General features: G+C 36.6%; 2 protein-coding genes and 1 pseudogene across 3 annotated transcripts; all 3 read left to right on the top strand.

Moving 5' to 3' along the window:
* Positions 1-25,758: 25,758 nt before the first annotated feature.
* Positions 25,759-59,592, top strand: UFL1 (UFM1 specific ligase 1). Of its 2 annotated transcripts, XM_054569732.1 has the most exons (20): positions 25,759-25,910; positions 27,011-27,156; positions 28,215-28,243; positions 28,926-29,023; positions 29,547-29,661; positions 33,572-33,702; positions 40,176-40,234; positions 42,118-42,264; positions 43,526-43,701; positions 44,877-45,056; positions 46,749-46,869; positions 48,916-49,032; positions 53,541-53,658; positions 54,706-54,872; positions 54,958-55,088; positions 55,864-55,944; positions 56,257-56,342; positions 56,862-57,042; positions 57,626-57,840; positions 58,375-59,590. In XM_054569732.1, the coding sequence occupies exons 1-20, from the start codon at positions 25,834-25,836 to the stop codon at positions 58,460-58,462; spliced, it is 2,463 nt and encodes an 820-aa protein (XP_054425707.1). In that variant the 5' UTR covers positions 25,759-25,833; the 3' UTR covers positions 58,463-59,590. The 2 variants fall into 2 exon arrangements, with proteins under 2 accessions (XP_054425707.1, XP_054425708.1); XM_054569733.1 differs by having other exon boundaries at positions 57,626-59,592.
* Positions 59,593-62,395: 2,803 nt separating this feature from the next.
* On the top strand, positions 62,396-92,032 carry FHL5 (four and a half LIM domains 5). The gene is made up of 6 exons (XM_054568867.1): positions 62,396-62,660; positions 79,791-79,961; positions 80,784-80,958; positions 81,818-81,987; positions 86,642-86,828; positions 91,459-92,032. The coding sequence occupies exons 2-6, from the start codon at positions 79,803-79,805 to the stop codon at positions 91,620-91,622; spliced, it is 855 nt and encodes a 284-aa protein (XP_054424842.1). The 5' UTR covers positions 62,396-62,660; positions 79,791-79,802; the 3' UTR covers positions 91,623-92,032.
* On the top strand, positions 83,265-83,425 carry LOC129067957 (uncharacterized; annotated as a pseudogene).
* Positions 92,033-144,179: the final 52,147 nt, after the last annotated feature.

Genomic DNA, 144,179 nt, shown 5'->3' on the forward strand with positions numbered 1-144,179 from the left:
GGAGAATTTTACTATACTTACTGTGGTAATAATCACTGTGTAAGGAATATATATATATATATATATATATATATATATATAGCTATGTTGTATACCTGTAACTAAGACAATATTGTATATCAAGTATAATTAAAAGGAAATTTTAAAATATAAACAGATAGTATTAAGTTTAAAAAGTGAAAGTAATTTAAAGTAGAAATACATAGCATCCTTCATAAATAATGTATTTAAACCAGTTGTCTTACCAGCAGTATACTGCTTTTGTTTTTATGACTAGAATAAGCCCTCACTCAGAGCAGAATGGAATACATAGGAGTTAGAATGTTTTGCCTTCCAGCCTACCATCCATGCCTAGGTGTCGAAGTCCCACCTGCTGTGTCCTTGTAAACAATATACTTTTTCAGGAGAACAGGGACCAGATGTGCATGTAGAATATTTCCTAGAAACTCATTCACAGGCTGTCTGCATCTCTCTGCAAATCTCTCTCTGTGTGTACACACCTTTGAGTAAACCACTTGTAGTCTTCCAGGATTGAAACTACACAGTGGAGGATAGGACCTAAGTAGCTAGTTAAGTTCTTTGGTTACTATTAGAAATTTCCAATAGGCAAAAAGAAAAATGCAACCATAAATATATCAAAGTTTTCTACATTAGTTCCTCTTTCCAGACTTCGAATTTTTCTTGCTAACATGTTGCTTTTGTAAAGTATTACTGTCTTTGATTGTTGTTAAGCAGACTTCACTTTTTTATTGTTTTCACCATTAACCTCTCCTCCTACTCTAGTCCACTTTGCATTCATCTAAAACTCCAAAAGCAGAATCATTCCACAATCTCCCACACCTGTCCAGCCTATAATAAGAGTTGAATAAAACAGAGTCATAGAGATATCAGAAATATTTTTACATCATTTGATAGAAAAATGTCACATTTAGGAAAATAAGTGAATAATTTTAACTCCTGAACAATTCTAGCCATGGGCCAACAGCTAATGAAAGAATAAAAGGGGCATGCCTTTCATTAGACACTTGGTCAAGCAGCAACCAATTTTCCAATTATCCTTAAGAAGTGGCATAATCACCACAACCCCACTATTTAATGGCTGAAATCTTGTATAGCACATAGTGCATTTAGGTATGAGATATAAACTTAGATCTCACTGTTCACAACAGGATAGGATTTGATTCTATGTCTAAATGCAATCACAATAAAATTATATAAAGTTGTACCACATTTGCTCTGCAATCCTAGATCAAAAATTTTCTTAAAATGTATGTGATGAGAAGTTTGGCTAATTTTTTTTTCTCCTTATCTTATCATGATTTTGCTCTGCTACAGACAATCTTGGAACTATTCCCCTCTTTTGAAGAGAATACAAATTAATATCTAGTTTTTGTGCAAATTTCACACTGAATCAAGTATTTGAAGCTACTTTATAATAATGCTTTTGAATGCCTTTTGTTACTATTCTAGTTCTAATACATAGACAAAATACGTGAGGAAAGAATTCATAGGCAAAACATTCCTGAGATCAGAAACCTGATCTCGATCATTCTCTCTCTCTCTCTCTCCCTCTCTCTCTCACACACACATACTTGCTCTCTCTCTCACACACACCCATAAATGCAAGTGAAAATAATCAGAGATAAGGGAGGCATGACAAAGTAAGACATCTCTAAACCATTGAGAAATGTAGATAAAAGTCAACATGATACTTGCATATTCATTGCTCATTGTCCTAAGTGGGAAGTTTCTATTTCATGGAATTAAAAATTCGTTGATGTGAAATCTCAGAACTAGAAAAGGATGGAGGACAGAGTAAAATATTTTCCTCTCCACACTCCATAAAGGTTAGAGAATAATTATCCCAGAATTTATTAATGGTGAAACTGGCCTGGCCAAGTATTTTTCCACATTTGGAAGAGAATATTTTTCTAACTTCTTTTAACTGTTCTTCTAAAGCTAGGTCTTGAAAACAGGAAAATAATGCAAAGGCTATGCCTTGAAAATTACTAAAGGTTCTGCATGTAAAAGTTCTTTAAAACATGCAATGATTCCTTCATTTAACATTCAGGAATTCTGACCATCTACTATGTATCCAATTTTTATTGGGTTCATAGAATTCTGGATAATATTAAATGATCTTGACATTTAACAAATCCTAGTGACACATGATTCAGAACAATATATAAATTCTAAAAATTAAATCAGAATTCAATGGTTTCCTAGCATTTTCATTCATAATAGTACAAGAAATCATATCCAGCCTAATTATTACCAAATTTTTCCTGAACTGACTGACCGTGTAGTGTCATTATGTCACCAAATTGCAAAGTCCTACTCCTGCTTATCCCCAGGACCTTCTTAGATAATTGTAGCTTCCTTGATATACCAGCGTGACATGAGCAAGGCAGAGTAGAATTCATAGGAAATTTCATTGACTGTGCTGCCCACCAGCATCATGGGTGCAGATGCTAGAATTGCAGAAAAAGCTCAAAAGAATAAATTTTTCTCTAAAGTTTTTTCTACACTAAAATATCTTCTGTAATTCCCTCCCAATTCAGCCCCTAACTCAATTCCTAACATTTCATAATAAATAAAGCTGTCAAAAAGAAAAGTAGAAGAAAAGAGCTTTTGATGCCTGTTTTCAGGAGTTTCATCTGTTGTGCATATCTGGTGGTGTACCATGTTGACAATCAGTCCTATAAAGTTTCCAGATTCATGCAGGTGCTCTAGATATTTTAGTACCCGAGTTACAGATATCTTTTAAAGTAAGTAAAGATAAAAACGTGCTTCCACTTTATCACTAAAAGGGTTGAAATAAGCCTGAAGCTGAATTGAAATGCAGAATGAAAGCCTCTATGGGGGCATTATTAATTCATTTTTATTAATAAAAAAATTAAGTTTTTATAGAAAGCTTCTATCTCAAGGACAAAGGAGAGCTAATAAAGTCATGCCAATACAGAGGTTTTTAAATTCTGAGCTGCTTCTCCCAAGAACCCACAGCTGTTCATCCAAATTGAGTTATAAACTATTAGAAGATATAACTATATGATTATATAACATATCACAACTAAAGTCACATAAATTTTTTGAGCAAAAAAATTCACAGATACTCATACAATTCACAGAACATACAATGTGTAATCTTCTCATTAAAACAGTTTCACAATTAATAATATCAGTATTTCTTTATCTACTTGGTAAAGGTAGACTAAAACAAATACACTTATTTTTTTCTCACATTTAGCTCTGCTTTACTCAAGTCCTTCTCTCTATATACTAAATGCCAAATGAAAGGACTCATCCCTTTCAATCCAGGGAACTCTTCACAACCAGATTAACTTTTATAATATTCTCGCCATGTTATTTCTTCTCGTCACCCATATCAAGGCCTTCTTGATTATAGTTGAAACAACCCTGAATTCACTGTCCCCCGTAAGCTTGGTGCCTCCTGCTTTTCCTCTTAGGCACTGGTACATGGCCACCCAAATCCTCTGCTCTAGTTAGGCTTGTCAGCCCTTTGTTTTCAAGCACAATGTATAGATGTACTATGGCGCAGCTATGTTCCCCAATTTTCTTCACCTGGAATAAGCTCTTATCCTTTTCTCTACCAGTAAGAATCTTACCCATGATTTCGGGGTCAAGGAAAGTCTCATGTTCTCAATAAAGTTTTTCCTAAGCAGCCCATCTTACAGTCACCTATTCTTCCTAGGGACTTGTGTTGCATGTATTGTCTTTGCTAACTAATTAGTATTCATCATATTCCTTGTGTTTTTAATTAACTACTTGAATATTTATACATCTCTTTCCACACATTTAAATTTAATAAAGACAGAGACACTTTTTAAATATTGCTTTTGCCTTTAATTATCCTCCCCCAGTGTAATGAACATAGCAGGTGTTCAACAAATTCTGAATTTATTCAGATAAACACTAAAAGCAACACAAGTGATTCATGCTACATAAAAAACATTACTTTCCAGAGAAACCTGCTAAACATTGCTCTAAGTTGCCAAGAGAAATCTTATCCCCTGGGTGTCATTAAAAATAGATACACACTATATTGTGCTAGATGATATAAAGGAAAGTAATAACTCGAAAAGAATAACCAGGGGTATTTCCGCCCCAGTTCTATCGTTTCATTATTCTTCAGGTATTTCAGCCTTCCCGACTGCAAACGAAAAGAGATAATTTAGTACATTGATGGGTGCTTTAGTCTCCAGTGCATGGGCAAAATGAAGGAAACCATTGATAGCGAGCCCTATTTGTGATTGTAAAGTTAAGCTTGATGAATTTGTGAAAGTTCTAGAATATACAATAGAGCAATATCAAATAATTTTCACAATATATAGCTGCTATTGAATAACATTAGTCAGAATCTACTATCACTGTATCTCTGCTTTGTCTTTTTAAGTTCATCACCACTGTTATCAACACTGCCATTTAAATTTAATGTGATTATTGATATGGTTGGTTTAAGAGTTTGCCCCTTGGTTTTTATTTGTCCTGTTCCTTGACTCTCAATTCCTCCTTTCCAGCCTTTCTTCTGGGGTGGGGTGGGGAGAAGGTTAATCAAATATATTTTAGTGTTTCATTTTAATTCATATGTATGTTTTTTAGCTATATCTGTTTGTATTATTTTTGGTGGTAATCCTAGAGATTAACTAATCACAGTCTAGTTAGACTTAATAGTGTATTAATTCATGTAAAATTAAGAATCTTGCAAGAGTAAAATTTCACTTAACTACCTCCTAGCCTTTGGTTATGGTTCTCATATATTTTATTTGTGTTATAAACATTCTACAAATCTCAGTCAGTTACTTTTTAAAAATAAAAAAGACAAGGAAAAAGTAACCTTTTATATTTATGTACGTTTTTTTGCCATTTCTTGCACTCTTATTTTATGCAGTAGCTCCCATTTTCATCAGGTGTTATTTCTCTCTGGCCTAAAGAATACTCTTTAGTATTCCTTGAAAACACATGATAATAACTAATACTCTGTTTTCGTTTTCCTGAAAATATCTTTATTTTGCCTTAATTTTTAAAAAATATTTTCAGTAAATATAAAACCCTAGACTGATGATTATTTTGGGTTTTTTTTTTAAATAGTTTGAAGATGTCATTCTATTGTCTTCAGCCCCCCAGTGTTTCTGAAGAAAAGGCAGCTACTTTTCATATCACTGTTCCTGTGTATGCAATATGTCTTGTTTCTCTGACGACTTTCAAAATTTAAACTTTCTAACACTTTCAGCATGATGTGCAATGGTGTGGTTCTCTGTATTTATTCTGTTTGGAATATACTGAGCTACCTGGATCTGTAAATTGATGTTTTTGCACTTAATTTAGGACATTGTTTATTCAAACACATTTATTTACCAGTCTGTTTTCTCTCTTTCTGGAATGAAAATTATATATATGTTAAACCATAGGCCACTGAAGTTCTGTTAATCTTTTCCCCATCTTGGTTTTCCTTCTCTCCTTCAGACTGGATTGTTTTTTATTCACCTGTCATTTAGTTATTGACTCTTTCTTCTGCTTCATTTAATCTGCTATTAAGCCAATTCAGTGATTTTTTTTTTTTTTTATCATCTGAAAACTATACTTTTTAATTCTAAAATTTCTGGCTTTTTATAGATTCCCTTTCTTTACTATTGCAGGAGGTCACCAAAAGACAGGATTGCCAGTTGATCTGTGATCTGGGCCCAGCCAATCAGTGGCTTCTTACCCTCTTCCCTGCCCTTAGAATATATTTCTGCCCACCATTCTGAACTAGGAGCCCTTTCAAGGATGTAGCCTTGAAAGAGTAATAGAGACCATCTGGACTGTATATATGACTGAATTCCATTAAGGTCTCCACATAAACTTTAAAGTTCTGGCAAGTAAAAGAATATACCTCCATGTGTTGCAGCCACCAACATTTACCAATTCATAGGTAAGTTTCTTTACTTATTAAAACTGCCATCTATCAGTCTGTAGTGGTCTGCCTCTTTCTGTGGTCTCTCCTTGCCTTCCACATACAGGAGCCAGGTGTGAATTTACCAGGGGAACTTGCTACATTGAGAACCAACATTTACTAAGATTTCTTAGTTTACTCTTTCTAAACATTGTTTCCCTTAAGTCACTGACATATTTATAAAATTAAGTTTAAAGTCTTTATATGCTATTTTTCACATCTGATTCATCTCTTCTTTTTTTTTGTCTTTAATATGGGCCACATTCTTTTGTTTTTGCAAGTCTAGAAATTTGTATTGTGTATCAAAAGCTGGAATCTATTATTTTCCCCATAAAAGTGGTGATTTTTGTTCTGGAAGGGAGCTAAATCACCTAGAACTTGCAGAGGTGTGGTAAGGTAAAAGAGCAGAAGACCTTTGGGTTTTACCAAGCTTCCAAATTTAAAAGAACTCAAATTTCAAACTGTCTTCTTTGCTTTGAGAAGCATCTAAAATCACAATTCAGTTTCCCTTCCTTTCAGTTATTACTCTTTAGGAGACTTTCTGGAGTTCCCCCCAAGAATAATACAAGTTAACCAAGGATTTAAAGAGAATTCAACTTCGTATTTTGAGTCTTGGTTTTCATCTCCTTTTGTATGAATTCTCCTTTACAGGATGACTTGCTAAATTTTCACTCCGGTGTTCTTGAACTCCGTCCTCTAATTTCTCAAACCAGTAAGATTCTGGCTTCTGTTCAGGTTCCGGTGTTTTTATATCATCAAGACAGCAGAGGGACTTGTGTTTTGTTTGTTTTTTTAAAGTCATATAAATATGAATCTCAACCAGTGAGTGGATGTCTGCTTTCAAGGGTTAAATCCTCTCTAAGTTCTGTATGCTTCTAGCCACTCTTCAATGCCTTCAATTACAATGGTACCTCAGTACTCCTTGGCTTCAGAACTCATCAAACCTGGTACCTGTCGCATTTGGATAAGAAAAAATGTTTCAGCATTCAGTGCTTGCTCACCACTCATTGCACTTGCTAGAACTTGTATGAGTCATGACAACACTCCTCAAGAGAAAATGCTTCATCAATCGTCCCTTGCTTGTCACTCTTTGGAACGAATGAATGATGAATACTGAGGCACCTCTATATATACACAGAAATACATGCACACTTATATACACACTTACATATTATAATCGTGGAAGGGTCAGTTAAATTCTCTGCAATTATTAGGATTGGGCCTTCAGCAGAAGCACTAAGAAAGCTTGGTCTCTGCCCCAGAGTTAGGAGGGCCCAGTGGCCTAGTGACTGACTGACTCCTGCCCAGGGGCTCTGGGGGGAGCCAGAGTATACTGACACATGAGCAGGAAGGACAGGTAGTACTGCTTTAGGGTTAGCTTCATAAGGATGCATGTCTGTTTTCTGTGGGAAGATGTGGCCACATATTAGAAAGACTAAGCTTAGGAATTATCGTAGGTCCTGTACAAAAATGTCATCTAAGAACATAAACAGCCTTCAGCAGAGGAGAATTTGGAGATGGACGACTAACCTCCTAGAGGCCAACTGTTCTAGCTGAGGGTGTGACTGCTCAAATAGAGTACATTAGCCTACGCCAAAAGAGAGCCAGGTCAAAACAATTGGAAGTTTGGTCTTCAAAGAATCCACTAAATTATTGGGGGTGTTGGGGAAGCAACATTAAATCTCCTCCAGGTCCACTTAGTATAGAACCAGTAGTAAAATGATTGTCCAATTGCACAGAGAATGCAGCCAAGGTGTTGATGGAATTAACATTGATGTGAGCCACTCTTCCTTTCACATAAGTTCTTCTAAAGGGTGATTTAGGTCCTGTGTTACTTTTTAGAAAGGATAGGAGACCAAACACTTATCTGGCACTAATTATATTCCAGGCACTTTTATGAACTTTATATTAACTCATTTGATCTTCCCAACAACTGTATTAAATAGGTAATATTGTTACCACCATTTTACAGATGAAGAGTCTAAAGCCCGGAGAGATTTAGTGTTACTTAAGTCACACAGCTGCTAAGGAGTGTAGCCGGGGTTTAAGCACCTTAGCCTTGTTCCAAAGTTTGGGCTCTTAATAATATATTTTATGCTTAGCTATCTTATTCTAGGTGAATAGATTAACCCCAGCACATCACTGATTATAACACATAAAAATACTGGTATTCTGACATGTTTTCAAAATCATTTTAAACTACATTTGAAGGTAGTAGGTTTCTGTTGTTTCCAGTTGCTTTGATTTTTCTTCAGAAACAGACGTAAAGGAATCTACGCTGCTCAAGGATTATTGCTACCTGCAATTAGCCACTGGGGTTTAGAAACACCAGCTTCCCTATATTGAATTAAGCAATAAGTGGTTTTTTACTTTGATCAAAAGTTCCTTGGTTGAGACAATTTAGACTATATGCATCATAATTTAGAGTTCAGCTTCATAAGTGCTGTGTTTTAAACATATGAGACATATTAAAAATAAGCCTGGTTAAAAAAAAGAAAACAAACCTGGCTTAGGAAGCTAATACAAGAATAATATCAATTTTCTACTTAGAGGTCACGATTTTGGATATAGCTGAGTTAGTGTTCAATCCAAGTAGTTGACTATGTTCTTGGTAATAAATTTTACAGTTTAGGTCATTCAAGACAAAGCTAACAGACTTCACAATGAAAGTGAGATATTTTCCATTTCAATTATCTCTAAAAAGCAACACTGTTAGCACCACAACTGAGATTTTCAGATCTCTTAGGATATCACACATCTGGTTCATAGGAAAGATCTAGGCTTCCTGATAGCCCTAATTAATTTTTATTCACTCATTTATTCAACAACTATTTCTTGTGCTGCTCCCATGTGGTAGCATATTCTGGGCACTGGAAATCAAAAATTAAATAAGATCACTCTGGCTGGTGTGGCTGGGCTGGATGGAACACCATCCCATAAACTGAAGGGTCATGGGTTTGTTTCCCAGTCAGGGCACATGTCTGAGTTGCAGGTTAGGTCCCCAGTCAAGGAGTGTTCAAGAGGCAACTGATAGATATTCCTCTCACACATTGACATTTGTCTCCCTCTCTCTCCTTCTTTTCCATGCTTTCAAAAAAAAAAAAATTAAATAAGATCATTATAGCGCTTACCCTCATGGAGGCTGGAGTCTAGTGGATTTCTCAGGGGGTTCTAGATTTACCTATTCCAAAAACCATGTGCAAGCTGGAAGAGTAGATAATTGCAAGCTAGAAATAGTAGATAATGTTATATAAAATGCAGTAAGCAGCTTCTGAACGAGAGGCTGAGAGGACTTCCTGTAAAATAAAGCACATCAGCTTTGTGATGTGAACTTTAAACATTGAGAAGCTTATTTTGCTTTCTCTTCAGGTTCTCTATTTTTATTTAATACCATTATCATTTTTTAAGATGCAGAAACACTTGTCACAGTCATAAATTAGAAACTTCCTTTAGCCATCTTTCTTCAGTGAGCAGGCTTCTGCTGATATTCAGTACCTGGTGTTCAGGGCTTCCTTTTCCCAAGGCAGAAACAAGCAGGGGATAGGTGAGGGGAAGCAGCATGCTCTCAAGGGATTAGCATGTAACAACCAGGTGTTTTGGAATTAGCACCTTCCTTGAGCTTCCTAGGTTGAGTCAAAAAAGTGAGTTTCAGAGATTTTTGTTAAGAAGTTTATTGACACTGAAAATATTTTAGTCAAGCCGAAAAATATATCTCATTCTAATTCTCACTGTCTTTCAAAACAAACATCACAATGTTAAAATAACAAAAAGAAAATATTGGCAACCTCTGAAATCCTTAGAACCAAAATTGAATGTAGTAGCTACTAAGTTACACAAAGCTCTGTATTTAGTCCCTAATGTTTTTCATAAGCACACCCAAGGGGTGCTGAACAGTTAGCCACCTCCAGAGGAGACTTGATGGCTAAGATCTGTGTGTTTTGCCAAGACCACTGGTATCAGATCAAGTCCTTGCTTCCTTAGACTCAGGGCACTTCCTAAGTCTAACCCCTCACCAAACCATTTATGGAAACCATTTCTCCTTATGGTCTCCGAATTTCACATTTTTTAAAAACTATGTCTTATCTTGGTTACTTTTTTCCACTCATTTTACTTTTTATTGTTTCAAATCCTCCTCATTTCTCTTTATTTCCTCTCAATTTCAAGATGTCCTGAACCCAACTTGTTGTTTTTTGGTTTTTGTTTTCCAGGTAGAACATGTTGGGAGTGAAATCAACAAGGATCTCTCATCCATGCTTCATTTTCTTCACAGCAGGTGCCGCGGCGTTCTGGACAGAAATGTGGTAAGGCTTTTGTTGCAGCCGCTATGCTAGTTACCAGAAGATCAATAGATGATTAGAACACCTAATGCAGTGAAGGATTCCAGGGGCAGCATTGAAATAATGATACAGGAAACCATCTAAAATGTATACATGCCCTTGTTCTTTGGCTGTCAAAGTTTCAGACCAAACATACATAGCAGTTTCTGCATATATTGTTTGAAAGAGTTTTAAGGTTGATTTTGGTGTTCCATGCTTTGCCATACACATTTAGAGAAAAAGAAAAAAGCTATTTAAATATGTTGGCAACCTATTTTATCAAGTAAAAAGTAAAGAAATTCAATAAGTTTATTTGTCCACTATTTGTCTATATCAGTAAATTTTCTAGATAGTAAATGTTTACCCTTTCTAGCATAAAACTTTTTAAATTAATAATCATTTCAATTTCAGTGAAAGCTTTCAAAATACCTATACACAATTCTTTCCTTTCTTAAATTTTGAATATTGAATAAGATTTCATATTTTTCTTGATATAAGATTACAGTTAACTCGATTTGCCCTTGCTCTAAATGTGCCTTTAGTTTTAATTGTGATTTTTTACAGTTTTCCCGTCTTTCCGTAGCTGACAGAAAATGCCACAACCTCACAAAATGAATATAATTCAAATTCTTATTGTCTTACTCAGGCTCTGGACACCAATCCGCAGGCCTTCTTTTTTCTTCATCACTCTTCCTCTCCTTTTCCATGCAGAATCTAAAGTTTTACCCATGTCCTCAACTTCCAATTTCCCCATGTACTCCTACCGCCTTCAGCCTTCCTATTACAATGAAAAAATTGAACCACGAACCTGTCAAGATCCTGTCCATTCCTGATTCAGCATCTCAACGTCAACTCCCCTTGCTCAGGGGATAATCGGGCCCTGTCCCTTCAACCTCTGCTCTCGATATTCCTTCTAGTGTACTCCAGGGTTTTCATCAGTTGTATTCCTTGACTCTTCCAACTTAAATCTGTTTTTCTTCTTCACCTAGAAACACACTCAAGTCTATTCCATCTTGAAAATAAAAACAAAAAAAAGCAAAACAAAAACTCCCACTGATGCTGTATCACATTTTAAATTCTATTGCTTGTTGTTCAGACTGACTCACTCATGATGGCTTGTGCCTTGAATATTCTGTAATTTTGAATTTTGAGCTCAGTTAATCTAAATCTATGGAAATAATGAGGAGATCTGAGTTCAATGGAAATTTTTTTCTAGAGTAATTTTATTTGCTTTTTCCAGATACGCATGGGGATATTATTTTAGTCTCTAGAATTGGGATTCTATAAATCTAAGTACCAATTCCACACAAGGTCAGGGTTATAGTTAGGAATTCTTAAGAAATACATTATTTTGCCACACCTAGGGCCAAAGCCGATGACAAACAAGTGACCTTGTCATGTATCTTTGCTAGTGGAAAGACGTTTTCCCCCCTAGCTTGCCTTTTCACTGAGAAAATATAGCACTGATGAAACTGAAATTAGGAATCACTGTGCACAGGAACAAGGAATTATTCAGCCATGAAAACACAAGTCTCCTTGTATCAGAAAATACCTTCATGCAGTCACAAATCTGGTATTGGCTTGCCACACAAGATTCCTGCATTTTCTTTATTTTTGGACAATGAGGAGATCCTTGTGAACTTTTAAAAGTTGTTGCATTATATTCACCACCCTTTGGTGTTGGTGAACTAGCCCTCTACATTGCTTGGAACAAAAATCCCCAAGTTTCTCTAGTAGTAAAGGTTCGAGTCCTGTGTGTTAAAGTAATATCAGACTGAATCATTGTGATTACATGAAGCTACAAAATACTAAATTTGATATACCTACAAAACAAAACATCTATATTATAACATTTTCTGATAGAAAGCAAAAAATTAGCCCAAGGTTCTTCACCTCTAATTAGCAGAATAGGTAAAAATAAAAATCTACTTTACACAACTAAAGTATGAAAACTATATTTAACATAATTCCTACCTCAAGTCAGAGAAAATCACAACTTAAAAATGTAAGCAAACTGCCTCAGGTCACACAACAATTAAGGAATAAATCTAGCATGCCAACCCAGAGCTCCCCTTTTTAAAAACCCACAGTAAACAACAGAATTATAGCAGAAGGATTTCCAATGATATAGTTATTGAGTAAACACTATAAAATAACCATCTTTAGAATAAAAATAAAGGGCATATATAAGGAATCAAACAACATTGTTTAAAAAGAAGACTTTGTAGAAAATTTTAATACTTAAGCAAATTTTTCAAAGAATAAAATGGAACTTATAAAGATGAAAAACTCAGCAATTGCGTGTGATTTTCATATCTAGTAATTGTAAGCAAAGTCAGTCTGATCAACTTTAATGCTAAAAATAACTTTTAAATCTGGCAAAAAAATTTTTTTAATCTGCTTGATTTCAGTTGAACACTAGAGCAACAGGAACAAATTAAAAGACCAAGATCTAGGGGATGGCATAAACAAGAAGAGCTCTGCATCTGGGGCCACATATCCTTAATGGGTTTAGAACATGATATCGTTCTGTGCGTTTAGAGTATTTCTTATTTGTTTAGGATGACAACATATCAAATTTCTGGAACTCAGCCCACACATAATTAGTAATACCTTATGAACTTCTTAACATGTTTTTTAATGTTGTTTTTCTCTATCAAATTATCCAAAAGAAAGCTATCATAGACAGAAGTAAAATGTGTGATGCCTCTGCATGGTTATTGTGGCTTTTCATGGTACAGCGACAGAGGCAAATCTCAATTCTGCCTTTACTGTTGGAATCACGGCCTCAAGTAGAACTCCTGAATCTGTTTTCTCCCATATCCCCATCTATTCTAGTAGTGTGTATCATTTGCTTGAAAGATAAATATCTCATATCGCAAATATCACAGGTGTGCCTCCCCTTCTCAGATATAATGATGAAAAACTCCAGGAAGCAATTATTTTGTGAACGAATTTCACTGAATACCAACTCATGCTGCAAAACCAATTTATCCTTGTGTTAACAACAAACATTCACCCAAATTTCTCCTCACATGCCAGGATAAACACGGTAACGAATATAAAATTTTAGAAAAAACATTTATTTACCAAGTTCTGGAGCAGTGTTCAATCATAGTAATATTATAGTTTTTATGAGGAAAATCCATGAAACTTTAGTATTTTGCAGTTATCTCCCAATCTAGAACATCATACTGTTACAGCATAAGAAAGCAGCATTCTTATGATGAAAGTTGTTTTGACCTCAGGAATAGCAATTGGAAATCTCCTACTTATGAAATAGTATGCATACCTTGAGGAGTTGGCTCTTTCATTACTGATCTTTGTTTACTTTCTCATTATTTTAAATTTATAACTAAATACTTAAAGAGGCAAAATAAGCTTTACTGTTTGTCGGTGTAAAAGATTAAACATTTAAAAAAACTCAACACTTACTATTACATTTGGGGTTTGATCTAAATTCTGGGTTTGGATAGTCTCTAGTTGTTTCAAATACTGCATTACCAAAACCTCCAAGATAGTCAGTTGGATAAACACCTTGTCATTTGTATCCCATGTCTGAAAGGAAGAACACCTGCTCTGGTATCCAAGCTTAGTCCATCTTTATGAATTTTCTGTGTCCGCTTTAACAGACTACTATACATTTGTGGCTTTCAGGAACAATTCATTTTTTGCCTGCCTCTTCCAATGGCAGTGGCTCCAGGCATCCTTGGCTTAAGGCTACATCATATTACCTTCTCCTCTTCTGGGTGCCTGTCCCAAAATTACGCCTGCCTCTCTCGTATTAGGGTACATGGGATTGTGCTTAGGGCCCACCCAATAATTCGAGGTAAACTTTTCCTCTCAAGAGCTAATTCTTTTTCTCATCTTTGGTCATGTAAAATTATAGCCACAGGTTTTGGAGAATTGACATGACTACCACTGGATGCTATTTTTCAGCCTGCCCCACGCCATCTATCTGCGATTTTTATTTCATACTTTTCTGCCGCTTCTGGGATTTTCGCCCTCTGATACCCATCCTTTGCCCACCTCCGTCTCCCTTTCCTCTTATCTTTTATTCCTTCTCCTTCAATGGCTCCTTCCTCTCATTATATAATCATGCTCTTACTGGTTTTCTAGAGTTGCCTGAACAAAGAACCACAGATTGGGTGGTATAAGCCACAGAAATTTATTTTCTCACAATCCTGGAGGCTAAAAGGTTGAGATCAGAATGTTGGCAGGCTTGGTTCTCTTGAGGCCTCCCTCCTTGGCTTGTAGGTGGCTGTCTTCCCTCGGTTCTCACATGGCCTCTGTACATTTTTGCCTTAATTTCCATTTCTTATAAGGATACCAGTTATTTGGATTAAAAAGCACCCTAATGACCTCATTTTATCTTAATTACATCTTTAGACCTTACCTCCAAATACAGTCACATTCTGAGGTACGGGGGATGAGGACTTCCACATGCAAACTTGGGGGAAACACAATTTACCCCATACACAGACTCTCCTTTCCCTTTCTGGAACAGACAAAAACAAAACCAGAAACCTTCCACATAAAGAACTACTCCCTCAAAGTACCAGCTGGATCAGACATTTACTTCCCATCAAATACCTGTGCTGCTCCACAGTTCCTGTTCATCCTGCTATAAGGTGGAGCCTCGGGACTCGTTTTCAGTAGGCAGTACTACAGTTCTAATGGACCAGTAGGGGCTTGTACTGTGAAAATGTGGATATAAAAAAGAAAAGTAATTTCATTTTAGAGTCACAGTCTTATAAGACTGGCAACAAATGAATTATGTTTGCTTCACAAAAAGCACTTTCTGTGATATTCTCAGTTGCATTTTGTTCCCATGCCCTCAGCTTTTATCAATGGAAGCCATAAGAAACAGTTACACAAGATCCATTATGACCTTTACTATAGGAGAACTGTTTAGCACATCTTCAAAAGTCCTTGCTTCCTCTGAGTGTCCCTTTTCATCTTTTGATCAATGACAGTCTTATAAAGGACCTATTTGGTTTTGTTTGTTTATTTGTTTTTGTTTTCCCTAAAAAGCCATATTTGGGATGTGTCACACAACTGGAATGTAAGCTCAAAAAGGATGGCAACAAGGGCTGCCTTAGTCATTCATGAACCCCCTATGCCCAGTACAAGTATTTGATAAACATTTATTAAATAAATGAAAGAGCCAACTTTACATGGATATGTAGCCTAAATATCTGCACTGTTACGTTGTCCCCCAATCTGAACTTTCTATTCTTACTTGTATTTCTCTGCACATAATTATTTTCTATTCCTTGATGTGATAAATATTTCTGTACTAATAATGCTGGTGTGTACTTTCTTTAAATTATGAATGTATGTATTGCAAATGTTAAAAAGTATCTTTAATAAACATTTACTTGAATAAATTATCTCACTTGATATATTATTTCCACGGGCCTGGTACTTTTTGGAGGATGCAGTGCTAAGTAAGCCCCAGCAAGAGACTCTCTGCATTCATTTTACATCAAGTCAGCAGTCATCAGCGTGGGTGAAGGTAGCAGCTCTGGGAGGGTCAGTCAGGAGCTCCTGCTGTTCCCCACGTCTTTCAAGGGGGACTGTGAGGTCAAAACTATTTTCAAAATTGTACTAAGACATTACCTGCTTTTTCACACTTATTTTCTCATAGGTGTATAGAGAAGTTTTCCAGAGACATTATGTGCGATATCATAATTAATTGAACTAATAAGGTAACTATCTTGTTTTAAACCTGTGGGGAAAAAAAACAAGGTGGAGGGCACAATTTCAATGCACCCCTAAACTGAACACATAGACACATAACCAAATTTTACAACTGTCCTGATTTCCATGAAATGCTGACTCTGTCCTTAAACAAAATTTAGACTTCCTTCATATTAGCATGACTTTATAGCTTCCTAGCCAATCAAGTAAGTGTATTTACAAACAAGTCAGCTTATACAGTGCTACTGCTGTAACCGATCACAACAGAAAACAATGTACTTCCTCATTCATGATTTATAAACTCAGCTGTAACTGATGAAAGCCAAGCTTCTCCCACTTTCAGTTTAGAAGTCTTCCTGTTCATGAATAGTTTATTTCTTGCTCAACAAAATATATCAAGTAAAGTTCTCTGAGTTTTCTTTTGACAAGCCAAATGTTAAAAAGATCTGCAAAAACATGAAACAATGTCATTCTTCTCACCGATTTTTTTGTTTTGGTTTAATTTTACAAAAATAGATTATGTCAACAGGCTTTTGCTATAGTCATTTTCAATAACTATTTTATTTCAGTTTTAATTTTTAACATAGTAAATATTGGTAGATATACCTGATATACAAAAGCTTTTTGGGAGATCCTCAAAATGTTTAAGATCACTAAACTTTCCTGAGAGCAAAATGTGAGAACCACCAGGTTAAAAGAAGAATCTCCTTCTGTGTTCTAGAAAACCAAAACAAAAAACAAGTGCTTCCCGTGTCACTATTCCACAAGTAGTAACGAGTGGACCACGGAGTCCTAGGCAACACCCATGATGCCACATTTAGGCAACATCTTGGAATGAGAGGAATCTGAGTGAGGGCTACACAAATAGACAATATATGAATCTATAGATCCAGCCCCGAAATTTGTTTTAAATGTTCACTTCCATTGTACATTTACTCCAAATCCAAGCCAGAATGATCTTCTCTCAATTCATGGTTGCTGAGAAATTAAGATTTTTATTTGATTACCCTGATACAATTCTCCATTCAAAAAGATTTCTGACATACTCCATTTTAACCACTTCCTGGAGGTCTTTTTACATAAGGCTGTTTCTCAGTGGTATGGTCTTTCTCTGGAATGGCAAATATATTTTATAGCAAGTGCCAACTCTGATGTATTTTTAAGTGGTTGGCTGCAACATTGTTTGAGGAGGATTCTGAGGCATTTCCAGGCTTAGCAAGACAAATGCCGCAATCGATTAGTGGTCTACCCTGGATGCTAGAAAGAAGGGTGTTACCTATGTGCTGTGTATTTGCTTACCATGTGAAATCAATTGGAATTGCAATAGTCAAACAGAGGTAGAACAAGACAATTTTCAGTCCATGTAAAAATTATACAGAAATATATTTACTATAATCTGGTATCAACAGCAATATCACTTTCATCAATGAACTCAATCCACTTAAAATATAAGCATAGATTTTAAGACTTAAAGAAACAAATTGATTTAAAAAGACAAAGGAATTGCCTTCAAGGTTTGCAATGTGTCCTATGTATCTATACAACAGAAGACTTTTTTAACCGTTTGCATGAACTAGGATAAATGCCAACTACCCTTGACTTTGGCACTTTTAAGACTTTGCCCAGAATTTAAGTTTAGAAACAATCTTCTCAGAAGAAAATTTCAGAAGGTGAATTTTGGAAATGCCAGCTGTGGCTCTTGACAATTCCCAGATGTTGTCATTGTTGCTGCTACAAGTTCTTGATTTCTTTACAGTGTATTATCTTGTGTGGTGTAAATAATAATTAACACACAGAAGAAAAAACCTCATTGATACAGAGAAGAGGTTTGTGGTGGTCCGAGGAGGGGGACTGGGGGTAGGCGAATGGGTGAAGATATTCAAAAGTTACAAAATAAAACAAAAGAAGAAAGACACAAGTTATTGCTGGAGATTTGAGCCAGTCTTACTTTTTCCTTGCTTGGAAGGAAGCACAGATAACTACGTATTTCTTTAGAATGTGTTCCTATGACTATTAACTCTGCACACCACTGCCCTAGTGGTGATACAAGCTGGCAATATATTCCTTTAAATCACTTTTTGTTGATAAAAAGAGAAGAATTTTCAGCTTCTTTGAGAACAAGGCTGGAACACTGACAAGGAGACTAACTTGTTCCTTTGCGAATTTGCTTTTTTATCATTTTGTCTGGCGATTATATTGTGAAGAAGTATACACAGGAAAGCTAGGAATGCCTGGAGCTAATAAATCTGGCTCTAAGTACAGCATTGTGAAGAAATTGGGGTGGGGAGGGGGAGGAAAACCAGAAAAGGCTAATATAGAATTTGTTCCCTTGGAAACAAAAGAATACTTAGTGCTTTAGAAATACATTTTATATATTTCTAAATATATTATATATATTTATATATATTTTCTCACAGTAGTGAGAAATAAATTGGGGGCATAAACATATATAGAATTTTATAGTTACATTTATATTCATTTGATTCCATAGGTCAGACTACAAAGATTATATACCAAAGATAAAATGATGTGAACCAGAAGCAATGCCAGCTATTGCTTTACTGATGAAGGTAAAAGGTCACAATGCGTAGAAATATGTTCCTTCAACCCCCAATGAAACCTAAAGAGAGCAAAAGGTAATGTTAAACCTTATTTTGGAATAGGAAGGAAAGTATACAGAAAATATACCAAAATAGATTATTAAATAGATGAATGTGTAGGATTTAGATAAAGAAAATGGTGATTATTAGGAAATAGCACGAGGTCCTTAAGAGTAAGTCTTGAAAAAATTTACTCCATCTAAGAGCTATAAATTTGAATTCTGAAATTCCATAAACAAGGTAGCATTCCATGTTCTTTTCCTTAAACAATAGGAGAATTATGGTATTTAAGACAGTCACACTCAAAGGTATATATTAGCTCACTTTTATAAAGTAAGTGAATCAGACTGTTAGATGTCCCTAAAGTTTCTCTAGCTCTAAAATTTTTTAAATCTAGGATCTTAATCTATCATTGACACCAGCTTATCAAGGGAATGCATCCTCTGTTCTCTCTTAATCATTTTTGTTATTAACTTGAATAAATTCTTAATCATATTTTTCAAACTTATAGATGACAGGTAAGAAATAAAAATGTTAAATGACACATTTAATTTTTGAAATAATCTCAACTGGTTAGAACAGTTTGTTCTTCTTGGTATCCTCAGGGCATACCACAAAGGCTGGAGACCTTAGACACCATTTGTCGAAAGAATAATGTATAAATGGATGAAAGGGTCAAACTAACAAGGTGAAATTTATCAAATAAAACTAATTTGTTCAGGTACAGAATAGACTAAGCCTGGTTTGATAGCAATTTAGATAAATACCAGTCAGATACAGTTCATTACCAGCTCAATTTAAGCCAAGAGTCCAATTAAGAGAAGTATAATACCTAGGGAAATTAATCTCACTGTCATCTGTTCTAGTCAGACTGTGTGTAAAATACTAAATTCCTTCTGGGCATCACTTTCTAAAACTGACCTTGGCAAACTGGAGTTCAATTACAGAGGGTGGCCAGGGTATTTAGAGGTCTAGAAATCTTGTCAGGAGCTATCATGGAAAGATCTGAGATGTGTAAGGTGGAAAAGGAAAACAGGAGAGACATGCTTTGAATATTTGGAGAGTTATCATGAGAAAGATATATTATAGTCATTCTTGAGATCACCCAAGGAAAGAAAATGGAAGCCATGGGGAAACAGATCTTGCTTTAGTATAAGGAAGGAATTTCTAACAGATCTGTCCCAAAACGAGTTACTCTACCTTGCAAAGAAACACTTCATCATTTTAATTGTTCAAGAAAAAAGTATAACCTACCAAGACCTTGCAGAAAAATTATTGCTGTGGGTGGATATTAGCATGGATGATCTGAAGAGCCTTTCCTGATTTGGTATTCTGTGTGATTTGCTGCCTACTTCTTCAACATCATCATAATCTTTCTTGTCACTGACAAATCTTTATTTTATTTAATACCTTATCGTGTCTCTCTTTGTTCCTTCTACCATTATCCTAATTTGCTCATGAGGTAGTCTTATAATCTGACTTCCTTGGCAAATACGGAAGGAAAAAAAATAACCTCCTCTTAAAAGTCACAACATCTTTGCTCTCATAGCCAATGGGCTTGCACTTACTTTTATTCTCTTCTGACTTTCTAGAGGTATTCTTAACTATTCCATCCCCTATACCTTATTGTGTCCCTTACTTATATTTTTTCAATTTCATCTTCTTCTTTACTGACTTTTTTCTCTTCTACCATCCCTGAATAATAGTGGTTTCTTAAGGAACTGACAATTTCTATGTACAGGATTTCCTGCCATTTTTTTGTTGGTGGGATAAAGGTAATTTTAAATCTTTTACCACAACAAGATAATGTGAGTGATGTAATTTACATTATCTCTGGCTTCATAATTTCCCTACAATGATAAATAGTCAACACAATGACAAATACTAAAGAGTCCCCCCTTATCTGTGGTGTCTATGTTCCAAGACCCCAGTGGATGCCTGAAACCATGGGTAGTACCAAACCTTACACATAGTACGTTTTTTTCCTCTATGTACATACCCTTCACAAAGTTTAATTTATAAATTATGCACAGTAGGAGGTTAATAACAATAACTAATGATAAACTAGAACAATCACAATATACTGTAATAAAAGTTATATGAATGTGATGTCTCTAAAAAGATCTTCTTGTACTGTACTCACCCTTCCGCTTATTGCAGTGTATTGACAGAAGCATTCCGTATACAAGACATCTGCCATCCATGCTTTCTGACTATGGTGCCAGAACACAGGCAGCTAATTTTTTTATTTTTGAGAGCACATACGTTCTTCATTCTGTACACTACACATGGCTTTAATACATGCCCTGTAGCATTGCCACATAGTATCAGAGTTGATCTGTCCTTCCATGTTTTATGCCCTGGTGCCTCCTGTGCACTTATGAATGTAGGTTCTGTTGGGCATCTTCTTCTGAAAGAGCTTGGTTTCATGGCAACTGAAGACTTCTTTGGATGGTATCTTTTCTCCTTAATCAACTTCTTCAACTCGGTTAGGAACATGGCACCAACTTCTTCATCAACAGATGTAGCTTCTCCAGTAATTTTTATATTTTTCAGTCCAAACCTGTTCCTGAATCTGTGTAACCATCCCTTACTTGCAGTAAATAGTTTACTGTCATCGGTTTCAGAGACTCCTTTACCGAAGTCCTAGTGTAGGCTCAGTGTTTTCTGTCACAACACATTGCCATCGATCAGAACACATTTTGTGTTCATGTTTTCCAACCACAAATGTAATGCCTTTTAACCAAATTCTTATCATGCTGTGGCTGTAACCTTTGCAGTTTGAGGTAAGACAACAAAACTAGCATGAATTTCTTTTTCCTTTTTCACAATGTCATGGATGAAGGATTCTTTCTTACCTTAGATGTTAGCAAACTCAGCATATTTTTTTTTCCATTTTAAGTTGAGAACTCTCACTTTTTCATTTAAAGGAAGAACTTTACAGTTTCTCTTTAGCATATCTGAATTGCAGCACAACAACTTTCGTGCTTTGGGGCATTAATAAGTGAAACAAGTTGACTTGAACACAAGCACTGTGATACCACAACAGTCCATCATATACCCTAGAAGGCTACTAAATGACCCAAACTCCACCTCATGACAGAGTGGGCAAACGTGAGTTCATCATGTTTCTTATTCATAATGATGCACAATTTAAAATTTATAAATCATTTATTTCTGGAATTTCCCATTTAATATTTTTGGTCTGCAATTGACCTCTGTAACTGAAACCACAGAAAGCAAAACTGCAGATGCAGGGGAGAGGGACTACTTGTTTGACAATACCCATCTTACAATTGTTAGTTTATTTTCCTAGTTGAGTTGGAAAAAGGACTTCAATTTTATTGTTTAAGTTTCCTGGTAAACAAGAGAAAATGCATCAAGTTTCATTAAAAGAAAAGTTTATCTTGGAGGAGCTTTACAGGATCACATATCAGTGGAAACCATCAATACACATTAATCGTGTTAGAGTACTTTATTTAACTTTGAATTTAAGCTATATCTGAGGATGGTGTCACAATCATGGACCTAGTGTAGCTAAAAGGAGTATGAGTCTTGCCCACATAATATACGTCAAAATTTGACATAAATTTACAGACACAAGATGTAGAAAATTTTCTATAGAATTGGTGTTCCATTTTCCAAGTCTGCCCAAGCTTACTTTTTGTTTTTATTATATTTTTTCATTACCATTTATCCCCATTATACCCTCTTGTACCTCCACCCACACCTCTCCCCCTTGCACTTTCCAAACTGAGTTCTTACTCTTTTTTTTTTCTTTTTTGCCGCATCTCTCCTCTCCCTCAATCCCCTTCCCCATTCCCCACCAGAGCTGAATCTCTTAGATCTCATTCAAAGGTCGCTTGGCTTTTTATCATTATGTTATACATATATTACTTAAAGCTCTTCTAATCTGTATCAAGTGTCATTGAACACTAAATCCTTTCCATTCAAATTCTTATTCCGCATTTAAAATAAGGAAAACTGTAGTTGGGATATACGGTTGCTAGGTGGAGAGCCTGAATAAATGTATGCCCTTATCAGAGGTATAAACCAGAGCTGTACAATAGATCTTTTGGTGAAAATGAAAATAGTTTTTCTATACTATTTCATAAGACAGCCATGAGCCTCATGTGGCTACTGAGTACTTGAAAGGTGGCTGTCATGACTGAAGGACTAACTTCTAAATTTCATTTAATTTTTAATTTTTTTTATAGATTAGCTTTATGTTCACAGCAAAATTGAAAACAAGGTACAGAGATCTCCCATTTACTCTCTGCCTCCACACATGTACAGCCATCCCATTAACATCCCACACCAAAATGGCACATATGTTACAATTGTTGAATCTACATTAATTCATCATAATCACCCAAAGTCCATAGTTTACATTACGGCTCATTCTTGCTGTACATTTTGGATAACAGTCCCTTATCACATGTCTTTTGCAAATATTTCCCCCCAGTCTGTAGCTTATCTTCTGTTCTCTTGACATTTACTTTTGCAAAGCAGTTTTTAATTTTAGTGAAGTCCACCTTATGAATTATTTCACATGTTGTGCCTTTGGTATTGTATCTCTAAAGTTGTTGACATACCTGAAGTCGTCTAAATTTTCTCCTGTTCTAGGAGTTTTATAGTTGCACCTTATGTTTAAATCTTTAATTCATTTTCAGTTAATGTTAATAAATTGCATTAAGCTCTGTGTCCAGATCCTTTGTTTTTGCACATGAATGTCCAGTTGTTCCAGTAGCATTTGTTGAAAAGCCTTTCTTTGCTCCACTGTGTTGCCTTTATTTCTTTACCAAAGATTAGTTGGCCACATTTACATGGGTCTATTTTGGGGTTATTATTCTGTCCCATCAATCTCTTTATCTAGTCTTTTACCAATATCAAACTGTCATGATTATTGTAGCTTTATAGTAAGTGTTAAAGTCAGGCAGTGTCAGTCCTCCATCTTTGTTCCTCTCCTTCAATATTGTGTTGACTATTATGGATCTTTTTTCACTCTATATAAACTTTAGAATCAGTTTATTCATATACACAAAATAACTTGTTCAGATTTTGATTGGGATTGCCATGAATCTATATATCAAGTTGAGAAGAACTGACAACCTGACTTGAGTCTTCCCATCCATGAACATGGTATATTTCTCCATTTATTTCTTCTTTGATTTGTTCATCAGAGTTTACAATTTCCCTCATATAGATTTTGTACATATTTTGTTAGACTTATACCTAAGTGTTTCATTTTGAGGAGTACTAATGTAAATGATATAGTGCTTTCCATTTAAAATTCCACTTATTCATCACTGGTATAATTTCATTTAATTTTAATTAAATTTAAATACCTTCCTTTGGTTAATGGCTACCATTTTAGATAGCACAAGTCTAGTTCTATAGAAAGTGCAACTATGATTATTCCTTTTTTAGGAATTTTTTCTCTTTAAGGAATAAATGTAAATGTCACTACTGTATCAAAGTTTAGTATTACACCATAACATTTACACTAACTTACTCATTTAACATTTCTGGAGTATTCAGGAGCCATGTACTAGTCTTACTACATGCTCAGGAGCACTTAGGAGCTATTTAGGAGCTCCTAAAATATAAAAATTACAACATATTTTTGCTTGCTATTAGAGATATCTGAATGAAGAATTGTGGATTCAAAGCATATAGAATAACTATGTGAACTTTAAAAGGTTTTATTGAAGAGTTTTGTTTAAGTCAGGACATCATGGAAAAATAAGTTACAAACCAAATGGGGGCAGGGTGGATTGAGGAAGACAATAGTTATTTCCAAAATGATATGGAGTCCTTAGGGGCTTCGTGTGTCTAGAACTCAGCAAGCTATTCTATGTGTATTGAGCAGCAGCAGAGGATGCTGCCAGAAAGTAGAATCTCAGCTGATTCTGAGTCTTACATGATAATTAAGAAGTTTGGATGTTAATTTGTCACATAGTACATCATAGTCCCCTATTTTTATACATTTTATACTTTATATGAAGTACTTTTTTAAAAATCTGCTTCATTAGAGTTATAAGTTGTTTATGGTAAGATCATGTCTGCCTTATCCACTGCCTGCACTCCATGGCATCTGAGAATCAGAAAACATGAGTTATGTGAATGAACATTTCTGCTTGTTCTTAAGCTTAGTGCCCTTTGAACTGCACCACCTACAATCATCCAAGTTACTTACCCCTTTGACTTGACGTCTGATCGTTGTTCCCTCCCTTGGTTGGCAATCACATTGACAGTGTGTGGCTGTGTGGTTGCAGTGCTTAGAGACATGTTATATGGTTGTGTTCTCTGCATTTTAAATACAGCTGGGAAACTTTACTAGAAAAATACATTTGTGGTATTGGATTTGAGTCACCCAGACTAAGATATTGAGATGGAAAAGAACCTGAAATAGCCCCTTTTCACAAACTCTGTAAATCATGCGGTTAAAAGGAATTTTTTAAGTGTAGAGTGAGGTTTAAAGGAAAAGAGAATGAGAAAGGTACTGCGGAGTAAATATCTACTTCTTACTGATTTCAATGCAGGGGAAAGCACAATAAACATGCTCCTTGTTTCCTCCATTTCATCCATAGCCATATACACTTATTACCATATGATTATGTTTCTTTATTATTTGACGGGTTTAATCAACCCCATAAGAGAAATATGAAAGGCTCCAGAATACAAGAAAGCAATTCCCAGTCTTTATGGTATCCGAATGAGTCACCCCTGTGCAAACAAATTACCTTCTGTAGTGTCTCCCACCTGTCTCCTAAAAACATCTTCTTCGAGCCCACGTAAAAATTAAATATAATTCCCTGTAGAGGGGATGTTTATTATAGGTAAAGGCACATCTCCTTACCTCCTCCCCCCAAAAGCAAATAGAGGGCAGAAGAAAAAGAAAAGTGGTTAATTTGTTTATCACTGAACTGAAGCACTGAGGATAATGCAAACAGAGACTAAAGTAACACTTATTACCGAGGCCCTTCCCGCATCCCACCCGCAGCTTTGTAGAGACTTCAAGGCCCAGCTCCCTGCAAACCACGCCCGCTGGTACCCTGAAGAACACACCTACTGCGTTCGGTAGGAGGGGCTGCGGCTCTTCGGGCCAGTCCCCTCCTAGCGCAGCCGGCGCTGCGTGCGCGCGTTTGGTAATTACGTTGCGGAAGGAGTGTCTTGTCCCTCCGCGCGGCCCGTTTCTCCTCGGCTCCTTTGGGCTGACGTGTCTGCCGTTCGCGGCGCCTAAACCAGTAGGGCCGTGATGGCGGATGCCTGGGAAGAGATCAGGCGGTTGGCGGCTGACTTCCAGCGGGCGCAGTTCACCGAGGCCGCTCAGAGGTGCCCGACCCTCCCTCTCCACTGTGGCTTCCAAAATATCCCCTGGGTGGCCGCTCCCAAGATCTGAGGCCTCTGGTCCCATGCCTTTGACTCCGGACTTTGCCAGCCGGTCACCGCCCCCGCCTCACTCCTCCTCCCGGAGCCGGCACTGGGGGTCCAAGTATAATCCTTGGCCAGAAGGCCCGAAACCTACTGTGCCCCAGAGTCCCCAATCCAAACCCCAACCTGGTGCTAGCGGGCCCCGCCCGCCCCTTGCCCCACGACGGCCTAGGCTGGTCATTTAGAGCTTTCAGTGTCCCCGTTAATCCTTACCAGTCGTGAAATCGCTGTGGCATCATTACGTTTTGTACACTTTCTTATCTAGAATGAGCGTGAGAGGGTAATCCCCAGTGCAGTACTTTGTAAATACTGTGTTGACTCTTAAAACATTTTTTGTTCACCCAATGTGCTAGGCCAGACCCGTGATCCCATCTGTAATTTTTAGGGACTCCTGGACGCTGACATATCCTACAAGGCCACTAATTTAGGGGGATATGCCCAAAGCACCCTAACTCGCCTTTATAATGGAACACGTAATGCTAATAGAGTCCTTGTTTAACCGTGGTCTTCTTCTTGCCTTCGATGTTTTTGCTGCTTCTGCGGCTGAAGACCTTCATCTCTTGATGCTGTCTTTAGGAGCACCGAGCAAACTAAGGCACAGAAGGTGCTTAAGTGCTCGGGTAAACTAACGATTGCAGCTCTGGCTTTCCTAGGCCACATCTTCCTACAGACCAATTGTATGAAAGTAGGCCAGAGTTTTTGTTTACCTAAATTATATGTCCTCAGTTTTCTATTCAGATTTGAACATTAGAAGCAGGCCTACGGGAGAGCAAACTCGAAATCCATAATAGAACGTTTTGTACCCGATTAAGTGCATGTGAACCTGCTTTACTCCCGTGTTTTTTTAACTCATCGAAGTAGTGTTGTTAAGGTAATAAAAGACAGAGATTTTGTAGTATAGAACCTAGTGACTTTTTACCAAAACTTATTTTAAATACAGTCTGTTAATTTTATTGAACACCAAATGTATCGTGAATTTTCAAAACTTCTGTTTCCCTCAGGTTGTCAGAGAGAAACTGCATTGAGATTGTGAATAAATTGATCGCTCAAAAACAGCTAGAAGTAGTTCACACACTTGATGGGAAGGAATATGTTACTCCAGCCCAAATTAGTAAAGAAATGAGAGATGAGCTACATATCCGCGGTGGTAAGTAATTCCTTAGTTTTTTGTTTTTTCTGGTTCTTTGGAAGGGAAAAAATGAATGATAAATTATTTGGAGATTTTAAGACACCCGTCTCAATTGTCAATATGGTAACACCCTCAATATTTTTAACTGGTTCAGGTAAACATAATCATATCATTTAAATGAAGTCAGATAGTGTCATTTTACAAAACAGCATTATTTTGAGTTATATGTCTGTGAGTTAATCCGTTGTTTCTCTTCGCAGTTCATGAATTTATTTCCTAACTCAGGATGGTACTTAGTTGGCTATTAGAATGGTAATTGTGAGGGAGGAACAGAGATTTTATAGGATTATAGATTGTTGAAAATCAAAGTTGTGCTATCATCCTCCGTTTTTTAAACTTACCTTTAAGTAGTTGGAAATTAGGAAACAATTTAATATGATACTATACCTGTTACACTGTAGGAGGTGCTATTACAAGCACACACATAAAGTTTTTGTTTTCCTTTGTCTTTTAAAAATTTGAACAAACTACAGAGCCAATTTGGGCACTGATTGAAATAGAAACAGTTAGAAATCAACTCTTCATTAGATGTTACCAGATATACCCTTGGTGTATGTTTCCTTTATTTTTCTGCATAGTGCTAATAAAACATTAGCTATAATTTGGAGCACTTAACAGATTTTCTTTCTCTAATAGGTAGAAGTCTACCAATTTTAAATAACTGAAAAAACAATTCATCTGAATTTAGTTGTCAATATATCTTTGGTGACAGCAGATAAATTGTGAAGGGAGATAAATAGCCTCCATAGATCTGATCAACTTGTGTGTAAGTTGATGCTTAAAATTGGCTTAATATGACAAATGATACTTTGAAAATAAAGAGTCGCCTAGGCCTTCAGCCATGAGGACTTAAGCAGCTAATGGTTTGTATTTGAAGACTGTTATTGTGGCTCTATGCCTTTTGTAGAAGGAAGACTTCTACTGTCTAAAATGTAAGCCTGTTAGAATTTACAGGTTTTTTTGGCTAGTGTGTACTTACACATAATTTAAAATAAATGGTTGTCTTTTCTTTAAAGGTCGAGTAAACATTGTTGATCTGCAACAGGTAAATTTTTAATTCATAACATTATTCCTGTGATTTATAAATTTTTTGATGCTATGAATTTTTTCAATGTTTTAAGTATTCACTAATACAGATATCAGATTTTGTATAGTTTTTGTGAATAAATAATTATATTTCTCACTAATGCACTGAATCAATTTAACAAGTCCTAATATAGTGAATCAATTTAATAATCATAATTTCTTTCTTAGTTGAGTTGGTTATTGTTTACTCTACCAAATAAACTCAAAATTGTCATTTTATGTAATTACTTGATTTATGTAATTTTGGGAGAAAAATCACTAGCTTCATTTCACTTGTTTTTAGTATGTCAAAATAATAAAAAAAAATTAAAAAATAGAAGATATTTTTAGAAAATGTGAGTGCACATGTCACCACCAAAGTACATGTATACAAAAAGCTGGTGAATCTTATGTAAAATGGTGCCTATTATATGCAAATGTAACTTCTTAATACAAACTTTCCTTGAAAGTATAAGTGTAATTGGTCAGAAATGGAAATAAGCAATAAGCCTCTACTTTTTTATTTGACTAAGACTTGGTACAATATTTCAAATAAATTTGAATTCCAACTAAGTTTTTTAAAAGGTAGTACTAAATATATAATTTTGAACTTACGAAACAATATGAACTTGTCACAAATAGAATTTGTATTTATTTTTTAGGTAATTAATGTGGATCTGACTCATATTGAAAATAGAATTGGTGACATTGTTAAATCAGAAAAACATGTTCAGCTAGTGTTGGGACAACTGATAGATGAGTAAGTAAAATTAAGAGCACTTTGTCATGTAGTTGTTTTTTTTATATTTAAATTTTTAACAGTTGTGGCCCATTTGGTATTTTGTATAGAACTCTTTTAATGCCGATTTTCAATATAAGGATCATTGCACCTAAAAAGTAAGTGCTTAGTGTGGAGTAGTTGAAAATAATAAAAACTTAGATTTCTTTTTCTGTTATCTTAAAGCAACACAGAACATAATTTTTACAATCTTTCCTATGTGATTGTAGCTCTGAAAGCACATTTGTTCAAATAATATTAATGAAAATGACTGCAGAATTTCCATTGTTTAATAAAGAAATCCTAACATTCTTCATTTGATTAAACTTATATTTAACTGCATTGATTAAAAAAGAAAAAAACAAAGATTTTCAGAATGTGAGTAATGAATAGTGTTTTTACCTGAAGATACCCTATTCATTAATTTTGGGTCATACCTTACTGCAATGCAACAGAAATTAAACATAAAAGATAATTGGTTGTTTCTGTTTGTTTTTACCAATAGAAACTATTTGGATCGGTTAGCAGAAGAGATAAATGATAAATTGCAAGAAAGTGGTCAAGTAACTATATCAGAACTGTGTAAAACCTATGATCTTCCTGGAAACTTTCTGACACAGGTATTTTTTTTCTTAATAGTAAAATGTGACATTTCAGAAAAATAAAAGACTTCTAAGGGGATTGGAAGGAACTAGGCTTTCTTAACCATTAACTGATTTTTTGCAAGTGTTTGACTATTGCTGTTGTAGCAACATATTTTGGATGTACTTCTTATATGTTGGTGGCTGTGATGAGATTTTTTAGAAATAATTATAATCTTCCTGGGCACAGAGGTACCGTAAAAACAATTAGTAGACCAAGTTGTAGGCCTGCTTTGATGCAATAGCAAGAATACCATAAGTGCATAGGTTTGTTTAATAATTCTGATATCAGCCATACAGAAACTTTAATCAGCATATCTATAGTTCTGATTACTCAGTTATATTTTAAGAAAATTATAATTTAGAGATGTAGGTGCTGGCATTTGTTGGGAAAAGGTCAGGAATGCTAAATATCCTACAGCGCACAGGACATGCCTGCAACAAAGAATTTCCTTGCCCAAAATGTCAATAGCACCAACATCTTTTGATGTCACTTTTTTTCCTCTTCTAAACTGCCAATATGACTGGAATAAAAATCAAGGAATCTCTAGTAATCTTTTAATTTTAGATACTTTTGTCAGTACTTGATTTACACTGTAATAACTGTGCTACCTAAAAATAAGAGACTATTTTCATGTTTGTTTTCGTCTTTCTAAAGATAGTTTGACATTTTAGAATTATAGAAGTCCATTTAACAACAGAAAGTGCATGGGCTTTTAGACCTTTATTCGAATTCTGTCTATGCCACTGCTTAGTTATTCAGTGTTAGAAAAATTATTTCATCTCTTTTGTGCTTCAGCTCTTTTTTCAGAGTTCAGTGGGGTTATATACATGGTATACCTAGTGAAATGTTTGGCACAGTGGAGGCACTCAGTAAGTGATGGTTCTGTTTTGTACTTACTGGAATAAATAAGGGAAAAGTCAAATTTCTTCATAGGTATATGTCACTTTAAGAAAAAATTATAAGAATTTACCTAACCATGAAATTAATTTGTAAAACCAACAGATTTACCCATTGTAAGAGAGTGATTTCCTCTCATTGCATCTAAAGTATCATTTAAGGTATAGATGTATTTTACATAGTATTTCAGGGGCCTAAGTTCTATATTAAATGAAAAAAATATATGTTGTCCTGGCTGGTGTGGCTCAGTGGCTTGAGCGCCAGCCTGCGACCCAAAGGGTCGCTGGTTCGATTCCTAGTGTAGGGCACATGTCTGGGTTACAGGCCAGGTCCCCAGTAGGGGGTGCAGAAGAGGCAGCCACACGTTGATGTTTCTCACCCTCTTTTTCTCCATCCCTTCCCCTCTGTCTAAAATAAGTAAAATGTTAAAAGATATTTTTACATTTACATAAAAAGTTAAAAATATTTTTAACCTTTTTAAAAAGATTTATAGATTCAATGCAATCCCTATTAAAATGCCAATGATGTATTTCACAGATAGAGAACAAACATTTAAAAATTTATATGGAACCATAAATGACTCTGAATAGTTGCAGCAATTTTGAGAAAGAAAAACAAAGTAGGAGGGATCACAGTACCTGACATCAAACTATATTATAAGGCCACTGTAATCAAAACAATCTGGTACTGGCATAAGTACAGACACATAGATCAATGAAACAGAATAGAGAGCCTGGAAATAAACCCATGTCTCTATGGTCAATTAATATTCAACAAAGGGGGCAGAAGCATAAAATGGAATAAAAATAGCCTCTTCAAAAAAATAGTGTTGGGAGAGCTGGACAGCTACATGCAAAAAATTGAAATTCTACCCCCAACTTACACCATACACAAAAATAAACTCAAGGTGGATAAAAGACTTAAATATAAGTCGTGACACCATAAAAGTTCTAGAGGAGAACATAGGCAGGAAACTCTGAAATATCCCATGCAGCAGTACTTTCACCGATATGTCCCCTAGAGCAAGGGACATGAAAGAATAAACAAACAGGACTTCATCAAAATAAGAAGCTTCTGCACAGCTAAAGACATCAGCAAAATTAAAAGGGAACCAACCATATGGGAAAATATATTTGCCAATGATACCTCGGACAGGCGTTTGATCTCCAAAATATAGCGAGAACTCACACGACTCCACTCCAGGAAGACAAATAATCCAATTTAAAAAGGGGCCAAGGGTCTGAACAGACACTTCTCCAAGGAGAACATAAACAGGGCCCAGAAACATGAAAGGATACTCAGCATCAGTAGCCGTCAGAGAAATGCAAATTAAAACCACAATGAGATACCACTTCACACCGGTCAGAATGGCCATCATAAACAAATCAACAAACAAGTGCTGGTGAGGTTGTGGAGAAAAGCGAACCCTAGTGCACTGTTGGTGGGAATGCAGGTTGTGTGGAAAACAGTTTGGAATTTCCTCAGAAAGCTAAAAATGGAACTGCCTTTTGACCCAGCGATTCCACTGCTGGGGTTATACCCTAAGAATCCTAAAACACCAATTCAGAAGAACCTGTGCACCCCAGTGTTCATAGCAGCACAATTTACCATAGCCAAGTGCTGGAAGCAACTAGGTGCCTGCCCATCAGTAAATGAGTGGATCAAAAAACTATGGTTTATTGGAATATTATGCAGCAGAAAGAGACGGAAGGAAGGAAAGAAGGAAGGAAGAAAGTAAAGAAAAAAGCTACTATTCTTCACGACATCATGGATGGCACTGGAGAGCATTATGCTAAGTGAAATAAGCCGGGGGTAAAAGACAAATACCATATGATATCACATATAAGTGGAACCTAATCAACAAAACAAACAAGAAAAATATAACCAGCAACATTGAAAGGAAAGACAGACAGCAACAAGAGGGAAGGTGGGGGGTGATTATTGGGGAAAGAAAGGGGAAGGGTCAAATCAAGGAACATGTATAAAGGACCCATGGACAAAGCCAAAATGGGGAAGGATTGAGGGTGGGAGGTGGGGGTGGGTGGGGCAGGGGAAAGTGGTGGCAGGAAAATGACAAATGTATTTGAACAATAAAAAATTTTAAGTTAAAAAAATACATGTTAATTGTAGAAGATCAAAAAGTATATTTTTAGAACTCTTAAAAATATCAGAATAGATCTAAATGATTTTTTAATAAAACTGCTGGTGATATATTTTGGAAATGAATATGGTTTCTTAATGTTTTTAGTTCTAATTTTTCTGAATATCACAAGTAGTAGTATGGAAACTCATTAAAAAGTTGTTTGAAAGCATTTTTCTATACCACAAAAGTATCAACTAGGCTGACTTGAGTAGATTTAACTTACCTTGGGATGTGAAATATGTCCAGACTTAATTTAGATGTCCCTGAGTCCAGTTATACTGTAGCTGTGGAGAAATATTCTCCTAAAGTTATTAAGAGGTTAGTAAGAAATAAGATTTTCTGCCAGTGTAGGTTTCTGGGTACAGATAACCTGTTAATGTTTGCATCAAAGGAGATACCTTTTCAGGTCTTGTGTTTCTATAGGTTGCAAAATCTTGGAATAATATTTCTCTCTCTGTTAGTGTTAGAAGCTGCAGAGTGGGTCTTCTCCAAGACTCATGTATATGTCTTGGCTCTCTGTATGTTTCAGATTGCCTATACCTAGAAAAGTAGTTAATTGATCATTTTTATTTGACATGAGGAATGGCCGTATTAGCAGCTGGCTAAGCCCTTTAACATATCAGCTATTTGACTCATTCAGTTCTTGGCTCTGCTGTGATATTAGGATATTTCCTGGATCCTAAATATTGATTTTGGCTTATATATCTTATTTATGCGGTTGGAGTTTCTGGAGTACATGATTAATACAACATCAGCATGCAGCATGACTTTAGTACAACTATACAAATGTGTATATTTATAATTTTTTCTTTCAAGCTTATAGAAATTTGAATTTTTACTCCTAGGCACTCACTCAGCGACTAGGTAGAATTATTAATGGACACATTGATCTTGATAACAGAGGAGTAATATTCACTGAAGCTTTTGTAGCTCGACATAAAGCACGCATCCGTGGACTGTTCAGTGCTATTACCCGGTAAGCATGTTTTAAAGTCTGTATATTTCTTTGATCATGGTTTTGGTTTGTATAATTTTTCTCAAGCAAATTTGTTTTAAGCAAAATCTCCTTCAGGACCCTAGTTCATTAAACAGATAATAGGGGAAGGTCTGTGAAATGGGAGTGGGGATTCCAGAGCCCTAGAATGTAGCTACTGAACTCTCTAACCCATATCCTCCTCTTCCTGCCTTCTACCGCTCACAAGGCCCCAGATGCACCTCTGCAGAATACCCAGATCGGTGTGTAAAATCACTCTGGGATCATGGAAAAGGCAGGTTAAAGTCAGAAGTCTTAGGGTCACAGCTCTACTCAAAATAACAGTATGACTTTAAACAGATAAATCATTTTGCTGAACTTCTTTGGGTCTTAGATGGGGCTAGATGATTTTAGAACTCTTATTACGAAACAACATTCTACAGTTCTGATGAATAACAATGTTACCTTGAAAATCACCTCAATATTTCTAAAATGAGAATTTTTTAAATGTTTTGGGCCTGTGTGTCAAGCTCCAGTGTGAAGTTAAGAAAAACCTACATTCTCAATTATCTTCTCTCCTGTGTAATTAACTTTATCTCAGTGGTTTTGGGGTCCCTCCAGCATTTAAATGTGTTCAGATTGCTCCACTGGAAAACAATAAAACCTCCCTCAAGCTCACATTACTCTCCATCTACTGTCTTGTCTCTTTAAGTAAACCGTCTCAAGAGCCGATGTCTACATTTACTGCCTCAGTTTTCTTACCTTCTGCCACTCTCAGCTCACCCGTCTCACTTCTCCCGCTTGCAGAGCAATGATGTCACTATCATTGAATCTAATGGGTATTTTCCGTCCTTGTTTTACTTGACTTTGCAGCAGCATTTAACTCCAACTCTGTCTTCCTTCTGGAAATATTCTCATCCCACATCCCCTTTCTTAAACATCACACTTTTCAGGTTTCTTTTTACCACTTTTGGCTGTACTTCCCAAGTCACTTTTTCCTCCTTACCCTAGCCTTTAAAGTTTTTTTTCTTAGACCATCTTTTCAGTCCTGTACTGTCTCCTACATATTTTAACTTCTTTTAAATTCCAGACTAATACTACCTACACAGCATCTCTATTGAAATGTTTTATAAGTGTCTCAAATTCAACATATTTAAAATAACTCACTGTTCCTGAGCTATCCCACTCCCCCTCCCACCTGAATTAATTCTTTCACTTGTGTTTCCATTACCAGGATATGTTACCATTTGGTTGCTTTTGCCAGAAACCTAGGAGTCATCCTTTATAACATTATCTCATCTCCCATTCCAGACCACAAAGTCTTTTGAATGCTATATTCTACATATTTATGTAATCTTTACTTGACATCTCTGTTCCTACCACTTCAGTCTGGGTTTTTTTTTTACATGGACTGTTTTAGTAGGTTTTTAACCATTCTCCCTTCTTCTATGTTTATAACATTCCAGACATTTTTTACATAGCAGTCACAATAATTTCTTTCTGTCATTAAACACCTAATATGTGCAAGGCACTGTGATATAAGAGACTAGCAGGTTAGAAGGGAGAGCTTGCAATCTAATGCAACAATTTTCCTCTGTTAATACCTAACAGAAAAGTTACAAGAGAACCTTTATCTTTCTGCACCATTTGAGAGGAAGTTGCTGTTATGATGTCCCATCACCAAAGATACTTTAGTCTGTATGTCCTACAAACAAGGGTATGGTCCTATATAACTGTAATACAGACATCAAAATCAGAAAATTGACATTGATGTATTACTACCATCCAGTCCTTGGATCCTGTTCATGTTTTACTAATTGTTCCAGTAATGTCCTTTATAGAAATAGGATCATGTATTTTATTTAATTGAAATACTCCTTACCCACCTTCAATCTGCAACACTTACTTTGTCTCTCCTTGACTTTCATGACCTTGACACTTTGGAAGATCTTGTGCTAGTTATTTTGTAGAATGTTTAATTTTGCTAGTCTACTCTTTTTTTTTTCTTTCATGTTGATATTCAGGTTGTGCATATTTGGCAGGAATAACACAGAAGCGATTCTTTGTTCTTGTTGTTCAGTGCTATCAGGTAGCATACACTTTAGATTTTTTCCAGTTAGTGGAGATGTACATGGTAACTTCTTAATAAGGCGATATCTGCTGAGCTTCTCCTAATAATACTTGTTTTTTCTTTATAATAGTGTTTCTGTGAAGGGACACTTGAGATCATGTAACTTATCCTCTGATTCTTCAGACTTTCAGTTTATTCATTTATTTAAATCCTGTGGACTCAATGGTTGTCATTTTGTTCATTGGATTATAATCTGTTATTATCATTAGTATTTAGTATTTCAAATTGTCTCTGGTTGAGCTACTGGAAGCCCTTGAGGCTGGCTTCTGTGTATTTCTGACATGTCCCCATCATTCTTGGAGCACTTCTTTTCTTTTTCGCACAAGAAGTTTCAGTCTCTGTACATCCTTTCCCTGTCCCAGCCCTGAATTCAGCCATTTTCCCAAGGAGCCCTAGTTCCTTTTGGTAGCATATGGTATTTAGAAACCAAGATCTGGATTCTAGATTGCTTATTATTATTTGATGTCACTGCTTCCAAGCCCCCTCACCAGACAAAATAAGGAGTACACAAAGACACATGTAAACACCCCGCTCTCTTTATATACATATATTTCTGTAGTTTTATCTATGTGTATCAAAAACCATGCATTCACACCAAAACCTTTCCTTGCAACACTAAGTTTTTTGTTTTCTTCTTTTTCATATTTGTAACTCCCTTCTCTGGCTGTGAGAAGCCTGGCTTCCAGTTTCTTAAATATAGTTACTTGCATGGCTAATTCCCTTTAATGTGACTGATTTCCCATTGCTGCTCCAGCTCTCTTCCCTCTGCAGAGGCCTCTGTTACTCCCCATAGACTCTTACAGCTGGCACCACATCACCGTCCTAACTCAAGGAACTGGTGATAGTAGTTGTTTCTGAGAGAGGAACTGAGTAGGCGAGTGATAGGAATAGGCGGAGACTCAGTTTTGTATCTTTTTTGTACTCTACACATTTATTTGTAGTCAAAACATAAAAATGATTTTTCCTAGTGACAGTTTTTTGACTATTATGGTGAATGTAGTTATCAGATAGAGCAAATAGTACAGAGGTGGGTAAAAGTAGGTTTACAGTTGTGAGTATGCAAAACAAGAGTTAATAAAGCTATTGTAATAATGATAACCTGCATGTCTTTCTCCATACAAACAACTATAAACCTACTGTGGCCTACCCTGCATTTTTATGACTCATGGTTGCCTTGAGTTTCTCTATATAGAGGTTTTTTCAAACCATGAGGGTAAAATAAATTCCGAGCCTCAAAAAATGTTGCTAGGCTGTGTGACTTCAAGATAGTTCCATTTAATGCACCGTATCTTCATATTTGCCTCTTAAATATAAAGAACCACCCCACTTTTCTGGTCTATCTTCAGAGAAAATATTTGCATCTCTGTTTGAAAAAGGATATACATTTAATGATATAATATTGGTAGCCAAAAAGGAGAACAGAAAATAATTGGTGAAAAGAGTGGGCTATGTTGGTCTACCAAACTACGTTGTTTTCCAAATTAAAATAAAAATTGAGCAGCTAAGTTTCTTTTTTTAATTAATTTATTTTTTATTGTTCTATTAACAGTAGTCCCACTTTCTCCCCGTTGCTCTCCCCTGCCATGCCCCCCGCAACGGTCAATCGCCACCCCATTGCCCATGCCCATGCGTCCTTTCTACATGTCCCCTCTTTCCTCCCTTGGCATTTTGATTATGATGTGTCTTGGTGTGGGCCTCTTTGGGTTCATCTTGTTTGGGACCTTCTGTGCTCCCTGAAGTTGCGTGACTTTTCTCCTTGACTTCCCTTCATAGGGAAGTTTTCTGTCATCATTTTTTCAAACAGATTTTCTGTCCCTTGCTCCTTTCCTTCTCCTTCTGATATTCCTATGATGCAATTGTTGTTATGTTTCATGTTGTCCTGAAGTTCCCTTACCAGAGATGTCCAGCGTTTTGGCATCTCTGCGCCACACTGGAAGAAGAGTTGCCTTGGGCCACACAGTAAATACATTGTAACATGTAATCACAAAAAAGTCTCATAATGTTTTAAGTAAATTTATGATTTTGTGTTGGGCCACATTGACAACCATCTGGGCTGCATGCAGCCTGTGGGCCGTAGGTTGGACACCCCTGCGCTTAAAGTATCCTTATACTTTTTAAGTATTTTTTTATTTTGTTGCTCTATCTGGGTATTTCTCTCTACCTCATCTTCCAGTTCACTGATTCCGTCCTCAAGCAGCTAAATTTTATTATACAAAAAAAGTTAGGTTTTGTGCAGTTTAGTTAAGCCTTTATTGAATATCCACATTAAATTATACACCCAGAAACTTTTAAGATGAAGTCCTTCAAGGAGTTCCCTACAGTTTTGTAGGAATGTGTTCAGATAGAAGGGAACAGAATACACACACACACACACACACACACACACACACACACACGAAACATGAGAAAGATGTAATCATTATAAGATGAACAGAAGAGAGCAGAATACCTATTTGGACCTAATTTATTTGGAAACTCTAGATAATTTAGCTGAAAAATTTGGGTAAAAATTTAATACAAAACAAGTTGATCCATACAAGAATTTGATTAAAATACTAATTTAGTCAAAAATTCCCAAACACAGGAGTTATAAATACATGCTAATTTATACCCAGACAACTGTTTCTGCTTTCCCAAGTTTGTTATAGAGAAATTTATAACATCTTAAAGAATCAAGAGTAAAGGATGGATTAGTTGGATTAACTTGAAAATCTCTTAGTTATATGCATTGAAATAAAAACATAAGCTATAATTAAATCAGAGAACAGGCATAATTGACTTAAAATGAATAGGGAAAAAATTATGGACAGAAAAGTCTAGATCCTTTTTTTATAATTTCCTTACTTAAAAAAATTTTAATTGTTGTGAAAGAAAGGCACTCACATGATCTACCCAAAATAAATGAAAATAACGTGTCCACACAAAGACATAAACACAAATTTTTGTAGAAGCATTATTTATGATAGCCCCAAACTAGAAACAACCCAAAAGTGTATCAGCTTATGTATGGATAAGCAAAATGTGGTATGTTCATACCATGGAATGCTGTTCAGTAATAAAAAGGAAAAAATACTGATTTATACTTTATCATGAATCTCAAAAACATGTGAAGTGAAAGAAGCAAGACATAAAAGATCACATATTCATTGTATTTACATAGAATTTTTAGAAAGACAATTTTTTAAATAAAATAAGATTTTATTTATTTATTTTTAGAGAACAGGGAAGGGAGAGAGAAAGAGGGAGAGAAACATCAATGTGTGGTTGCTGTTTGCGGGCTCCCTGCTGGGGGACTTGGCCTACATGTTACCTAGATGGGGAATCAACCGGTAACCCTTTGGTTTGCAGGCTGGCACTCAGTCCACTGAGCCACACCAGCCAGGACTAGAAATACAATTTATAGAGGCTGAAAGCAGATCCATAGTTTTTGAGGTCAGCAGTCCCTGACCTTTTTGGCACCAGGGACTGGTTTTGTGGAAGACACTTTTTCCGCGGACCAGGGAGCTGGGGATGGGTTCAGGATGATTCAAGTGCTTACACTCAAGCTCACCTCCTGCTGTGCACCCAGTTCCTAACAGGCCTGGACCAGTATTGGTCCAAGGCCCAAGGTTGGGCACCCAAGGAAAAAGGGCATTCATTTCCTTTTACGTCTAGGGGTCCCAGCAGGAATTAAATGAAATCATCGATTTAGAAGTTTTGGAGTAATGGAAATGTGCTAAAACTGGATTATAGTGATGGTTGCTCAACTCTATGAATGTATTAAGATCATTGAACTGTACAAGTATATTTACAGTTGGTTGGATTTTTGATATATAGATTACACCTCATTAAAGCTTTTTTAAAAAAATTCTTAGTAATTACAGAAAATACCGATAAGCAAAAAAAGAACATTTTAAGTTGATCCCTCCCAGTCATCTACCTACATCTACCTAATCCGGGAGTGTATCATTTGAGACTCCTTTCAGTACACCTGTAGTCTCACATATCTTCAGAAATAGAATCATATAACATTCACTTAACTATTCCCAGGTAGGGAGAGAGCCTCCCAGACACAAAGAATAGCATACAGAAAAACAAACATACAATAAACGGCAAGGCAGAGTGTTAACTGAGGTCAAAATTTTCGTGGGAAAGTAAATTGATCCCCGATTGGGAAGACAGATCTAATCCCCAGGTATTTTAGTAGTATAATTCTTGTTAAGGATGTACAACGTGATGCAGTTTTTGCCTTCATTTATTTATTGTATGTTAATTGATGTTTCTATAAACTAATTATCCTACATAGTTTTTAATTCATAAATATATAACTGTACACCAATAATTCTTTGTTTTGTTTTCCATAAAGGCCTACAGCATTGAATTCTTTGATATCAAAATATGGATTTCAAGAGCAGCTTCTTTACTGTGAGTTCATTTTAAATTATATATCTTCTAATTAGCTGCTGAATAGACTATTAATATAACACTAATTTTAATGTTTTTATCTCTTTTAATCGTAAAATTTATGTAATCAAGATATTTCTTGTTGGAAAATTTCTCTATACTAATGTTCATGTACATTTCGGTTATACCCACCGAAGTATTTATTGTTGGTTACCATGAGGGTAGTGGAATGAAAAAAAGTATTTTGTGTGTGTCTGTGTTTGTGTATAAATACCCTGTTAGGCATATACATACATAGAGAGAGATTTAGAATTAGAGTATTAAGAATAATTTTTAGTTTCTTACAGATTTTTACTACATTTTCTAATACAAAATAAATAGTATTTGTCTAAAAGAATTTTACAAAGATTTTGTAGCAATAAAAATATATTCTTAGCATTCAAACAGAATAGTACAGTATCTCCAAAATAATCTTGGTTCATTAAATATTGTGTAATATGCGTATGTTTGTGAAGCTTTTTTGAGGGTTTGAGGGTTATTTTAAAGCTTTGCTGAAATAATTTTTAAAAGTAGTGACTTGATCTGGCTCATCTCTCTGCAAATATAAGAATTAAAATAATGGAGAAATTGAAGTATATAACAAAAAATTTTTATTCACTGTTTTTCAAATATGGAATTAAACTTTAATTTTTTAAAGATGTAATTTAAAATTAAAATGTGACATATTTTGGAATCTACATAAATGGGGGTTGGTGAGATTTCATTATAATAACATAAAGTTCTTCAAGTAATTATTGGTAACTTGATAACTTTGGTTTGAATTTAGCATTTGAAACTGTATGCTGCAGCTTATTGAGACATCTAGACTTTTCACATGAATTCTAATTTACTCAGTATTGAAATTCTGTAAACTGATTTTTTTTGTTGTTGTTAAAAGCTAATTTTCATAGACCTTCTTTGTGCCAGACATCATCTGATTGCGTTAGGAAAAATTTCTTCCTATCAGCTTTGTCTTTGTTGTTTTAGGGGATGTTCATATTTAGTTTAGTTAAATGTTATTGTTTAAGTAAAAAGTATAAATCTGGTGTTAGTCATAGCACCATCCAGTTCCGTGGCTTCAGTCTTTTGCTGCTGACAGTGGCGGTGATGGTGGTGGTAAGTGATATTTAGTTAACATTTACAGAGTGCTTATGATATGCTAGCTGCAGTTCCAAGCACTTTCCTGGAATATGACCACCCTGAAAAGCAGCATTATTATTATTGGCATTCACAGAGGAGAAAATGAAAACATAAATAAAAAGACTTGTGCAGTGTGTGTCAGTTAGCTGGCAGAGTTGAGATTTGGACCTAGGCTATCTGCATCCAGATCAGTCCTCTTAACCACGGCATTGTACTTCTTTTTATAGGTAGCATTAAAATGTGTTGTTCCAACTTAAGCAGTGGACGTATAATAACTTATGTTCATGGCTTTATTCCACATTGTTGATTCTAATATGACCTAGGTATCTTGATTTTTCTAAATATGGTAACATCTGTTCTCAAAGTATTAATCATCTCCTTTTAAACAAAACATGAGATTAAATGATGCCTTTTTTTTTTCCTAAAATTACTCAAAGTAAAAATTCATGTTACTAGGCAGTTTTTACAAATTGAGCATCTTTAGCTAGTTGCCAAAATTTTCTGAATTTATGACCTGAATATTCTCATAAATGGCAGAAAAGTTTTGTCTAAAATACAGTGTCTTCATTTATGCAATTTAAACTTGAAATTGCATTTTTAAAGGGTAAGAATAACTAAATTGTAAAATAGTAAAGTTTGAGGTTGTTGGGTTTATTTTTGTTGTTTGTTTTTTTGAGATTTATACCTGCTATGATTTCTTTCTGTTTGTTTGGTTTTGTTTTAAGCTGTCCTTGAGGAACTTGTTAATAGTGGACGCCTACGAGGCACTGTGGTTGGTGGAAGACAAGATAAGGCGGTGTTTGTGCCTGACATCTATTCTAAAACACAAAGCACTTGGGTGGATTCCTTCTTCAGGCAGAATGGCTATCTAGGTAACTTTTTTTCCCTGAGATACTAGAAGTTCTTTCTAATACTAACCACATTCTTAGGAAGTTTTATAACAGTTCTCTGAGGGTAAAAGTAGTCACACTAGTTTTTTGTGGGTCTTTGAAGCTGAGTTTAGTTCCATAGTTATTGAACTGTTATAAAAAGTCCAAAATCTGGCATTACCTGTACCAACCTTCCAGTGATAAAAAATTTCAAGTAATTTTTAATGCATATAAAGTAATTATATTTATTATATTTTATGAAGTTGCCCAGTTCTTCAGGTATAATATCTTAGAAATATTTTTAATGGCTACCAACTTTATTATGTTAATTTTTATTACTTATCCAGTACTTCAGAAACATTGAAGATATTCTAAATTCAGCTTCCAAGGTTCTGTCATTTCAATAAAGTAGATTGATTGAACTTAGTCATTAAAGCAACTAACAAATAAATATATATATGTCACTTCAATTTTATAACCCAAGTCAAACCACGTAGAGATCAGTTCCTTTCTCGGTGATAAACCTGTATGAGAGTCATTAGTGTTCAAATACTTTAAATGCATGCTAGAATACAGGGTGTAGTTTGTTTTCTTGACTTTCCATAGTGTACTTTCCAGTTTTTTCAACTATGGACTTGAACTAGAACTTTGTTACAAATGGTTTTCATAAACATGATTATTTAGGGGCAGAGAGAGGACAGTAGATATCTTCAATAACTTTAATGGTTGTAAATTTGTCTTCATTTTTTACTTTTGTGTTATATGCTAAATCTCTTACTAGTTTAAATTAGACTGAAGAATTACTTTGTCTTAAGTTGTCTGATGAAACATCTGAAAAATAAATTTAGTTGCTTTATTTAACTGTAATAAGCAAAATAAATTCCAGTGCATGTTTCTTTATTTAAATCACTGTATTCTTTATCTACCCATTCTACTTTTATTTCTCTATAGTTCTCATGTTTCCCTTTGACCTCTCAGTTAGAGAGAGGGGTAAAATAGCTGGGATTGAGAAAGTACTTGAACCCATTTTTCTATAAATATGTTTAGTAATAAAAATTTGGGAAGGTAATATAAGCAGGGAATAGGTTGTTGTACATTTCTATGCTTTATTCTTTTTGAAAAAAAAATTAGGATACATTAGAAAAAAATTAGAATATTCTTTGTGCATCCACAAAGAATAGGGCTTGGTGGAATTTAACTTTTTCTAAGATCTGAAAACTGTGAAGATTGACAATTCTATTCCAACCTTGTGATGTATTTCTAGAATTTGATGCTTTGTCCAGACTTGGAATCCCAGATGCTGTGAGCTACGTAAAGAAAAGATACAAGAATGCACAACTCTTGTTTTTGAAAGCAGCTTGTGTTGGTCAAGGACTTGTGGATCAGGTGGAAGCATCAGTAGAGGAAGCCATCAGCTCTGGAACATGGGTTGATATTGCAGTATGTTTTGTTCTTTTTCTCCTTAATTTTTCTTTAAACCACTGACAACTGATATTTCACTAGCATATGCCCAATTTAAAACTCAGGATACATAAAGGTCTTGGCTTTAGAGCCAAATTCTAGCAGTCATTGTTTCAACAAAAATAATCTTAATCATTTTATGCTTAAAGATTTTCTAGTTTTTGAAGTGAGGTGACGTTTTATATATGGATAGTCAACAGCCGAGATTCTATAAATCTCAAACAAGCAAACACTAATAGCACTCATATAAGTGCTGCCACAGAGAAACTAATGAGACTTCTCACAATCTTATCCAAGCATTTACAGCTTTACTGGCATCAGGCTTCCTGTCTCATTCGTTTATTCCTTATCCGTTGATCTCTGCTTGTAAGTTAACACAAGCTGCTTTAGCACTGATAGCCTTTTCCAGTGTTCAGTGTTGACCTGCCTTTATTATGCCAAGAAGATAAGTGTAGATGAAGAGAATGAAACAAAAGGCCAATTCATTATTTACTAATTAGGGCCCAGACTCTGTATGTAGCAGAACATTGCTTGTTCTAGATATATGAGTTCCCAGAGATTACAGATCCAAGTGTTTATTCTTTCAACAAATTAAGTGACTTCCATTGGCCTGCAATCATTTTACTTGCTGGGAACGTGGTGTCCAGAAAACGTTCTTGCTTTCAGGGAGGGGTGCTTTCATTGGGGGTTAATAGTTAATGAAAATCATAATTTCATACACTAGAAAGAGCTAAAAAAGAAATATACTTTCGAGTTAAAGTTATCTAGACTTGATGGTGGATTGTTTGTAAATTTTATGAGAGGAACTGAGTGTGACTTGTAGGTTTGGAACCTAATCAACTGTGTAGAGAGTGGTACCATTAACTGAGGTGGGGAAGGGTAGGGGCAGATAGCCACAAATCAGTGTTGTTTGGACATGGTAAATTTCAAATTCCTATTAGGTATAGAGATAGGAAGGTTAGGGAAGCAGTAGGATTAGGGACCAGAACTCAGAATGATGGTAAAAGCAGAACTATAACTTGGGAGTTATCAGCATGTAGATGGTTCTGAAAGCCACTGGACCTAATGAGGGCATCTAGGGAGAGCACACATATAACAGGTGACTTATCTGTAATATATAGCATTTATGCTTTTCCATCTGTTTGTAATTCTAGCCTTTGCTACCCAGTTCTTTATCAGTTGAAGATGCTGCAATGTTGCTTCAACAAGTGATGAGAGCATTTAGCAAACAGCCTTCAGCTGTAGTCTTCAGTGACACAGTTGTAGTCAGTGAAAAATTTATAAATGACTGTACAGAACTCTTCAGTGAACTGATGCATCAAAAAGCTGAAAAGGTATGCCACATTTCCTCTCACCTAGCAAACCTAGCATTATTTTCATTTGACATCTTTTTAAAAACTGGGGTTAAGCTGTGTACTCAAAAATGAATGCTGTGTTTTATACATCATTTTCCTTTACTGTATTCTTTTTTTTTTTCTCTCCTGGAGTTGTTTTTCTTCTTCTTTATTTCCATGAGAACGTACAGATTAGAACTTAAGAGAGCTGATTTTATGAATTGAAATCATATAAATGAAATTACACACTTCTCAATTAAGTTACATGAAGTGAAGGTATTGGTCCAACATCAAAATCCATAAATACACAGTATATTTATCTATCACTATGTAACATACTTACTAAATCTGTCAGAGCCTCATTAATTTTACCTATTTGGGGTCCACAAACCAGATCATTTTCTGAGGAAAGAAAATGTTTGTTACTGTCAAAATTGATTAGTCCCTCAGAGCAACTGCTGTCAAAGTAGAGTTCATGCCAAGTCTGTGTTAAGAACTGATCAATTAATGTTTCTAGTTAACAGCAGCATCTACTTACAAAGCCTACTCACAAAAAGGTAGAACGAGCCCATTTATCTTAGACTGTTAATACATTTACATATTAAATATGTAAATAATTTGTATCTGTATTCCTTTTAAGTACTTTAATAGTCTAAAAAGAGATAATTTTCTACGTTTGAGCTGCTAAGTAGCAGAGAGGAGTAAAAAGTGCACAGCATTAATGTCGGTAAATCTGAGTTCTATTCCCAACTTGTTTACTCGCTATTTGTCTTTGGACAACTAGACCTCCAGTTTCCTCATCGCCAAAGAAAGGATAGTGCTTCCTGGTCTCCAAAGGATAAATGTGAATGAAGGATGCACATAAAGGTTGTCTGTTACATGGTAGCTACCATTACTAAATGCTTATATTATTATTTTTGTGACCTGCTGCTGAAATAAGAACTTAACGTGGTCATCAGTTTTTTTCCTTGTGCTCCTCCCTCCAAACACAAAAATAAACTCAGAAAAAAAAGGCGATTTTATCATCTGAACTGTCAACATTCTAGACATTTTTCTTCAGGAAACCAAAAGGGAAATACCATTTTTAACATGAAAATGTACTTTTATCACTATGGATATGAACCCTTTTCCATGATAAAGAACCAGTTTCTGAACTGGGAAATAGTTCAATATTCTTAACACACATTTTTTTAAAAGCAGAAATCAAGAATGAGTCCAGAGAGGGGGATGAGTCTATATCCTAAGTATGCAGTTCATATATGCTCATTACAGTGGAGTTGGCAGGGTGGAGGGGGCTTTTATCTTTTTAATAATCTCGGGTGTCCGGGGATGGTATGGACTTGGGAGTCTCGAAAAGAAACAGAGTAAGGGTCATCTGTTAAGCAGTGGCGAAGCCAGCCAGTAACAGCTGAAGAGGATTATATTTGATGCTTTGTGATCAGTAGTTCAGTACCCAGATAGGATTTCTCGTTTGCTGATAATGGATAAAAAAAATCCAAGATTAGCAAAGAAAGAGACTGATTTTTGGCAAAGAGAAACAGTCTCAGTGGCACCCGTGAGACAGATCTGTAGAGCTCTTAGCAATGAAACCGAACAAGAATAATTAAGATGTGAGTATATGAACAACTTTTATTTTACGCTTTCTGTAATGTTCTGTATTTATGACTACCAAAAAATCATGTTTTATTTTAGGAACTGAAAAGTAATCCTGTTCATTTAGTAACTGAAGAAGATCTGAAACAAGTCTCCATTTTAGAAAACATTAATACAGGTAAAAAGGATAAAAAAGATGAACGAAGAAGAAAAGCAACAGGTAAATTATTTAAAAAGAAAGTTCAAAGATGAGTTTTTTTCTTTGTTGCAGTGAACTCTGCATGTGTTAGGCGCTTTGAAATGTCTTTTATTTAGTCAGGTCACCTTTGACTGCTAATATTAATCAAATGTTTTGCTAATGAATCAAATTTGTATTATAAAAATGGAAATATTGGCGATTACTTATTCTGTGTTTTCCTTGTGAGAGCTAGTTAATTTAATGCTTGGTCCGTCTACTGCTGTTCCCCCCTTAGCCTGTATGCTCCATCCCAGTAGTCAGCAGCCTTTTTTCCTTACTGTTGTCAGAGTTGGCACGTTTACCTCAAGGCCTTTACACTAGCTATTCTCTCTACCTGGAATGTTCTCTCCTGAACGTCAAGTAACTGGTTCCTTTTTGTCATTTAGAGATAAACCAAATATCACTTTTATCACTGTGATGTGTGTTATTATTTGGGAACCTTGTCCATCTCGTTTGTTTGTTTGTTTGTTTGTTTGTTTCCCTAGTACTTAGAACTCCCGTTGACATGTTTTACGTGATCTATAAATATTTATCAAATAAATGAATTTTCCAAGGAGATGCTATTTTTTAAAATTTAGAGTTGCTAGAAATTATTCTAGGTGGTACTGGTATACTAGTAACTTGCATTTCGAAACTAGCTTGTATTTTCTATAATTTTTATAGTAGGAACAATTTTTATTTGCTGTGGGAATGCACTCCTGTTTCTTTGAGATCATTTTCTTTCCGCTTCAAAGGCCATTTTCTGTAGTCATTCAAAAATGACATTTTGAAATTTCGCACTATTCTAGGAAAACTATGTAGTAAATCACTTCAGTGAATCAGTAGTATTCACAGTCATGGATAGTTTATCATAGTATTTGAAGATACAGTTATAAATTCACCTTGCCAGCATAAGTAGTCTATTTTATTTCTTCTAAAAATTCAGGATCATTTGGTATTTTGTCTCAGTGGTAGTACTATTATTGTATTATAATAGTTGAGTTACAATGCATGGAAAGATGCCAGACATGAACATCTTCCTCATAAGAAACTAATTACCAAATACAATAAAAAGCACATTCACTTTGGACTTGTGCTTCTAAAAAATTTTTTTTCTTTCATAAAGTAAGGAAAAATAAATTAGAACATACAATTTTATGATATGAAATTTAAGGTAATTTTATGTAGAATTAAAAAAATCTTTATTAAAAAATGAACTTTTATGAATATATTCTCAATATTCAATTCCACTATTAGTGTATTTTTTATCAGATAGATATTTTAAATTTAAGTTCTAATAAAGAAATAATTCAATAACACTTTTTACTCTTATTTACAGTGTTTTAGTTTATTTCAGAAATGTTGGTTTTTTAGCTTTTATTTAACCAGTAGGCAGTTGAGATATATTTTTTTCTACTAAACCAATTTAATATTCATGGTGCACATTTTTAGGTGCTTTATAATACTTATTGAGCACCTCTTACACGTCAAGCATTTGCTTTAACCCCAAAGATACGAATATTAGTGAAACATGCTTCCTGCTCTCAAGAAGTTTATTATCTTGTTGGGTGATAGAAGAATCAGGATATCTCCTATAATTATGGTTAGTAATTTTTCACAAGAAATTAAAAACAAGTATAATTAAATTTGGGAAGAATTATTATAGAGGATATTCATGAGTCTGTGGTAACTGAAGGGCAAATGAAGGTACATTTCTTTTGAGGAAGATAGAAAAGGAGGTAAATGAATGGGTTCAGCCAAGAAAAAGTCAAAGCTACAGAAAAGATGTGTTATTAGAGACGGAGCACGAGACTGCATTTAGAGCACATAGACTATCTAAGGGAGTTGTTCAAATTCAAGAGATTTCATATTTATTGGATTTACAAAACTTCTGTTTTAATAAAGAAACTTTGACATTAAAACTTAGCTAAAAGTTTATTATTTGGCTTTTATTTTTCTGCTGTAAAGTTAAATATGACAATATAGTGTCATCATTTTTTTTAAATGGTAGTAAGTAAGGTAATACTAACTAATGTCATTTTCTACTAGAGGGCAGCGGAAGTGTAAGAGGAGGAGGTGGTGGCAATGCCAGAGAGTACAAAATTAAAAAAATCAAGAAGAAAGGAAGAAAAGATGAGGATAGTGATGATGAGTCATCTCACACTGGTTTGTAGCATTATTTTACTCTTTCTTTGTAAATGCATGGTTTTTTAAAATATTTTCTTAATATGCATACAGTTAGGTGTATATGCTTATACAGGAAGTCCTTGCTTTGCACAGTTTCAGTGGGCATAAATTTCAGTTAAATGACATTAGTCCCTAACAAAATGTGGTTCATATTTCCACATTGAACCACAAATGTGGTTCATGACCAAGGTGTGTCACCTGAGCAATTGCATGAAGTACTAACTTTGCCGCTAGCTCCTGAGCCCACAAATCAGCACATAATAGCAGATGTACATCATGATCTATGACGATCACATCACTTATTTCAGTTTGTCAGAGACTGGTCACTATGCATCTGTTGTTCACTTTTTGCACAGACAGGGCATGTGGCTATGTAGCCTCACTGTTTCCAAGTGGTAGATCCATGTGACATTTTACAAAAATGGATAATCAAAAGAGGGAATTGGCCATCAAAGATGAAAGTGCAGCAAATAAAAAATAACACTGTTAATCAAATAGGAATCAAGAATAAATGGAGTTACAGAAAAAGTAGTTGACTGTGGGAATGTTGACATGCCACTGTTCTAGGGCCTCTAGCTGTGTAGCCAAAGGAACTTGGTAAAGGTGCATTTATTGATGTAAATGAGGAAAGTGATTGTGACAGAAAGGATGAAAATATCTTAGAGGATGTGTAAAGTTAGCAAAAAACTTCATATTAGGAATTCGCAGAGGTGTTTCACAGTGTTAAAAGGGTAAGGGGTAAAATGTTGTAGAGTTAAAAATGGAGGAGGACAGCTTGCCAAGGCATAGAAAAGAGGCCCTGTATTGTAAATTACAGGGTGAGAAGTAGGCAAGCACAGTTCAAACTATTCTTGATTAGTTTTTTGCAAAGAAATAAAACACTTTTATTCTCAATATTTGTGATGAGCTATAGTGTAGTAAATTGTAAGTATGTTCTATTTTTCATTTCCCTATACATTTGTAACCACTAGTAAGAGCTTTTAATGTTTTCACAAACATTTTTAAAAGATCACAGAAAAATTGTATATTTTCCCATCCTTTATTAAGATTTTGGTGTAGTTTCAGTTTGCAGAGTCGTTATTATGGTCTCCCACTGCTTTGCAAAACAAGTTATAGTATTTTATGAAAAGTGTATTTCTGAAAATTTAAGTAGAAAACATTCATTTTATACACATTTCATTTTTATGATAGCACCAAATTGGTCAGTTGCTTCTAAGGAGGAGAATTAACTATATGCATCTTTCTTTTTCTATACTTGTTAGTATTTGTTATTTTAAGTTAGCAAGAGACATCCTTATTTTTCTAAATAAAATTAGGATACTTTGTTTTAAGAAAATAACAAAGGATGATACTTCACACTTCCTTTTCCCCAGCAAAAAGGGAAAGAAAATTGAAATAATGATAATTTAAGATATTTATTTTACCTTTTCCACAGTTTTCGTGATGTATTATTTTAAATACTTATTAAAAAAGATTTTTTAAAAGTATTCTAAGATAGATAAAAATAGCTACTGTTCTTGTCAATTAATGTGTAAAACAATATTAATATTACACAATTTAATATTACACAATAATGTGGGAGGGTTTACACAATAATGTGTAAAACAATATTAATTAAAGGAAGAGTATCTTCATAGAAGCTACTACCTCTACCCTTATTTTAAATATTATTAAGACTGTTCTATGAGGGTTTTACTTTTCCATTGATAAATAGATTTCCCCACTTCCCAGATACAGTAGGAATGAAGGTGCATTTAAGAAAAAACTTCTCAAAGATTCTCCAGGATGGTGGCCTAAGTAAACATGTCACACCTCCTTGCTCAGCCACATCAGAAATACAACTGAACTGTAGAACAACCATAGAACTCAGAGCTGTCAGAAATCCAGATGAATGGAAGTTCTACAACTTCGGAATTGAAAAAGAAACCACATCCATCCAGACTGGTAGTGGAGGCAGAGATGCAGAGATGTGGAACAGACTGGTCCCACAGCCACGTGTGGTGGATAAAAATCAGGAGGGATATCCTTGGGAACAAGGGGTCCCAGCCCCATACCACGCCCCCCAGCCCAGGGCTCCAGTGCCAAGAAGAGAAGTCCCCATAACTTCTGGCTGTGAAAATTAGTGGGGATTGAGTCAGTGGAAGAAACTTCTGGATTCCCAAACAGTATTTCTTAAAGGGCCCATGCACAGACTTAACTTAGACTCACTCCCTCTGAGCTCCAGCATTAGGGCAGCAGCTTGAAAAGTGCCAGTGGCATATAGGGAGAAACTGAAGTGTCTGGCATCAGGGTGTGAGCTGGGGCAGCTTTGTCTTAAACAGAACTGCTGGCGAGAAGTCATTGTTCCTTTTCTGAGCTCTCCTCCCGCAGAGCCATAGATCAGTAGACACTATATTTGAGACTCTGTCAACCTGGCTCACACTCTTTGCCCTACCCTGGTGATTCCCTGAGGCTTTGCATCACCCAGCTTATGGGCACACCCAAGCTATTAACCGTGGCTTTTCCATACGAATGGCTTGTCTTGGCTCATGCTTCAGACTCTCCTAAATTCTCTCAAACAAGCAGCAGCCAGCTTCAGCGAGCACCCGTACCTTTTGCTAAGTGGCCCCAGGCCCCACGCTAACAGCATCTGGCCTTGGTTCACAGCCTGGCTACACTTGGGCACCTCTAAGCCCAGCACAAGTAGCAGTTATTTGCAGTTTGCTTTATAGCTTATGCCAAGTGGCCTTAGAAAGAACAGAGGTAGTGGCTGACCTTGGCCTATACCTCCTTGGGAAACCCTAGAGCCTGTGCACCTAGTGTATAGGGCACTTATACACTATACACTATACACTTATACACTTATACACTAGAAGGGCAGTTAAAGGGCTGCCCAGACAAGAAAAAGCTAATCACTGAACCATTATTATATGAAATGTTAAAGGGACTTAAGAAAAAGAAGAAGATCAAAACTATAAACAATGGCAAAAATACGTATCTGTTAACAATTGAATCTAAAAGTCTAAGCAAACAAGTAGAACAGAAAAAGAAGCATAGATACAGAGAACATTTTGATGATTGCGAGAAGGGAGGGTGATATGGGGTAATGGGTGAAAAGGAGAAGGGATTAAGAAGTACAAATTGGTAGTTATAAACGAGTCACGGGAATATAAAGTACAGTATAGGAAAGGGAGTAACCAAAGAACTTACAGGTGTGACCCATGGACATGAACAATGATATGGGGATTGCCTAAGGGAGTAGGGGGTGCTGGGTGGAAGGAGGCAAAGGGGGAAAAATTGGGACAACTAATATCATCAATAAAATATAATTAAATACCTAAAATATTCTAAATATTAAAAGACTTCTCTAATATCTGCAACCTTAATAATTATTAAATGGGGCATGTGTTACACATTTAGGGCATAGATTATGGAGAGGGGCTATAAAGGTATAGTTAAACCATTCTACCTAAAAAAAAAAAAGGGTAATTTCATTGCTTTTGAAAAATGATTGTGTTGTAATCTCCGAAATTAACTAAAATATAGGATCAACTCAAAGAATACTAGAAGGAAATACAATTTAATAATTTCAAATGCCTGCACGAAGCAAAGAAATCAGAAGCTTTGGTATGAAACAAGAATGAATAGGTCTCAAAAAGACAGGATAGTACTCATCTGTTCTAAAGCTATAATCTCAACTACTTCTATCTTTATGCATAGTGAAATTTGACTTTTGAGCTATTTTTATTTCTCAGGGTTCAATTTTAGAGTCATTACCTAATTTAGCTGAAATTAATCACTTTAATATTTTCATAATTAATAAATATTTTTAGCTTTCTTTATCCGCAGTCTATACTTTTCCAACTGAGTAAGCATGACATTTCCACAATTAACAGTTATTTCCATTAGTAGCTGCATACAAATTTTCCTTGGTATAGAATTATTTTTGTGAGAGCAAAAATAAATTATAGGTGTAAAATTACGAGGTTTCTTTTAAATCTATGCCTTTGCAAAAGGACAGTTTTTACCTTAATTCTAATACGCTTGTGGTTCACTTGATTATAAAGAATTTTCCTGAAGATGTTAGGTAGATTATAAGGATGACTTGATTTTTAGTAATATTCATTTTTATAAAGAAGGAAATTCTTCTCAGTATCCATCATTGTTCAACAAAGAGAATGTATTCGTTCCTAAAAGATTCTCATCCATGTTAGATGAGAGAAAATGATCAATTACTTTTTGATTGACTTGTAGAAAATAGTCATTAAACGAAGTTAGAAAAATATAACTCAAAAAATGCTGCTATATACCCTATTTTAAAAATTATTTTTGTAGGTTATTATTTGATATGGGCAACTTTAGTGTCAGAAATTACTATCACAGTTTTTGTGATAGGCAGTGAATGGATGACCATCTTATTAAATACGTTAATGTAAAATAATTTCCTTTATGTTATTGCTCATTTGTTTTATTCTTGTTTTCTTCCTCATTGCTCATTACTATTATAGGAAAGAAGAAGCCAGAGATTACTTTTATGTTCCAGGATGAGATTGAAGACTTTTTAAGAAAACGTGTACAAGATGCCCCAGAGGAGTTTATTTCTGAACTAGCTGAATACTTAATAAAGCAAGTATATAACATGTTTTTTTTCTGGTTGATGATAGAAATTCAGTGAGTTACTAAATAAAATTTTCACCAAGATGATAGAAAACATATATTTTAGTGTTTTTTTCCAAAGCTTAGAATTTATTCTAGTCGCCAAATTCCAGACTTTGTTTGCCTACAGAGGCAGTTCAACAAACATTTAAATGCTTTGGGCAAGGCAGTATGAGGAATAAAAGGCAGGAGTGTGGGGGTGTCCTCGTTCACCATTCACCTGTCTTACAATTCTAGGTGCAAGTAAACCACAAGCACTAATCACTGGCTTGTCTCTTACATAACATCCGAAAAGGAGAAAGGATCATTTTCTATCTAGATTTAGCAGAAAGCACACAATGCACCTTTAGGGAGAAAATAAAGTAGCAAACTGTCTCCAAAGAGAATAAATTTAGCACTAATTTGAAATGAGCCAGGCTAAATTTATTTTTACACAGAAATTGTGTTTTACTTGACCATTACTAGCTATTGTGGTCTTTTCTCCAATTAGTAGCTTCATTGTGTAAAGGCATCTAAGTTTTTGAATTTAGAAATCTAACTTTTTCGTGAGGTGAATTCATTAAATAGTCATTTTTATATGTAAAAAGCTGAAATAGTTACTAATTATTTGCCATTACTTCTTCAATTAATCTTTCCTGAGTTGAACACAAAAAGATTTTTTTAATGCATTATGTTTTATAGTACTTTACAAATCCAGAATGGGGAACAGATTTAGAATGTACTGTTCTCCAAATTGAATTTCAAAAGATGATCTGAATTTAATTTGAATTGAAGCTTTTGTTGTTTTTGTTGTCTTTAGCACAATAACTGAATACTTTAAAATTGAGAAAAATAATCCACTTAAGTTACAACTTCTGGGATGGAGGACAGGTTCTTGAAACCTGTTCTCCAAATTAATCTCATTTGTTTAAAAGAAGAGAGATGTTTTTATAAAACTTATTTCCATAGAATCAAAATTTTTCACCTGTGTAAACCCAGTATGTTTTAATAGAGTAAATATGTTTATTTTGTTCACAGACCTCTTAATAAAATTTACCTCGAGGTGGTACGTTCAGTATTCATGTCTTCAACAACTTCTGCCTCTGGAACTGGCAGAAAGCGCACAATCAAGGACTTGCAAGAAGAGGTTTCAAATCTATACAATAATATTCGATTATTTGAAAAAGGGATCAAGTTCTTTACAGGTATACTTAGTACTGTTTTCTTCATTTATTAATTCTCATAGTTTTTCTTGGACCTTCACTTTAATAAAGCACCTTTATTTTTCAGATGATACACAGACTGCTCTTACCAAACACTTGCTAAAGACAGTTTGTACTGATGTCACTAATCTCATTTTCAACTTCTTAGCTTCGGATTTAATGATGGCAGTCGATGATCCTGCAGCCATTACAAGTGAAGTACGTCTTGATTTCCTTGCCAGTCTTGATGTGTTTTGTTGTGATATCTGAGCATATTTTATTTTCTCATATCTGAAATAGTCTAAAACAAAAAGAGAGAAAAAAGTTTTTAGGAAACAAATCAATAAGATTTTTAGGTCAAGTTTAGTACAATGTATATACAATTGCTAGCAGTATTGGTAATATAACCAGTCTGTTAAAAGTAATGATGCTTAATTACCCGGGAACCAACAGCTTTATTTTTTTCCTAGTTATTGGTTAGTCACATTCCATTTTCCTGCTGAGTTGCAGGTCCCTTAATGTTCAAGCCAGATTCCTTAGCTTTGCAGCCATTTTCTTTTAGTCACACTATCTCATTTCAATATTTATACTAATTCTGAGGAGAATTAGTCCCTAAGAGAACTCTTGTTCTCGATTCCCCCACCCCGCCTCAGCTCTCCCTCCCTCCCTCTCTCCCTCCCTCCCTCTCTCTCTCTCTCTCTCTCTGTTTCTCTGTCTCTTTCTTTCTCTCTCATCTTCCTCTTTTACTGCTGGCAGATGAGAAGAGTAGGGCTGCGTCTGTTCTCTTTGGCTGACAGGCGATTGCTAGTTCTCTGATTTGAGAAGGTTTTCAGCATATCATTGTTCCTAGTTTTGAGATATAAAATTCAAGAACGAAGATCAATTCCATTCAACATATGTTATAGCAATAAATGTTTTTTTGTGTTTCATTTTGTTTGATCTTATATCTAACATCTCTCAAAATCACAATACCTAAAGAATTTTTTCCCCATAGGTAAGAAAAAAAATTTTAAGTAAATTATCAGAAGAAACTAAAGTAGCTCTCACAAAACTCCATAGCTCCTTGAATGAAAAGGTAAGTAAAGTTTGATTTTATTTAGATATATATTGGAGCTAAAATTTGTGACCTTTGAGTAGATTTTTATTGGAATAATTTTAAGCTAAGTCTAAAACTAGTATTCTGCACCCAGCTATCTTTTTAGGAGGTAAAGGAGGAGACCAAGTTGGGGGCAGTTTACCCTCTTTAAAGTCCTAAGTCACAATTTCAAATTTAATGACAAAATTTTTAAAAATTCTATCTAGAGTATGCAGTTATAAAATAGTATCAATTGTTGTGCTTTCTTTAGTCAACTGTTTATAAAAATCATGGTGTTAAATACCTTTTCAGAGCATAGAAGACTTTCTTTCTTGTCTGGATTCTGCAGCAGAAACATGTGATATTATGGTGAAAAAGGGAGACAAAAAAAGGGAAAGGTAACAATGAATTAATCTATATTATTAATCAGCTCTTAGATGTGTTATATCTGAAATTGGAATTCGACTCTCTGAATCTTGCCTAGAGAACTGTTGTGTCTAAACGATTGCACACCTTCAGGCATATTCAGTCTTACTATACTTCAGTATCCCTCTCCGACTCTCCTTGATAAGGTAACAGAGTTCCTTAATGCCACAGTTGATAAGCCTGGGAACTTTTTGTTAGCTGCAAGACCTTCTTCACAGGAAACCTATTTAAATGAATGCTCTTCTGTTTGAGCTCCTACAATTCAAAATAAAAAGAGTGTTTTGAGTATCTTTCTATATTGTTTTTTCTATCATTTTCTAGCCTATTAGTTTACCCATGCCATTTAAGGTTATGTGTGTCTGTATCCCATATCTAAAAAGGTCCCTGAAAATGTTTATGGAACTAGATCATCAAACTAGAGAAGTTAAAAATGAACACAGAAGGGAAGAACTGAAATGGGTGAGGATTTGTGTGTTTTTGTTCTTCTTTAGGCAGATCCTGTTCCAGCATCGACAAGCACTGGCTGAGCAGCTGAAAGTCACAGAAGACCCTGCTCTTATTCTGCACCTCACCTCAGTCCTGTTGTTCCAGTTCTCTACCCACAGCATGCTCCACGCCCCTGGAAGATGCGTCCCACAGATCATTGCTTTTCTTAATAGTAAAATTCCAGAGGTATTACATTTTCAGTGCACTTGAAACTTTTAAAGTATTAGATTCCAAATATTTTAAGTGGATAGATGTGAGTCGTGACCACCAAAACATATTAATGTCATCATCCTGTTTCCACAAATGCAAGCAGGGAATTAGGAGATTGATTTTAAAAACTCAGTATAGCTCAAGAATCTTTTAGGATTCTATCAGATCCATGGTGAAGAATATTCTGAATTTGGAAGTTACACTTTTAGAAAAGATATAATAATGTCCAGTCTTTCACTTCAGCTTATTCAAGTTTTAACTTGTCCTTCAAGGGCCTCCTAAAAAGTCTTAAGCTGCTTAAATTCTTCTGAGTAACTCCTCCACTAAAAGTAACTTTGGCTTCTTCGAACTTCCATATGACTTTGAGTGTATGTTTGGTGATAGAACCTAGCTGAATCAACTACTAGAATAATCTGTATTTTTGTTTCCTCTCTCCTAAAATGGCCAGTGATTTGTAAAAATGAAGACCTTCAGTGTATGTCGGTTGAACAAATACTACTTTGTCCCACAAAACTTAAATCATGTTGGTTAACTTTTCTTCTCCTTTCTCTTTTCACAGGATCAGCACACTCTTTTGGTAAAGTATCAAGGACTGGTTGTAAAGCATTTGGTTAACCAAAATAAGAAGACTGGGCAGGGAGGTGATCCCCTGAGTGATGAATTAGACAAAGAACAAGAAGATACCACCACTACTACTCGTAAAGAGCTTCAGGAACTTTCTTTATCCATTAAAGACCTTGTTCTCAAGTCCAGAAAATCATCTGTGACAGAAGAGTAATGATCTTAATTTCCTTTTGCCGTATACTAAGCATCTTTCCTCAAAATTAATGAGTAGTTATAAAAAAATAATTACTTCAAAATCCCCAGTCCCCCAATAGGCCCCTGCCACATATACAATTTAGTTAAAACACTATTGTTATCTTTAATGTAAATCTTATAAAAATGTGAATTTTTGTAAATTGAGTTCTCCATGGAAGATTTATTTTTTTCCCCCATGGAAGATTTCTTCTAGACAGTCTAAATACTATACATTTCAGGTTTATTTTCTTTCCATGTACTAACTGATGAATAAATTTTCTGCTATCTCTCATTTCTAGGAAAGGGCTCATTTATTGTGTTACTATATTTCAACTTAAATAATAGTCAGAAACTTAAAATGTAGTCATGTTTTTTAAAAAAGAAAAATATCCCTTTGGTATCAGAATGAAATTGTGTATTTTAAAATTAATAGAGAATGCTTCAAACCTAACATAAAGAAATTTGCAAAATATTTTTTTATTGCTAAGCCCTTGCTCTTGTTTCTGGCAGAGAGAGGGCCTCGCATCTTCCCCTAAGGAGTGCACTTAGGCTGCTGGAGTCCGTAGGGGGCGCTTTTACAGGTGAGACGAATACCTGAGGGGCCCGTGCATTGCTGCGCTCTATTCTAACACAAGATGCTGACATGAGTAAGAGAAAAAATAAAATTTACTGTTTATCAGTGTGTCACATTTTACCAGTGTAATAACTAAAAATTTTAGGCAAATATTTTTCTTTAACCCAGTTGGCATTTCTTAAATGTCATTTATTTAACCAGTCACTCTAGCACCTAATATTGTACTTTGTCGTGAGGGGGTTTGTAAGTGCTTTTAAATCACTGCAACCTTTCTTTTTCCCCAAAATTCAAAACCCTTAATTAAAAAAATAGGTATTCTTTTTTCCTAAAAATTAGTAGTTAAAACTAATTAAATTAATTAAACTAATTAAAACTTAAATAGTTCCTTTAAGTAATTGTTTCAACCCATTGAGTTTTAAACAACAATTTATTATATATCAAAAGGAATTTATTTTGAATATAATAGTAAATTAAATCTCAAGTATTAAAAAATACTATTTTATATAATTCCTTCTGTGGTATTTAAAACTCTTTGTTTTAAAATGTTTGAATATAAAAATCAATCTGCCTACCTCTAATTCTAGACAGAGTATTAATACTGAATAAAGGGAATTATATAATTGCAGACTAATTATTATTAAAGTTGATAGGAATATAACATAATTTCAAAATGTTTTTTCATTGGCAATTTTTTATTAATGTATTTTCATATGCACAAAGGAAGAAAAATGACATCAATTCAAACTCCAGTTAGTTTTATGTGCTCATTCAGCTCTCTTGGAATGTTACCTCATAACTGAACAGTCATGGGTTTGATTCCCAGTCAGGGCACATACCTAGGATATGGATTTGACCCCTGTCCAGGGGCGTACACGAGGCAACCAATTGATGTTTCCATCTCTCTTCCTCTCTCCCTTCCTCTCTCTATTAAAAAAATGGAAAAGTGTCCTCATAAGGATTAAAGAAAAAAAGAATTTTATTGTTAATTTGGAAGATACCAAAGTAATCTTCGTTCTTGTCAAAGTAGATGGTAGTTTGTGAAAATAAAAATAAAAGATAAGCAAATAAAAACAAAATCATTCTTATGCATTAAATATTTTTTATTTATCAAAATAGTTCTTATTTTCCATAGTAAATAACAATTTTTATTGTTTTTGTAAATAAAATTACATGACTGATTTTTATGTAAAAATCTAATTTGTTAATAAAATAAAAATTGTTTATTGTTTACAATATTAGACAATTTAAGAATGCTGTTTAAAATAAAGTTGCCTATTGTTTCTATTAAATATGGAACTTTGAAGCCTCCATTATTTTAATTATTACTACATTAATTAATGCATGTATTATATATACATTTTTAACTCTTATTCTGAACATTTTTCAAGGATTTTACTATATTCTTACATAAAAATAGTTTCATAGTCCTCAGTGTCTTTCATTCCTTGAAAGTTTGCCATTCATTAGTCATTTCACCTTAGTAAACCTTTTCATTTAGCTAGATTTCAGCAAATATGCTTTTCTACTCTTACCTGTTACTTTCTTCTATTAAAGACACAGTAGAATTATTTGAATAACGTGTTCAGGCCTTGATGTTCATTTGTTCCCATCTCTAGACCTATGTTTTTGAAGAACCAAGGGAAACCTTGCAATCAGACTCAGTGAAGAGTGGCGTGGCTTACCAAAATCAGTATGTTTTTAGAAAAGATCTTAATGCTAAATTAGAACAATAAATGTAGTAGCTGCTTAACCTAAATGTAGAACCATCTTGAACCCTTGAGGGAATGTACTTTTTTCAGACCGAAAAGCACCAAGGTTGAGGTTAAGAACGAAAATCATCTGAAGTATAGTACAGCCTGTAGACTGAGTTCATTCCTTCCTCAGAAATGCCACTGGACCCAGGGCCAAGTGGGGTGGTTTCTATCAAGAACTAATTTATGTGAGTTGGGTAGGGGGTTGGAACAACGGAAGGTTTGCTTTCTCCAATAACTGTGGTATTTTCACCCCAGTGTATATGGAAGTGAAACAAAAACACATATATAAACTCTGCAATGTATATTTCCACAGAAATCTGGAAACAAGTGGCCCATGATTCACACAAATTGCTCCACCTTGAAGGCCACCCTAAGCAAACAAAAGAATACATGAAGCCAGGAGAGACTTTCCAAACTAAGAAAGAATCCCTGACTTTCTGGTTTTCAGAATCATAGTGTTCTATTTATATCACAAAAAAAGGAAAGACTAAATATGTATTAAACTATTGTAAGTTCCTGTTGAGTTTTACTATTTGTTTTACCAGGCTTACCTCTATTTGACCTGTATTTCTCTTCAGTGATTAGTAATAAGTTTACTTGTATGTGTATTTAAAGAGCAGGGTAGAAGAGATTATGTTGTGTGATAGAAGAAAGGACTGGGGGAATTTAAACCCTTGGCTCAATAATCTCCCAAATCCTGTATGACAGTTAAGTACCAGGAATACTAATGTAAATCTTAAAAATTTGCCTTGCTTTCAAAGAGATGGCAAGAGTCAACAATTACAGCTCAATGTGTGCATAGTGCTTGGAGATCAGTAATCAGAGGATGCTATGGGAGAAGAAATGAAAGTCAATCTGTCTTGCGCAACAGGGAAAGGAATTGAACAGCCTAGAGATGACCTGAACCGACTCCCGAAGCACAAGTAGGATTAGCCTGGTGGGATGGGGAAGGGGTAGCAGACATTTCTGGGAGGGGGAAAGGAGATTCATAAGTACTAGGACATGAATTAATATGAAATGAGGCACTTGAAGAACCTGAAACTATGAGAAAGAAATGGTCTGAGAAGTGGGGTAAAATGAAGCTAGAGAAACCAGAGGAGGACCATGAAATGACTTATGCACTAAGTTGAAAAGTTTAATAACCATTGTCCTGAAAACGGGAGCCTTTAAAAGAGTCAATGAACCCGGGAAACAAGGTGACTCGTGTCCTTTCACTGGGTCAGTGTGTCGCAGCTAATCGGCATGTTTTCATTTTCTGGATATCTTAATCACTAAAGTAGATGAATAACAAAACAGAGTTAATTGGCTTTCCTTTCGCTAGCCCCCCCCCCTTTTTTTTTTTTAAATTGTACATACCTGAGTTTGACCTCAGAAAATATTAACGTATCATTCCTTTAGCACTTAGAACAAGGACCGCTTAAATTTGGTCTAGAATTAAATGGAGTTAAGGCAGAACATTTCTTTTCTCATCCCACCTTGCAAACCAAAGAAATGGCTTCCAACGAAGACTCTAGGAGCAAAGCCCACTTGCTTTGTGAATCAATTTGACCCACTAAAAATTCCTTTTGTGGATTAGTTCAATATTCAAACGTTTCTTTAAATTCAGCACTTGAAATCTCTGGCCACTTTTCAGGTTTTGAATTGAAGTGTTCAAAAAACCAGGTGAGTCTGGTCTGTGCTTGAGTGAAATCATACAGCCACGGAGATGACATAACAATCGTTACCAGCTCACAGGGCAGCAGGCAGAAACAGGGTGCTCAGTCCACACTGCAGGTGCAGGAAGCAGGTAACAACCGTGAGTTATTCCAGTCAAATCCGAGGCTCCAAGTTTCTAGATTTCCCAAGAAGACAGTGACAGAGGCCACAACCACGGGTTCATCTCAAGCTAGCAACCACTACAGGTGAGGACGAAAAGCTCTGTGCTTCAGACATTTCTAACCTAAAAGAAGGGTTCTGATAGTCACCAAAAAACAAAACAAACAAACGAACAAAAAACATTAATCAAAGGAACAAAATACATTAGCCTTTTATAAATTTTTAAAATTTAAATGTGCCCTTAATTTAGCCTCAGCAATGGGAATTTCTCAAGTGTGTACGCACAGTTTGTATTTTAAACCTTTTGGAGCTGATCCAGATATTTCAAATACTAATCCTGGCAGGATTGCCCTTTAAGGATGTCCTGCAGAGAACTTGTTACTTGTAATTTTAAGTACAAGTTGACAAGGAATGCTTTTTCAGCCCAGTAGGAGTCAGCTATGTGCACGTCACAAGACTTGGAGGAAACCCACTAATCCTCCTATTTTCTTCTACTAAGTTGAAAAAGCTGCAATTGGGAGGGACCCTCAGATAGCTCTTGTGGCTCATTCTATCCCTTTGGAGTTGACCTATGAATGTGTTGCAGGGAAAAAATCATCACATAGCCTCCTTTCAACTGTTTAAATTACAGGGAGGAGCAACCTTAAGAAAAAGTAAGTTTTGTCTTCTTTTCCTTAATGTTTCTTACATGTGTTTTATGTGGTATTTTGGTTTCTTAAGTACAAAAAATTCTTATAAACTTTCTAGCTACTGCATAAGAGAAAACTTATACTGGCAAGAGGAGTATAGGTCTTGAAGTTTCTTAGAAACTTTTTAAAAGTCAGTTGAGTCAACAGTTAATCAGACTTTATATGCTGAGCTTTTCAGGTTTCTCATTTTGATGATATACATGTGGAAGCAACAGTGTCCAGATAGTTCTTTGGAGCTGCCTCCTGAGTTCTGAAAATGGCCTTGTGGCATAGCTTCATTGTCATAAAGGGGGGCAGGGTTCCGGGGTTCCATTTGACTTAATTTGTTTGAATGACTAACTTTATCACTGGGGGTGTTTCATGGCTGGATTTATATATCCAGAGCACAATTTGAAGCTATTTACATATTTTAAATGAGATTCTGGCTATTTTAAAAAAAACCCTGCCTACTTTCCAGAGACAAGCATAGAGAGAATTCCTTATCTGAGGTGTTCTAAGGTTACATTAAAACGTCTGTGTGTGTGTCTGGCCCACACAGATATATAATACACTCTGTGTACCTAAAGCATTGTTTCTTGAAGCCAAGCTAGCACTGCTTAAGCAAAAGCAGGCACCCATTGTGGTTTCTCCTTCACTATTTCAGTGAGACCCTCTTTGGTGTCTATCATCCATTTGAAAACAAAATGCAGCTTCTCAGCTGTCCCCTTTATTTTCAGGATTGTGAAAACTAAAAAACCAAAAAAAGCATTAATAAAATGTGTAATTCTTATAAATAAAGTATAAGAAACCCTCAAGTCATTTCAGCTGTCACTTCACATCCATAAAACGATCATGTAGAAATTACAGCATTTTTATTAGCAAAGTATGTGGTATAAAATATAACACAAACATTGCAAATGTACATATCGTACAAGAGAGTTCTTAACATATTTGCTATGACATATGCCTAAAGCTGTAATCCAAGCTGCCTGATGGACAAAGAAAGCTCTGATGTCTGGTTTCTACACTCGTTCTATTAATTCCCACATGTTATCATTAGTTGCCAATTTGGGGACTGTTCTGCCTAAACAAGAGAAGCAGATTTGTGTTTTAATGTAACATCACCTCACTGACAGGTTTACCTCTTATTTTTATTATACTTGCCAGCAACATTTTGAGTAAAGCTGGATTAATTTGGGTTCCTTAGACAAGCCTAGTAACTTTCTACTGTGATGTTGAAAAGAAATGGTTTTATAGAACATGGAGAAATCTTGATTTGTTCTTTATGTTTTTAATCTAGAAAACATGATGTCTTTGGAATTGAAAAGCAAATACTTGGGTTCACATGGGAAGCTCTGAGTCAGATGTCAGTTAAACAATCCTGCATTTCCGTGTTCTAATAATTGTCTTTTCCCTGTCGGATTGTCATCATTTTCCTTTGTTACCTTTTGTTACCCTGGAAGGGGCTGTGAGGAGGAGGAGGAGGCGGCGAAGGAGGAGGAGAACCCCTGCTTGCCATAACATTTTGCATCCCTCCAAAATGATCAGCTTAAGCATTTATCTTTTGCCACATCTTTGCGGTCACAGATCCCCTTGATCTAATTATACCCTCTTCTCAGAAAAAGAGTCCACTACAAATAGATAGTTCAATGATGTATCTGTCTTTGAGTATTCTCTGAGGCCCTCATTATGAACCACTACTCTCTATGAAACCATAGACCTCAGCTTCAGACATCCTGGGGCTGGTGTGTTCACCAAGTTGTCAAAAGACTTTGGGAGGAAGTACGCCAAAACTTGGTCTCTAAACATTCTTCACCTGAGGACAGGAACTTTAGGCAAGGATTTTAATTGAAGAGGAAGCTTAAGGGTTAATTTTCAAAGCAGGTGCTTAATTTATGTCACCCTTGCTCTGGGCAGAGTGTCATGGAGAGAACAGTGGAAGATTCCAGTAGCAGAACAGCTTCTTTGGTAGAAGCAAGGCTTAGGATGTAAGAGGGGCGGTGGGGGGGGGGGGGGGGGGGGGGGCGCATGCGGTGAAGCCTCTGAAGAGCCGGACTGTGGGAAGGGAGACTGCAGCAGCCCTTCCTGTTTCTCTGGCTGTCCTTGAATCCCTGTACCCACCTGCTGGTGGGTTGGAACACAAAAGGGAAGATCTAAACTAAAGGTGGCTATCTTCGACCCTCCACTTCAGGGATCACAGGTTCTAATCCTTCCTTCTTTATTGGCTCCTTCCATTTAAACATGTTACAAATTTCCCATCTTGAAAAGCTTCTTTATTATTCAGCTCCTCCAGTTACCCTCATTCTCCAGCTGCGTAGATGAATCTCTTGAAAGAACTGTCTACACGCTATGAAGATCCTGTACTTCCTCAATCTATTGCACCCCAGCTTCAGTCCTCAGAAGCTTTCCCCAGCGCTTACTGAGGTTATAATTTCTGGTGTATTACTAAATCCAGCGGACATTTCTCAGTCTCTCTGTGGTGTCTCAAAGACATTCTACCCTATTCTCCAGTTTCCCCACCTTGAAACACTATTTACCCAGGATTTCCATGATATGAAATTCCTGGTTTTCCTTCCACATCTAAAACCACTATTTTCAGTCTGTTTAGCAGATTTCCCTTCTTCTCCCCTATATTCTAGACGCCTTTTCTCTTTCTCGGTAATTCCATCACTTCATTTATCATCTATTCTATGTGCTTATGAATCCAAAATATCTCTAGCTAAGATACTTTTCTAAACTGCAGGCCTGAATATCTAACTGCCTGCTTGAAGCAGGACTGTTGAGAACAGGTTGGACTCAAGTAAATGCAATTGGGAAGGGAGGGAGGAACATCAAAGGCAAGCCAGGTAAAAATTTTGACAAAGAATTTGCCATAGGACCCCTTCCAAAATGCCAAAGTAATTTATATGGTTTCTCTGCCCCATCCCTTTAGCACCACCTGAACAGCTCTATTTGGCTGTCCGACAGTCTTCTCAAATTTTATCATTTTAATCTAAAAGTAAATTTATTATTTCCCTCTCCTATTCTCCACCCTACTTCCTCCAAGTACATTCTTACACAATAAATGACCCCATGAGGCAACCAATTGCTTAAGCCAGAAACTTGGGGTGAACTAACTCTTCTCCCGCAATTACATACCCAAAGAATCTCTAAGTTCTGTCAGCACTACCTTGCCCATTCGCCTATCCCCCCCGTTTATGACTGCCACCACCCTATTTCGGACTGCCTTCTTCCTTTACTTGTCTAAGAGTAACCTTTCACTGGTCTCTCCGCCTTCATAACTGCAATCTTCTACTGGGTCCTGCACATTGAAGCCAGAGTGATTGACGTAAAACAATTGGTCCAAACACACTTGACTGCGCCAGTCTCTTCAGATTTTTCCCTGACTCTCCACTGGCCTAGGATAATATCCAGATTCCTTCTCAAGGGGAGTACTACAACGAATTACAGCAGATCTCTTTGAACTTGAAGGTGTTCAGGAACCAGCACTGGGTCTTCATTAAAATGCTGTAAGTCTGGGTTGGTGCCTGAGTTTTTACATTTCTAACAAGCGCCCAGATGATGCTGATTCATGGACCATACTTTTTGTGCCAAATTGGCAAAAGCTGAAGTCCCAGTTGTGTTATTCACTAAGTCTGGGAACTTAGAAAAGCCACCAGCCTCTATGTGTCTCACCTTCCTAGTATATAGAGCGGTCATAATGGTGTACCTTCTTCTTAGGTTGGTTATAAGAGGAAAAGAAAAAGATGTTAAAACAACTTGCAACAGAATAAGTGTTAAGTGCTAGTTTTTATTATTACTAGTCAAGACCCTGAGTAATTTAGCCTCTACATTCTTCTCTAAATAACACATACACACTGTCAACTAGTTAATAGAAATAAAAGTGTGCCATGATCAAAATTCCACCTGGGAAACTGATACTCAAAATCCAAAAATCTTATAAACTATAACTTAAAGAAAAAATAGATATATTAAATCCTCAAAAGCATTTAAAATAAGAATTTACAGCTATTCTGATCAAGGTAAATAGGATACCTTGCTTTGTTTAGTTTTTGAATAAGCCAGGATCTTAGAAATAATGTTATTCATTCCTTCATTTTATTTTTTTTTTTAAGTTTTAAACTACAGAGTTAAGCATAACCAGAGAATGGTTATTTAACATCCTGGTTAATAAAAGCTTTTATATATATGATTTTCTCTCATCCTTCTCCCTTCCCCTCACTTACACATACATACACCATACAAGAGACTAAAGAATAAAACCACCTTTATTATAACATATGTGTGGTTTTGAAAGTTTCACTTAATCATGTGCCCCTCCTTTCAGAGTTCTAAGACAATTGCAAAATAGACACAAATATCATACCCGGATCAAGCTGTTATCAATTTTATTATTGTTAAAGCTGGATTGGAAAACAAAGCTTTTTCTATAGACTGCCCTGCCCAGGCTGAACTGAGCTTATTCCTAGTTAGAGTAGAACTTGGCCCCCTGAAGCACTGTTCAGTGGGGGGAGCAGCTCAGTGGGCTCCCTCCAGGGAGAGGAGCAGGATCGGGACCCACACACTAGCAATTTCCACCAGGGTGAGAGGGAGTGGAGTGTTACACCTGAGAGGGTTCGGTTGCCCAGTAACGTATCACTTGAGTGGAGTAGAATCAGTGAGCTCAAGGGAGGGACATTTTATCCCCAATACTTTCAAAAGAGAGAAAATTTTTAAATAACCAGTATAAAAATCTGAAGGAATGAGAGGTTCTGTCATAAAATTTTTTTCACAGTTATTAATTCTTTTAATTTATTTTTAAGTTTTCATTTTTTTTTCAATTACAGCTTACATTCAATATTATTCTGTATTCGTTTTAGGTGTTCAGCATAGTGGTAGACAATTACATACTTTACAAGGTGTTCTCCTGACATTTCATATGACCTTTTATTTAAAAAAAACAAACCCTGGTTTCTTATAAATTTAAGTCATCAATGTAAATTGCTGAAATGCCAAGTAAGAGATATTTTTAGTTGACACCATGTTACGGACCTACTTTTATATGGTGACAGTGTGTTCTTCAGTTGGCCAAGAAGAAAATAGCAATGTGTCATTGAATTTTTAAAGCTCTGACACGTAAAGTTATTTTCTTTCATAGGTGACCTTTCTGTCATGCATATATGAGCAAAACTCAGCCCTCCCAGTGTGGCTCCTCAGATAGTAATAGCAGTGCTTTCTGGCTGTGGTCTACACCCCCTGGCATGCTATTTGTCCACGCCTGCAAGTCTGTGGACACCCCACTGCTTAGGAACCTCCCTCCACCTTTTCTTAGAGACTAACTTTTCTTCAGGTTATAGCTCTAGGAGAAGCTTTATCGGAAGTTTTCTAGAAACGTCCTGAAATTTCCAGCACAACCTGTGCAAAGGTTCAAGTATTTCCACATGTCCTCTCCACTTTCTTCCCTCATTCCCTTCCATCCACAGTATTTACTGAGTGCTTATCACATGCTAGTAATATGCTAGACACCAGCAGTCTGCCGATAACATAGCATCTGTCCTGCTGGAAGCTTACTGTTGAGCAGAAAGATAATTAGGGCTAAAGCATTGAGGGCCACGAGAATTTACAGCCAGGGTCCTAATCTGGTGACAGAGTAAAGAAATTACTTGTGAGTCTCTCTCCCATGCGAGCATGGAATCTCTTCATGGGTAGAGAACGGGCCTTACCTGGCAAGTTCCATGGGTGGCCTGAAGCTGCCGTTCACAAGTTCTTTGTGAGAGCGGCAGAACTAAAGCACACTATGTGTCGAGAGCTAGCTGCTTGATACTGTTGGGTTTAAAATTAAAAAAGAGACAGACTAAGACCAATGCCAGGCTGTGAAAGGTCCAAAATGCCATGCTAAAAAGCTTGGAGTATGAGGGTCACAGAGAGTAGTGTGATTCAAAGACGAGTCATTTAGAGACTCTGGGTTGGCCTCTATTAATAAAATAAGAAGGAAGTGGTTGTTCAGCTCTAAACCTTCAATATTGTATCACCAAACATCTGACTTTCTTTCTTCCTGCTCGCACTTAACACATATTTGCACCAGGGACACAGCCCTGAACGAGGCAGGGAAGGTCTCTGCTCCCGTTTGTGTGACACATTCGTGTGCCTTAAAAATTCTCACACCAAGTGATGCTTAGGGTGAACATAGAAATAATGCTAAAACATAAGCGATATTTGTCAGCTTATGCTGTGAACATTTGGTTTCCAAGGGAATGATAACAGATTTTTCCCTTTCCTTTATATGCTGAATAAGCATAAACAACCTGAGAGCAACATGCAAAATTTCGAAAGCTATAAACCCACAACTGCCAAGAGAAGGCTGTGGGCTCTCTAGCTATAATCACTGTCCCTTGATTGTAGCTAAATCTCTGAGATCTTTGCCTAAATCTTTGTCTAAATCTCTGAGACTGGGAATGGTTTTAACTATCACCATGTGATGCTTTAAATGGTCACCCCCTCCATTTGCAATGAATTTTAAACTGTCAAGAAAGTAGCTTGTAATTATTGATGTGTTATCACCAAAGTACAGGGTACAGTTCTGCCTTGAATCTTTTTAAATCACTTTCTGGTAAGAAAATGATTATTTTCTTCAGGCATAAACACTCAGAAAACGTCCACCCACTTTAAACCCTAACCCAAACCCCACCCCCAACACACACACACACACACACACACACACACACACACCAGTCAGCGCACATAGCTACATGGACTCACCTAACACACACACACACACACACACACACACACACACACTCACACACACACACACTGCACAGGCACACACATCACTACCTCATTTTTTAGGTAAGGATCAAGAAAATTAAGCCAAATGTGGTGTTGGGCTTTTCTTCCCCACTCCACAGAAAACCAGTAATAGCTATTATAAACAAAAACCAATAGAAACTGAGTTGCCTTGAATGTTGCAGGGGACATGTACTTGCCTGTGAGGCTAATTGGTTCATTTTTTACAGCGAGTGTCAGCCTGGCTGCAGGCAAGGAAGGACCGGCTGCTACCCGGTCAGAAATTAAAACCTGGAGTGCTAGATACAAATAAGGAGAGGGCTTTCATCCTTTTCTTCATTTGAAAAATCACAGCAGAAACCTAAGCTGTCATTCCATACAAGCTTTTAACCCATTCATATATGAAAACAACATCAACAAAAGGCTTCTGTCAGGAGCCTGGAAATCTGAATTCTGAAGATTTTTCACTACTTTATCACCATTAAAAAAAGAAACCCTTCATTTGCTTTTCTAAACTTTAGTTTTTCTCACTTGTTAGAGGAGGGAAACTAGCAAGAGAATTTCATAAATCCTCCCCAGCACCTAGACTTAGCGACGCTATGACAATGGGCCTGCGCCAGAAGCTCCGTTCACCACAAGGGAAAACTCCCCAAATGACAGCAGGACCAGGAGGCTGCCTCTCTAAATACCTTCCTATAGTCACAGGCGATTCCTTCCAGATTTTACCTACAAACCTCCTCTTCTGCGTGCCTCCTTGCCCCCTTGCCCCTCTTTCTTCTCATCTTCTTCATCCTAAAAATTGAGATTTAATATTTTTAGTAACATATTACAGAAAAGTTTGGTTGTGCCACCAATTTACTGAAGAGTGGAAATCAGTGTCTTCCTCCTCCTTGAGAAAATGAAGTCACATGGAGCAAAGCTGAGAAACAAGTTGTTCAGAATTGTGGTAGATATAAGATTCTTTAAGAGGATCACCAAACTGGCATCCAGTTTTGGCCAATCTTAAAGAAAATCTCGTTTTTATTTAACAGACTGGTCCTAAGTAGGTCACTCTTTACAAACTAGAAATTAGTCTAAAAAGAAGCTTTGTAAAATTTGTTTTGATTGACAATGTGGGTATTTTAAGTATTTACAAAATTTTTTTAGAAGCTATATTCTACTTTTCGGAATTTTTCAGGAAAGGAATATTAGCTGAATAATAATATCTTGAGACTTTAGTTGCAATCTCTGTAAAATGAGAAGTTGAAAATGGTATCTCTCTTCTAGTTCTTATGTGCTATGATCAAGAACAAGAAGTTCAGGGGAAATATATTTGGTCTTTTGAGCTGAATTTATTTCATTTCATTTTTAATATAAGTCACTCATGCATTTGGGACAAAATTCAAAAGGTACAAAAGGCTAGACAGTGAAAAGCAAATCTCACTACCTTCCCTGTCCCTTCATCTCATGTTGTGCAAAAGGGACTCCAGGCATTTTTAAGTTTAATGACAGTTAGGGAGAAGCCTAGTTTAACTTTGACCAGATGTTACCACATTATTAGGATAAATTACAGCGGTATTTTGGTAGTCATGAATTCATTCCAAAACTCGTGACAAGTGCCAACACTGAGAGTACCAAATGATGAAGCATTTTTTCTTGAGGGGCAGCATCATGACTCATACAAGTTCTAGTGCAGAGTCCAGAGCAAGCATGGAGTGCTGAAACATTTTTTTCTCATTGAAATGAAATGAGTGCAGGGTTTGATGAGTTCTGAAGCTGACAAGTACCGAGGTATGACTGTTATTTAGAATATTCCACCTTGCAAGACAGAATACAAATATTATGGTTTTGTTTTATTTTGTTTTACAATATACGTATTTAGATGCTACCAAAATGCCTAGTGGGATGTTGATAATGGAGTGGTTTTATAAAGTGTCACTGTGACCTGTCCCAAAAAACCATGAAAATGGTCAACTGAGATTTAAGAATTTGGAGGTTGATTAGAAATTACATGCATATGACAAGGGGTACGTAAGCCTTATGACAAGCCCTTAGTGTCAAGCTGCTGGACTTCACAGAAGTGCCTGGGATTGCCCCCTTCACCCCCGCCAAAAGCACCCTTCTGTCAAAGGTCTAGCCCTCCCCTCCCCAGCCCTCAACAGGCTGAGTAGGTGTCTAAAGGCTGTAATGAGCAGAATAGAAATGTCCAAAGAGATGGGTAGCAAAGTCCTACTGTACACCTGCATCCATCTGCAACACTGCTGGTAAACTTGCAAAGAGAAAAGATTCTTGTTATCCTTTGACTTGGCCTAGCAGTTCAGAGGGGAAGAAGGAGGATCTGGAGTATCCTCCCTAGAAATCAAGGGCCGAATGCTTACCTAGAGGGCTTGTAGGCACCTAGGGACTCGTAATGATGCCTCCCAGTAGGATATTCCAAGACTGTAGGTGCTTCTGCTTATTTTCTGGATCTTGAACCATCATCACTTTCAATGAAATAGAAATATTTTGAAAATTATCATCAGCCTTGTCTGAGACATTTTTCAAGATCACCCAGTAAGGGCTGGGCATTTTTAGGCTTCAACTGAGTACAAGAACAAGTAAGGCACGATTGTTGCTCCTAACGAGCTTTCGTTATGGTTAGAAGAAATACAACAAACTTCAAAAATATTTATAAGATAAGATAGAATATAAAAAAATAAGAGAAACTCAAAAGGCTTTCATTAAACACAGCATAATACAACTTATAAATGTGCCCTCAGATACCTTAAAATTCAAAAACGTTTGAAGCTTTAAGTCAGAGGTGAAATAGAACTTGTTGACAGACTCATCTTATTTCAGAGAGCCCAGAAATGAGCTTTTCTATCATTACTGTGTTTTGTGAATTTGAAGAAGATCATAAAACAACAGAATCTATAATATCCATTAATGTGGGAATAGATGAAAGCCAATATATTATATAGTGGCATATTCTCAAGAAAGAATTATGTGATTGATTGTGAAATCTTATTTATTGCTTTTAGCCATATGGCTGAAAGGTCTTCCTAACTAATTTGTTTAACTGGAGTTGTCATTAGGTAAGTCGTGGATTTAAAAAATTACTTTATAGGTCCCGTCAGATAAAAAATACAGCTATCATTTTATATTGATCACCTTCCAAGTAAAACCCACTCTTTATTTAATTGGACAGTTTCTAATACAATCTATAAATTATCAGAATGGCAATGACTTGTTTCTTATATTTAAAAATGTATTTGTTTAAAAGGAAGTTATTGAAAGTAATTTTTGCCTGATTCTCCTAGAGTATGAAGAGATTAGCTAGGGTTAAGGTAAATTGACTGTACCATGGTGATCGAAGCAGCTGCTCTAAAATCCTCCATCCACGGTTATTAACCTAACCTGCTCTCAAGCCACTGTTTGAATGTGTTTGCCATCCTTTTAAGGTAAATTAATTAAGGATTGAGTTTTTTCATTATTCATTATGAAAGGAAATTCAAAAATAAAATACAGTGATTATAGTGATCAATATATACCCTCCTCAGATCACAGCATATTGAACTCAACAATGAAAAAAATTACAAAAGACATTGCCTTTCCTCTCTGATGAAGTATATCCCCCTAGAATATTCTCCCGGACAGCATATTTTTCATGTAATCATGTGCACTCAAGTACCTGGCCCTGTGGGGGTTATTCAGCTGATTAGCATGTGTTATAGATGTGACATAGGTTACAGTGTTAGTCCTTCCTCAGTAGACTTAGTTTATAAAATGAAAGATCATGATTTTTGCTAAATAAGCTTCCACTTGTTATTAGATGCAAGGGAAAGCAGGCAGAAACAGTGCTACACAGATGGATCCATGGCGTTTCCTCTCCACGTTTAAGAGAACAACTACTAGCTTTCAGATACTGATAGTATTGTAGTTAAGGAGCATAATCAATCATGTGATCTTCAAATAGAAAGGAAGACCAAAAACAAACATACAGATTACACAATAACTATCCTTGAGAAATTCCATAGAACACTTGTTGAATTTTCTAAGAACCTAGTGGCAGGGGAAATATTTTGATATTTATGTTAAATCTGCAGTGACCTCATAGACTCCACCTCCAGGAAATGGGGTTGATTGGGGGGATTCATATAATACAAGAAATACTTACCTTTCCCCTACCATGAGCTGACATTATGCTAAATAGTTTTTGATATATTATCACTTTTAGTTCAGTTCTTGTATGTAGCAAACCCTAGCACTAAATCAGAACTTCAGAAAGGACCTTGAGAAGATCTTCAGACAACCTAAAAACTAGATTTGCTCTTCCAGAATACCTTGTATAGAAATAACCACAAATTTTCAAGGAGTAGAAGGGAAAGCTCAACTTACATCCACTGAAATGTTGTGGTTCCTTTGGGGTCAAAATTGTAGGGGAAAGCCTAGTGATGGGTTTTAAAATAGAATTTTGGGGTCTGGATAGATAGAGAGCTAAATAATTTAGTTTCATGTTAAAAAGCAATATGTTTTTTGTCCTATAATTTTTTTATATCCCAGGATATCAAGGATGGTATTAAACCTACATATATGGTTATACTTACATATTGCCCTGAACTATATCTATTTCAGTAACAGCTGCCAAAATTACATAATTCTGAATGGGATGTCTCCAAGAAAAATCATACAAAGCAATTTTTTTTCTTTGTTAGCATCAACAGAACAAATTAACCACATGGAAAGCTCTAGTCAGCTGTTTTTGTTTCATGGGAGAATAGTTCATCAGCTCTCAGGAGAATTTATATTTGACCTCTCTGCACAAGACATTCAGCTTCCAACAAACAGTGTTTGTGAATACATCCCTAGAGACTAATATCAAACATTCCACTACAATTCTATAGTGCTTGTTTTAGGTTATTTTTGATTGATAGCCTGAAGTTATGGCTTTAGTTATTTTTAACATTGTTTGTTGGGTTTTTCAAATGTCATGTTTGAGGGGGGAGAAAAATAGCCTCCTTCTTTAAAATGGGAACTACAGTTATAATTGTGTAGCTTCCATCAAGTCAAGAACACTGACAGCAGACTTACCCGTGACTTTTCCATTCTTGCCTTGCACTGGATTGTAGAGGGGGCTCATGGCAGCCAACACTGTTCTCATTTCACAGCTAAGCAAAGTAAGGGACAGGAAGGTTAAGGGGTTTACAAAATAGTGGCTAGGTTAGACACCAACCAGCCCTAAAGTAACCAGTGGAGCAATCTACAGCTTCTGACTTCTAACCCACCATTCCCGTCAGTGTGTTATGTCTTGGGTTACAAGCAAACAACAGACAGGGAAGTGCACACAGGTCTGCCCAACTCTACCCTCAGAACCAGGAAAAGAAATGAAAGAAAGGCGTAAAAGTAGAACTTCTTTACTAGTTATTTTAATTTCTTCATATCTTTTTAAATATGTGAATTTTAAATGTTTCTGCTCTAGAACATGGGCTTATCAGGCCTAGTTTACAGTCTTGAACAATTTATTTTTTTCATATATCTTAACTCCCCTAAATTTTGTCAAATTCAGTCAAACAACCCTTCAGCTAATATCATAGATCTCAGGAGACAAAGACCATGCCATCTTGGTAAAGAGATGGTTTTTCTCAAAATGTCACGTGCACAGACCTGCCAGAAAAGCTGGTGTAGCTTCCAACAGAGAACTGAAGTGTCTGATCAAACAGTTGGAAAATTGTTAGTGAATGTTTATTTGTACCACTAGTTTAGAAAAAAAAACTGTTTAATAATGTCCACAGATTAAGGAACTACTTCTACTGTTTTTTGATATCCTCCTCAGCTAGTGTTCAAAGACAGTCTAGCTGTCTTCTTCAGCTGTCCTCACAGGGAGAGTAAAATATTTCCCCTTGCCATGGACAGGCCCTGTGGCTTTACCCCGTGTTCTCTAACCTTTATTCTCAATTAGCCACAGATATAATAGATATAAATTAATTCACCACCCAAGTAAACATACAGCATATATTCTTAATTCTTTTATATTTGAGCCTTTACCCTTTATGCTATTGATTTAATCCTCTTTGCATGTGCTTTCATTATTGTTGGTTTGAACTCCAAGGCCTCAGAGAACAGAAAGTTCCTCATTAATTTGTTTCTTCAGTCACAGAGCATGTTCTGAGGTCCTGCTATGCTCAGACCTGAGACACAGACACACAGATGAAATAAGCAACGTCCTTACTCTTGAGTAACTGACCAGTGAGAAACACACAGGGCAAAACAACTGATACAAAACATGGCACAAGAAAAATAGACATCTGTATGAACTAAAGAGAGCAGCTACTCTGTCCTCAGAGATATGAGAAAGTTACTAAGAAGGATTTTTCACTGGACTTTGATGAATGAGGAGAATCATCAGGTAGATGAAGTCAGAGGAGGACAAGGAGGAGGGCATTAGGGAAAAAAGAAGTCATGTTCCACAGCCCAAAGGCATAAAAGGACACAATGTATTTGAAGAATAGGAAGCCATTAGAAGTGGCCAAAGCATAGGTGGGGTATGTGAGTGTATCACACAGTGCGAGGTTGGGAAAGGGATAAAGGAATAGGAGGAAAAGCAGAAATGCTAGTACAGGGTCTCTATGCTAAGTGATGAAGTTGAGACTATTTCATAACCAAAGAAGAGCAGTTGGGGGTTTTCCTCCAGGGAAGGGATATGATCAGATGAGTCTGAGAAAAATTTTCCTTAAGCATTGTGGTGGATATTCTGAAATTCCCTAGAAATGTTGAGCTTATCATCGGAGAACAAAAGTCGTGTAGTAGAAATATGCTTGGTTCCACTCAAGAGACTAACAAATCTTAAATAATATCTTCAGTTTGATGTGGTCCTCCAAAGATATGAGGAGAACCTAAATTATGATTTAATGGATGCTTCTGAAATGAAATCAATAGGATGTATGGTATCCAATAAAACCATGTAAGGGTGCAGGCAGGGAAGGCAGAAAAGAGAATGAAAGTTGCCTTAGGAGACTAGGTGGTTTATGTAACTCTGCATGGAAATGGTTCCTGTAACCCTCGATAAAGCATAGAGCAACATACTACCTTGTTCAATGAGGCTTCCGAAATGCTCTTGACTGGCCGTCAGCCCCCTGCCTACCCTCAGAGCAGCAATTCAAATGATAAAATCCTAAATGGGAAAATGTCTGCAGGTAAATTCATTTAAATACATTTCAAATTAAGATTCTGCATCGACTGTGGGAGCAGGGGGGATGGATGGATGGAGGAGGGCAAAGGGACAACTGTGATAGAATAACAATAAATAATAATAAAAAAGGCAAAAAATAAAATAAAATTCTATCATTGAAATTAAAACAAAAAACAAACACCCGATTCTGCATTCAGTTTCTGTCTCTGTCCAAGTTCAGTACATCAATCAGATATGTTTTAAAGACTTCAATATTTTGTAGTAACATTTTCCTAGAGCATTTTATTATTCCTTATGTCATTTGGATTTAAATTCTGTCAAGTTCTCCCCTGAGGAAAAACAGAATCAAATTTGCTTTAAAGAATCAATGAAAGACCTGAACGGGCAATTGAAATAGCCATGCAGCACTTTTGGATGAGCATAGATGCGTTTATGCAGGCAGAGTGAAGCTACTGCGAATAGCCAGATGAAAATTAAGCCAGAAAACAAACTGTAAAGAACAGTTGCACTTTGACACATACAAAAGTAGTGACTATGGCATCACTTGTATCTACTTAGCAAAATTTATAGATCATGTATCAGAGATAGAAGTAACCTTAGATACCATTTACTGTATATCCTCTACTTTAAGACATGTAATCAATGTGATGATTTTATATAGTATTACCTGCCTCCATGGGGAATGAAAAAGTGTAAGCAAATCAATATACTAACTTATAGTTGATATTTACAATAAAGGATATATGGTAATTCAATTCCCTTAACTAAATAAAATTCCTCAGAAACACATCTGCATAGACACATCAGAAACCGAATGCCCACATTATTATCTAGTACATTTCAACTCCACTGTAAGAAGGAAAAACCCGCTCATTTTTGAAAATTGTAACCTATGGCAGTAAAGTAATAGGACACATACAGGTTGTCCTTAATTTGTGCAATGCTTATGCATGAAGCTCACGTATGTTGCAGCCATGTCCTTGCTTTGCACATTTCCATGGTAACTGAGCATTGAGAGACAAAGAGGAAGAACTTTACTGTCTCCCTCTTCTTTCTCTTGCATCTCAAATTGTATACCTCGACAGCTGACCCTGTGAATCAGCTCGCAGAATCCCAAATCTTCCTTGTTAGGACAATTTCCATTACCACCATTAGCATGCAAAACCTGTTTTTGGATATGCCAGAACCATCTGGATTATTTCTCTGTTGACAAACATAAAGAAAGGATGGTTTAATGCATACTACCTCTACTCATTTATCATCCACTAATTTTTAAAAACCTTTTAAAAATAAAACTTCACATATGTGGGAAAGAATGTTTCTTGTATATATGTAAAGTACAAGAAATAACAAATTGACTAAAGAAATTAAATGTGTCTTATATATTTGAAAACCTCTACCAATTTTGTAATCCTTTTGGTGGTTTCTTCATTTTATAATACAGCAGAAGCCTTACAAAATGGAAGTAGTCTGGGCGTTCCCAAGTCCTGAGAGGCCAGGCTTCACAGCGCTATTATGTACATCTAACACTAAATAAATAGGCATGCTGAAAGTGGTATTTTCCATATTAAGTGATAAAAGTTAAAAGTATATGCCCTATTTCACTAATAAGAGATAAACACTTGATCATTGTAAATGAAAATAATACTTGCATTTTAAAACCTTTCAAGGGAATCAGATCTATTTTCTTCCTGTTTCCAATCCCTCATTCACACATTAAACATGCTTGCACTCCCTAGGAAGGCACATTTCTGTAAAATTAATCAAATATGAAATTCAATGTTCCTTCCATATAATTTTGGGATGTTCCATTGGGAACTTTCTAGTCTGAATTTTCATATTTCCTGGGAAAAGACTCACAGGTTTCAAATTCACAATCTTTTCTCTATTAGTGGAGAACAATATAGCAAAACTGCTACACACAGAATCAATGAAAATGTATATTCAGCAAGACACTCTGCTGGAAACATCATCATTAAAATTAAAGAAGGCAAAATGAGCAGGAATACAGTTGAAATGTAGCAAACAAAAAGTAGCATTTATAATGCTGTAAAAAGCAGCAAATAATTGATTGATTTTCTGATTTTGCAAACATTTAAAAAATCTGAGGTGGAAAGTAGAAAATATTCATAGCTCTCGATATATTCCAGAGATGATAAATCTCCCTTTTGAAGACAATCAGTGTTACTGCTTTTGATGACAATGAAAAACTCATGTGTAATGTCTTAAGTAAACTTTTTGAAATCTATATTTTGTTCTTTAATGGTTTTCCTAAATATACAAAATAACTACAATTCTTACCCTGGCCTTGGCCTTATATTTCATATCAGCTTTTCATTCTGTAAGATGCTGCTGCTATTATTCATTCTACATAATGTTATGTAGAAAAGCTATAACTCTTTCTACCATTGGTGGTTTTATATACACTTCTACATCTGGGCAATTGTTCAACTATAGTCACCAAGACCTGGCACTTGGATTGAATCCTACCTTCAAAAGAGTTTCATTTGGCCAGCTTGGTGTATGATATTTAAATGAAAATGCCCAGGAGGCAAGTCATAAACAGGCTAAAGCAAGAGATTTTGGAGTCAACAGAATGATTGAAGTCACAGGCAAGGAGCATGTCCCAAGGGAGACTATATGGTACAGGAAGATCTTAGGACTAATGTGTCCAAATCATTAGGTACCCGATAAAGATTTAAGAACTAAAAGAAGGCATGGAAAATGCAATGTACTCTATTAATAATTTCTATTTCAGTTAGGATAAAAAAGATGTTCTTATCTCCATGGGATTCTGCCCCCAGCACTTTCCAACAAGAAAGTAAGTGATGACAGTTAGCGAAAGCCCTATCGACAGTTCACATTTCTATCCCTGCGGTGAAACCATCCTATTTCAGCACAGATCACATTCTCATTGAATCCCACATTTAGTGAATGATGACTGCAAGATGTTTTGCACAATCTGGCTTTGGTGGCTTGGTGCATTTTCTTAGCGAAATACACAAGAACTGCCGTAACAGGAGTGTGGCCTTTCTTAAATCGCTCCAAGTTGAACCGTGACTGTAGCCTATTTTCCTAAATTGGTGAATTTCCTCTTAAGAAAATATAAATTCATTACAGTGCTTGACCCCCATTGAAGTTTTGTAATCTCTGAGAACAACAAAATTTGCTGTTATATACATGAATCCTCTACTTATTCACAGGATCGAAACAAAATGACAGCTTCTCAGTTTGACTGTCAATACTGCACAACATCACTTCTTGGGAAGAAGTTTATGCTGAAGGATGGCAACCCATACTGCCTTTCCTGTTACGATCGTGTCTTTTGTAACTACTGTGAGGAGTGCAAAGAAACAATTGAATCAGATTCCAAGGTAGGTCTTACCTTAGTTTGCAGACAAAAGCTTTGGATTGCCTCGTTTCCTTTAATTAACTGTCAATACTCTATTGCTCTGCTACTATATAAGGATCTTCCAAGTCACCATCCATCAAGTTCCAAGCGCTATGTTTAGCAGTATGAAATATCACACATACTTTAACCCTCACAGTGACTTTAAGAGACAGTTTAGGGTGCTAAATATTAAAGAGGTTAAGTTATCTGTCCAAAGTTACACAAATAAAATGTTGCATTACCTCTGAAATCACAAGAGTATAAACTAATAAATACATAGATAATTGGATGTGTAAAGATTCAAAAATCAATGTTTTCTGACTTCAAATCAGCCTCATCTCCATATCCATTGTGTGCCGATACCTTCACACATACAGGTAGTTCCTCCCACAGGCACATTATTGTATTTTTCCTTTTTCCTTTTCATCATTTTGCTCTTTTTTTTAGTTAGACGGTGTCAAGATTTTGTTTCTTTGTCAAATAACAGTAAGATGACAATCTAAAAGTAAAGATTGTTCCGTGAAAAACCCCTCTTGTTCATAAAAGGAAGGCAGGAAAACTTGAAGTAGGAAAGGGTCCATTTATTTTCCATCTGTCTTTGGTGACCAACCAAGAAAGCCCCAAGCTCTAGCTCTGAGTTGCCCCAGGGAGTCTCCTGTCTCTGGGTAATGGTATCAGTAGCAACTTTCCTTCGAGCTACCCGCACAACCTACTGGCACCAGAGTCCCACGAGCCTTAGTTGTGTCTTATAAAATTGCCTGCTTTATCGCAAACACATTTAATTAAGTTTTTCACTGTCTTGAAGGATCTTTGTTACAAAGGCCGGCACTGGCACAAAAGATGCTTCAACTGTGCCAAGTGCAATCACTCTTTGGTGGAAAAGCCTTTTGTGGCCAAGGACGAGCGCCTGCTGTGCTCGAAGTGCTATTCTAATGAGTGCTCCTCCAAGTGCTTCCACTGCAAGAAGACCATCATGCCTGGTAAGATCAAAGGCGGGTTGGCTCTCTAACTGAAGCTGCAACACTTTGAATTAAGCCCAAGCACAGGAAAAATATGGCAGCTAGCAACAAAACCTGCCTCTGAGGAAAACACCTTTCTTGCTATCTCTTGCTCTCATGTAGTGTACTGTAGAAATAAATTATTATTATTTCCGTCTTGAATGGGTAAATTAGGGTGTTCTGTGTATTTTCATAAACCTAAGACATAGGAACATTTTGAACTAGAATGTGAGCCATAGAATAAAGGTAAAATCTATACCAATAATACTAACATTGCATTAAACGCCCTGCCCTATATAGAACCAGTGGCAGGTTTTGTTCTCCCTTAGGGAAGAAAAGGATTCACTACACTTACAGGCCAGCACTAATTCTGTTTTGATCCTCTTCTCAGTATAGACAGCAACATAAGAACACAATTATGGCTTATTTTCTTATTATGGCTTCAAAGAATGTCTGGGAGATCATAGCTGCACACCGTCAATCCCAGGAGTCTGTGCGCTGGCGTTCCTAATGTTCCTATAATGGTGATTAGGGCCCAGTTTATCTAAACCGCACGCAGCCTTTCCAAGTCTCCACTTATAATACTTTCACATTTCAAAATTGTAGCTTACAGAGCACAAGAGTTTTCAGGGAAAGTATGATTAACCGTCATTGCGGCTGAACTCTATTCTTTTTACAGATCAATGTTTTGGAAACCAACAAGACATTATTTTTCATAAGGGCAATTAGTTTATTATCTTAACTTTAAAATAGTGTTTTAAGTAATTCGGTATATTTTTGCTTAAAAGAAAACAAAGTTACGCTTGATTTGTACTAACGGGTTCTTACGTTTGGGGTACAGGTTCCCGCAAAATGGAATTTAAGGGCAACTACTGGCATGAAACCTGCTTTGTGTGTGAGCATTGCCGACAGCCAATAGGAACTAAACCTTTGATTTCTAAAGACAGTGGCAATTACTGTGTGGGGTGTTTTGAGAAGGAGTTTGCTCACTACTGCAGCTTCTGCAAGAAGGTAATTATCTGAAGAGAATGAAGCATATGGAATTTTCCAGATCACTCTGCTGCTTTAGCTGCACTACATATTTGAAATGAACTGATACTACAGTGTTATAGCTGCCGTTATACATTGATGCGAGTGTGAATCTGGCATGTCCGACCTGTCATTGTGAGCGTGGCCATCTATATTCTTATCGCCATAAAATTCCACCCAGAACATGACTTTAATATTCCAAAATTTCAAGTGGCCTGATATTCCAGTTCTACTCACTGCTTTACACTACAACATTCATCTCTCTTTGAACAAAATATTACAAAGAAAATAATTTTCAATCCATTCGATTTCAGAGAAATACAGATTTACCTCACAGAGCGATAAAGCGAACCAATTTAAAAAAGAGGTTTCCCTCCTCACATTATGTCTCAGCAATGTAAATGCCATCTTGGCTTGAAGCTTTTATGTTTCTAAAGAGTAAATAGGTAGGCTCAAAAGAGTGATGAGGTCCTTAGGGAAATTCATTAGACATAAAGACAGAAAGAAGGCGAAGAGATTTGAGTGGTTTCCCTCATTTTCAAGTTCTACGGCAGTATCCTGTGGCGCCTTTTGACATGGGTACCCATTCCAAACATATTTTCCAATAGGGAAAAAAGTCACTTTTTCAAGTAAACTTTGCCTAATTCTTTTTTATCTTCTAAGGGTTTTTTCTGGTGAAAGTCACTCCATCACCTTTATAAAGCTTGTCTCTAGTCCATAAAATATGTATATTGATGTTCTCGAAGAAATCCTTGACCTGTGAGGCATCACCAGTTTAAAATAGCACTATAAATTGTAACAAGAAAACTGAATCATGAAAATACATTGGATTAGTACAGTCATTTCTAAACACTTGATATATGGATTACTTTGGCAGATCTCTTTGGACCTTTTGTATACTTGCATCTGGACAGCTAGAAGGCTCATTTCCACTTTCTATAAATGCATGTGCAAACATACATGCACATAAATGCACACCCAGTAATTTCTGAGGTACATTTAAAATACTACTACTGCATTTGAGGAGCCATCAATAAACCCTTAAATTATAATTTTTAAATTACACTGTAATGATGGCTGAAAATTACAAATGACAGTACTGCGACATCCTATACCCGGAGACTTCCATTACACTACCAGAAACATGACTTAGAAAATGACTTTAACAACAACAGTCAGACCCTGTGACTGTGTGACATGTGAAGCTCCAAAAAATCACCAAAGTCAAAGACATGCATTTAGAAACAGATGCTGGAAATAAGACTATACTTTCAGGGATCATTTCTATAGTTTGTTATTAGAAACAGATGCTGGAAATAAAAATGGATAGATTTATCTCATTATGTTGAAGGAAAATTAAGTTGGCCATTTTTAGGCTATTTCTTAAAGATTTACCCTAAGATATTAATGAGACTTATGGGAATTACCTTAAACACATTTATTGGGGGACACAATATAAAGTTTCTTTCAATACAGTAAGGATTCAGAGGGGAACTTCTCTAGTACTTCAACTGCCGAGCACTGTCTAGGGCCAAAGCACTGGCATTTCCCAGGTTATATGGGAGCCTGGCCTATATTTAGGATATGATTTGAGGTCACCAAACATTTATGAAATGTTTATACTGGGTAGTAGACAGATCATGGCATGCCAGACTATTTTCTATTTAATTTTTTAAGCCACAAGTCCTTTAAAGAAAGCCGGACATAAATATTTCTCATCAAGATGATCCAAGCTGAAGAAAAACAATTCATTTCAACCCAACCAAAGATCAAATATATAAAACAAAACAAAATAGGCAAAACCTACTTAACAGTCAGGCCCTTAGAACTTTTTTGATCGATTTTATTTTGTGAACAGAAAATTTATTTTCTACCACACAGCAAGTAACCTCAAACTACAGGTGCTTTGAATTCAAGCTTCTTAGGTTTCAAATAGTGTATCCTGCAATTCATCAGCTGTCACGTACGGAGTATGAAATCATTATTGTCTCCACTTCATCAGAAAAGAAACTTAATCTAAATCTTGGGAATAATCAGTGGCAAAAACTAAGCTTGGATATTAGATTCATTTTAACCCACCTACCTCTTCAAGAGGAACATAATCACAAGCAAACTATTTTTTTATTGTCTTGAAATTCTTTTTTTAATTTAATCTTCATTGTATTTTTCCCGTTACCATTTAGTCTCCATATATCCCCTCTCCTAGCAGTCACCACGCTGTCGTCCGTGTCCATGAGTCCTTTCTCCATTTTGCTCCATCCCTCCGCCCCCTCACGAGCTGTCATCTGCTCTGCCTCTATGAGTCTGCACCCATTTTCCTGGTTGGTTCAATTTGTTCATTACAGTCCACATATGAGTGAAATCATATCGTATCTGTCTTTCTCTGACTGGCTTTTTCTACTTAGCATAGTGTTCTCCAGGTGCAACCATGCTGTGGAAAAGGGTAAAACTTTCTTCTTTTTTGTGACCAAGTAGTACCCTATTGTGTAAATGTCCATAGTTGCTTTATCCACTCATCTACTGATGGCCACCTGGGCTACTTTGAGTTCTTGGCCATTGCAAATAACACTGCAATAACCACAGGAAATAGACATTTATCCATAGAGGGCATACAGATGGCCAATAGACATATGAAAAGATGCTCAGCATATTTAATCATCAGGGAAATGCAAATTAAAACCACAATGAGGTATCACCTCACACCTGTGAGAATGGCTGTCATCAATAATTCAACAAACAAAAGTGCTGGCAAGGATGTGGAGCAAGGGAACCTTTTTGCACTGTTGGTGGGAATGCTGATGGGTACAGTCACTATGGAAAGCATTATGGAGATACCTCAAAAAATTAAAAATGCATCTCTCTTTTGACCCAGCGATCCCACTTCTGACAATATATATGAAGGAACAAAAGCAAATTATTTTTAATGTTCCAGAGCATCTTCTCCCCAATTAAATAGTCTTTGCTATATATATCATTTTATTTTGCTGTGAATATATTTGTTTCAAGTTTGTATCTTTTAAGCACTGCCTGCTAATCAGTTGACCAAACAAATCAAATGACTCTTCAATTCTGCTATGCCTGCCTGCTGTAAGGCATTCAAAGTCAGCAGGGAATATTTTAAATTGCTCATGTTCACACACACCATTATGTTTCCCATTTACTTAGTTAGAATAGTATAGTTTTTTTTTCCTTTAGGAAAAATAAATTTTCTTTCAAATACCGTTAATTTTTTAGATATTTGTTGTTAGATTTTAAAATATCTTTAATATACGTGTCCAAAAACCCTCTGTCACAGACAAATAATATATTTTTTAAATTCGCCGATGATATGATTGATGGCCTAGAACAGGCTCTCCATTTTTGCATCTAGTTAATTTAAATGCAAAGATTACAAGAGCCATCTCAGATACAACATAGTTTCAGTCTTTCCAAGACACAAACACATTCCAAGTCACACAGATACTGCAGGTCAATAGAAATGGTTCTGAAAGATGTTATGACTTAAAAACTGTTACACAAGAAGAGTTGTCTAGTATTTATCCATCTGATTCTAAAGAAAGATGTCTCTGCATTTTAAAAAGTGGAATCCATGGATTAAACTAGTTTAGAGAAATATTATATTATGGAGGAATAATAACCATCTCTGACAAAACTCTAGCACATCATACATTGAGGCTCAATGTACAACCAGTGCTCATTACTTCGAGTCCTAAAGCTAAAAACGCACACAGTTGCCCGCAGTACCCCATTTGTGCTAGATGCAATACTGGAATTGCTTTCCGAACACTTCTTCCTCTTGGTGTTCATTTATTCATTCATTCAACATGGACTTAACTGTTGACCACTCCAAAGTTATCTTGCAATATTGTGATAGTGTTTAAGCACACGGGCTGTGGAGTCAGATTGTGCAGGTTTAAATGCTAGTTCTGTGCAACCCTGGTAAGTGACGCCCTCTCTAACCCCAAGTAATTGCTCATCTTTTAAGAGAGAAAGGTAACAGTCCCTACTGTGTAAAGATGTTGAGAATAGTAAGAAGAGGTCATTCCTTAGCACAGGGCTGAGGACTGAAAAAAAAAGAAAACAAAACACTTAAGAAGTTTTAGTAATAATTAGCAGACAATGGTGCTTATCAGTTCCATTCAAGGTTGTTACTGCTGGATATTCTTGAACCTAGAGTAAATCCTTCAGGGGGAGAAAAAAAAGCAAGCTTTTTTTTTTATCCCCAGAATCCTTAAAAGGTAAACATGGAACACAGTATAGGAAATATCTTAGTTCGAATGGCAGATCTTTGAATACCAACAAGAAAGTCATAGAAAGATGAAAAAAGGAAGCAACAGCCAACTCTTTTTTGCATCATTCAGGATCCACTAAGGCCCTGCTTCTTTTTCCACTCCATCATGGGAAAAAAATTAGGATATTTATCACCAGCTCCCTATAGCCTTTCCTAATTTCATCCCTATAGCCTTTTGCTTCTCACAGCAATTCAAAAGGGAAAAAAAAGAAAAGAAAAAGAAACCATAGGGAAAGGAAAGCCTGATACAGGGTGATCAAGTAGCCCAAAGAACCACTTGTGGATCCAGAAGAGAATCGAAAAACAGCTCTCACAGTTACCACCTTTTTTGCGATCCTTTGGCAGGTGATAACTTCAGGTGGGATAACGTTTCGTGACCAACCATGGCATAAGGAGTGTTTTCTGTGTAGTGGCTGCAGGAAGGAGCTCTGTGGAGAAGAGTTCATGTCAAGAGATGACTATCCATTCTGCTTGGACTGCTACGACCATCTTTATGCCAAAAAGTGTGCGGCCTGCACCAAGCCCATTACCGGTGAGTTCTTCCATGCAGTCCTCCCGGGAGACAGCTATGGCTACGTTAATGTTACATAGTTTATTTCAACAAGGCAAGTTAAAAAATGGGTAATCTTTTCCTTATGTTTGTTCTTTGAGATAAACACAAAATGTGTAAATGAAAATATTACCCAGGCCACTCAAGATAAGTATAGAGTATAATTAGGGTAACTATGCTCTGCAGAGGGTAATTAATGCTAAACCTAATGGTGCTGACTCTCAGTGAAAGTAATGGTTCAGAGAAAGAGGAAAACAGGATGAACTGAGAGGTCAGAGAAGACCTGCATGAGGAAGCCTGATCTGGGCTGAAGCTTTTAAGGATTTGAGTGGGAGGAAGGGATACTTGGAAATCAAAATCCTGCCTAATTCCAAACAAGGGTGAGGGGACCTCAAAATGGAAAAAGTTTTAATTAAATGTAGGTATTGTACAAAAATCCAAAGCTGTCCAATTAGGATAAACAGGTTAGGAATTAAACTTCATTTTAATATGCATCTAAAAAATGTAGTATTCTCTTTTCTCCCTTTTCCCTTGCCGTAAGTTTTAGCTGTGAATAAATGAAGAAAAACAAGGGCACCTTCTGCTGAAGAAACAAAGTACTTGTGACGTGATTTGTAAATAACATAAAATGGTGAATCATTGTGTTAAGTAGATTTTCAAAGTAAAAATAATGCATCTTCTTGTCTTCTAAATATTGAAGTAAGTTAGAAGTTTTTGCTGATAATTTAGTTTCTGGTATCTCTCAGTCAAAGAGCCAAAAGAAGATTAAGAAAACTATCAAAAGACTGATTATTCTAAATCACTGGGCTCTTCTGCTATAGTAAAAGAACTAACGTTAACATGGCACATGAGAAATCTAGCGGCTATTCTTTTAGGCAATTTATAGTCACTGAATAATGTGGAAGACTTCCCCATTCCTGTTATTTTAAGATTACATATTTTTTTTATTTCAGTTTATGTAACATGGAATTAAAGATTATTATATCCTTCTCCTCCATTGTTAAGTATATCCCAAAATAAAAGTTGAATCTTCATCAGTCTATAAAGAAGGAGAACAGTTTTGCTGCAAACCCACCTTGGCAGGCTTTCATTGACTTGCAAGTGCAGACGGAGAGTTACCTTGCACACAGAGTACAATCTTATTTGTCTATAGGGGGCACTATGTTTTTCAGACTCTAACACTGGCCCATGGGTTACATCTGGTCAACAGCCATGTTTTGTTTGGCCTGCACATGCTTGGAAAGAGTGTAATGTGATGTAATGTAAAATCCTGTCAGGATGAGCAGACTGCCCTTACATTCTGGAGCCAAGTCACTGTTCTCATGGAGCTAGGTGGCTGCCCCATTGTGTAGGGGCATCCTACCTCTGTTCCTCACACCTTGTTTTCATCACTCGCTTACATCTCCTTTCAGCCCTTTTAAGGACTTGCTTTGGCAATTCCATACAATCAGGCTCCAAAGCTTGGACTCCTAACCATTCTGCTGTCCTGCCATTTCCACATCTGCAACTCCTGCAGTCAAGAGAATAAGCCACTGTCTTCACTGATTTTATCTAGAAAGTAGGGCATACAGAAATGCAATAGTACCTGCCGCTCCAAAATCTCTTTGGTAGGATCTGCAACCGCAACCCAACAGATTCAGTCAACCTGTTCTAGAACACTTTTCTTATATTAGTCAGAAAAAAGGGGGGGTTTCCATGAGGAAATGAGAAAATTAAATGACTCAAAAAGGATTTGAAAACTTCCTGGGGAAGCAAATGGCTAATATTCATCTGCAAAGAGCCTACACAAGCCCTGAACTTGATGAGTTTCAATTCTGATACATAACAGATTCATGTGCTTAAGAAATTTTTTTTTCTGATGGATGGCTGCAGGTCAGTCACTGAGCCCAGCTTTTAAAGGCTCAACCGCAAAACCACATTGTTCTGCATGTAACATAAGGATGATCAGGAGCCAAAGATTTGACCCACAAGTAATCCAAATGCAAGATTATGTATTTAATTTAGAATAATCAGTCTTTTGATAATTATCTTAATCTTCTTTTGGCTCTGTGACTGAGAGATACCAGAAACTAAATTACCAGCAAAAACTTCAAACTTAACTTCAATATTTTTTATCTAATTCTTAAACTTACATGTAAGTTCTACAGCAGTGCTTCTTTAAAACAGCTATTTTAACTAATGTACCACAGGGAATTCTTAAACTGCCATATATTTATCTTCTGAAAGTTGCACATTCATACCAACGATATAGCACCCTAAGGAACTAGGTTACAATGTTTCCAAAATACTACTTTATATTAACTATATCCGTAAATCATTAGATATACATTTTTACTCCATCATAATGAATTTGAGTCATCTGAACAAACTCAAGGTAAAACTATGTATTTTTTTCTCTTTCTCTAACATAGGGACTAACCATTCCAACTTTTCTGGGATAAATAACACAGCCTGATGTAGTGGGAAGTACCCTGGACTAGGGATTCAATTACCTGGGTCTTGCCCCTGCCACTGGCTAGAGTGTGACAGTGGGTAAACAGGTCACCCCTGAGGCCCCCATTTGCCTTATTTTCAAAGTAACAAGTTGAACAGGATCACGTCTTAGCTTTCTTTTATTTCTGTTAATTTTGACTCAAGGAATTTCAAGTATTATGATTTCTTAAGAAAGGGATGCTAATGTTTTGGATTATGTTTTTTACAAAAGATAAACTCAGGCTTAATTTGGTGGAGTTAAGCACATAGGCTGTGCAACCAGATGGCATAGGATTAAATCCAGATCTGCCACCTGCCAGCTGGGTGATTCTGGCAAGTGACTGAACCTCTCTGTGAATTTTCGTACGCAAAATGGAGGTGGTGATACTGCCTACTGCATGCAGGTGAGGTGAGAGCTATATGAAGCAGCAAGAGGTAAAATGTTTAGAATATTGATGGGCTCATTTTCAAGTGCTCAATAAGTGTTAGCTCTTATTCTACTGATTTTCAGGAATAAATGAAGCCAGATAAAAACAGGTGCTGGAGACCTGTTTCCTGAATGACTTTCTTACCGCAAATGGCCCTCACAACCTGAGGGAGTAAGCATATCTAAAATTGAAACAATTTATAAACATCACATGTTAAGCCAGGCCTTTCTTAAAAACCTGCTACCAGACACTTCAGTGTTTCTCCCTCTTTGTAAAATTCTAGAATTGTTTTTACATTTGCAACTTGTGCAAGATTACTAATAAACTCAAGAAAAACTCATGAGCATCAAAATGCTATATGTATAATAATTAATTTTATGAACATATGAAGAGATAATTTACATATATAGACAACATTATTCTTGCAGTCAGTTTATTAATGTTTTGAATAATGTTAAAATAATTAGTTTATTATTGATTTATTAGAAAGTCATGATAGGATCATTAAGAGCAAGTTATAAGTTTAATCAAAGAAAGCAGAGAAATTTGATATAAATATATCTATGACCTAGTAAATTATATGTAAAGACATCAAATAATGTTTCTAGGATGGAAATAAAAGTTCATTATAATAAATTAAGGGGAGTTTATCTGAAATAGAATACTTATTCACTCTTTCCACTTCACCATCCCAAATGGAATATTTGGAAATTCTATGTAAATCAGCACATGAATTATTTTAGCTTCACTCTGTGGGTGACAAGCAAATCACAGGAAGTTCACAGCACTAAGGTCACTTGGAGAAAACTTGGCAAATAAGTAAAGACCCAAACTTAGGGCATCCCAACCCCTTTCCAGTTTCTAGACATTCCTCCTTTTCTGCAACTCCTCAGAATCAATTCCTTGAACTGTACCCTGAATTCGTATGATGGATTTAGAGATAGTGTCTCACTAAGACTCAGAGTCTACTTTCTTAGAAGCACTGTGGCTCAGGTGAGGTCCAAGTGGTAGGGGTTGACAAAGCACTTCTTAGAAAATAATCGTGGGACAGCAATGCCTCAAAGTGGTCAGACTCACAGATCTTTGCCGCAAGCCTAGGCTGAAGCTGTCTCTGGGCAAGGTGATAAGGTCATGTTAGGCTACCTAGTGATAATCTGGATGAAATTCTCTATTTGGGGCTTTTGGAAACTGTCCCAAACCAGAGTATGACCATGGGACTTTATCTGAAGTAAAATTTCATGGAAAAAGAAGGGAGAGAACTAAATGTCATCAAAACATCAGACGTCAGGCTAGAAGTACACATTTATTTTGTTTTATTCTAATGTTGCCTCTTAGAAAACAGGGCACAAGGAAAGAAAGGACAAAGATATCTGTATTTAGGTATCTCTTCCCCCTGCACTGCACTGCATTGCCTTCTCTGTCTTAGCAAGTCCTTATCTGTTTCCAAAAATATGTGCTTTTTATATCCAAATTCTATCTACTTGTGTAATTGTTGAAAAATTTCACTGGGAATCCGACTGGATCCCATCAGTGGAACTTGCTTATGGGTGACATTCCCAGATGGACCCAAAGCCTGGGGACAGCTTTCTTTTTTTTTTCGGTCGCCTGCCTCCGTATAGTCTTGTATCTCCTGTTCCTAGAAGAGTTCCTGATAAAATTCTCAATCTCTTCATTGAAAAGAGGCTTTCCTTCTTTCCCCAACTCCTTTACAGGTCTCAAAGGTGCCAAGTTCATCTGCTTTCAAGACCGCCAGTGGCACAGCGAATGCTTTAACTGCGGGAAGTGCTCAGTCTCCTTGGTGGGAGAAGGCTTCCTCACCCAGAACAAGGAGATCTTCTGCCGCAAATGCGGTTCTGGGGCGGACACTGGCATCTAGAGGGAGGCAGTCCTTCCCTGCCTGAAATCACCTTGGTTTTGTTCTCACTAAATCCAGAACTTGGTTGAAGTCGTATTTCTGACTTAAGTTTTAGAAAATATTCATGTAGAGTTCTTAACAGAAGGATTTGGCAAACACTCTGATTGAACTGTATAATAATTAGAGCACAAAAGAGCACAGTCTTACAGAAAGGAATATATATTAAGTCACAAAGTCACCTCTCCTTGCAAAATACTGCACTCTGCTGTTAGAAATGTGGGAAATTATCTCTTTTTTGTAATCAGGTATATGACCTAACCAGAAAAGTCATGGATGTTATTACAGAAGACAGATGTTTCCCAAAACTGCAGAGTAAAAATGAAATAAAGAGATCAAATTAAAAGGCATATGTTTGCATTCCCACCAAGCCAGTTGTACGTAACCTGATATGCCTAGTAGGACTACAGTGATCAGGGAAAACTGATCAGCAATCATCACATATAAGAATTCTCTCATTTTATCTCTTTTATTACTCACACATGCTGCCTTGGAAAAACAAAACTGCAATTTGCTCTCATCTGCTTCCACAGCCAGTTGGTTCCCATGTTTAATCAGTGGAACTTGAGAATTGCAGGCGCTATGGCTCCCGTACACTACATACTTATAGCTGGTCCTCTGTACCTGGGATAGTCAAAACACAGGGTTCAACACATTGTGTATTAAATGTAGTTTCAAAGCCCATACAGTTTTTCTAAAGACTTACTGATTTCACGAAAGAAAATGTCTATTCTTTCAAATGAGCTAACCAGGATAATCATTGCCCCCAAAGGCAAACCTTTAAAGTAAATAGATCATTAAATCATCACTTGTGGAAATGAGTTTTAGGGAAGGGATTGAGTGTTGGAACACGGCTTTCATCCAGGTATCTAACGGCAGAATAGAATGCGTAATTAGCTCTGAGCCGCCTGCGTTCTGACTTCTAAAATTACACAGATGATTAATGGAAGACCATAAAAGTGGGCTTTAAAGACATCTAGTAATAATAAGAGCTGAAAAAGAGTAATTCACTGCCGGTGACTGAGGACCTGGAAGGCAGCGGAAGGGAGCCCCAGGGCGGCAGGCAAGCCCTCTCCCCTTTCCTCCGCACCTGCGTCGCCCTCCACCGGGCCCCACAGGTGCCCTCGCAACCCTAAGCAGCCATTCGACAAAGAAGCCCCTTTTCATTGGTCATAAGGGAAGTAATAGCCTTAGTGAAAAGTCTGGCTGCCCCTGGACAACATGTTTCACGCTGTGTGGGACAAATGGAAAGCAACCTCTGCTGCCTGCGGTCCATTATCACCATTTTCAAGTCCACTTGAGTGGGGTAGAGGGAGGTCGGCAGAAGAGACCCACAAAGACATAACATTTTTATGTATCTACTCTCAGATTATGACATAGCATTAAAATTTCTGATTGAAATCTAATTATATGCTGTGGCTGATTGCCATGATTAAAATAGCATCTCGGGGGATTCAATTAAAATTGTTATGGAAACACAATTTTTGAAATAGTTTAAAATGCAAGGACATGCTAACAATTTAGGGATGCTAATAAAAGGTCAGGCTACATAGGCTATTTGAAAGTAGTAATTGTCTTTTTTTTCTGTATTAACAATGCTAAGATATTTTTTTCACATTCACTTTATAAAATGTAGAAACTACTATCAATATTTTTTCCTGATTTGTTTGAAATGTCACATAACAAAGAACTGAATATGCCAATTTTTCTCTGACCTAGAGAATAATAGTGCATTCCATATTTAGAAAACCAAGTCATTCTAAGTCTGGAGAGATTCACAACATGTAACATTGTCTCAGTTAACCAATTATATATAAACGTACAAAATGTAATGTTTTCTTAGTTAAACAATTGGTATTATTTAAGCATTTTGCTGTGTGCAGGGGCGTGATCAGGCTTGAGCTCTTGTGGTGTTGGGGTGAGGGGCGGCCACGTTATGGAAATGAGGGAAATGTCAGGTAAAGAGATCGTTTCCCACAGCACAGAAAAAGTGCCACAAACCTTATCCTATAATGGATATCGGGCCAGTTAAGGAAAAAGTTCTCCAGCTGACCCGTTTAAAGATGGAGTGGGCCGCCTCAGGAAGCAGTGGGCTCCCACTGAGTCACAGTGACAGCTGCCCAGGCAGGAAGCAGAGGCAGAGCCTGTGCTAAAAGCAGCCAGAGGGATTGGACGTAACAGAAACTGCCCCAAAGAGCGAGAAGAAATGAGATTGCTAAAAGAGAAAGGGTCAGACGAAAGGAGAATATTACCTCAGGATAAAACGTTTACATTTGGTATAAGAAGCAATAGAAAGTTACCGAAGATTCCTAGGTAGAGGAGAAAAAGCACCACAGCAGTGTTTGAGAAAGATCATGCGAACGATTCTGCGTGGCCTAGAACTGGAGAGGACGGGGTCCAAAGTCTAGGACTCCTAATGTGTGTGGTTAGTGGCAATCAAAGTGAAAAGAGAAAATAAGTATTAATAAGTAATAATAACAGCTACACCTGTGAGACAACAAATCAAAATATTTCATGTGGTCATGTTGTGATTAAAGATGACAAAAATGCAGAAAAGACTTTCTGTGTCCATGCTAACAGGTAGGGTGCCCAAGAGCTCAATTTTCACTTTACCAATAGACCTTAGAACAATTCAGGTCCATTGGTTCAATGAAGTGTGATAATGCTACCATCATGAGTTCAAAACTTACATAGTCAATATCATTGTAAAAAACCCCAAATTCTGTGGTATGTTGTACCACAAATGAAAAATCAACCCAAAAATATCTCTGATGTTAGTGGCGCCATTTTTTAATTTAAGTAACATATTTTTAATCTCTCTGGCACATTAATAATAATTCATATTTTAAATAAGAAAATGATTGTTACAGTATCTTTTAGATATATTCAATTGAGCACATATATTATTCTCAAATACATTAAGAGATATTTACTTTTGCAATAATATGGCTTTTACTTAACTGACAAATATTGGTTTTCAAACTTTCTAACGCTAAATAAATTTGCATTGTACATATTTCTCAAATTATTTTTAGTTTTAGTTTTTACATTAACTGAATAGTAAACAGAATAGATATGAATAACTTCGTGGTGTTTCTGCTTTTCTTACATAAGGAAGCACGATGACTTTTATCTTCTTGTCCTATCCATTTTTACAACACACAAATTAACTATCAGATACAATTTCAGGGCATTAATTGAAAAAAAAAAAACATAATTGAATTCTCTCTGACCCAAACATTAGCACCTTTCCTGTGAACCACATCTGTGTTTGTTCTTACAGTGATCAACTTTATAAATATTCTAAACTAAGAAGAATTATTTTACTTCTAATTGTCATTTCTATGATTCTAAATATATTGTGTCACAAGTAGTTCACTTCAATTGAATTTTCCCATTTTGACTGAGAAAGTCTTGGCTAATTTCTTACTATTTCTATACTGGAGGAATAGTTAAAAGTCTTGTTTTATCTAAAGCAAAATTTGTTTTAACAGAGGCCTTCATGAAACTTTAACTAATCTGCAATGGTTAAGTTCTCTCCAGAGCTGCATTAGATTATGTATGAATTCATTGAATGTCAGAATATGCTTCACAAAGAAATACTTGAATGAATGTATCTCACAAAACATTTCCAGTTCACTTAAATAAATCACATGGCTTTGAAATATACTGAAATTTTAATGGGTACTCAAATGGTAAACTTTATGCCTTGGAATAGAGTTTCTTCAATGAAAGAGTCATAAAATCAATATAAATTATACTTGCTAAAATATTTTGTCCTCAACATCTTCCCCCAGAAGCATCAGGCTTTTAGATCATTATTCTACTGGAAACATTTCAAGAGTCAGCTGAGATAACTGTAAAGAAATGTTTGAGGAACTTTGAGATCCTTTTCCCAGGGAAAGAGAAAGGTGCTCTCTCAAGACTTGAGGGAAATGTCATAAGATAGATTGATCTTACAATTTCTCCAAAGTTACTGTATGCAGATTTTGTTATCCCAACATAATAAAGGACACCAAAAAGCACAAATATTGAGTCTTCACTTGAAACATCCAATTCAAGACAACTTAAAAAACAAGTCCATCCACTCAGTCATTCATGTGTCTTCCTAGATGTTACTAAAATAGCAGCATCCTGAGAGAATTGGAGAAGTTCTTTTTCAGAATTATGAAGTCAGAATTTTCCCAGATCTGGCTTTAGAACCAGATATTCTGTTAAAATGGGGTTGGGGAAAATATTTCTAATTTGGGAATCAAAATGGAGGATAAAGAAACAGAAGAGATTTATGCTCAAGTGTGAGCCTATAAAAGAAAGAACAGGATCTATATGTATTTGGAATGGCTGAATTATATTTCTCTGTGGTTGAGAAGATGAACAGCTCACTGTGGTAGAATTATGATCCATGTCACAAAGGAGCAGAGAGTATTTGGGTCAAATATTTTCCCACGAATGGTAATAAACTTATGAAGTAGATGTCCATAAAGGGTTCTCTGAATGAGCAACATTAATGAGCTCAACAGACATCCATTCAATGACTCAAACAGTGACACTAAATACTATTCCCACCACACACAAAAACAAAAATCAAATTTGATACTTATGAAAGTTCACACACTGAATTCCAAAGGCTTATTCTTTATGCAAATGACAGAATATCCCTGATTTGTCTCTGTAGCATCATTTATGAAGCTATTTAAGAATTCCAACCCAAGCTCTCCAACAAGAAATAATTGAGGGAGGGTGGATAAAGAAAAAGAAAAGAAAAAAAGTGATTAAAAATATTGACATTCCTGAAAAAGTAGAAAATAAAATTGAATTTTAAAAACGTTTTTCCCTATATAATGAAAAATTTTCAAAACCTAAGATTATTCAAAGGAAGCAAAATAGAGAAAAAAATTGATAAAATTCCATATTTAAGAATTATAATTTGTTTCTGTCACCTCCCCTCAAGGGAAATTAATTTTTCAGATATCACCAATGAATATGTAGTCACCAAAGTCCATAATCTTCAAGTTCATATGTTGTTGTGTGGTATTTTGCCATTGTTGGCCGTCCCTTGTTCTTTCAAAATCTGACTGTAGTCATTTCACTATACATATGTATATCAAATTATCATGTTGTACACCTTAAGTATATATAATTTTTATTTTTAAAAATAAAATAATTTTAAAATTAAAAATAAAGCCCTCACAGGCAGTTGCCATCAAGTAGTGTTCAGAGCAATGTTAAAAACAGATCCTTTCAAATAGTAAATAATGTTCAATATTTTTATTTTTATAATTTTTTTATGTTCAATACATTAGGCTCATTATTTTCATACACTTCTGGGTGGAGAAAAGTGTTTCTGGAAGGCAATTTGAGAGCCTTAAATTCTTCATACACTTGGACCAAGAAATTCCAATTTCTAAGAATTTATACTGGGAAAATTACTGGTGAGCTATACAAATACTTCAGTACCGAAGTACTGGAATGTGTATTGCAGTATTATTTAAAACAAACAAAAAAACCCTAACAAGAAACCAACTTAAAGTTTCAAAATAAAAAAGAATAATTCTAGTACCTACTCACAGTGGAATACTTTAAAAGCAGAGATTTAAAAAATTTAAGAATATTTAGTGACATGAAAAAATATAAATAACATAACATTGAGTGGAAATATAATGTTATAAAACAACACATATGATATTATCCAATGTGGCTAAATTTATTAATTTGTGTGTGAATAAAAACTCTGCAAAAAAGATGGTAAAATATTAACATTAGTAAAATAAAAAAGTTTCTACCAACAGCATCCATCACACCAGTCTGTCTTATGTCTCCTAAAGCTAACTGGCACACCATCTTTCACATATTTCCCTGAAACAGAGATTCCCAAATATTCTCTTCTTAAGCTTCTTGCTCTACATTTTTTTGTCAGTGAACTCATCTAGTTTCATGATTTCAATTACCTTTTCTGTGTAGCTGATCCCAAGTCTATGTGTCCTCCCCTAAATTCTTTTCTGAGTTCCAGGTTCAAGTTTCCCTCTGTCCTCTGTAACTCAGTATAATGTGGACAGCTCACAACTTTATTATCTTCCCTACAAATTCCACTTATCTTCTTATGTTCCCCATCTTAGTTAATGCATTATCCAAATAGAGCTTTTAGAATTTATGCCTTGAGCATATAAAAAGGTGCTCAACACCACTAGTTATTAGGAAAACTCAAAACTACAAGATAGCATTTCACACCATCTGTAGTAGCTGTAACAAGGCAGGCAATAAAAAATAACAAGTGCTGTCAGGAGGAAGAGAAACAGTAACCCTCACACTTTCCTGGCCTAAGGCACCCATTTGCAAAAACAGTTCAGCAGTTTCTCAAAAACTTAAATATAAAACAACCATGCAACACACCATTTCTACTCCTAGATATGTATCTACCTGTGTGAAATAAAAAGATATGTCTACATAAATGTTCATGTCAGCATTATTAAAAATTGCCCTAAAATGAGAACAAACCAAGTATTCAATTGATGGATAAAGAAAACTTAGTAGAGCCATACAATGGAATATAATTCAATCATAAAAGGATGAAGTGCTGCTACATGCCACAACATGGATGAACTTTTTAAAAAATGCTAGGCAAAAAAAGCCAGAAAAAGGGCCACATCTTGTATAATTCCATTTATACGCAAAGTTCAAAAGAGGCAAATTTATAGAGAGAGAAAGATTTGTGGTTTCCTGAGGCTAGGAGAATGGGCTGATTCATTGCAAACGGGCATGAAGGATCTTTGGGGAAGGGGTGAAAATATTCTAAAACTGAAGGTGATAGTTGCATGACTAGGTAAAATTACTAAAAATCATTGAATTATATAACTGAAATTGGTGAATTATATGATATGTAAAGTGAGACTTAATAAAGTTGTTTTTTAAAAACCTGTCTGGGTTCTTCCCCCTCCTCAATCCCTTATATCTCAATTATATTGATAAAAGCCACAATTTTAAAATTTTGCCTTGCAAACTTCTTTTTGATTCCTAAAAATGCCATTCCTTTTAGTTTTTCTGTAACTAGGATTCTTCTCTTATCTGTCTGTGAAATTTTAATCAGATCAAAGTTTCACAAAGTTAACTCCTGTGTGAAATTTTTACTAATATCCCTTAGAAAAAAGGTGATTGTTTTTTCTCCTTCTTTTACAATTCTATGAGCAACGTAAACAACTTAATTTATACTACAGTTAGGAATGGCGGGGGGCGGGGTGGGGGTGGGCAATGTAATTAAAGGATGATGGTATTTGGAGCCAGCAAAACTGGCCTCAGTTCCCAGGTGTGCCGCTGCCTTGGTGTATGACATTTGGTAGTTACTAAGCAACCTGGGCTTCAACTTTCCAACCTTTAACTGGGGTCTGTAATATAAATTTCAAAAAGCTGCTTTGAATACTAAATAAAAAAGCAATTTGCCTCAAATTTACCTAGAACATGTCTAATTTATTTAAAAGTTATGGCAATTACCTTCACCTTTCTTCCCCCGCCCCCACCAACCCAACCCCCTAGATCATACATTTATTCATCTTTTGTAAATCCCATTCCTACCAAAATGTCTGGCACTTGGTAGCAACCAATAAATACTTGCTGAATTTAATTCTAGTTGTGAAAGTATCATTGCTATAATAATATTCCCCCTAGGTTGGTTGCCAGTAACCATGATAAATATGTAAATCCCTGTTGCTACTCACCTTGATCATGTTATATGGAGTTGCCCCAGTAAGAAGCAGCTAGAGTGTAAATTAACACCTGCAATTTCAAGCATCTGCTTTGAATTTTTGAATTTTATATCACTGTTCCCTCTGTTCATAGACTCCTAACCTGTACAGTGTGCTTCTTTCAGCCAGCATTCACATGAGTGTCTTGAGACACTTCTTTTCAGATTTTCTCTGGAGAATAACTGGCTGTGCTGAAGTCTTCTCTTCTTGGGCCCCCAATGTAGAATTCTGTATACACTTGTAGCTTTTACGTTAAGCCAGACCATCTCAAATATTCCTGCTAAACTTGAAGTCAATTTGTCTAATAAATTTTTGTATCATATACTTACGTTAGAAATGTAGTCTTACTTACTTTGCTTAAACTGCAAAATGTATCCTCCCTGTCTCTCAAAAATGCAGAAATTTTCCTTTAACCTATTGCTGAGTCTGTGCAGCTTTGGGCATCTCAAATTCCTTTATCGTACCAGAACAGCATTCCTGGGCTGCCTCAGTTCCCCCAGGGGACAGCAGTCTTCTTGTTCCTCCATATTAAGCTTCCCCTTTTGTTGACAATTTCACTTATCCTGTTTCAGCGATCTCTTTCTCTTAATTTGAATAATTCCCTCAGGACATAATTCAGACCATTCACATAAGTACTTTGGGTGGAATTCCAGAAGGTAAACATCGCAGCACATTTCTTGATCCATATTGCCTGGTTTTTAACCGGCACCCACGATTCTGCTGCCTGATGCCTCTACGCTAAGCTCTGAGTGTGGCTTCTCAGGACGGGATGATAAAAGTCTACAGCTGGCAGACAGCCAGAGATAGGTCCTAAGACTGAGGAAAGTAAAACACTCTGATTATTGAAACTTTAGTCCAGTTCACATTCTTAGGTTTTTCGTGAAATCTCTGTTTGTATGTTTCTACCTAATGACATGAAGCCTTAGCCCGTTTATCAGGAGAATAATATCAGTTTAAGGCTTCATTACCTCTCACCTGTACCCTTTAGATTGCCGCCTATTAAAATATGTTGTTATGCTTCCAAGCCCTTGGATCCTTGTATCTAACCTTCACACTTCCTCTACCAGATATGAACTTCTTAAGCAGTGCCTCATCACTCCACCTTACTGAGCAGCTCTGGCTGGTTCTCCATTAGGTCCCCTCCAAAACCTAGCCCCGCCCTCCCTTCCTGGACATCTCTCTCCGTGCTCCTCCCGCGCTAGAATAGACATCCACGAGAATAGTTTTTGTCTCTTCTACTCACTGCCATATATGTACTACCTAGAATACAGCCTGGCACAGAACAGATGCTTAGATAAGTGCTGGGTGAAAGAATGAAGAAATTTTATGCTTTAGCAAGATCTTGTTACTCATTGCATCCAAAATAAATAAAATCCTAGAGTTTTTTTTCCAACTTGATTCTTTTGCTTAAAATGCCCACTGGTGGAGAACTCCCTACCATCTCCACCTATGCTATTTAATTTCCATGAAAATATGTCCATTATTTAGGTTGCAACTCATAAGACAATTTCTCCAACTTGAAACACCTTCCCCCTTCTCTGCACTTTGTTTACAACTCTGGTCTCCCACATTGTATTTGCTTTAAATTATAGTTAATTCTCCCCCATTAGTTTATGAGAACATTGACTCAGAACAAGGCAATGTCTTATTCAACTTTGTATTTCCCATAATATTGAGTATAAAACAAGCGTAAATGAAGTCTTGTTGATTTTTTTAATTGAACTGAGTCTCCGTATGAGCTACTTCTGAACCTCTCCCTCATAATTAGTAAATACTGATAGCTGTGTAAACAAACACAATGGTAAAACCAATAACGACATTGAAGTGTTTTGCATGGATTTAACCTTTCCAACAGCCCTTTGTCAAATGGAGAAATTGAGGCACAAAGAGGTTAAGTTCTCCAAGTTCCCACAGGTAGTACAAGGAAGAAGCCAAATTCTAAATACAGAGGTTTGGCTTTGCAGCTTATGCTCTTAACCGTGGACACTATTGCGTCCAACATTTCAAAGAAGAAATATTTAAAAGAGCCAAATATAAACACACTTATCTAAGTCACAGGGCTAAAAGTAGGCAAACTTTTAGAAATTGAGCACATTTGCATTTATGTGTTGTCATATGTTATGTGATCAATTTTCTTGACAACATTAAGAGAAATGACAACATAATGGATATCTTTCATTAAAAATAAGTCAAGAAATCAATAAAAATGGAAGAGTATATTTGAGACATAGTTTGTGGATAACTAGTTGTCTTGTTAACACAAAAACATTTCCTTTCAGTAGCAGGAGGCTTAGAAGTCATAGCTTTGTGATAATGTTGATTTTCTAAAAATAAAGACATGGTTTATTCTTTGAATTCTCCACTAGATGGCAGGAAATTGTTACTGTCCAAAGTAACAGTACAGGGTTAGTGCAGGTTCTTTTCTAAGCTTAAGATTTATGCAAATTGCTTTCACCTCAACCCTTAGTAATGCTGGCCTTTTCACACATGGCATTTTAAAGTGAATGACTATTTTTAAGCTGGGAAAGAAAAATCAGAGGTTTTCACAGGCACAAATGTTAGGTATGAGCATGCTAATGATATGTTTGTGTTGCTTTGCTTTAACGTAGTAGGAACAGATGTACAGACATGCTGGGAGAAGGGTTGAGAGGGAATAATGTTCCATCCAGATGTCAGATATCTGAGGAGAGATTTCAGTAACTTTCTAGCCATAGTTCCCTCCCTGGCTGCACATTAGCCTCATGTGAGAGTCCTCCTTTTTTCCAGCGCTAACATTCCAGGGTTGACGTCTGACAGCTAATCTATTACTATAAACTAAATGAGTGCAAGAGCTAATTCAGTTCTAGATCCTCTGTGAATAGTAACTCAGGTAATCTCCAAAACCTTGACCGAGCTGGGAGAAAGTGAGACGCAGGAAGGTTCCACGACCTGCCCACGGCCCCACAGTAAGAGGGAAAGGTGAGACGCAGCCCAGCAATCTGGATCCAGAGTCTGAGCATGTAGCATTATGCCACAATTCCCTCATTAATCGTTAATTAATGAAAGAACTGTGTCCATCTCCCTGTCTAACTTTCAACTTATATCTAAAATTTTACCTGCACTAACACTAATGGTTTCTACATTGCTATTTAAGCCATAGCTGCCAACCGGGTTGGAAAATTAGCATAGCTTATTCTGGGAACTGAGCTAAGGCAAAGGACAATTCTTTTTTTTAAAAAGTCTGTATGTTTGGAATGCTGTTGTTTTTCTGGATGAAATTTTAATTGAACTCAGTAATTTTGCAGAAGAAGAACATTTGAATTTTCAGAAAAACTCTATACCTTTTTTACTGAATTTATTGGGGTGACATTGGTTAATGAAATCATATAGTTTTCAAGTGTGCAATTCTATAATATTTCATCTGTATATTGTCTTGTGTGTTCACCACCCCAAGTGAAGTCTCCTTTCATCACCATTTATCCCGCTTTTATCTTCTTTCACTTTCTCTGACTCCCCTCCCCCTCTGGTGATCACCGTAGTGTTGTCTGTGTCTATGAGGGTTTTTTTTTCTTTTGGCTTAATTCCTTTACCTTTTTCACCCAGCCCCACAACCCCCCTTGCTCCCAACAGCTGCCATGCTGTTCTCTATCTGAGTCTGTTTCTATTTTGTTTGTTAGTTTATTTTGTTCATTAGATCCTGCATATAAGTAAAGTCCTATGGTACTTGTCTTTCTCTGACTCGCTTATTTTACTTGGCATAATGCTCTCTAGGTCCACTCATACTGTCACAAAGCTAAGATTTCCTTCTTTTTTATGGCTGAGTAGTATTCTATTATGTAAATGTACCATAGTTGTCCACTCATCTACTGATGGGCACTTGGGCTGCTTCCAAATCTTGACTATTATAAATAACACTGCAATGAACATAGAGATGCACATATTCTTTCGAATTAGTGTTTTGTGTTTCTTCAAATAAATTCCCAGAAATGGAATTGCTGGGTCATAAAGCAGTTATACTTTTAATTATTTGAGATATCTCCATACTGTTTTCCACAGTGACTGTACTAATCTGGATTTCCACCAAACAGTGCACAAGGGTTTTCCTTTCTCCACATCCTCACCAGCATCTGTTGCTTATTGTTTTATTGATGACAGCCATTCTGACATGTGTGAGGTCATATCTCATCGTAGTTTAATTGAGTAAATCTTACAAGCATTGATTGACATGGATTTGACTCCAGGGCTCATAGAAACTAATAAACACTGAATTCTGTCCACACTCTGTCCTCATTTTTTAGAACTTCATTTTCTTTTTCTGGCATCTGAAGAGGTAGGTGTCCTAACCCATCAGGAAAAGCTTCCTTAGAAACACAAGTGGATTTGTTCTAGATTCTTCCACACATGACAGATCAAGCTGAATTCCCTGGTGCTTCTCTTTGAAAACACATTAATACTTTGTATCAGCGTTGCTTGCTAAATAAAGACCTCGGGGACAGAGCCAAGTGGTCAGCATGAAAGTGTTGCTTATAAACTCTTGTATGATTTGTCTCTGAGGAGACTAACCATGTTCACAAGAACTTAATGCTTCTAAGGGTGATCATTATAAATTATTTTTAACCTTTTATGATAGAAAACATGCAGAAAGTAGAATATAAAAAAGGCTCAGTATCCATCACCCAAATTCAACCATTGTTAACTCCCAGCCAACTTTTATCTATACCTCCACCTAGTCCCTTCCCTTCACACCTGGATTGTTATGAAACAAGTCCTAGGTACCATATTACTTCATCTGTAAACATTTTAGTATGAATTTGTAAAAGAAAAAATTTTTTTAAGAAAACATATCTATTATATGACATTTAAAGTAATAATTACATTTTTAGGACCCCTTTTATCTAGGTCCCAATCATTAATGAATGCTTTATCCCTGAGGAGAGTGAATTAACATTGAGGAACTAAAATTTTTTTCCGGCGTGTAATTTGTCAGGCAAATTTTCACCAGGAAAAATTTAAAGGGCCTCAGCACCGCACCAAAGTTTACCTGATTTCCCCCAGCACTGTGTCCAGACTTTAGACTATGTTTGGATTTTGTCAAATAGTTGTAATCTCCTCAGTAACTATTTACTTTAGAAAAAAAATTGTTTCTTCTAGGTTAAATGTCCGTTGCATGAAATGCCAGAATACGGTGATTTAACAAACCACGGAAGTCTACTGAATGTCCCCAAAGCGGAGGATTGGGGGGTAGCTTTTAAGCTGTGGAGAGACGTCTGTTGCCACTGGACAGTGCAATGAAAGAGGGTGGTGACTTTGCAGGGGGCTCTCTCAGCAAGATGATCTTAACAACAGCCTTCAGGCTCGGACTTTGTCCCTGGAAGATGACTGGATTAACACGGAGGCATCTTCATAGACAGAGCTTCTTTGCAGGTGCTTGGTCCTCGAAGTCCCCAGGCTTGGGTCACAGCAGGTGTATTTCTCCCATGCTTTGTGCGAACTCCCTGAAATCAATGAGAGAGGCTCTTCCTAACCATCAGCCTATCTCGGCTGACAGTTGCCCAACCCTTATCTTGGAGAGCCAGGCATAAACTCCAGCCTCCTTAAGTGAAGAGGTGCAGGGAGGAAAGGAGATGATCTACAATGCAAGATATTCTCTCCCCCCCGCCTCTCTCTCCCCTCCCTCTCTCCCCCCTCTCCCCTCCCCCACTCCCTGAAGTTCCCAAAGGGCCATAGCATTATTCTAGAGTTGGAATGGGACTTGGCACTTGTCATGCCTCTGGTCCCTGGAGTGTACTCTCAGGAGCAGAAACCCAAATATAAAGAGAAGTGAAATAGAGCAGCCATATGAAAGTAATATTTCCATCAGCCCTAAAATTAACTGAAAATTATGCACTGATGAAATTCAGCAAGCACAGTGAAATGTTCTGTCTTAAACAGGTATACAAAACACATCTGACATTTTCTTTCAAAGGCCTATTTCAAATCTACCAATCTATCATTAAACTGATGCATGGTCAACTCTCTTTCAACATATGAATGTTACCAATTTATATTCCAACCAGTGAAGTATGAGGTTGCCTCTTTTCCTACACAATGTGTTTGTTATCAATCATTTTGTCCAAATTTATAAGTGAAAAACTATGTCATATTATTTTAATTTGCCTTTCCTTTATTTTGAAAGGAGTATAGCATTGATATATTTCTTTCAGCATCATTTGTATTTCCTTTTCTGTGAATTGATTGCTCATATTTTTTAAAGAACATTCTATCAGTTAGCTGGACTTTACATTAATTTCTTTATAAATTAGGGGCAAGATATGATTTAAATATATTAAAAATTCATCTCTTTTAAATACGTAGTTCGATGTGTTTTGACAAATGTATCCACTCATGTAGCCACCAGCACAATCAACATATAGGGTATTTCCATCATCCAAAAAGTTCCCTTGGGCCCATTTGTAATCAGCTGCTCCTCCTCAAAACAGTCTCAAATGTCATCTCCTTAACAAAAACCTCACTTAAGAAGGACTAGAGAAGGCATTATTTTACTCACAGCCTGTCACCCTCCTTTGGTTCCAGTGGGTAAGTAATGCAGAGGAGTGCCCAACAGGACTATCTTATTGTTATAGAGTAGGAGAGGTTACATGACAGGAAATGTGGCTGTAACATGTTTTATATCCCACTTAGCATTTGCAAGTGTTTAACAGCTATTATCATCAATCAACACTTACTTCTAATGCAACTAGTCATCAATTGACCATAAAAATGAGGAAATAATTGACTCATAGTCTATAATATAAAAACAGTCCCCTACTTACCTGATGAGCTGTCCCTGACTAAACAATTGTGAGTAAACACTTACATTCTTGTAAAGAAAAAAAGGGTGTCAGCAATGGTATACAGGCAAAGGTCCTCTCATTAAAATGACTGTGAGTAATGTGCCATTGAATTTGGGTGGATTTGTCATCTTCATGTTTAAATTTGCTGCTGCAGAGCTGATGTATAATCAGTGATCCACGGCCAGCTTTGCAAGGCTGAACAGGAAAGGCTTTATGCACACACAGCCAGGAGTGGCAGCTCTAGATTACTGCAACTTGATTTATTTTTTAGGTTGTTTGTATCAATGTGAGAAGAATGGAAGCTGTAGCATCTGAAGATAGCTAGAGGTCATCTGAACTCATTTTCTATAGACAACCATGAGCAGCACAGAAATATTTAACCTTTTGTACAAGTTATTCTGGCAAATAACTGTAAACCTACTATAGAGTGCCCTGTTTCCAACACCAACATCATTTCAGATAAGCAATACTAAACAAATAAATTCCTCTAAAATTAAAAGCAAACCAACAAAAACTATCTTTCCATTAAAAGGGTCTACATGCTGTTAAGACTAGGTGCTACTCACAACCGTATTTATGGTGAGGCTCTACATCAGTGTGGTGATCCCCACCTAACAAAGCATCTTGCGTATTCAAGTCCACCTCCCTTGAACAGAGCAAGTCAAGACTATCTTCTAAAATTATCACAGAACAAAATAAGGACTTAGAGTTCCTAGAGAATATACTTCTCCAAGCAAAAGAAGCCCTTATTTAGGATAGGCACAAATTTAACTCAAATTCCAAATGATCTGCTGAACAGATAACTTATCCTATTTCAATGCCTCTCACCTCATAACTTCCTTCTTTCATTCCTAATTATCCCATCTATTTCCCTAAGTTCAAGAAGTCCTCACCAAAAAGCTACTACATATATGTTTTCTGAACTTCTGAGCAAAATGTGAAGTCCTTTCAAACTCTAATTTTTCTTCAGGTAATTTTTCTCTAGGACATTTCACAGTTGTTAGATTTCTTGTTCTTTAGCCTCTGAACAAGTATATGTAGAGTTTTCTGGGTGCACTATCAATAAACCTTTCCATGCCCCTCTTGTTCAATGACAGTATGAGAAGCAATGGTAATTAATAGGTTCACACTGAAGTTTATGCCCACAGTTCTACTTTGTGGCCTAGGTTTTTTTATTTATATACATGAAGTAAGATCTAATTTTGAAAATGCTATAATGTAGTGTTTTTAAAGAGACTGATCAGCATATGTCCTAAATAAGATATATTTATTTAAGAGTTCAAGTGATTAATACTTAATGGACTAAACCATACAAAAGAAATGAGTCACTAATTAATAATTAAGAGCATCTTTTATTATCAACATATATTTCAATCCATTTCTGTGCTCTCATTCTGTCCAAGAGGATAGTTGAATAGGAAAAAAGAAAAACAGAAAAATCTTACAAAAGATGTGATCAATTTGAATTTACTAGAACCTATAATCCAAAAGAGAAAATTATCCCACTAATAGCATTGTTTATACTATATTAGATTTAAAATAGATATTGTTAGACTGATATTAGTAGATTGTTTGAAAAGTTGTACACTAATTACAACAAAGCTATTACTCTTCAAAATCATTGATTAGTCATAATTGATTTTGTGTATGTTAAATAATCAAATTCCATATTTGAGAATGTATTTTTTAATTTTATTGAAGTACAATTGACAAATAAATTGTAAGATTCTTAAAGTGTATATCATGTTTTGATATACATATATACTTATGAAAAAGTTCTTCCCCATTATTTAACACATCCATCACCTTATGTAATGATAATAAAATTTTGCATCTTGCTGAATTAAATAGAAACCATGAGTCCAAACTGATACAAATAAGTAAATACATACATAATGGGGGTAAAAAAAGTTCTTTGCTATAGAAGAAAAGAGAAAATCACCATTTTTCAACAACATAGTAATAACTGACTCAGGCAATAATTGTCAACGAATGTCCCACAAATTATTTTTTAATTACAAAGAGAAAAACAGTAAATTTACAGAGAAGAAACTTGATAGATGCCACCTTAACTGAGTGGCAAAAATTGTGATCATTAGAAATTGTACTTAGTAATGGCACTGAGTAAATTTTATGCTATCTGCTATGAAGCACTAAAAAGGACACCACATCATTTCTTTAGTATTCTTGCTAACAACACATGGTCAAATATCTAATGATGACTTAATACCAAACACATTCAATCTGCAGAAAATTCTATCAAATAACTAGACTGTGCTTTATTTTAAACTGCTGACATAATGAATAGCAATAAAAAACTGAAGCATAGTCCTAGATTAAAGAGCCATGATAACTGAATGCAATGAATGATCCTGGATTGGATTACTTGGTTTGAACCATTCAGGTCTCCATTTGTGCAGCTAGTTATATACAGGTTTGCTTGTATCTACAATAACATAATAAAAATATTTATTACACTCACATCCTTTGATAATAGAACAATTTACCCAGTGTTCTCAACAGGGCTCTTTCAAATAGTGTTGCAAACATTTAGCAACTTTTCAGAAATATAGCAGTTTCATAAACACCCTGTAATGAAATGACTGATTTCAGTCATATAACATGTATAAACATATGACTGAAAATAATCAGAATAACAGTACTTTGCTGAGTTTTTCAAATAAGGTGAACATTGCTTTGACATAAGCAGTCTTTTTTGACAAATGTCTAGTGCCCCAAAGGAGAATATTTTTTTCATATCTTAGTTGCTCCAAAATAGCACACAATTTCCACACTGCTAGAAAGACTGGTCTTCCCACTTGTAGCATTCAATCCTATACACCATTATCTCAAAATGAAGGATAGTCATTTAGTTGAAACTCAAATTCCTTCTCTGTAGGTGGGGTGAAACTAGTGTCTATGGCATGGGATTGTAATAATTCACAATTTTTCATTCTTTGAAGTAGCACAACACCTGACAAATGATCAGAATTCACAGAAGGAACACAAAGTACAGTATTTTTGCTTAGAAGGACATGTGCTTTGTAATCCTGAAGGCCATTTTTTATGGAATTTTTCATCACCTCTCTCAAATATGTAGATAACCTCCTCATTACACATCAAGCAACATATGCATTGAAAACTTATTCAAGATAATTAAAAAATAATCATCTAGCTCTTCTCCTCAGCTTTAACAGCAGCTCATCTCCTGGGATCAGTCAGATGCTGATGCAGAAAAGCACTTTGCTTGCCCTAAGTGTGCTGCTCCTATTTATAGCACAGGCTATGGGATGGCACTGTTGGGGCAGAGCTCAGCGTAGGAGCCACCAGCCAGCGGCTGTGCCTTCACTGCATGTTACCAGAAAGGCCTGGGTCACATCCTGAGATCAAATACTAGTGATACGTTTTATTCTATTTGTGATTGTTTTCATTGAATGTGTTAAAAATATTTAATTAGGAGTTTTATTTCAACCCCCAAGACTCTTTAAACATACACACACACACATACACACACACACACAGAGAAGGAAAAGGTTAGCTTTAGAAACAGATGAAATCATGCAACTACCTTTTTTGAGGGAAACATTAAAATAGAAAACAGTTTTCTGACTGTGAGGTAAAGCACTTCCTTGTTCTTCCTAGAGGCGGCATGTTAATAGGAAAAGTTAGCAAAAAGAGCCCGCTCTGTTTGGGCAGAGAGAATAATCCCTAGACATGTGATGTTATTTCAGATTAATTTTTCTCTCAGTGTTCCTTTGCATATGTCATTATTTATTTTAAGAAAACATGAAGAAAAGGTATATATAGTAAGACCAAAAACATTCCCCCATGAAGGCTTGCAAACAGATCTTACATAAGAAAGTGCCAAGAATAATAATTCATCTAATTGGATTTACAATCCCTACTTATCTGAGAAGTCAAAATAGAAAAATCAGAGCGGAACAGGTCCTCAGAGACTTGTTCTCTCATGTGTATTCTTTCTCCTATATTTTCTCTCTCCCTTTCTGGAATCTTATTAATTTGTATGTCAACATTCCCAAATCTTTCCCCAATCTCTCATTCCCAAACAAGTTTCTAGAAACAGTGGCCTGCACCCAGAGGCTCAGTTCACTTTCCTCAAGAGGCTCCCCCTCCACTTTTTACCCTTGGGCTCCTGTTCTCCTAGGACCACCAAGGCTGGCTTCAGTCCCTCGGACGCTAAAGCCATGGACATGATGTTGGACAGCCTTGTCCTTCCTGAGGGTGCTGGATCACTCCTTGAAATTGACACTTCCCTATGTTCCCCATCAGTTCTCCTCCCAAATCTCTGACTTCTCATTCTCAATTTTTGGAAGTAGCCCTTTTCTTTAAATATCAGTGTTCCTGCTTTTTTCCCCCATTCCTGATTCAATACGCTAATCTTAGACATAGAACCAATTTGTTCCCATAGCTTCAAATTCCACCTGAATACCGATAACTCCTATTCACAGCCCAGTTTCTCTCCCATAAATCTTCTTCACAGGTCACATGGATAGCTGGGAGCTCAAACTTTACATTCCAGAATAGGATGTAAGATCTTCCCACTTCCTCCTCAGAGACATCCCCTCAGCTTCCTCTTCTCTATGAATGTATCAGCCTAGAGTCACCATCATAGCTACCATTTCTTCAGTACTCACTCTGCACTGGGAAGATCGCTAAGTTTTCCATGATGTGGTCTTGCATGTAATGTTCACCACAGCCCTATGGAGGAGGTACTGTTATTACACCCATTTTACACAGCATCATTACAGATCCTGCCAACGTCAAACACAGAGTGACAGACTCGGATGGCAGCTGCAGAGACAGGGTCTTCACCACACGTGGCACTGCCTCTTCTCCACCTCCCACTCTCTCCCTGAAGTTGATAACACAGCTCTGTAGGTTCTAGCTTTCATATTTCTTGACCAAATCCGCTGTGCAATAGCCTTAGTTTAGTATTCATTATCTGTGGCTTGATTAGAGTAAAAGCCTCTTTCTCTATCATTTAGCATAGCTATTAATTTTTACCCCTTCTGCTCTGTTCTCCATTTACTGCAGAAAGTTACCTCCTAAACACCAATCTGATCACATTAAACTGCAAATTCCTGACCATGATGTACAACATTGGACTCTTGTCTGATTTCCTAGTCTCCTCTTTCCTTTTCTCTGATTACAAATATCATCCATACCAATACATGCACCTGGTCAAAAAATCTATTATATTGAACTACATAAAATTGCTGATATTCAAACAACTTATTAGACAAAAGTAGCAATTTTATATTCAACCCATTGTTACTGAAACCTAGAAGGGATAGCTATAAGTCTTTGCTTTGCTCCACCTTAGTTTTAGGCCTGCTTCACAGAGACAATCTCTTTTTGTCATTTCAGTTGGTCTTTCTGGATGTTAACTCCATATCTTTTATACTGTGTTGAAATAATGTTAGGTTTGGTTCTGAAGAGCTCAAAGCAGTGCCTCAAACAGAACAGGGATTTTTGTTTGTTTGCTTTTTCTCTTACATAAAAGATTTGCAGTGTGGAGACCCTGACTTTTCCCAGTTCACATTCCATTACAACTAGAATGTGGCCTTTGTCCTTGTGGTCTGAGGCAGAGTCCCTGTTTCAGGCCACAAGGTGGAGAAAAAGGCAAAAAAGGAGCACCAGGTACATGAGCATGATCTCTCTTAAGGAAGACTTCAGGTGTCTGTCCCTTGAAACTTATGCATAACATCTCATTAGTGAAAACTTCTCCCAGCCACAGGTGAGGGTGGAGAGGTAGCACTTGCACTGACCAGCCATGCAATACATCTTTCTGTTGAAGAAGAAGAGGCAGCCTGTCATGTGACAACTAGAAGTCTCTGCTGCATGTGCTTATACTTCTAAATCTAGATTTATCAATAGTTTAGACATTACTGATTTCTATTTATGACATGTGCGCATCTAGCTCTTATACTTCCACCTTTCATCTCATTTCTTTAAATATAGTAAAAGTGAAGGCTATGCAAAATTAAATAAATAGAAATATACAGGGAACCAACAGTGAAGGGAAGGAAACTGGGACTCAAATCAATGATTTGGAACAAAAGGAAGAAATAAACATTCAGCCAAAACAGAATAAAGAAACAAGAATTCAAAAAAATAAGGAGAGGCTTAGGAACCTCTGGGACAACTTTAAATGTTCCAACATCTGAATCATAGGGGTATCACAAGGAGAAGAGGAAGAGTGAGAAATTGAAAACTTATTTAAACAAATAATGAAGGAAAACTTCCCCAATCTGGTGAAGGAAATAGACCTCCAGGAAGCTCAGAGAGTCCCAAAGAAATTGGGCCAAAGGAGGAACACACCAAGATACATCATAACTAAGTTACCCAAAATTAAAGATAGGGAGAGAATCTTAAAAACAGCAAGAGAAAAGGAGACAGTTATCTGCAAAGGAGTTCCCATAAGACTATCAGCTGATTCCTCAAAAGAAACCTTACAGGCAAGAAGGGTCTGAAAAGAAGTATTCAGTCATGAAAGGCAAGGACCTACATATACAAGATTACTCCAACAAAGCCATCATTTAGAATGGAAGGGCAGATAAAGTGATTCCCAGATAAGGTAAAGTTAGAAGAGTTCATTATTACCAAGTCCTTACTATAGAAAATGTTAAAGGGACTTATCTAAGAAAAAGAAGAAGATTAAAACTGTGAATAGTAAAATGACAACAAACTGACAACTATCAACAATTGAACCTAAGAAAAACAAAAACAAATAAAGCAAACAACTAGAACAGGAACAGAGTCTCAGAAATGGAGATCACATGAAGGGAAATCAGTGGGGAGGGGGAGAGGCGAGAATGGGAGAAAAGGTACAGGGAATAAGAAGCATAATTGGTGGGTACAAAATAGATAGGGAAAGTTAAGAATAGTACAGGAAATGGAGAAGCCAAAGAACTTATATGTGCAACCCATGGACATGAACTAAGGGAGGGGGATGATGGAGGGAAAGGGGGGAGCGGGGTGGAGGGGGATAAAGGAGAGAAAAAAAATGGGACAACCGTAATAGCATAATCAATAAAATATAGTTAAAAATAAATAAATAAATATAGTTAAAAGCTACTTTTAGCTGAATCATTTATTGATATGATTCAGGAAATATGATCTACTGCACAGAAAAATATTATCAAGATGTTACAGAGCTGCCCTGGTTGGAATGGCTCAGTTGGTCAAGCATGACCCCTCAAATGGAAAGATTGCAGGTTCCATCCCTGGCCAGGGCACATGCCTGGGTTGCAAGTTTCAGTCCCCAGTTGAAGTGTGTACAGAAGGCAACCAATCAATGTTTCTCTCTCTCTCACATTGATGTTTCTCTCCCTCTCTTTTCCCATCCCTTCTCCCTGCACTCTTGCTCTCCCCAAAAAAAGTTATAGAGCTTTTTGTTCATTATTACAATTTAGAAAATGTTACTTCCATACTTTCCATGTAAGTATCTTCAATACTTTCCTTTGTTTCTAATTTATTACCCATGATTTCATGCATTCTAATGTGTCTACTTTTTTCCTGGAGCTCTTCATCATGAAGGCGTTCATTCCCTTGCTTTCAACAAGAGTAGCCGTTCTTTGGGCCTGCTGAATGGCTTTTGTTATGGCATTTCTCTTTGCTACACTTTTTTGTAAGAGACATGTTCTTCTAGATTCTGGTTTCCTCTTTCTTGTTCTATTCCCCCCATTTGGCTGGAACACATCCTCCATTTGTAGAGGAAAGTTGTGTGAAAGGTGGACCTTCTGTAGGTCTTTATTTGCTCTACTTCTCAGTGGAAGTTTAAGTGTAAAGTTTTCCATAAGACAGAGATAGATAGAAGACAGCTTGCTGGCTAAGTAGATAGCTAAGTAAAAAGATAGGCTTTCCTTCAGTATTTTGGAAAACATTCTACTGTCTTGTTGCTTTCAGACCTGAGATGTCTGATGCTATTCCTCAATTCCCAGTCCTTTGCATGTGGCCTAATACTCAAGAGATAGTTATATCTGTACCCTAAAATTTTCTTTGTGTCTGTGCTCTGAAATTTCATTATGGAGTGCCCAAGTGTGAGTTATTTTCATTCTTGGCACTGGCAACTTGATAAGACCTTTAAATCTGGATATTCATACCCTTCAATTCTAAACTATTTCCTTGGATTTCATCTGTTATCATTCCCTTCTTCCCATTTTCACTCTTCTTTCTTTATGTTTGAACCCTAATTAAATTAGAAATTTATCTTCTGTCTTCTTTTTTCTAATTTTTCTACCCCTTTTTTTTGTATTTTCTGAGAAATTTCCTTAACTTTGTCTTCTGAACCTTCTCTCTCTCTTTCCTTAACTTTGGCTACTGAAATAGTTTAGTGGCTCCCAACATTATCTGACCAAGTTCTCCTTATAAAAAGTATATTTAGTCTTTTTATCATCCTGAAATGAAATCCATAGTTAATACAACCTACATAAACACACACTCAAAATAGCAAGAGGTCCAATGGCCTTTGCAGCAGCCTGAGGCCAAGAGCAAGGAATGGAGCATACTCCTGACTCCTTCTTGCTCGCAACCAGAACCAGGGCTGTGTCTCTACTGCTGGCTGCAGTGCCTTGGGGAAGCGAAGTACACTCTCACTGTGGCTTCAGAAGGAGCACACACCAATGCCCTCTTCATGTTCAAAGTGCAAGGACCATACAATCCAAGAGAGGAGTTTCATTTACTGGCAAACAAATGTGTCTGAGGATGTTCTGAAGAACTTACTGTGATTTATCAAGACATCCACATAAGATAAAAAATTTTCTTCCAATGGACTAAACATCACATGCCCATGGATCCCAAAACCTTTTGGACAGTATGGGATTCCCCACCAAGAGAAGGAGATTGGGAACCGGCTTTTTGACACAGGCATTAGGATGGAATGCAAAGAGATGAAGTCAGATGATTCAGGTCACAGACCAACTGCCAAATGTTACTGACACAATCAAAACCAGCTCCAGTGACAAAATAATGATCGAGTGTGCTTAAAATCTCCCTTTCATGCTGCTGGTGTTATGCTAGTTATCAGTTCTACAGTTAACGATGAACTTTACCAAGGGGCAGTCAACTTGGGTACCCAGGGGATTTTTAGCTTCATCTCCACAGGCCACATGTCACAGAACTGAAGCCAAGTGACTTGGAACAAACTCTGGGAGATGCTCATCATTACCTGAATCACATCAAACCATTAAAAGTTGATTGGACCTTTTCTCAAGCTCAAAATCTTCAAAGAATTGAAATAATTCATGACTTTAAAGCTGAAGATTTTCAGATTGAAGGCTACAATGCTCATCTGAATATTAAGTTGAAAATGGACGTATCATTTGCCTTTGAATGGATTCTGTTTCAAGGGCATGGTCAGTCTTTAGGAGGTAGTCTGGATGCCTAGGGAAAGTTTTGTTTTTGAGAAAGGAACTAGGTCAAAACTCATCAGTAGCCTATCAATTGCTATGTTTCATTAAGAACAGCTTCTTTTGTTTTAGTACAAAAGGTCAGTTCTTTTAGAAAATAAAAGATCTTGAGCTTGGTTAACTCATTAAGGCTGTGTAAAAATTCTACGAATTTGAATAAAGTCAGAATAAGTTTATAGACCTTAGAGAAACATGTGGATGCATTTCAAATCTACATCTTTATGGAGAATGTCAGTGAATTTCAAGTACTATTTAAAGACCATCACTATTTCATATGTAAAACTATCAGCCATCATATATAGTGTGGTTACAATAATTTGAAATGATATTTGTTATATATATAGAGATTGCTATAAATACAATAAAGGGGCATTCTGTGTTCAAAAATAAGCAAAATGCACTCATTATAGTATAAGAAAGTAATAAAAAATTTCTTCCTTTTAAAGAGGTTGTAATTCAATATGTAAATCCTTGAATAGGACAAAATTTGAATTAGGTATTTTCAGCTGCATGAACTATTTACATTGAATGTAGTTCTTAATGTTGTCAGTTATATATGTGTGGTGTCAGAGATTCAAATATCACAAGTATCTTTTCAGTCAGTGACTTGATTTTCCAAAATGATGCACAACTCTTGGTGTGTTCTAAACAAAGCCAAGTATACCCACTGTGATTTACACACACATTGTATTCTTGGACAGGTCAGCATATATAAAATGGAGTTAAGCTGTGAGCTCAGATTACTACAAACACAAAATTTTCACCAATTGTTGCTGGGTGCATTTTTTCCTCACATTTTAACCCCTTTGAAAGTGGGGGATTCATTTTACAGTCAATGGCTTTTTTCAGCCTCTTTCAACCAGGTGGCTGTCAAGATATGCAAACTTGATCAGCTGCTCATAGTGTCATTCCTTTAACTGAGTCATCTGCTTTGTGAATATTCTATATGTTGAATTTAATTACTATAAAAGATTTCAGTTTCAAAAATAGCAAGTACTTGTTAGCAAGTTACCGTGGACTAGACATTGTACTAAGTACTGTGAAAACAGTAGAAAAAAAAATACACAGACCCTGCCCTTGGCTTTCAGAGGCAGAAAATTAAATAAGCAGTGATAATAAAATAAGTACTCTGAAGACAATGAGGAGGTAGAGGTAGGATTTATTTGAGGTTTCAGTCACACTAATTCACTTTGCCAGTAACAGACACCCTTATCTAGGCTATAGCTATCACTGTCACTTCCGTATCTCTGGAGGCTACCATAAAATTTAATTTCTGTGAGATTATTTTGGCTCAGTGGAGGAAATGATTAGAGTAAATGGGGATATGATCTTCTTATTTTACATTGGTAAGAATAACGGATGCTTTGAATGACAAATATTGAAATGAAAATTCTCTACACCAAGTTTTCAGTCATTTATTTTCACAAGAGCTCTACAGTTTCACTGTCAAAATGAAAGCTCAAGTTCTCTGTAGTGTGCCTCCGTGGGCTGTCCAGCCAAGGAAGTCCTGAACGCGTTTCACAGTGAACACAGAAAGACAACTCGCACATGCCACGCATTCTGTCAGACAGAGTGTAAAGTGGAAGAATGATCCAAACTTCTCATTTCCTCAAATCAATGAGCAATGTGGTGACATAATCCCTAACTGTCATATTTAGTATTAGATATGTTTTAATGTATTTTTTAAAGCATGTTACTAGTATTATTAAATCACAAAAAGGAACTAATTATTTTACAGATTATGATCATATTTTAAAAAGGATTTTTCTCCTCTTTCTTACACCAACACATACATCTACCCCAGACTTCAGCATTTTGAAAGAAAAAAATAAAAGACTAGACATCAGAAATAGAAATTAAGGGTATAACTTTGCTGCAAACCCTCTTGTTATTAATGTGACTTTCTGAAGAGATTACCTGAAAAGTCACCCAAACCTAGTATCTATGTTATTGTGTTTTCATCCTCATATTAAAATATTTTTCTTTTTACAAGAATGATAGAAAATAACCTAACCAAAACTAAAGTCCTCAGTCAAAAGGACAATAACTGATCCTTCAGTGATCTCAGATTTATTTCTTTTGAAATAGTCAAATACAACCCTTTAAGATTCCTAAACAATCTTTGAGAAATACATCTCTAATATAGTTGAAAATATTTTTCATTCTGAAATAACTAATTTAATATAGTGAATTAAATAATCTATACTCCAATTACTGTAGTATTTTATACATTTTTGTCCCCAAATTTCAGACTTATTTCTGACCACTGAAATCTGTTCATGATGATATTTGAGCATTAATAGAAGGCCTTTTATCCCACTTCCTCTTTTCCTCACCTTCCCTCTCACACTAAATCTTTTCTTCCACATTTCTGAGTCGTAAAGATAAGTTTGCTGCTTGTCAGGGTGTTAACAAGATCATCTAAAATAAACTTAGTGGGTAGCACTTACAGATAAAATACAGCATCATGAATATGGATGTACAGTCAAGTTTGAAACCTTAAAAATTCACAAGTGCTACAGTTAAATCTTAAACCTGAAAAAAGAAATTTAGTATTTGCTGTTTCCATCTTTTAATGAGCTAAATACTCTCCAGTTCTGCTATAGTAACATTTCTCATACACTTAAAAATGACAGCTGAAAAATCCCAATGCATGATAATCTGACTCATTATCATAAAACCCACAAACACTGGTACATCTGTACATTCTCATTCTCAGAATCTAAAGCTTGTAAGAGATCATTTAACACATAATTTTTCTTCTCCTCTTTACCACCTAACTGGTAAATCAGGTAACTGGAAATGTGGTTCTGATTCATTATCGTTATAGATGCCTCCTCTAATCCCATTGGAAAGTAAGGACATCCTCCTTTAAGATACTTTCATAGATGTGAGGCCATAAATATACTAGGTTGCAAAAGTTTCATTCTACTGATAAAGAAAGCAAGAGTCAATGAAGTCAATATACTTCCTGAATAAGAAAACAAGTGGCTAAATATTAACAAAAACTGACGACTTTTTAAAACACCTCTTAGGTCTTTATTCCACTCTCATATGGGCCTATTATCTCAAAACAACAGAGTTTTCGCTTGAATGCAGTGAACTAATATCAATATTCGTAATCCAGACAGGCCAAGACAAGAAGATGGACTAGAAAACTAAAAAATATTTTCCATTTTTGAAATTCTATAGAGTGATCTATGTATATAGCTACTTTAAAGGTACAGTTTTTATACAGAGAAAAATGATTATAAAATGAGTAGTTAAATCATTAATTTCTTCTTTTATCTCTTTGTATACAAAAGTTCGAGTTCTTCTTATTAATCACAGAGCAATCTAGGCTTTTTCCAGTTAGAATTGGATTTACCTATTTCAATTTCAAGCTGCTTATGTGTTCCCATTACAGGTTTGCCTTATAAGTCATTATCTTGTTGGTTCTCAGAGCCAAACCCACCTGTGGTTTCCCTACTTTATGATCCTGGATCTGAACTTCGCAAGCTACTTTTCTTCTTTGCCAGCAAACTTCATGTTAGGCTTTGCCAATAGCGGGGGTTAGAGAAAAGAGACAAGACTAGAGAAGAAGCAGACTTTTTTTTTCCAGCAATATCTGCCACAAAACTTCAAGAAATTAAAGTTTCTGTTAGGAATACTATGGAACTCTTGAATCCCCACACTGTGACTTGAGTTGAGCTTGTCATTTTCTTTAGGCCAAACCTCAAGTGGACTCAGTAGAGTCTGTCACACACCGCAGCCAAGGATGGCATCATTACTACCATCACGTCCTTCCAACTGGACCCCGGCATTAGCCCTAAGTCAATGCTTTAGCAAACAGCTTTGTAATTTATGCTCTGCGTTAGTGAGTCAGAACTGGGTCAGGAGACAGATATCATGCCCGTAATTTGAACTGGAAAAATTTAATATAAATAATTGTTAACTAAAATTGTTTACAAAATTTAATACACAGTTTACCAAATTACAAGGGCAGTTAAATGTGAAGCTTTGTCAACTTCCTCATGTTAAATTTAGTGCAATGTTTGGTGAGAAATAGAATCTCAAGCCTGTTAATGGGAATATTTGTCTCAAGTCGGGAAAAACTGAAAATCTTCATACCCTGAGTCAACCATCCTTTCTTACCAGGAGAATGAGGTTGCTCACCCTTATAAGAAAAATACCTTTCCTTTACTTATAAACCCTACAATAACCTCACCCGAGACAGATGCCTCATTAAGGATGACCATTCTGCTCAAGATGCACCCAAAGCGCCCCTTTGCCACAGGATTCTAGGGTCAAACATAAACGTACAGACTCCAGGACGTCAAATATAAGTATTTCAAAGAGAAAGTAATTTTATACCAAAACAACTGCAATATTTTGCTAATGTATATTGGACAATCCTGGAGAATATATATGTGAAAAATATTTTAGGTTGTTATACCAAGGAGGACAGATTATAACACTGTATTAGGCTGAATTCTTTTATATGAGTGCACTTACTAGAGACGCTGAGTTCAATGTGCTAGTTGTACAGCTAGAATGTGCTCTAACGGTTCAACTGGTTGGCTGAAACTTGGGCTCAATAGTGTCCTATGTTTAATGACGTTCAAGTGCCAGTGTTTTCTGAGCATGATATAGAGAAAGGGATACAGAGACAAGAATGCAGAAATGTTGAAATGGATCTATCTTGGTTTAGCTTCATATCCACACATACCAACTATATCCCATAAAAAGGCCCCGAAGACACTCTCTTCAGCATGGCTAAGAAATACATTAGTGAAGATATCATTAAAAATAGCTGTGTTTGCTGTCATTTCTAAACCAGTGATGACTTGGGTATAATGCTATGGAGGTGGGTTTCCTCATTATATGGGAGGCTCCAAAATAGCAGAGATCAAATGTCAGCATTTTACCGCCAACAACAAGGTAGACTCTTTACATGTAGAAAGCTCAGACACCTAGTGGTGGTCAGAATATTTTGACCCATGGGGATGTTTGGTGATGGCTAGTAGATCAGTGTGTCCTCGATAATGAAATATATTGGTGGCGTGCCAGAATATTCCTTTATCTAGAAAGAGATCCTGATTTTCATAGTCAAAAGCTTGCAACAATGGTCATCACCTCTCATCCACTTTCAGCATGGCAAAGGGCCTATATATAAAAAGGGGTAAAAAAAAGGGAACAACAACGCCATATACCACATTAGGAACCTTAGCTGTATAATGGAGGAGGGTGTTACATTTCCATCTCGCTCCTACATCTATGTCTAATGTCAGTAAACCATTAAACCCAAGTTCATTAATAAACAACTTTTCAAAGACCATCATAAAAAGCTCAAGAACAATTTGATCTGGTACATAAATTGGTTATACATTTTACTGAATCTACTCCATAGATTTTTAAAATATTTGGTAACTAAAAACATCATAATACTAGAATTTTTCTCCTTAAAAATAGCTACACTTATAAACAGTTACTTGGAGTTTTTTGGTTCAATATTATATCTTTTGTATGCATCATAAAAATTCTTAAATTCTATTAATATTTATAGTTTCCTTTGAGAAGAAAAAACTATCTGGATAGATGATTTTGTAGGCCAACAGTACACTTACTGTTCCTGGTGAATGAAATGTGTTGTCCCCCAGCTTAAAGTCTCAAGAAACAGTAATTGTTTTTGGAAGGCATGCTACCATACTCAAAAGAGCAAACCATTTTACAGACCATGAACATCATCTCATATTCTGAGCAGCATTCAGTTTCTAGCAAAATAGCGTGACTGAGCCATTTCCCACGACTTCAAAGTTAAACCTCTGATTTCCTTCTGCTGTGGTTGGACATTCTCGCCAGGTGCTGCCCCCTCACTTCCAGCAGCCAATCGATGCTGCTGCCAACATTGCGGAGTTTATCCTTATCTGCCATTATCTACCTACCCACCACACCACCCCACGTGCTCCCACTCACTCCCAAAACTCACACCTCCGTCCAGTTCCACTCCAGCTCAGAGAATCAGTGAGGTGGCAGTGACAGAGCTGGCGGGACCCCCACTCCCGGATGGATTCCTCCTTCTCTGCCCCTCCCCTGCTGGAAGGGAAAGCCATTTATTTCTGTGATCAGTTTAAATAAATTTCTTTAACATTTTCATTCAGGTTATTCAATAATTTCAAGTTTCTCCATGTATGGGGCTCATTTTTCTTGTTACTTGCTGTTTTATGTTGAGAGCTCATCTCCCATGGAGCTAAAACATTTCCTGGGTCTTTTTCACACGTGGAAGGCACATGGGATACACAATGTAAACATGATTCCGAAGACCTTTCCTTCATTACTGAGAGAAAAAAGCTGAAAAACTGGGTATAGTGAGAGAGAAGCATGCATAAATTTAAAGACTAAGCACAAATGAGTTGAGGAATACAAAAAACTTCAACAGGGAAATGAGATTTCGAAAGATTGTGAAGAGCAACTGGTATAAAACTTAAAAGTATCTGTTTACAAGTTAATAAATAGAAGTAATGTGAAAGCTATCTGAGGACACAGAGTTTTACAGCCTAAGCACAACGTAGTAAAGATTGTTTTGGCAACTGTTCCCAGGACCAATTCTAAGGTGAGTGGGTGGGCACGGGAAGTTCAGTAAGACGATTGAAGTGGTTTAAGTGCAGCGTGCTGAGCGCCTAGGCAGCGGGGTGGCCGGCGGAGAAAAGAGGAGCAGTCACAGCACGGCAGTTTTTCAACAAATAGTTGTGTGTCTCTAACATGCCAGGCTCTCAACAGAATGTTGGGCAAAAATATCAAAGATAACCATGGCTTCTGCCATTTATAAAGCTTAAAAAATAAGTAGCATGAAAAAAGGCTTCCCTGAGAAATACACTTTTCTGAAGGATAAGTCAGAGTAAACCGAACAGGTTAGAGATAAGGAGAACATACGAGAAAAATGCCAATTTTTATCAGACTAAATCTGTACATTTTTGGCCATGTCATTATCATCTGTGTCCCACTGCTTCCATAGAACCTCTTCGTTCACTCAGTCCGCACGTGTTTATTGAATGGGGCACACTCTGTAAGGGTTGTAGTTCCAGGTACTTGGGACACAATGAAATCCTAAAATATGGTGGGGGGGGTGAGGGGGGAAGAAAAGTAAACTGATCATTTCAACACATTGTAGTAAGTGCTGTGTAATTCCAGAGAAAAGATAGAATTAATAGTAGTAACAGTATCTCCAATTACAAAATAATAGCTATTATTGCCAAGTCCTTAAGAACCATCCTCACAGTAGATTTTTAAATGGCATTAAACATCTTATACAAGAAGATACCGTCATAGGGATGCAAAAGATGATTAGAACAGCTGGTGCACCGGCACTGTTGTCTCAGACAGAAAGAGGCCCAGGGAGGGTTAGAAGTGTCATGTCTTTGTTTCAGCTTTGTGACTCCTGCTGCCTTCATTTCAAATACAATATAAAATCACATAATAAGAAGCCTTTTCATAAACAGCAGGAGAAAAAGTGAGGGGAAACTAAAAACTAATGAAAAGCCGATGCTACCCAAGGCACTAAATTTAAGCTGCTTATCCTCTGAGAGAAACAGTTGTTTCGCCAGCAATAACACACATCTTGTTGAGTGGACATGCTGAGTAACCACAGGCCTCCTGAATGATTGCAGGCAGCAGGTAAGAGCCTATTTCCTGAATCCATCCTCTTGAGCTTCCGCAGATCCCAAGAGCTCAGAGCGGGGATTTTTTCCGTATTTACAATGATTATTTGGGTATCTTTCATCACCAAAATTGGATATGTAATGTCTCACATTTCACTTATTTAGCAATAACACATTTAAGGTGCCAACTTCAGACTTCTCAGGAAACTGTAGAGCTCATGGAATTTGGCCAACAGCCCAAGAAGATTTTAAGAAAGATTTGGCTGAGAAAAGGGATCATTGGAGAATAATTCGTAAGGCAGCACAAAAGGTCACACCAGTCAAAGTGTGTTGCCAACAGGCTGCTACTGGGAATTAATTAATATCAATTGAACAATCAAGAGTGTCTGGCATTTTACTGAACGCATTTCTCAGCCTTCCCCCACTAAAAACGAGTATGGAGATTAAAGCTGCAAGGCCAACAGACCGTCACCTCTCTGGCCATAATGGAATGGAACAGAGCTAATGTGACTACAAGAGTAAGCTCCTCTCCACCTTCAGGTAGACAAAAGATCAGTGCTGTAGTCATTTGTCCAGGACAGTTTCTCTTTTTTATTCACAGAAAAGTAAATAAAATAAATAAAAATTATTACATTCTAATTATGTCAGACCCTGACATATATTTATGTCATTTTTATGTTCAATCATTTAGCCTTCACAAGAACCCTGAAAAGTATTGTCTTCATTTCATTGATGAGGGAGCTGATGATTCAAGTATATGCAGAAGACAAATAACACACAGGAATTCTCTACCTACAAAGCCATTGCCCCGTACTCCACCATGCTGCATGTGTCTTGTTGGACCTAAGAAATTCATTACTCGCTGCAAAAAAAATTGCATAACAAGCAAAATATTGTGTATCACTGGTGGCCACTCTGATCCAGTTGACTAGCTTAAGGTGGACCACATCTCTTTGACACATTTAATAATTAGGAATCATTAGTGCAGAGTGTTGGTTACCCCAATCAGTTTAAGAACCAGAGGAATCCTTGCCAGTTGCAATGTCTAGAGGGTAAAAAGAGCATAAATTCAACACCTTGGTATCACATTATGGTTCACTGGAAGCAGAAAGGTTGAGAACTTAGTTATTTGGTGGGCAACAAAACTTTATGTCTCTCTTTGTATCTCTCTAGCTTTAAGATTGGCTCATTTCAAGTGACATATTTGTAAGACATGAAGGATTTTCTGTTTTTCCTTTCCACTTCTTCAAGTGTCAATATCAAAGCCAAGAATTATGCTTACATAGACATTTTGGAGGGCACGATAAATATTCTGTGAGTTGTACTCAATTTCCGGCATATATATTTCTTTTTTATCCTCATCTGAGGACATTTTTTCATTGCCTTTAGACAGAGAGAAGGGGGAGGAGGAAAGAAACATCGGTGTAAGAAGCATTGATTGGTTGCCTTCTCATGTGTGCCCTGACCAGGAATCAAATCCATGAAATCCATGACCTTGCCATCTACAGGACAGCGTTCTAACCAACAGAGCCACACCAGCCAGAGCTTGCATATAAATTTTTTAATGATGAAATATTTAGAATATATAACATTTTGAAGAAGGATGAAATGCTCAAGGGGGAAGAATGGCTAAGACATTGATTATGATAGGACCATGAATATTCCATAATAAATAGTATAAGTCTATACTTTCAGATTTTAATTTTTGGTTAGTTATCACTGTGTCAATCTATCCCAAGGATTCTGTAGTATTTGTTTTTATTTTTTGTCATTTAATTTTTTTTTCTGCTTTCCTCAAGCATGTAGACCAATGCTTTGGCTTGTAGAGAGATTGGGCATTCAACAAAATAAACATGTATGGAACCCCTGCTCTTTCCCCTTTTTCCAGCCAACTTCTCCATGGCTAGTAAATGGGTTGGGAGAAGGAAGTTTGCTGGTATATGAACCTGGGTAATCCAGCTCCAAAGTCTGGGCTCTCCCACACTATGCTCTACAGTTCCTCCTGCTGTGTGGGCAAAGACACTGCAACCATGAAGGTTAGGTGGTCTGCTCAAGGCCACATTTACAAAGAGGCAGAATCAAGATCTTTACACTCCCAAGTCATGACATTTCTGCTCTGTTCCATTATCTCCCTTTATCTGCTCCCCCTTATAACCCCCATCCCTTCTGGATTTCCTGATTCTGTTAGTGACTTCATTGTACTCTCATTACCCTGGCTGAAACCCCTGTCATTCTTTACCTACTCTTCCCTTATCCAATTAGTTGCCCAGTCCTACAGGTTTAATTTTACAACTCTCTCATCTAGTCCTAAATCCCCTTTTTTTCACTGCTCATGCCTCAACTCACATTCTCATCTAATCTTAGGCTCCCTACCATTTCCTTTTCCTGATTCCCAGAACCAACAATTTTCAGTTCTTCTAAATGATTCTTCTTGCATATGTACATCCTTACTTTTAAAAAATATGTGTATGTCACTCCTGCTTGAGTTTTTAACACTAGGCACTATTGATTTCTTACATCAGATAATAAAGATCTAGTTCTTTCTTCCCAACTTCACCACACACTTTGCAATCTGCATCCTTCAAATATAACTGCATTGCAATTTTGATTGGATCAGTGATTACACTGTTATGACTAAGTAAATGCTTTTGTTGATGTATGTAGCCTAATATGGTGTCTTTCTCTTTTCTGCCGAGCAGTTTGTTTCTTCTAAAGTTTCATTTGCTTAATTTTTCTGTCATGAATTAGACCACAAATTCTCCCCTATTATATCAGTATCTTCGCTATATATTTAAAGAGCTCAGCAGTCCTTTCAGCTTTATCTCAGTGACATGTCTTACTGGACTTTAGAAATAGAGACAATCATACATAGAGAATAGGATGACATCTACACAGGGGGTGGTTAGGGTGTGGAGGGGTCAAGCAAAAAAGGAAAAAAGATTCACGGGACATGGACAACAATGTGGTGATTGCGGGGGGAGGAGGGTGGTATGAGGGGGGTAAATGGTAATGGGAAAAATAAAAGAGACTGTGGAGCCACTTCCCAGCCCTGTCCCAAGCCACTTGCATTGCTGCCATATTCAGACCCCTTCACCGTCATTTTGGGGATTTCCTTCTTCCAACTTTTGGGCTGGTTCTGTTTTGCAGACCCCATGTCTTCTTTCCAGGTGTAACCTCTCATTTTGCTGACATAGTATCTGGAGAAAAGTAGCATAAGAGGTAAATGTTTGAGACTTTTAAAATTCTACCCTCACATTTGATTGAGAGTATATGTGGGTGTAGAATTCTGGGTTAAAAACAAAACAAAACAGTATCTTCTAATATCCAGTGTTGCTATTGCCTGTAACACTTTTATTCTTGATTCTTTCTGTGAACTTCCTTCTCCTCCTCCTCCTCCTCCTATTTATTTTTCTGTCTCTCCGGAAGCTTGCAGGATGTTTCCTTTGTCACCAGTATTCCAAAATTTCACAACGATGTGCTTCTGTGTGAATCTTGTTCCATCCATGTTTCTGAGCCCTTTCCATGTGGAAACTTACATCTTTTAATAGTGGGATTCATGTATGTGTGTGTGTGTATGTATTCATGCATGCTATATATTATGTATATATCATATAGATTATATACTAAACATTATGTATAATATAATTGGAATATATATATATACACATATACAATTGAAAATTATTCCCCTTCACATTCTCTGTTTTCTCTTTCTGAATTTTCTAATATTTGGATGTTGAACTGCTAGAATTTCTTCTTCTCCTCTGTATTCTGAGAGATTTTCTTAACTTTTAATTCCCTCAAAGTCATTCTTTGAGGGTTTTTATTTTTCATTTATTTCATCACATTTTAAATTTTCAATAGTTTTTTTTTCTCTGTTCCATTTCATGTTACTGATTCTGTTTCATGGACATAATCTCTTTTGTCTCACAGAACACAGTAATGATTGATTTCTTTGAGGTTTTTCTTCTCCCTGCATAATCCTGTTTCTCTATGTGTTTGTTTTGGTCTCTGTCTTCCGTATCAGAAGTTTTATTCAAATTTGTGATGGTCCTAAGGTGTCAGCTTATATTTCAGAACGGCTCACTAACTGGGCTGTTTGGAAGCCTTGAACAAATAGGTAGAATTGTCAATGAGGAGTTTGAATAAATGGTATGATCTCAAAAGGCCAGATTGGACTTGGGGAACTACATCCATCATCAATTTTTTTAGAACTTTTCTTCTTGGTTGATCAGATTCTCCTCTAAAACCTCTAATCTCTGCACAGATGGTATTAGTTTAGCCAGCAGCATTACGGTAAATGAGAGGAGAAAAAAGGCTGAGAGTCGCAGAGTCAGACCAAATTTTCACTTAATGTCCCTGGTCTCATACAATAGTCTTGCCCTCAAATCTGATTGTTGTTGCCCAATCCAAAGACTCTCTATTTTACAATCCTCAGAGGGCAAATCTCTGGTCTCCTGCCAAAAAGAGAGATCGTCTTGGTTTTATGCAATAGAAGGTAAAACAGAGAGATAAAGGAAATGAGAGCACATTGTCCCACAATATGCCTCTTGACATAAAAGTTATTTTAATCTGAAAGCAATCAAGGGGCAGAAAACCCAAAAAAAAGCCCCCTTCTCTTTCTTCAGGCAGAGTATGAATTTTTACTGGAGAGAGACTCTTGACAGCCCACAGAGGGCAGCAAAGGGATCTGCACAGAACTTCACTCCGTTAGTTTCCTCCCACAGTTTGCTGCTCTTCAACTACCTTCGTCATGTGATTTCTCTACAAATGTATTGTTCTTTTTTGAAAATGCTATATAGGCCAGAATTCTAAGCTGCCATTTTGATTACTTTTGGTTTAGGTTTCTCCCGTGTGATGTGCACAGACCATGTTAATAAACTGCTATTTTTCTCTTTTCAATCTGTCTTGTAGTTAGAGTCCCTGCTGAAAACCTAAGATAAATAGAAGTAAAATTTTGCCTCCCCTACAGGGCTATCTTCTACCTAAACAAACTTCCAATTAATTTTTCTGTTTATGGCCCAAAGTCACTTACATCCCAGAGTCCCCTGAAAATCCTGTAGTTTACCTTGGTTATTTTTCACCTCTACATATTTCTCAAGTCTGCTATTTCAGGTTTTGTTCATCTATCTACTTTGCCAGCTTCAAATTTTTGGCCATTGGGTCCTCTCCACACCCTTTGTCCTTTTAGGTTTAAAAATTAAAATCTCTTTATAGTCCCTTTAGTGTAATTTTGAAGAAAATGCAGAGGTTCAATTCATATGTTCAACTTCAACATGTAGCTAGATACTTGCCTTCATTTCCTCTTGTGTAGTAAGTTGCTAGAACCTCCTACGCCCTGATCATGTCAATTCTCTGCTAAGAAACAGTCAGCTTTCCTGTTGACTAAAGCTACCTTTTCCAGTGACGAGCAATTGTTCTCAATCTGTTTGTCTCTACCACTATTCAGATGACCAATTTTTCCATCAGGATCATCTCACAACACAATGGTTCATTTGCTCACACCTCCTAAAGTTAAAATGCTTCATGTAGCACCTGAGCCTACCATTTTGACTTACTATTGTACATATGATTCCCGATACCCCTTGATCTAGCCAAAACTGTCTAACTTTTTGTTCTTTTAATCTAAAATGTATTTTTTTCTCTCTGAGCCCTGGCCTATGCTTTTTTTGATGAGTGCAATGCCCATTTCTAGAGTATAGATTCTTCTGTGCCTCCAATGCACAGGTCAAATGAACCTGTGTACTTTATGCATAGTACTTTGTACATCTCATTTTATTTTTAATAAAAATGTTAATTGTATCATTTCCATTCCTTTATACAAGCTCCTTGAGAGTTGGAATTAGGTTTTATTTTTATATCTTAGCCCATGCAGTAAACAGATGGGCTCATTTAATCACATTAAGCCTTTCCAAACCAAAATGTACAAGAATATATAATAATTTCTAAAACTTTAAAATATTTTTCCTAGCTCTCACATTTTTTATGTACTTATTTGAAAAGGCAACAAGATTTTAAGAAAAGAAAGAAAAAGGAAGCAAGGGAGCAACAAAGAAAGAAAACCCCACTCATGTCTTCATTTCTGCTAGTTTAATTGAGCTACAGCAATTGCATAATTTTAAGCGTTATCTGAAATTTGATTGCAAGTTGTATATCTATGAGGAAAAAAATGTATTATCCAAAAGTGTAATTTTTCCCATAAAATACATTAATCAAAGTTTCTGTGCAGCTCACTGCTGAGAATTTGCACATGATTCACTAAAGCAATTTCCTCAGATAAAAGAACATTGTTGGCTTGAGGGGTTCATGGTATTATTGTATAACTTCAGAAAGATAGCTAAGAATCCTTCCTTGAACCATTTTAAAAATCTACTTCAGCATTTAAAAATATGTGTCAGCAGGAGGAAGATCTACAGTGCTATCAAAATAAATTCAGTTTTAGACTCAACATCCCCCCCCATTCTTATTTTCAGGGATATGTTTTAATAACATTTCTGATTATGATTAGTCATTCCATATTGTTCTATTTAACATAAATAGCTCCTCTTCACTGAGCATTCATTTTGTGTTAAGCACTTTTATACATTTTCTTATTTAATGGTTACATAATCCCTTTGGGTGTTATTATTCTCATTTTTATAGATATGTAAACTAAGGCTTAAAAGGAAGCTGAGTAAATTGTCTAGGGTCAAACAGTAGGTGAATAGCTCTCTTTCTTTTACTAAAGGATTGTTACTTTGAGGTTATTTTTAGATGTTAGTTATCAATTTGTCTACAGAACTTTGCTACCAGGTTTTTATACTTTGGCTTTCATCCAAGAACCAATGGAAAAGGAACTATGCATAAAAGTTTGCTTATTATCTGGAGGGAATAGTTAAAAAGAAATTATCTACATAAATAGTCTCTAAAGTGCATACCCTTTGCATGATATTTGTGTAGTTAGTTCTATTTTTCATCTCTGTGCATCCAAAAGAGGTGGCAACTGCTCGTTAGTGCTGTCCAACTTCCTTTTGCACTGGTTGATAGAGGCCTTTGTGCCTCATGCTGCCTCTACATTCAGCAATATAGTGTTATTATCCACTGAAGTTTTAACCAAATCATTACAATCTGTCTAAACTCTCTGCTTTCTATCAGATGGTTTTTAGGAACACGTTACAATCAGAATCATACTTTTCCTTGACTAGGCTAAGGGAACCCACATTTTAGTTTTCATTGATTATACACCCAGCATTGTGCTCATGGTTTTAAAGCTTCTCTCTTGATTCATGTTAACCTCAATCCTCTATCTACAAAGTTTGAGCCCCTTCCCTTGTCCTGTAAACAACAATGCAAACAGAGCCACTTTAAAACAGAGCAGGAGCCGCCATGCTGGCGGAACTGCTTTGCGTGTCTGTGTCTCAAATCTTTGCAGTGTTAAAACAGGACAAAATCACGTCGGACTGGGCCTAGGGCAATGCTGTGCCCCAAGATAACTGTTTGCAAAGGCAACAAGAAAGCAGTTATTATGACTACTGTACTAAAAATTAAAAGCATTGTTTAGAATTAGCATCATTATGTTATACTATCTTCACCGATACAAATACCTTCCTTCTATTGATGTGATTGTTCTCCTTCCTTTTCTCATAAATACCCATTGTCTTTGTCTCTTAGTCAGAACATTATCTAGGCTTCTGCCTGAATTAACGATTCCCAAGTAGCTATTCCTACCGATCTCAATAAATGCTTGTTGCCTCTCATTTTGAAAAGCCTTTTATTTTTAGGTTAACAACAGCACGCCATCTTTTCAGCAACATAATTGAGGTTATATTCATGATCAACCACTCAGCATCAAACGAATGATAAACACAGCAAAGAGTATGCATTCACTAAATTATTGAATACCTATTATTCACAATTGGGTAAGTACTGAACTGATAACATAAACGAATAAAATGGGTACTAATGTACTGTATATAGGCAGAGAACTCCCTAAAGCATATACAACACACCCAACCAATTTGGCCTGAAATAAATATAACAGTTTTTAAGGAACTGCAGCCTTCATCCTGCTCTCTCCATCCCCAGCTTCTAATAATTTCTTTCCAGCAATCAGAGGAATCAAAATTGTGATAACCATAATTCTGTATTGAAGTGAAGAGTATTCATTTCAAAAATATCTGTAGCAGAATGTGTATGTTTGAAGTTGCAGATGTCAGAATATGAGGAGGAAGGAATCTTCAATTTTGTCCATTTTCATCAAACTTTCTTGCTGTTTCCCTGCCACATTCCTCCCCGCAACCTTCCTCCACTGTGGCACACTGCTTTGCACTGAAAGTTTGTGTTTCCCCCAAATTCACTCGTTGAACCTCCAGGGTGATGGTATTGAAGGCTGAGCATTTAGGAGGTGATTAGGTCCTAAGGGCAGAGCCTTCGGGAATGGGATTAGTGCTCTTTTATAAAAGTGACCCCAACGAGCACCCTCATCTCTTTTTCAGACATGTAAGGACACAGCAAGAGGACAGCTATCTATGAACCAGGAAGTAAGAACTCACAAAACACTAAACCTGTCTTATTCTTGAACTTCCCAGCCTCTAGAACTGTGAGAAGTAAATTTTTGCTGTTTATAAGCATCCAGTTTATAGTATTCTGTTACAGCTGCCCAAAATGACAAAGGAAAGACAAAGACACACCTTTAAAGGAAACACTGGTGGGGAGAAAAAAAGTTCATTATAAGGCAATCGAAGAGAAAAAAGAGGGCAGTTTTATTCCTTTGCCTTTGCCTTAGCAACTGTTCTCGAATGCTAGTGCCTAACAAAATTGCCTGACGAGCTTTCTGAAAATGTACTTCCAGATCTCCGTCCCCCAGAAATGCAGGGTGTCTACTAAAGAATCTGCGGTTAACAAGCATCCCTAGGAGATCTTGACACGTGCTGCTCTGGGAAAGACCCCTTTTGAGAAGACTTGTTTTATAGTCTTCTATAAATAGGAGGAGGGTTGTTGTGGTTTTTTTTTTTCTGAACTTATTGATAAAGTCCCAAGGCTTGCTTCAAACTCTATCCCATTTAGACCTCCCAGTCACATCTATCTTGTACAGAATCTACCACATCAGTGGACAGATTCATCAAGGAATAATATGAAGACATTAGGCTGTCTCCAGAAAGAGGTGTTGGTTATGATGAGGATGAGATCCAGGGAAAGACTGGAAGATGAATTTCACAGGTTTGGTTGGAGAATGGATGTCTAAGGATGATGGGTCGCTGCAGGCTCTGCAAATTTGCACCCCAAGTGCTATTAATCATTTGAATTTCTTCTTTCCAAATATTTCCAGTAACTGGCATCTTCATTTATAGCTTCCATAGACTGGGCCAAAGCAAAATAACAATCTTGCTCTATAGAACAGCTCAGGATATCTCAAATGTAAGCCCATCATAGCTATTTCGACCTAAGTCTAAATTTCACTTTTTGCCTTTAGTTTGGAGGCTCATTTACCTAGTTTGCTGGTATCTGTGGCTTTGCAGGTTTCACAGGGGAATGGCACAAGGATAAAAATAGAAATGCCTGAGCTGCCTAAATGTGAGCCTGGATCTCACAGGACTGTATTAGGTGCCAAAAGGCTCCTCTGGGGATTGGCTCGCCGCATTCCACATCCTCGCACTCTGCGGGGCTTGCAACTGTCCTCTCCTCCCCGATTGGTGGCCCTGTCCCGGGAAGCAATCAGGTGAGCAGCACCTGACTTAATGAGGAAAATACGTGTCAGAAGAAGCATCAAGAAAGGAGGTCTTTAAAATTCTGCTTGATTTTTCTAGTATATCCTTGGAAGTATGAAGTTCAGGGAGGGAGAACATAAAGAAACATGGATTAAAGCTTAGTTGCAAGGTTATTGTAGAGAAATAGTCAAGTCAGTGTTTTCCTGTTCTGTTTTCACAAAGTCCCCATATACAGTGAGTCATTTATGGGAGAGCTTAGAATGACTCCTCCGAGGCCATTAGTGCCAAAATGGGCTTCTGTGAGTGTCCAATTCACATTGCAGATGTACATTTTAGAAGGATAGAGTTGTAGCTTATTTCCTTCATTATTTTGAGAATTCAAACCTAAGCTTTCAACCATGGTCTCGTTGACACCAATGTTGTGCATCTTCTTGCAGGCAACGTGCCTCTCCAACCAGTGTTCCGAGATGCGTCACTTTCTACTCTTTTCTCTCCCCACCCAAGTGTTCTGCTCTGATCCTTTCAGATGAGCGCTCCCATTGGTGGGCTTGCGGCACTCTTTCGCGCGTCCACCATGCTACCCCTCACTTTCACATCTGTTGAAATATTTCAAAGTCTATGTCAATTATCTTTTCTAAAACCCTCCATAAATCCCCAGCTGGTTCTCCTTCTCCTGAATAACTATGCTTGGCCTGTGTATAAATGTGTACGTCTCTCTCAGCAAAGCATAGATGTGGACTGTTTTTGTTCTTGTTCTTTTCCAGTGATGTTATCATGCCTGTCACCATCCATGTATAGAATAGGAATGTAACACATTTTTTTGAATGAACATGTGCTGAGAACATATTTTCAAGAAATTTTTAGTTTAAAAGCCATAATTATGTTATTAAAGTGTTTTTATAGTTTTTATTATACAAATAAAATAAATCACTACAATGAAAGGTTTTTTTAAAAAGATTATTTATTTTTGGAGAAAGGAAGGGAGGGAGGGAGAGAGAGAGGGAGAGAAACATCAATGTGTGGTTGCTCCTTGAGCACCCCCCACTGGGGACCTGGCCTGCAACCCAGGCATGTGCCCTGACCAGGAATTGACCTGTGACCCTTTGGTTTGTAAGCCGGCACTTAATCCACTGAGCCATGTCAACCAGGGTGAAGGTTTTAAAATATAGATAGAATAAAGAACATTAAAGTAAGTCATAATATACTGTGGTTATATGAGTGATAACAACTATAAATATATTAAGGTTGTCTTTCTGGAAGGTTTTTTATGCCTATATGTTTATGCTGTATTAATATTTTAAATGCACTCTTAATAGCCAAATCATAGATTAGGATAGATCTGTCAAACAAAACTAAATCTGATCTCCTTCTCATGTTATTTCTTCACCTACCTTCTGACAGCAATGACTGGACTTTGGACAACTCAGGCAGCAGCCCATGAGTGAGCACATGGGACTGTCAAATATGCTTGACAATTTATATCGATAATTTCTTCTTTGGGCATCATGAGGCAGAGAGAAGTCACTACCTATGGGAAGCTACATTAGAGGGTAAATTGTCCTATGTCCATGCCCTGAAGAATTTGCTAATATTTATTTGTTTGTTTACTTATTCATTAATTTATTCATTCATTCCATCATTCATTCATAATTTACTTTTCTAGGAAACTGCGTCTATAATAAATGATAAGGGAATCCTGATAATATTCTGATGGTGGGAAATTTAATGTCCTTTTTTAAATAACTGCCAGGTTGCCCATACTTTTCAATTGAACCCTGAGATGACTGCTCAGGACACCATTTGGATATATCCTGTTTCCTTGGTTGTTCTATGTATCCTGCACCCTTCATCTCCATGCCAGACGGACCCTTTTTCTCTGGTTGCAGTCACTCTTAACATAACGTCCTAGAAAAGTCTAATAAATTTTTAAAACTCAATAGCATTTTGAATAATATATCACATTATACTGACAAATATGCAGGTGGCATATTTGTGATTGTATTTTTAGGTTGAAGAACTTCACGTTTCCATGACGCTCACCCCGCTCCCAAATCCCCCTTAGTAATTTGCAGGACACCCTGTGGAAGTTTTGGCTCAGGGCCTAGCCAGCCCTGTCACTTACCAGGCGCCATCTACGTTTCCCCGCTCTGCTCCTCTGCCTCCTCCAGTGGGTACTGTCTTGTCCACCAGGCCCTGCCTCCATCCAGGCCCTGGCAGCTCTCACGGTGTCAAGCTTAAAAGGGACCTGGGAGGCCCTGAGAGATAAATCTGACTCCCCAGTCTAGGTTATAATAAGCTTGGAGCTCATAAAACAAACTAACAAACAAACAAATACTGTCTTAGTTTTACTGTTAGCCCTCTGTTTAGTTCTGGGAGGCAGAATGAAGCAGACAAAAGTCGAAAGTGTCCACCACAAACTCACATGGAAGAGGAAGAGCAAAACCTATCAGAAACTAAAAAAGTATCAGGCAGCCGCTTTCTCTGTTGGTTTGTCTCTGGGACCACAAGTACTCTTATTTCTGCTTCTCTGAGTATCTGTTCCTTTGTCCTCTCTACAAGAATATCTTCTTAAAACCTCTTGTTTCCGGCTCCCCATGATCTTAGCTTCCATGTGCTCTGACTCCCCATCATGCGACACTGGCCCAACAATATGACCATGCAGTCAGCTCCCTGCTGTCTCGTCCTGCTTCAGCCGGTTCCCATTTCTACAGGTCCAGTGGAAGAATGATTGACAAGGGTCTGGTGAAGTTCAATGGCTCTTTCCTAGCAGTGTAGGTGGGTATTGCATTTTGAGAGAGCAATGAGTTTCCTGTCTACCTGCTCTACTTGATCTTACCTAACTCACATCCCTTTCAGTATGATACACAAACATGCACACTCTGACATCTTGCAGGTCCCTCCAAGTACCAGCTCCTTCCTGCCTCAGGGCTTTCCCTGGGCTGCAGCCTCTGCTTTGAATGCTCTTTTTTCCACATTTTTAATTCGTTTCCCACCCCCCCCCAGTTTTATTGAGACATAACTAACATAAAACATTATGTAAGTCAAAGGTGTACAACGTGATAATTTGCTACACGTATATATTGTGAAATGATTACCACAACAGGGTTAGTTAAAACCTCCACGCTGTCACATCGTTACCATTTGTGTGTGCACATTAAGAACAATTAAGGTCTACTCTTACAGCAACTTCCAAGCATGTAATGCAATACTGTTAACTACGGTCATCCCGCCGGACATTATAGCCCCAGAACGTAATGATCCCGTAACTGAGAGTATGTACCCACTGACTAAAATCTCTCCAAGTCCCCCAACCTTTCCTCCCAGGTCCTGGTGACTACTGTTCTACTTTCTGTTTCTGTGACTCTGGCTTTTTAAAATTCCACATAATTTTACAATCTATTTCAATGTATACTTCAAGTATTGGCTTAAATATCATCTTCTCTGACAGGCCTTTCTTGCTTACATAATGTGCAACTGTCTCCTGAAATTCTGTATCATTATACCCTTGTGTGTGTGTGTGTGTGTGTGTGTGTGTGTGCGTGTAAAATCTTCCATTTATTGTCTTTCTCTCTGTCCCTTACTGGTTTGCAAACTTACATACAAAACAAATGTAAATTTAATTTTTTCTAAAACTATTTTTAGCCTCTAGTCTTTCAAATAGCAGAAAGGTAATCTCAATTTCCCTACAGCTGCATCTGTGTTCTGATGGGGCGTGGGGTGAGAGGGAGGCCCCAGCTGGTCCTTGATATCATCATCTCTCCATATTGGGGTCTGGTAGAATGCATTTATTCCAGGCTGATCTTTAATCAAATCCGCCCATTTCACTGCTGCATCCTTCCAATACCCATTTGCCAGTTGTCTAAGACAATATCTTCAAAATTAGAGTTTGTTTGTTCAATAACAGGCTACCTGTCTAGGTTGAGAAGGGGATCATGCAGTGCATGATGAAAATTATTTTCTTTCGTGTAATGGCTGAGAATTGACACCAAGAACAAGGATGTGAGGGGGGAGATGCAGAACAAGAGTTGGTCCACAGGCTGCACTTATAGCACTGTAAGCTCTCTAACTTTCACTAAAGCAAAATATTTTGAAAAAAATACGAAGTAGTATGAGAACACAGCATGCAACTGTCAGTTGTAGCAATGACTTTCAGTATCTAGTGCTTCTAAATGAAATCTCATATGATCTGAATTTCTTTGCAATCAACGAGCCATTTAAATAGTTTATATTCACCTGCCTTATTGTAACATTATTTCTGACAGCAAGTTGCTATAATTAATTTGTTTTAATTAGGGAGAGTAATGGGCTGTCATTTATTTTGCTTTTCATATTATTATCAAATTATTCTGTATCGACAGTGTTCTCACGGGTTCTGAAAGCTGATTCCTATTATGAGACAAAGGAAAGATCTTGTATTTTTAAACCACAGTTATAGAGAATACCGAGGTAACTTTATTAAGAGGCACATGAAAGCTCAAGATACTGAAAGAGTTCATTTTTTTTTCATTGTGTTATTTTAATCCATAAATATTACTTACAAAGTTTGATGACAAATTTATTTTTAGTTGTGAGGTAGGTGGGGATATGTGCTTCTTCAACTTTGGAAGTTGGTTTTCTTGTATCCTATTCTGTCTAAACAGTGTTCACAATCTAACTAAATGAGAATATTTAAAGTAATGCAATTTGGACTTCTAATTAGGTAATAGCATTATTTCTTAACTCACCTAGAAAATAAAATACAAACAGTTCCCAATGAATCAAAATATTACCATTAATAATTAGCAGCATGTGTAATAATAATTAGCAAAATATATCATTAATAATCAGGATGTCATCCAAAACACAGAGCAAAGCTGCCTCTTACTGTAACTCTCCTTCTTATGAGATGACTTATTCTTATAATTAACGAGAAAGAGTTTTCCTTGTATTCTACGTGGTGAGATAGGAAGAACATGAAATTTGGATTCAAACATCCTGGAGCTGACCCCTGTCGAATATCTGGGGCCACACAGTTAAAATGTGGAAATGAACGGACTGCTGTATTGAAAGTTCCTACAAGATTACCTGCTGCTATAACAGCCCATAATCTGGGAGAACAAATGCCAGCGTGGAGGAGGCGGAAGAGCAGGATTCCAAGTACAGACTCTAGGATCCGATTGCTCTGAATCAAATCTTGCCTTTTGCACTTGCCAGCTGTCAGAACTCAGGTAGATTAACTAACCTCTCTCTGCTTCAGTCATTTTATCAGCTGTGAGATGAAAATAATAAAATCATACTTCCCTCACAGAGTTCTTGTGAGGATTTAATGAGTTAGTTCATACCAGGCTCAGAGGGCAGTGTGTGGGATGCACTGAGAGCGAAATGAATACTCACTGTGATTTTGATGACGCTGACGGCCAAGCGGTGCCACTTGGTACTGAAGTGTCCTCAGTTCACTTCAGCTCTGCTCTGTAGCTTTCTGCTTGCTGCTCCCCCAAAGCTTCCGCTTCTTGTGGTTCTTTCTTCATGGAATTCAATTGATGACTGCCGGCTAGCCTATGTTAAAATTCATGATTTATTTTAAATGCTTATATTTTTCTAACTGTAATATATGCTTGTTGCAGAAACGTAGAAAATACATAAAAGCATAAAGAGAAAAAGTGAAACTTAAACAAGCTACGGTTTATGTTCACATGTTTCTTCCAACTATATTTCTCTAGGTACATACATGTTCAACAAAATTTGCATCTTTTTTATATACACATAGATGTGTTTCTTGATTTTTTTCATTTAAACCTTAATCATGAGTATTTCTCCAAGTTTTAAAGTTTTATTCAAACTTAATGTTTATGGCTACATAGTATTCCATCATGCCTAATTAATTCACCAGTCTTCCATAGTTGAATATTGAGGTTATTATCCCATTTTTGGCTCATATAAATTATACCGTAAAAAAAAAATCTTTGAATTATATATTTGTCCACATTATCATCATTTACTTAGACTCTAGTTTGAGAAATGACATTTTTGCATCAAAACACATTAAGCTCTTAATTAAAATACTTTTTGGAAATTCTGGAGGGTTTTTTACTTCTCTGATGGAAAACAGTATTATTTTAAATTTGAATTATTTGATTTCAAGCAGAATTGGGCAGTTTATAAGCTATTTATTTGTACTTTAGATTTCTTCTGTTGAATATGTCTTTTGGCTAATTTTTTATGCAGAATTTTCCATTATCTGTTGTTGTTTGCCTAATTATCACTAGTGTTAGTGTTTTCCTTATTGAATTATAGGTAGAAAAATTAATCTTCCCACTCTTGTTGTTCCTCTGTCTTAGTCCATTCGGACTGCCTTAACCAAATACCATACAGTGGGTGGCTTATGAACAATAGAAATTTGCTGCCACACTTCTGAAGGCAGTAAGTCCCAGCCCAGGATCCCGGCATAGTTGAGGGAGGGTCCTCTTTCATGTCTCAGACTTTTCCTTGTAACCATCCTCACATGGCAGAAGGGGCTCAGGGGCTTTGTGGGGTCTCTTTCATAATGGCACTAATTTAACTCATGAGGCCACCACCCTCATGACCTTCTCATCTCCCAAAGCTCCTACTTCATAATACCAGCATCTTGGACGTTAGGATTTCAACATGTGTTGAATTCAGGCCATCATAGCACCCTTGTTGAACAGAGCTCCACTGCCTAACACTCCAGCTCCCTCAAACCCCCTCCACTAGCACCCCCCTCCCACACTCACACACACTCCCCCTATGAATGAGGGATGACTTACTGGTGAGTTTAAGATAAGGAACAAGCCAAGTGCAGCTTCACTCTTCCTCCAACATCCTGTCCTTCCATTATAGAAACAATGGGAAGCGCTTGTCTCATCCACTCCTCTTTGCTCTAAGTTTTAAAGGGGTGGCTCAGCATGGGAGGCCTGGGGCTTCCCAGCAATAACTGCTATGGCAAAAAATAGAGCAGGAAACGGGCTATGGAGAACAAAGAGTGGGTTAAGGGGTTGCATTTATAACTAGGCTGGTTGAGGAAGACCTCATTGTTGTGTGCAATTCTCATCATTACATTCCACTTAATCACACCCTGTGGATTAACAATTTTACCTACAGAAATGAGGCTGAATCACATGAAAATTTTTTGTTCAGTTTTAGATTACAAAAAATCCTTGATACATCATTATTTGAGCAGATACGTAATTCATTACCATCTGACAGTTGGTGCCCATCAAAGCTTGAAAGAATTAATACAGCCCCCTAAGAAGGTAATTAGAAGATGTTTGTTAGAGAGACAATTTCTCTGATGCCTTGAAAGTTAAACACAATGAGCCCTCCCACTCAAGTTCCGTTTCAAATGTCAGTCAAATGACAAAAGAAAAAAAAGAAACCTAATATGTACTGACTTTGTCTACCTGGTTATCTATTCTAAAAAGAACAGTATATCACAGCTATCATTTATTGAGGATATGGTGAATGTCAGATGAAGTAGCAAATTTAATGTAGAATCTTTCTACATTTTTACAATAATTTAACAACTTTTCAAACTTACCTCTTCTTCCCTTCATTTTACAATGATTTCACTCAATAAAACAATTACTGCATTTATTTTTTTCCAAAAAACCACAACTCTCTTTTTGCATTTACATTTCATTCATTTTCCATATCATTTAATTATACAATTACTATAACAACTACAATTGATTTAAGCCAGTTTAGTAGCAATGATAAAATAAACCTGATGTTTCACACAGAAACCAAAAAAGTAGGAATGACCTTTTTTTCCCCCAGAAAAGTGGTGCTTTTCTCACAGGATTATGTAGCCCTATGAAACAATAAAACTAAAATTTAAAAGCACTCACTACAAGTGGTTTAATGATGGTTGGCTGTTGGTTAAAAACAAACAAACAAACAAAAAACCTTCAACTGTTTTTCCTTTTCTTTGGCCAGCATTGTAGTGGAAAGATTTTCCTCATAAGTTAGCATTCTATTCTTTTCTGTCATGTTGACCTGTAGGGAGGGTTAGCCTCCATTGGAGTTGGGCAGGGAGAAGTCATGGTTTACGACAAGAGAACAGGGAGATGCCAGGATGCAGGGGTTGGCCAGCTTATCACACATATAAGGAAGGTTGTAAGAGCAAGCACAGTCGGGGAGAGTGAGCAGATCTGACATCCTGAATGATATAACCAATGATGAGCCTTAGAGAATATTTCTAGAAGATTAGACAGAAACCAGGAGGTATAAAATTAAAGGGGACAAAAGCAGGGATAAATGAAAAAGCACATCAAGTCAATTCCTTCACGGTGGAGGCAGCTGGATGCCACCCTTCAATCTGTATTACTGACCAGATAGGGGAAGCCAATTTCTACAGAAGCCAACACGAGGGAGCGGACAGTAAGCTCTGCAGCTAGGCTGATGAAGGGAAGGAGTCACACTTTATTTCTAACTGAGATTTCCCTGAGTTAGATCAATGTAGCAGCTCCCTTTCTTTCCAGAGGATTCATGATACTATACCAATGCTATGTCTAATTACATAAGGAAGACTGTCTAATTTCGGTAAGGATACTTGTCACCAGTTAAACACAGAGGAAATGATGTTTAATGTTACTCTGTAGATATTTGCTAAAGTTTAGACATGGGAAGAAAATTGTAATTTCAAAAAAATGAAATTGATGTTTTCAGGAGCCCAGTATGTGGGGGTATGTATGGCTGGGGTGGGCCGAAGGAGAAAAGTTAACATCCAAACAGTTCGTCTTCAGAATACTAGGAAACCTATATCAGTAACTTGTTGGATTTTAGATTCCATCTGCATTTAATCCTCCTGTGGGCATTTTTAAAACATGGCCACAAATTCTTTCATCTTTCCCCCATCTACATGCAGGGGTCTACATCCCCTGCTCTTGAATCTGGTACATTGAATCTGATACATGGCTTTTTTGACAAATGGACTATGTAGAGAGGGACACAATGTGACTTCAAGAACAAATCATAAAAAGCCATGTTCCTTTTGCCTGGTTTGCTGCACACCACACTTGAAAGCCCTAAGTGGCCAGATCACGCCCAGCCACCCTCAGCCACAGAGACAGCAGGTCGGGGCTGTGCCACCCTGGGGAGGCACCCAGCGTTTGAGCCGCCCCAGCCGAGGCTCCAGATGTCAAGGAGCACAGACAGAGGGTGTCCTGTTTGAATTCCTGACCCACAGAAAGTGTGAACAAAATAAAATGGTGGTTCTTTTATTCCACTAAGTTGGGTGGGGAGTGGTTTGTCATACAAAAAGAAATAACTAGAATAACTTCCAATGCTCTTTTACACTATTTATGTGACCCCCTTCCCAAGCTGCACACACATTCATTATCTGCTTCTTTTCTTCTGAAGAGGAAAGAAAATACTGTTGTAGGTGAGTTTCTCTACACCACTCCTGCAGCCATTGTTGTCATGAGAAACTCCTCAGGAGTTTTACAAACAAACAGTTCTTGATAAAATATATAACTAATACTTAAAGAATAAGTTGTATTCAAAATGGGCATGTTTGGGGCTTGCTATGGCACCCAAAGGTTAAATGGAAAGATTGTATAATTTCAACCGCTAAGAGGTGGGAGAGGGCACCCACAGACCTGTCCCCTTCGCCCTGCGCTTCTCTGCCCCTTGGTAGCCTTGATCAGAGGATCATCTGCCACTCCCGGTTCTGCAAGATGCGCCCATGTCTGATGCCTGGATTTGGAGCTGCAGATCCTTCTCACTATGAAACAAGCAGATGGTAGACACAAATCCAAAAACTAGATGGGAAGTGGCTTTTATGTAAAAAGGCTACTTTTAAATCATCCTATATGTCATCTCCCTGAGGGTCACTGCCTTACAGTCTCAGCACCATCTCCATAGATAAATTTTTAAAAAAGAGCTGAAAGCATATTTTCTTTTTAAGTTCAAGCCCAAAATAGGTGATCCAAAACCCAGGTGATTATATGATATTCTTTTTCCATTTTATATTTCTTAAATAATTTAAAAGTAAAACAAAGATCTTTTGGCTAATTAAAAGATTCATACATGAGGATATTCTTATGTTTACCTAGAACTACCAAATGTTAAAAAATTTGCACTCTAAATTAGAAGTTGTTGATTGTTTATCTTCTTGAATATCAGGTATACTATTAAAGAAGCCCTCTAAAAATAATCCATGTTTCATAAAGGAGATTATCAACATCTCTGTGCAATATGAAAAAGGATTCAAACAGTCATAAACAAGAAATAAAGCTACTTTACTGACGTTATATTTACTAGCAAAAATACAGTGCTGGTGGTTTTTTAAGGAGCACCTTAACTAAACTTGATTATCTTGTCAACATGTAAGTTTTCAACAATGCACTTCAACCAACATCAGCTCTACGTCATGCATTCTAGGCAGAGCATGGGGTGTTGCCTTTGTTCTTTGAGGACACCTCAGAAGCAGAGGTAAAGAGGCAGGGAGGGGCATGACATCCACAGCCCCTGGCATGGCTCATTGGACAAAGAAAAAAATGATGAGTTTCTGGGAACATATTCTGATTCGTGTGCCAACATCACTTCCTGAGCCTGAGTCAACAAGAGGTGATGTTTCCTGGACTTTCAAAGTTCTCCATTTATATTAAACAGGATGATCCCTGAAAAAACAACTTAAATTGCAGCAGCTCAACGGAGTATTTCTTGCTCATGTAATAGTGCAATGAGGGTGGGTAGTAGGCTCTGTTTTATGCAATCATCTCAGGACTTCAGATCCTTCTATCCAGCGACTCGTCCATCCTTCTTTTGTTAGATCCTCTCCATCCACACAGCTGACAAGTGATAAGAGAAAGAAGGGGACACATTCTCAGATTCCCCTGGTCTACAACTAGTCTCATGGTCCCATCTAGATGCAGGTTCTGCCACATACATCAAAAAATAGGTTTCACCCTGGCCAGTGTGGCTCAGTTGGTTGGAGCGCCATCCCGTAACTTAAGGGTTGCGGGTTCGATCCCCAGTCCAGACATGTACAGGAGACAATCAACTAATGTTTCTATCTCACATTGATGTTTCTCCCCTTTCCTCTCTCTCTAAAAGCAATTTAAAATAATGTTCTTGAAGATAAAAATAAATAAATAAAAATAATAGTTTTTTCCCTAAATTCTATGACCTTTTTTTCATTTTTTTCTACTTTTTGAGTGGCTACTTCCCTAAAAGAAATATTGCTAATGAAAAACCTTTCATGCTCCTTTAAGATGCAG

Source organism: Pteronotus mesoamericanus, unplaced genomic scaffold (assembly GCF_021234165.1).
Source record: "Pteronotus mesoamericanus isolate MK-2021 breed Mesoamerican mustached bat unplaced genomic scaffold, CSHL_Meso_final contig_20, whole genome shotgun sequence".
NCBI classification, from domain to species: domain Eukaryota; kingdom Metazoa; phylum Chordata; class Mammalia; order Chiroptera; family Mormoopidae; genus Pteronotus; species Pteronotus mesoamericanus.

Bases quoted from the DNA above. Each gene is read 5' to 3' on its own strand.
- UFL1 (XM_054569732.1), top strand. From the start codon at position 25,834: ATGGCGGATGCCTGGGAAGAGATCAGGCGGTTGGCGGCTGACTTCCAG. The intron at 53,659-54,705 runs GCAAGTATATAA...TTTTGTTCACAG, and splicing joins CTAGCTGAATACTTAATAAA to ACCTCTTAATAAAATTTACC. The intron at 56,343-56,861 runs GTAACAATGAAT...GTTCTTCTTTAG, and splicing joins GGAGACAAAAAAAGGGAAAG to GCAGATCCTGTTCCAGCATC.
- FHL5 (XM_054568867.1), top strand. From the start codon at position 79,803: ATGACAGCTTCTCAGTTTGACTGTCAATACTGCACAACATCACTTCTT. The intron at 79,962-80,783 runs GTAGGTCTTACC...ACTGTCTTGAAG, and splicing joins CAATTGAATCAGATTCCAAG to GATCTTTGTTACAAAGGCCG. The intron at 81,988-86,641 runs GTAATTATCTGA...ATCCTTTGGCAG, and splicing joins ACTGCAGCTTCTGCAAGAAG to GTGATAACTTCAGGTGGGAT.